The sequence below is a fragment of the Pithys albifrons genome, chromosome 14, assembly GCF_047495875.1.
Source record: "Pithys albifrons albifrons isolate INPA30051 chromosome 14, PitAlb_v1, whole genome shotgun sequence".
NCBI lineage: Eukaryota > Metazoa > Chordata > Aves > Passeriformes > Thamnophilidae > Pithys > Pithys albifrons.
In genome coordinates this window covers 523,834-638,007 of record NC_092471.1, presented here as the reverse complement: position 1 = coordinate 638,007, position 114,174 = coordinate 523,834, and the positions used below count along the sequence as shown (strand labels likewise).

Genomic DNA, 114,174 nt, shown 5'->3' with positions numbered 1-114,174 from the left:
AGCCTCAGCAGCGCTTCGGAGATGGCAGCAATTGGCAGAGGTGGAGCTGAGGGTCCCCCACTCCCTGGTCCTGAGGCAAGCCCAGAGCCCAAGACCACCCTGGCCCCACTCCGGGTGCAGATGAGCCCCTCTGGCACTGCCACAGCCCCCACAGATGGGGCCAGAGGTGCTCCAGGATCGCTGCAGGAATGCTGCTGAGCTGCCCTTTCCCAGGGACACCAGGACCCCTCTTCCTGCCGGGCCACAGGCCTGGGGATGACCCAGGAGAGATGGGTTTAACCATGTCCCTGCTGCTGGGCTTCCCTCGGCAGTGCCTGCCTCAGAGGTGCCACGAGAGCTGCCATCGGGGGGGCAGAGTCATCACCGTGACCTCACAACATGCCCATGTCTGCAGGGGACATCACTGGGCTCCTCCAGCTCCTTTGGCATTGCCCAGTCTGTTCTCACACCTTCCTTTCTCCACAAAATCTCCTTCCAGCCACACCTCCACCTCATTTACCCTGAAAAGCTTTGATCCCACAGACGGAGCCCAACACATTTCTCTTTCTTCAAGAAATTTCTTGGCTGTTTGTGGTGAGCAGCTGAGCAGCACCAGCACAGGGAGGAGAGCAGAGCCAGGCTAAGGCAGAAGCCTCAGCCCCACACAAGGCCCTCAGTGCCCACCAAGGGCACCCAGGAGGGTGGTGCCCTGGCCACCAGACCCCACGTCGGGCTCAGGTGACAGCTGAAGTCAGCAATCTTCCAGCTGCTCCCAGGATCACTGAAACCTCAGGCACCAGAGCCAGCACGGGCTGCACTGGAGGCCTCTGGATCTGCAGCTCTCAAGGTGGATGCAGGACCTGCAGTCGTCTCTTTGCCACCGCCAGTACAACGGCAATGCCAACAAGCAGCACGCAGGGACAAGCAGGGTTAATGGGGACAGCTGAGCTCTCTGGAGACAGCAGGGACAAGACAGCCACTAATATTACTAATGAATTTCACAAATGTCATTTTTAGACTCAACTATTTTAAGCATTACACTGAAAGCCCCGGGGACAGTGTGCATTCCACATCCTTTTCACCACAGCAGATCCACTCGCCCAGCACAGCCTGGAGTACAGCTCTGCCTGTAAAGGGATTTTATGCTTTTCCCAAGCTGAAGCTCCCAAAATCCACAATAACCACACTGCTACAGGCTTCCCAACTCACCTCCCACCACACTGCATGGGCTGGGACACAACAAACCAACACAGTGATTAGGGCAGGCAGAGAGAGTTGCTCGTTAAGGCGACAGATGAGGAATTAAAGCCCAATGAAAAATCCCAGATGCCAAAAGAGCCTCTGCTGCAGGAAATTAAAAACTGGGCCTCGCTGCTCCTTTGTCATCTCACTCACAGCCACCCTGGCCCTGCAGGTTGGCCAAGCCAGCCATGGTCCCGCAGCCACACCGGGAGCGACCTGAGCCTCTGGGTTCAGAGGGGTCCCAGCCCAGCCACACCACCCGAGCCAGGCATGGCAGGACCCCTCGGCACCGAGGGCACACCCAGACTCACAAACCCCCCGAGCCCACTGTCGCACTCGCCGGGCACAGCCCGCTGAGCGCCCGGGGCTGGCGGCGCAGGAACGCGGTGACACGGGGACAGGCAGCGGGCGGGGGACAGACAGGGACCAGGGACCAGGGACCAGGGACCAGGGACCAGGGACCAGGGACCAGGGACGAGGGATCAGCACAGCCACAGGCAGCCCTGCCAAAATTAACCTCTCACGGGCAAGTGGGGTACGGCGACAATCCCCCCCAACGCAGACGGTGACACCGTGAGGGAACCGAGTCCTGCCCGGGTCGCGTCCCCGCCGGCCCTTCCCGAGGCTGCTCCTGACACCGGAGTGCGTCGGGTCGGGCACCACCAGGCAGCGGTTCCCTTACCTTGGCTCTTTTGAAGCAAGCCCAGAAAAAATCCAGCAATGGCATGATGGGCAGGTGGGGGCCGGCAGATCCCCCTAGACCGCGGCGCTGTCCCCGTTGGCGGGGAGGGCACCCCTCGGCACCCCCATGGCAGCGCCCCGAGCCAAGCCGAGCCGAGCCGAGCCGAGCCCGACGCCGCAGGAGCGGGCGGAGAGAACAGGAGGAGGAGGCAGCGGCGGAGGCGGGTCAGCATTCAAACCCTGCACCGTTATTCAGTTGGTTGCGAACAGGCTTGGACGCGATTGAAATTCCCTGAAGATTGCGAGTTTTAAAGAGCTCCGGCTTTCCTTCCTGACTGGAACCGCCTGCTCCCATTCCCAGGGAGCGAGAAGGAGCGAGGGGAGAGACACACTGGAGCGGGAGAAGGGGGAGTTTGGCTGTCAAAGGCACATGTAGGACGCTGAAAACCCAAACTCCGGGAGATTCATTGTCATTCCAGTCCTGCCCAAGCTGACTGGCAGCTCCTGGTGCTCTCCCCTCCAAGGGACAAGGGATGCCCACTAAGGTGTCATCTCTGGATGTCCCCACAATGGCCTCCCGCATGCTCAGGTGCTGCTGGCCCCACTGCCAGGCTCACCCTGCCCAGAGGGGGGCACCCAGAGCAGGGCACCCAGGGCCAGCCTGCAGGCGAGACCCCAGCAGGGAGAACAACACAGGGAAAACCAGCCCCCACCCCATGAACTGGTGATGAGCGTCAGCAGTTTGGAACTGGCAAGGACAGGTGGATCTGCAGCGATGCCTGGGCTCAGCCCTGCTCCCACAGGAGCCCTGGTGGGTGCCACCCACCCTGGACTGGCATTGGGCTCACCAATGGCATTGCTCCTGCCCCCTGTCCATCCCAGGCTGGTGCCAGCTCCACATGTCTGCAGGGACAGTGCTGCCCACACCCAACCTGGTGCCCGTGCTATTCCCTGCGGGCAGAAGCAGGTGCCAGTGAGCAGGGGCTCTGCCCAGGACACAAAACATCGATACTCAACCCCCAGCAGATGGTGCATGTGGCAGCTGTGCCCAGTGCCACGTGTCAGCCAGGGCGGGCCAGGACAGGGTGCTGGGGATAAGCATAAGGATAAGGGGGACAAGGCAGGAACAAGAGCACAGAAGGCCGTGGCACAGCAGAGCTGGAGAAGCTGCACCTGCCTGGAAAGGATGGCATGAGGCACTGCCACCGCTGCAGAATGCTGCAGACCTGCCCTGCACCCTGACACAGCACCTGCTGTCACCGGCAGGGCACTGACATGGCTCTGGCAGGGCACTGACATGGCTCCAGAAGGGCACTGGCATGGCCCCAGCAGGGCACTGACATGGCTCCAGAAGGGCACTGGCATGGCTCCAGAAGGGCACTGGCATGGCTCCAGAAGGGCACTGGCATGGCCCTGGCAGGGCACTGGCATGGCTCCGGCAGGGCACTGGCACGGCTCCAGCAGGGCACTGGCAGGGCACTGGCAGGGCACTGGCATGGCTCCAGAAGGGCACTGGTATGGCCCTGGCAGGGCACTGGTATGGCTCCAGAAGGGCACTGGTATGGCCCTGGCAGGGCACTGGTATGGCTCCAGCAGGGCACTGGTATGGCCCTGGCAGGGCACTGGTATGGCTCCAGCAGGGCACTGGCACGGCTCCAGCAGGGCACTGGCAGGGCACTGGCAGGGCACTGGCATGGCTCCAGAAGGGCACTGGTATGGCCCTGGCAGGGCACTGGTATGGCTCCAGCAGGGCACTGGTATGGCTCCGGCAGGGCACTGGCACGGCTCCAGCAGCTCCTGTGTCACCACTCACTCCGGCAGTGTCGGGTCCTTCTGCCACTTCCTCCAGAAGCCAAAAAAGCCAAGTTAGCACAAATAGAAGCAGCCTGTCTCCTTCCCAGGCCTGGGAGACAAACCACAGCAGCTTCTGCATACTTGTGTAGCTTCTTCCTACCCAGTCATCCCAAAAGCATTCCAGTAATGTTACATCTTGGATCCTTCCTCATCATGCCAGGGCACTATCCTTGGCAGGAATAGTTCCTGGGGACTGGATCTATGGGGAAGCGCCAGGAGCTGTGCACACCAAGTGGGTGTTTCTGCCAAGTGCTGCTGGGACACAAACCCCACTGCCACATTTGGCTCTTCCCAAAATTCCTAATGTACCCACTCACAGACAAAGAAGCAAAAGCCATGCCCACTCATTCTATATTTCTGTATATATGTGTGTGTACCATTATCACCCTCAGATCCATGTGAGAACACATTTTTAACTTCAATTAATTTAAAAAGTTGATTCTGAGGAAAACTCCACCCTGTACACACTCACGAAGAGCTTCCCACGTGGTGAATGCCACGTGCAGTCCGCGGTGCCCGGAGCTGGGATGGGCACTGCGATGCCACCGATCAGCCCCAGCACTGCCACACGCACCTCCAGTTCTCCGAAAGTCATGGGACAGTGCTGGTATTTTGGAGGGCAGGTACAGCCTCTTCCCACAATAGATCCCGGAGGATCCCGTGTCCCCGCGGCCGAAGCTATTCCTGTCCGGCCATGAGCTATTGCTGTCCCGGCTGTCGCACAGATCAGTGACAGCGGCCGGCCGGGCACGTCCCCGTCGGGCACAGAGCCCGCCGCTGGCAGCGCCGCCGGGGGTCCGGGCCCGGCTGGACCCGAGGGGTGTCCGCAGGGTGTGAGCAGAGCCCACCCGCCCAGCCGGCAGCCCCCGAGCCGTCGGCGGGCGGGGATTTTCCACTCTCTGCAGAGCTCAGGCATTTCCCGGAGTCGGGAGGCGTTTGCCATTAGCATAGCGGGAACAGGGACCCTTTTCTTCTCCCCACGACAGCGGCGGGGCGGGGGCTGGCGGCGCTGGGGCTGCCACACCACGGGAGCGGTGGGAGGGACGGGCGGAGGACACGTGAAATGCTGTCCCGGGGAGCGGAGAGACCCAGGGCGGGGCTGGAGCCCCGCGAGGTGCCCCCGGGCAAAGGGCTGCGGGGTCTGCTCGGGGAGGACCAGCACAGAGCGCCACGGGACCCCCAGGGCTGGGGCTCGGCTCTGGGGCACCCTGCTCGGCCCTCGGCGCTGGGTTCCAGCCAAAGAGGCCAAATGTCTCTGCTGGGCCCCGTGCACTGGAGAGGGACCACCACGGCCAGGCCACAAGAAGCCAACTGAGAGACATGAATGCCAAAGGGCAGCAGAAGACAATTCCCCAGCTCCCACCATCCCACAGCCACCCCACATCACCAGTGAGCTCCCTGCCCGCCGGCCACCACCGCTTCTCCCTTAAAACATTCCTCAATTAAAATAATCCCCAAATAATCCTCCAATCTGCCACAGCAGACAGGTGGGATGGGCTGGGCCGGACGCCGCCGGGAGGGAGGGGTCGGGATGCGCTGGGCTGTCGGGATGGATGGATGGATGGATGGATGGATGGATGGATGGATGGATGGATGCCACGAGGACCGCGCTCTGCCGCGCAGACCCAGCGCTGCAGGAAAGCTTCCGTCTGCCATGGGCAATTAGGCAATTACTTAATCCCCACGTGCCGGCTCCTGCAGCAGAGAGAAGCGCTCGGGTGAGCAGGGGAGCACTCCTGTGAGCTGGGCAGCACCCAGGAGAGCCTTCTGGGGCCAAAGGCATCAGTCCCTACATCCCAGAGGAAAGAAGCAGCCAGCCGGTCCCACGGCACTCCCTCACCGCGCTCCTTCCCGAGGGCTGGGGCAGCACAGCGGGATGTCACCTCTCCCAGCGCTGGTGGCACTTGTGTCCTGCCGTGCTTTGCCCTCCAATACCAGTGACACTTTTCCTTAGCCCAGATGTCCACTGGGCTCCTAGAGATGACCTGAGGGTTCCTGGCCACATCCAGGGCTGCAAGAAGCCCCCCACACTCCCTGTCCCATGGGGGGTCCTGGTACAGGCTGTGTCTGTGCTTTTCCCCCACAGGGTGCTCCAGTTTGCAAACACAAGTGAGAGAATTTACAAACACTGATTCATTTCGCACACACACAAAAGTTTCAGCTGACTAGTCCTCACAGACTGGCAACCTCCCCAGTTTCACAGAATGTCACTGAAAAAAACCAAAATCAATGTTTTGGGGGAATTTCAGCTGTGCCAGCTGAGGGGGCTCCTGCCCCCATTCCCTGAGACTTGCACAGGTCTGTGAGCCCAGACCTGTGAGCCGCAAAGCTTGGGGAGTTCAACAGGGGCCTGGGGATGTGCACAACGTGGGGGAAGAGCTATTTAAATGCATTTAAAAGAGCATAACTGATATGGTGACATTTTTGAAATACTATGGATGAATTACACAAGTTACAAATAGACCCAAGTGATACAGAAAGAAATTGAGGACCCATATGTCCATCTGATTTTAACTCTAATAATAATAATCAAGCACTCAAGAGTAAGTATCCCTGAGTGTCTACAAACACTCCCACACAGGACAGAAGTCCAGCAAGAACCTGCTGCTGTGCTCCAGTTCTCACACAGGCATCTTGAAGAGAAAAAGAAACATAAATCAGGCTTCATTTTTAAGTATAAAAGGCCCCATAAGCAGAATGCTCACCAGGCATCCTTTTCTTGCCCTGGGAATGGCACTGAGCTGCTGGAGCCTGACTGGGCTGTTAATCCTCTGCCCCCAAGGCAGGCGCCGGACCAGCCCAAGGAATTGCAGCAGTTATTATTAGCAGGAACAGGGAGTCTCCAATGGTGAAAGCTCGAGAGCAGCATGGGGAGGGCTGGCAGCACGTGTGCCCCAGCACACACATGTACATAAACACACACACACACAGATACACACACCTGGCAGGGGGCAAGGAGCCAGTACCTGCCAGTGACAGCACATCAGCACCTCAACAATAACCACAGGCAGCAGGGACTCCTCCTCCTCAGGCTGGCACAATGAAATGCCATTTCATAAACTGCCTTTGAGCTACTTGTGTATTTTTGCACATAGTTCTGGTGACAGCTGTTGTCTGGGAAGGATCCCAGCCCTAATCCTGGCTGAGGTTTGAGATTAATTCCAGGACAGAGGAATCTCGTCAGGTGCAGTGCTGGCTCCCTGCAAGGGCAGGTCTCTGCAAGCTGCCCAGTGTTGGGCACAGCTTCTCTTGGCACCCCTTCAGTAAGAACCCCTGCCCAAGGATGCCCTTTCCTTCAGCCACTGACTGCACGGTCTAGGAGAGGCACATCATGCTTGGGGACACCAAGTGCCCATCCCGTGCCCATCCCATGCTCATCCCATGCCCCTGGGCACTGCAGCCCATGGTATTTCCAGGACTGGATGGACCCATGTGCCACTGCCAGCCTTCTCTGGCAACACCAGGAAACCTCAAAAAAAAAAAGCTTCAGAAAACCCTTTCTGCCAACCCTCACACACACACAAAGACTCATTATGTGATAGCAAATTCTTTTTGCCCCCCACAGCTGCCAGGCTTGTCCCAGGGAGGGATTGTGCTCCCAGCCCTGTGCCACAGGGCTGAGCTGGACCCATGTGCTTCCTGCTTCCAAGGGAAGCAAGAGGTAGAAGAGGTTTTTCTGGGGCAGATCCTGGCTGCAGGTGGAGTGCAGATCAGGCTGTCCCCACACCCTCTGCTGGGCTGTGCCTCAGCTGCTGGGAAAAATTCCAAAAACCCTGAGAAAGAAGAGGCAGCAGGCCCATCCCAGCTCTCAGCCCCATCCCAGCCCTCAGCCCTGTGGGTTTTGCTAAGGGAGGACTGAGTTATGGAGAGAAGAAGGTTTTAAATCAGGGGCAGGAATAAATAATTGCACATTCTGTTTATGACCCTGAGACAGTCACACAAAACACCAGGAAAAGACTTGAAAAGAACCAGAAAACACAATCCTGGTGAAATCTAGCTGTTCTTGCTGAGATCCAAAATTTACCCTCTGCCTTTTTATAGAAATCAAGCAGCTCATCAGGCTTCTGCCTTGCAACTGTGGTGATGGGGGAAGCATCAGAATGGCCTCAGGGATGGGGAAGCACAAGAAGAATGGCCCCAGGGATGGGGGAAGCACAAGAACAGCTGTAGAGATGGGGAAGCATAAGAAGAACAGCCATAGGGATGAGGGAAACACAAGAACAGCTGTAGGGATGAGGAATCACAAGGAGAACAGCCCCAGGGATGGGGAAGCACAAGGAGAATGGCCCCAGGGATGGGGAAGCAAAAGAAGAATGGCCCCAGGGATGGGGGAAGCACAAGGAGAACGGCCCCAGGGATGGGGGAAGCACAAGGAGAACAGCCCCAGGGATGGGGAAGCACAGGGAGAATGGCCCCAGGGTTGGGGAAGCACAAGGAGAACGGCCCCAGGGATGGGGAAGCACAAGAAGAACAGCCTCAGGGATGGGGAAGAACAAGAATGGCCCCAGGGATGGGGCTTCCCCTATGGCTCTGTCGGCCCCCACACGTGGGCATGGCTATATTGCTCCAGGGGCTCCAGAGCCTGGAGTCTTCCACAGCCAAAATAACAAGGACCAGAGGTCTCAGGGGTGAAGGTGGAGTTTAGGGTAAAGAGAAGACAAAGCAGCCGGTGTCTGCCAGAGCATCCCAAGCTCAGGCCCAGCCTGGCACCTCAAGGGAGCAGGGAATGGGGCGCAGGTAACAGGTACCAACAGTCACTGTGAGATGCACCTACCAGATGGCCAAGGCACATCTTCACTTCCCCGGGAGACAGAGGAGGCATTAACCTCATCTTCCTCCCAGTGCAGGATGTTGTGGTCTCTCCTCAGGTCTGCCCCAAGCAGTCCCTCTGAATCTGTGTTGCCATGACTGAGTACATGCTCAGGCTTTATCTGAGAATGTTCATTGAAGGCTAAAAATTCGCTGCTGCCAAAAAATTCATTCTTGTCTGTAGCATCCCTGCTGTGCCCTGCAGGTGTGGCAGGAGCCTTCCTGGTGTGCCTTGCTGTTTCCAGGACTCTGACTGATGCTCCTTTGCCTCCATCCACAGCACAAACATCAGCTCCTGAGCCACAGAGGGCTCAGAACAGAGATGTGCCAAGGTACCAGGTATGAGGGAGCCATGACACCCCAAAGAACCCCCTTGCTCCCTTCCCAGAACTGTGGGCATGGGGGACAAGGGTCAGGGAGAGTACCTGGGGTGGTAACAGTGACCCTGTCCTTCCTGCAGCAGGAAGTGCACTTATTACTCCTTTCTAGTTCAGCCAAGACTGGGAGCAAAATCTACAGCAAGTTTTCACTGCTCTCTCTCAGGGCTCCATCCCCTGCCCCTGAGCCCCCAGCAGAGGCATTGCCCCCGACAAAGTGCCAGCAGCGACCCTCAGTCTGTGCCAGCAGCAGCCCCAGGTGCTGGGCTCCCTGTCCCACCTGCCCCCAGTGATGCTCTCCCCGATGTCTCTGCTGAGGACCCCCGTGCTGGGCACAGTGTGCCCCAGCCCACCCCTCGCTGCCAGCGACCCCAGTGCCGAGTACCTGCAGTGCAGGAATTCAGCGGCCTCCTGCCCGACTTCCAGCTCCCACAGCCATGCCATCCATGCTGCCAGGAAAGCCAAAGGTCGGGAGCTGTGGGTTCCTGTGCCAGGAGTCACAGCTCCACGGGATGTTACTTCCTCATTTTACTGGGGAAGTCCTTCCTCCCACGGTCACCTGCCCCATTCTCTTGCCCAGAGTTACCAGCACACAGTGTATTTGCCTTAGAAGATTAGTTTGGGGGGGAAAGCTAAATCCAAGCTTTGTGCAAAGAAAGTGTAACCAAAAACCACGGAGCTGCATCCGGGAGCGGCTCTTTTGAGTGGAAGAGTTGCATTTCCAGTCCAGGAAATTATCTTTTTTAAAAAAGTGTCCCTCGTTGAATCAAAGTATCCTCTCGCTCCAAACTGGTAATTCCCCGAGCAGGCAGAGCTCCCGGAGCAGGGGCAGGGCGGGCTGGCAGCTCCCAGCTTCCAACTCCCAGCTCCCAACTCCCAGCTCCCAGCTCCCGTCCCGTGGCTGCCCACGAGCCCTGTCCTGCCGCGGGACCCGCAGCCCGGCTGGGCAGCCCGGAGGTCCCCGTGGAGCAGGAGCCAAGGCGGGGACAAGCAAGCGACAAAAGGCGCACAGAGTCCTGCCGCCCTCTTGTGACCACCGGGCCGTGGTGGCCTTCCCCAGCCCAGAGCCCGTGCCCGGCACAGGTCAGTGTGTCCTGGGTGCCACCGTGTCCTGCTGCCACCAGATCCGGGCCAAGGCTCACCAGCTGTGACTGTGGCATGGGTGTCCCCAGTGTCACCCAGGGTCACAGTGCAGAGCATGGACACACTCCTGGCCGTTGCCTCAAATCCCAGGGCAGGGCAGGGATGGGTGTGATTGCCACTGGTTCAATAACCAGGTCAAGGATGGGGCTAATTGCCTGTTGTTCATTAACCACTCAGGTATGGCATTTAATACCCATTCATTCATGAGGCACCTTCTTGCCAGGTTTCTGCTCTCCCTTTACCCCACCTCATTCAGACCCCAGCACACAGAGCCCCTGCCAGTGCCACTGGGGCACACCGGGGTCCCTGGGGTGGTTCCTGAGACCTCCCAGCCCTGGAGCCACTTGAATCCTGATCTGGGGCACACCAGCACCTGCTGCTCCTTCCCCAGGCTGTGACCAGCTGGGAGCACCAGCAGGATCTGAGCCCGACCAGGGCCATGTCCCAGCTCAGCCCTGGGGGCTTTGGCACACGTGGCTGTCCTGCTGTCCGTGCCAGGACAGGCACACCCGAGGCAGGGACTGGGGAGCTTCCCCCTCCTGCCTCAGCTGGGCCTGGGGAGCTCCCCTGGGGCTGTTCCTCACCTGACACAGGTGCCACAGGCACAGGGAGCACGGTGCTTCCATCCTCACATCACACTGCCTGTGGGACTTTCAGCCTGTTGGAATTTTCAAATTTTAGTTAAACCAAATAATTTTCTTTTTTATTGGTATTAAATAGATCAAAAGTAAACACATACAACAACTTCTGCTGATGAACAGTATTAAAAAATCCTAGTAGGAAAGCAAGCCTGGTTTGTGCATCAGAAAATCAGGCTCTTCTCTGCAGAACAAAGACTCTTAAATGGACAAAAAATTGCACGCTTAAAAGAAAAACCACATTCTGTACCAGTAATAATTTAATGGAAGCTCAGTAATTCCCCATTTCCATGGTCCCCATGTCGATGAACCCCTACAGCCCCTCTCCAGCCCCTTGGTGCCACAGCCAGACCATCACACAGCAGCTCATTATCCACAAATGCAAAAATCTACTTTTAATCTGCAATTTAGCAATTCCTGTCCCAATTCCCAGCACTGCCAGTGCTTATAGCACAGACTGCTCTTGTACACAGAACTATAAGTTAAGAACACTCACACCTCAGTAGGATCCACAGACCTTGGGTTCAGTCTATCTGCACAACTGCATGAAAATGGACATTTTACAACAGCTTTTTCACCCCAGATGTGTCAAAGATCTCCCCTTGGATTGCTGACTGAGAACAATGGACAACAGCATAATTTCCAAACAGTTTCCAAGAGTAGATCCCACCTTCAGAACCATTTACTTTCCTTCCTTCAACCTGTTTTAAAATTTTGGGGCCAAGCCCTGGTGTGGTTTGTCAGCAACAAAGAGCCTGCACAGCAACACCTCAACGTACTGCACAGATCCCCTTGTTTTTATCACACATACACACTCTTGGTGCTCTCCAGGGAATCTTCCCGTCCCAAATGCAGGGAGTGCCCAGTCTCTGCTATAAACCAGTTCCAAACCAGTCCTGAGTGTTTCTGCAGGACTCCAGGCTGTCCCCTGTGGCCCTAGGGCTGTACCTCTGCAGGGAGCCCACACTCCCCTCACAGACACAGGGCAGGGTCACTCAGTGCTGAAGGCATCAGGCTGGAACCCTCTTCCCTGCCACATGAAAGGATGAGCACACACAGCACATGGATGTGGGCAAAGGGAACTCCCTGCCACCAGCTCCAATTGACTGCAAAGGGACCCAGCTGTCCCAGGAAAGGCCCCGGTCCCACAATGCCCCAGGTGCACATCCCACCACTCCACGAGGGAATGAAAGGAGTCAGACACATCTCTGCCCTCTCCATGCATGACAGCAGTAAAGTTCTATGACTTCATAAGGCATTTTCATCTTCAGTTAGAGTCCAAGCACAGGCACGAACTCTGCCAAGTAGTGTGATCCTGCAACTTCACCTCCCAGCAGCTTGGAATTCCAGGATCTTCTGCTCTGTCCTTAGGTGGAACAATCCCTGTCCCAGTGGGCACTGTTTATTTAACACCAGTACAGAGCAGGGCTCCATAACCCCCTCAGGAACTTTCACAAAGAGGGAGACACAAACGAGCACATTTTGCAGCTCTCTGGCTTTATCCCACAACCTGCCTTTTTACAGTATCCCTATATATAAATTAGAAAGAGATAAAGCCAAGGATTCACTGCAGCGTCCGTGACAAACTCCAGTCCGTGTCCAGTGCCCTGGGCTGGGCTCACTGAGGGGTGAAGGTGAGGATCATCCAGCTGATGACGAAGTAGAAGAGGAAGATGGGGTAGACGACGAGCGCCTTGCGGTTGGGGGGCTGGCTGTCGGCCAGGAACGCCGTGGAGGCTGCGGAGACAACACGGGATGGGGCAGCAACACACACTGACCCACCTCTGCATGGCAGCAAACTCAGTGGGCATCTGCACTACAGCTGTGTTGGAAGAGAAACCAGAGCAAGCCACTGCCCAAACCAACGGGCTGCCATCACCAAGCACAACTTCCTCTATCACAGAGAAAGATAAATCACGGAATCACAGAATGGTTTGGGTTGGAAGGGACTTTAAAGCCTCTCCAGTTCCATCCCCTGCCATGGGCCGGAACTCCTTCCACGAGCCCAGGTTGCTCCAAGGACTGTCCAACCCTGCCATAAATGCTGATTAACATTCTGTAATGAGAGTCAGACTTACAGATGAAGAACAGGAGAAATAATGCATCTGTATAAAATCAGCATTTTCTAGTAGTATTTATAACACGATCACAGAACGAAACACCCAGAAATCTCACAGGGAGTTTAATACTGAATTATCATCCTGCTGCCCCAGGCAATTTGCATATGAGCATGTAAATCACCAGGAGTGGAGGGTGAACCTTTGCCAGAAGGAGAATTGGAAGAATTAGGGTCTAGAGGGCAAGTCCTGTGAGGAGCAGCTGAGGGAGCTGGGGGGCTCAGCCTGGAGGAAAGGAGGCTCAGGGGGGACCTTGTGGCTCTGCAATCCCTGCCAGGAGAGGGAGCCAGGGAGGGTCGGGCTCTGCTCCAGGAACAGGGACAGGATGAAGGGAAATGGCCTCAAGCTGTGCCAGGGGAGATTCAGGTTGGACATGAGGAGGAATTTCTTCCTTGAAATGGCTGTCAGGCACTGCAAGGGGCTGTGCAGGGGGTGGTGGAATCCTCATCCCTGGGGGTGTCCAAGGAATGACTGGACATGGTTTTCAGTGCTCTGGGCTGGGTGACAAGGTTGGCACAAGTTGGACTTCAGGGGCTGGGAGGTGTTTTCCAACCTCAGTGATTCCAGGACTGTTCCTACAGTAGCAGAGCTGCCCAGGAGACACCTCAGACTGCACCATCCGTTGGCTTTGCCCAAGGGATCAAACACAGCCCCACCCCCCCGAGCACACCCAGGGGACTCACCCAGCGTGGACCACCCAAACATGGCCAGCACCACGAGGAGGCGGATGATGAAGCTGATGGTGCCGGCGCCCGCCAGCAGCACCAGCCGGCACACCAGCATGGCCACGGTGAGCGGCAGCACGCAGTACCCCAGCACACACAGGCTCTGGAAGAAGGAGCTGCACAGGAGAGGGGAACGGGAAAACAGCAATCAAACCAGCTCTGAAGAGCTGCACACACAGGAGGGGGGAACTGCCACGGAACAAACCCACTCACATCGTCCCTCCGAGCAGCTTCGAGTTGAGCGTGATGACAACGGCACCGAACCAGATGATGACAAAGACCTCGGCAAACTGGGGCCCTCCGTCATCCCTGCTGTCTGCAGAGCCACCCTGCAGCATCCTGGGGGGACAGACAGACTGCTGGGGGGACAGACAGACTGCTGGGGGGACAGACAGACTGCTGGGGGGCACAGACAGACTGCTGGGGGGCACAGACAGACTGCTGGGGGGCACAGACAGACACTACTGGGGGGCACAGACAGACTGCTGGGGGGGGACAGACAGACTGCTGGGGGGACAGACAGACTGCTGGGGAGGGACAGACAGACTGCTGGGGGGACAGAGAGGGACAGCTGGGGGGACAGAGAGGGACAGCTGGGGGGACAGAGAGGGACAGCTGGGGGGACAGAGAGGGACAGCTGGGGGGACAGAGAGGGACAGCTGGGGGGGACAGACAGACTGCTGGGGGGGGACAGACAGACTGCTGGGGGGGGACAGACAGACTGCTGGGGGGACAGACAGACTGCTGGGGAGACAGACAGACTGCTGGGGAGACAGACAGACTGCTGGGGAGGGACAGACAGACTGCGGGGGGGACAGACAGACTGCTGGGGGGACAGAGAGGGACAGCTGGGGGGACAGAGAGGGACAGCTGGGGGGGACAGACAGACTGCTGGGGGGACAGACAGACTGCTGGGGGGACAGACAGACTGCTGGGGGGACAGACAGACTGCTGGGGGGACAGACAGACTGCTGGGGGGGCAGACAGACTGCTGGGGGGGCAGACAGACTGCTGGGGGGCAGACAGACTGCTGGGGGGGCAGACAGACTGCTGGGGGGACAGACAGACTGCGGGGGGGACAGACAGACTGCGGGGGGGACAGACAGACTGCTGGGGGGCACAGACAGACTGCGGGGGGGACAGACAGACACTGCTGGGGGGCACAGACAGACACCACTGGGGGGCACAGACAGACACCGCTGGGGGGCACAGACAGACACCGCTGGGGGGCACAGACAGACACCGCTGGGGGGCACAGACAGACACCGCTGGGGGGACAGACAGACTGCCGGGGGGCACAGACAGACACCGCTGGGGGGCACAGACAGACACCACTGGGGGGCACAGACAGACTGCCGGGGGGCACAGACAGACACCGCTGGGGGGCACAGACAGACACCACTGGGGGGCACAGACAGACACCACTGGGGGGCACAGACAGACTGCCGGGGGGCACAGACAGACACCACTGGGGGGCACAGACAGACACCACTGGGGGGCACAGACAGACTGCCGGGGGGCACAGACAGACACCACTGGGGGGCACAGACAGACACCACTGGGGGGCACAGACAGCCAGAGGCACTGGCACTGACAGAGTTTCTCAGACAGGGGTATGTGGCAGAACAGCACCCCAAGTCCGTAACCAACCCCAGTTATGCTGCAGACCAAGAAATTCTGATCTCTTTCCCTATTTTCAGTGGTATCCTCAGTTTTGCACAGGAAAGCAAAATAGTTGTGGCTCAACTGAGGAGATTTCAGCCCATTTGTTTCCTTGTTTTGAGGACAGTACAAGCATTTAGAAAGGAATAAAGCCACAGGCAACAGACTAAGAGATGAAAATGAAAGTACCAAAGATTTTCTGTGAAACCATCAGGAGGACAGGGGGCCAGCAATTGCTCACCCTTAAACCCCAAGGACAGGAGGTGCTAATGGGCTTGAAGTGTCACAAACACATTTCATAAGAGAATTCAACCAGGCAGTGCTTGTGCAAGACACAGAGGGATCAGATGAGCTTGATCTCAACACATTCATCCATTTTTAACATCATGGAGGAGTAAAAGACCCCAGATCCCCCTGAATACTCACAGAGCCAGGGATACACACAGCACCAAGGGGCCCCACAGATCCCCTGCAGGGAGAGGAAAACACGTCACAAATGTCACAGACCCATCTCAGTTCTCCCAATGTGCCATTTGCCATGTCCCACTGCCCCACCATTGCCTTTCTCAGCACCTGTAATGAAATTCATTCAAACCCAGCAGCTGCTGAAGCTCCCAAGCCACCCACCCAGAGCCCTGGTGCCACCCTGAGTGCCCAGGAGCTGCTCAGAGCCCCGGTGCCACCCTGAGTGCCCAGGAGCTGCCCCCATGCCCTCCCCGTGCCCCCAGAGCCCTGGTGCCACCCTGAGTGCCCAGGAGCTGCTCAGAGCCCTGGTGCCACCCTGAGTGCCCAGGAGCTGCTCAGAGCCCTGGTGCCACCCTGAGTGCCCAGGAGCTGCTCAGAGCCCTGGTGCCACCCTGAGTGCCCAGGAGCTGCTCAGAGCCCTGGTGCCACCCTGAGTGCCCAGGAGCTGCTCAGAGCCCCGGCCCCCAGAGCCCTGGTGCCACCCTGAGTGCCCAGGAGCTGCCCCCATGCCCTCCCCATGCCCCCAGAGCCCTGGTGCCACCCTGAGTGCCCAGGAGCTGCCCCCATGCCCTCCCCATGCCCCCAGAGCCCTGGTGCCACCCTGAGTGCCCAGGAGCTGCTCAGAGCCCCGGCCCCCAGAGCCCTGGTGCCACCCTGAGTGCCCAGGAGCTGCTCAGAGCCCCGGTGCCACCCTGAGTGCCCAGGAGCTGCCCCCACGCCCTCCCCGTGCCCCCAGAGCCCTGGTGCCACCCTGAGTGCCCAGGAGCTGCTCAGAGCCCTGGTGCCACCCTGAGTGCCCAGGAGCTGCCCCCATGCCCTCCCCATGCCCCCTGGCACACACAGTCCCTCAGGAGGGCGCTGCTCTTCCGGGGGTACATCACATGGACAAACTTCTTCCCGACGGCCTTCAGGTCCCTCATCTGAAACAAACACAAACACAAAGCACCTGCATTTCTCTCTTCACAGAAGGTTCAGTTACAGTTCCTACCAAACCAGGGAGACAGAAATGAGGGAGCACTGACTGGAATCACAAGATCCAACCCCAAAAGCTCTGTAGCATCCTCTGCAACAGACACTGCCCACTTTTCCTGCTGTCCTTAACAACTACAGAATCATGTCCTTTGCCTTTACAGCCACGATATGATATCCTTTAATAACACCAGAATGACAACAATGTTTGCTCCTCTAGGAAAAGAAATGAAGAATCCCATCATTCAGGAGAGTTTCCCCCAAGCTCCCTCTGAGGTCTCTGCCCTTGCAACGATTTCAGGATCACAAAGAAACTCTGGGGCCACAATTCAGACCCTTTCTGACCCACAATGAGCTGTAAAGAACCCCCAGACTTACACTGAAGTACAGCTCCAGCAAAAGTACAGGTCAAAGCTGTGCAAAACCACAGGCTGTGCCCAGCAGCTGCCAAAGACTCCAGAAAACCCAAGTTCTGCCCCAGACTCACAATGGTGTCCTTGACAGGCTCGTCCAGTGTGGAGTAATCCTCGTCAGGAGAGTGAGATCCCACGGGCACCGTGATCTCCCCTTCCACTGGGATGTCCTGGGACACCGACACGTCTGCCAGCCCTGGGAACTGAATGGGTTCAGCCTTTAGGAGGGAACACAGAGCAGCTCAGGGGTCACTTCCCTGGGCTGGGATGGTCGTGGCTGCTCAGCCAGGGAGAGGTGCCCCGGCAGGGCCTGATGGGAGCAGCTCCGGCCTCAGAGGGCGAGGGGAAATGTGCTGATGGCCGGGTGGGAGCGTTTCTCCCGTCACTCCCATAACCCGCCCTCTGCTCTGTTTCGGTGGCAATAACAAAGGCAGTAAAGAGCTGTTTGTGTCTTAAGTGAGGTGAGGCTGCAGGGTCCTCCTGCCTGTGGGGCAGTGACTGCCCTGGGGCTGCACAGACAGCGGGGCTGGCGGGGCTGGGGCAGGCGGGACCCTCCTGCCCGTGGGGCAGTGACTGCCCCGGGGCTGCACAGACAGCGGGGCTGGGGCGGGTCCCTCCTGCCGGAGGGGCAGTGACTGCCCGGGGGCTGCACAGACAGCGGGGCTGGGGCGGGTCCCTCCTGTCCGTGGGGCAGTGACTGCCCGGGGGCTGCACAGACAGCGGGGCTGGGGCGGGTCCCTCCTGTCCGTGGGGCAGTGACTGCCCGGGGGCTGCACAGACAGCGCGGCCCGGCGGGTCCCTTCTGCCGGAGGGGCAGTGACTGCCCCGGGGCTGCACAGGCAGAACGGCCCGGCCGGGCTGGGGCAGGCGGGACCCTCCGCCCGGCAAAGACCCGGGGGCGCAGCTGGAGGACACAGAGCACGGCAAACCGGGGCAGAGAGGGCGAGGCGGGAGGAGGCGGCTCCCGGTCCCTGCTCCTGTCCCCGTCCCTGTTCCCTCCCCTGGGCCCACTCCTGTCCCCGGACTGCGGACGAGCCGCCGCACGCCGAGGCCTCCAGACGCCGCTCCGTCTGCGCCCCGCACTGACCAACCGCCCGGTCCTGCTCTGGGAGGGAAGGAGGGAGTGCCAAGTGTCCCGGGCCGCCCTCGGGCCGCCCTCGGGCCGCTCACCAGCGCTGCTCCTGCCCCGGCCCCGCTCCCCTCCGCCGCCGCCATCTTGCCCGCCCTGGCGACGTGGACGCCGCCGCTACGTCATCACCGCGCGCCGCTGCGTCACGCGCCGCCGCCAGAGAGACCCCGGCAACGCGCGGCACCGCCCCGCCGGCAGGGGGCGCTCTCGGCTCGGCCCGCGGGAGCGCCCGGAGTGGATTGTACGGAATGGACTGACCGCAGTGCCCGGAGCGGATTGTACGGAATGGACTGACCGGAGCGGACTGACGGCAGCGCCCGGAGCGGATTCTACGGAATGGACTGACCGGAGCGGACTGACGGCAGCGCCCGGAGTGGATTGTACGGAATGGACTGACCGCAGTGCCCGGAGTGGATTGTACGGAATGGACTGACCGCAGTGCCCGGAGCGGATTGTACGGAGCGGATTGTACGGAGCGGACTGACGGCAGTGCCCGGAGCGGATTGTACGGAATGGACTGACCGGAGCGGATTGTACGGAATGGACTGACCGCAGTGCCCGGAGCGGATTGTACGGAATGGACTGACCGCAGTGCCCGGAGCGGATTGTACGGAATGGACTGACCGCAGTGCCCGGAGCGGATTGTACGGAATGGACTAACCGGAGCGGACTGACCGCAGTGCCCGGAGCGGATTGTACGGAATGGACTGACCGCAGTGCCCGGAGCGGATTGTACGGAGCTGATTACACGGACAGGACTGCTCGGAGCGAACTTTACAGACCGGACTGATCGGACCAGAGTGACCAGACCGGATTGCACGGAGCAGATTGACCGGAGAGGACCGACCGGAGCGGATTGCACGGGCCGGACTGCCCAGAGTGACCGGAGCTCGGCTGTACGGGTCGGACTGCCCGGAGCGGATTGTCCGGCCCGGCCTGTCCGGAGCGGCCCGCACGGCCCGTGCTGCCCGGCCCGGCTGCCGCCTGCGGCTCATCCCGACCCGCAGCTCCCCCGGCGAGGCGCGGCCCGGCCCTGCAGCGGCGGCTCCGGCCGGGCGGGGCCGGGGCCGGGACCGGGGCGGGGCTGCGGGGCCCGCGGGGCGGCGGCGCTGCCGCTGCTGCTGCTGCTGCTGCTCGGCGGGGCCGGGGCCGGGGCCGGGCGGTACCCGCAGCCGCTGCCGCAGCCGGTACCTGGTCGGTAACCGGTCGGTACCCGGTACGCGGTCGGTACCGCAGCCCCGGCCATGGGGCACCCGCCGCTGGAGTTCAGTGACTGCTATCTGGACAGCCCCGATTTCCGTGAGCGCCTCAAGTGCTACGAGCAGGAGCTGGAGCGAACCAACAAGTTCATCAAGGAGGTGATCAAGGACGGCAACGCGCTCATCGCCGCCATCCGCGGTGAGCCCCGGCCGGGCGGGCGGAGGGGCCGCTCCGCATCCCTTGGGACACAGCGCGGGCCGTGCGCCGCATCCCTGCCTTTGTCCCTGTCCCTGCCCCTGGTCCTGTCCCTGTCCCTGCCCCTGCCCGTGCCCCTGTCCTTGCCCCTGCCCCTGCCCCTGCCCTATCCCTGTCCCTGTCCCTGTCCCTGTCCCTGCCCCTGTCCCTGTCCCTGTCCCTGCCCCTGCCCCTGCCCCTGCCCCTGCCCTGTCCCTCTCCCTGTCCTTGTCCCTGCCCCTGCCCTGTCCCTGTCCCTGCCCCTGCCCCTATCCCTATCCCTATCCCTATCCCTGCCCCTGTCCCTGTCCCTATCCCTATCCCTATCCCTGTCCCTATCCCTGCCCCTGTCCTTGTCCCTGCCCTGTCCCTGTCCCTGTCCCCAGGGCCACTCGGGGCTGTCCCTGCGCAGGGACAGGTCGGACATACCGTCCATCCCCGCTGGGCTGGCACCAGCACCAGCACCGGCTGCAGTCCCGGCCGAGCTCCCCCGGCACATCCTCGTTTAAGGACAATAATCCCGGTTTGTGGAGGATGCTCCATGATTTGCCTCCACAGCGCGTGACTGGGCCGTGGTGGGTCCTCGTGGCTCTGGGAGGGTGAGGGGGGCCCTCCAGATCCCTTCTGCAGCCCTCCTTTGTTGGTGGTGTTTTGTCATTGTTTAAATCGTGGTGAGGATTTTTCCCAAAGAAATGCTGGTTTCAGTGTTGGCTTTGAGGGAGTTGCCTGTTCCGAGGTGCTGACAGATCACCTGGGCCAGGCTGTGCCACGTGAAACCACCACAGCCCTCCTGTCTGACATGTTTCTGACCTGTCTGACTGCTTTGGATTGTTTGCCCTTCCCAGAGCTGTAGCTACACTTTCACATACACACCTTTCCTGTGCCATCTCCCATATCTCCTAGAACTCCATCCTGAAGGTCTTTCCCAGTCCAAATGCTCCCGGGATTCTCTGCTGTTGATGCTCCAGAGCCAGCCCAGCCCAGCAGCAGCCGTGGGGCAGCGAGGGCAGACACAGCCCGCCTTGCTCACACAGTTTCCATGCCAGCTGGTTGCTTTCAGTTGGTGTTAATAGGTTTAGCTGCTGCCCTTTTGTTCAGAATAATTCAGAGCTTCCTTGTTATCAAGGCCGTGGCTGGAATAGCCCGTGTTTGCCCATCTGGAAGCAGCAGAGACAAAAGCTGGTGTGACTGAAACTGCCAATGTCACAGGGCTGTGAGACCTAACAAGGGCTACAGAAACCCAAATCTCTGCTCAGTTCAGGGCAAAAAACCCCCAACAAAATGGAAACCAGGCAGATTTTACTGAACTGCTTGTTAATGGAAATGCTCTCCTTTTTCTTCATCACTTTGCTCAGAACCATTTCCCGTTTTAGCCTTTGTAGTGTGCAGGGATGTGCAGGGATTCCGCTGGGTCAGCAGACCCGGCCCAGGGAGACTGGCCAAGGAGGAAGGGGAGAAGTAGAAGGAAGCTGAGCACACCCAGAGAGCACAGAGAACCCCCAGGGCTGAGGAAACGCTGAATTTCTTGCCTGAAATGCTGAGGGGTTTGTTTGTGCTGTTCCTGAGGTGCAGCTGATCCCAGAGGCTGCTGGGGAGGTGCTGGGGCCGACCCCCCTGGGCTCCCGGCAGCTCCTGGGATGGACCTCTCGTGTTTGATTAACAGATAACTTTAAAAAATAGATAGATGTGTGAATCCTGTCCTTGTGGGGCTGTGGGTGGGAATTTTGGGTACTCCCTGGCTGTGCCCTCACCACCCTGGGCTGGCAGCTGGTGGATCCACTGCCTGCTTGGACAGCAATGGCAGCTGATCCCTCTGTGCCCCTTGGCAATGGGTGGGATGGACGTGCCCTCAGCAGTGGGGATGCAAAGGTGGTGGTGGTCCCACCAGGGGAGAGAGAGAGATCCAGCAAGGACAGGGGGTCTGGTACCTGAAGGGAGCCTACAAAAAATGCAGAGGGACTTTGGACAATGGCATGGAGTGCCAAGACAAAGGGGAATGGCTTCCTACTGACAGGTTAGGGTTAGGTGGGATATTGGGAAGGAATTTTTGGCTGTGAGGGTGGGTGGTGAGGCCCTGGCACAGGTTCCTCAGAAAAGCTGTGGCTGCCTCATCACTGGAAGTGTTCAAAGCCAGGTGGGATGGGGCTTGGAGCAACCTGGTCTAGTGGAAGGTGTCCCTGCACCAAGTGAGAAATTAAACTGACTAAAGCAGAGAATAATACTGTTCATTTGTCTTGGGTGTGAAAGCCAGTGATAGAAATTAAGTTACTTTGAGTTAGAAATGTAAGTTATTTTTGTTGTAAAGTTGGCTACATTCCTTCTTTTTCGTGCCAGGAATACAGAGAGCTGCTGGCAGTCCCATATGTTGCACTGGCAGTGCTGATGCCACCGTGGCCTGGCCCTGGTCAGGGAGGGAGAAGGACTGGGAGGTGTCCATCCCCTCAGGCTGGTGTCCATCCCCTCAGGCTGGTGTCCATCCCCTCAGGCTGGGCAGGGCCAGGGCTTGGTGTGGGCAGCAGGGATTCGGTCCCAGCAGCAGGTTGTTCATGCCCAGAGCTCACAGCCTGGGCCACCATGGCCAGCACTGGTGTCACAGGGAAGTCTTGCTCATGCCACACGCTCAAGGCCATGAGGGATGCCAGAAGTTGTGACTGTAAGAACAGCTGCTTTGCAGCACTTTCTTCCTTTGGGTTTTTTTAATCTCTCCTGCTCACTGAACTCTGTCTTGTATGTGGTAATGCAAACCCATCTATTTCCCCTGCTCTTTGATGTTCTTTCCCAATTAAATATCAGATGGAATTGCAGAAATGTCAGGTTGAGGCTTTTCTCATTAATATCTGAGTACTCTGATGGTGAGAATCGTCCTTTGAAGCTGGAGGAGCTCCGAGTTCCCATGCAAATGTTGTGCTCGTGGTTTTGCACTTGATTGCTGTGCTGTGTGAAGCTCTGCAGAGTGCCTGGGATGTCCCTGTCAGTTCCCAGCCCCCCGGGCAGTGCAAGCACTTTATCCTGAAGGATAACATGATAAAGGTATGTGTAGAGACTGGGTGAGCTTTTCCCCAAGAATGGAATTGTATGGGGGACCCAGGGAAGGACCCACCACCAACACCATCCCTGCAGGTCCCCACAGTGCTGTGTGTGGGAACTGGCTTGTCCCCTCAGGGAACTCTGTGTCCCCAGCATGGGGGACAGGCCTCTGTGCTGTCGTTGGATGTGGTGGCTGAGGGTTTATTGCTGTGAGCATGGGAAGCAGCACGGCATCAGAACGGGTTATTCCAATGGGATTGCAGCCTCCCAGAGCAGCCTGTCTGCCTGGTTCTCCAAACCCCAGTCCTGGTTCATGGGAAGGCTGTAGGGACAATGCCTGGAATCTGTTCCTGCAGCAGGTTACAGCCAGATCCTGGGTTCTGTGTCTGAACAACCCTAAAGCTTCTCTGGAAAAGGGGGAAGAGGAAGGAGTCTGTCCCCCCAGGAAAGGCTGCAGCTCTCCAGGCAAACATCGGCTTGGCACTGAAGTACTGCAGTAACAATATCCTGAGCATAAAGGCAGCTTAGCCCTGAGGCAGCATCTGGCACATGAGAGGCTGTGCACAGAGCTGGGCCACGGGGATGCACAGGGCCCTCTGTTTCACAGGAAGCCACCATAACAGTCCCAGTGTCACCAGGGCAGTTGGAGCCCCAGCAGGGCTGGTGTGAGCATTGTCACTGGGGCTGGTATGAGCATTGTCACTGGTGCCACTGCCAGTCGGGTGTGCAGAGACTGCTCATGTGCCCAGGGAGCTCAGCTCTGCTGGACAGACTTGGCTTTTTAAAAATTAGTCTCTTCTCTTGGCTCTCCTCTGGTTGTATCCATGCTCTCCTGATGCTGTGCCCCAGGAGGTAAGCACCTGAGCCTTTTTTCTATCCATACTGGTGCCACTGGGAAGAGCTGCCTTGGGCAGGAGGGGACAGCTGCTGCTGCAGGGACACCTTCCCCGTTTCTTGCCAGAGCATATCCCACAGGAGCAGCTGTGTCTGGACTTGAGCAGGGGGAAAGTGACTTGGTGGAAAATACATCACTCTCCGCTAGCAATAATGTGTTCTCCTTGTGCTTGTTGGCTCCTTGCTGGTCTTCCCTGTCCTCACTGGAGGTTTTATCCAATGAGGGCACCTGGTAACTTTGAAAAGTGTCTCCTGATTTCTCTGCTCTAGTTGTCTGAAGAGACATCAGACCCATACCCAGCCTGGAAACAATCAGTGGCTGTGGGGTGATTTTACGTGCACCTCCTGGACCCAAACCAATTGCACTCCATAAGTTAAGGACATTGAGGGTGTGCCAGTTTAGCAAGATCCTCTGCAAAAGGGAAGATGCAGTAAGAGAGTGAAATGTCTTCATGAGGGTTTGGGGGTCTGTGTGCTGTTGTCTCTGTGCTGCAGTGCTCAGACAGAGGGAGCACCTGGGAGCTGCTCACAGAGTCCTTGGGAGGCCATGGGTGGATCAGCTGTGTATGTGATTCCTTCCACTGAGGAAAACCACATCACCTTCATCCCTCAGTGGGCTGGTGTCCTTTGAGGGGAGTGGGAGTTCAAATCCCAGTGTCCTGCAGCAGCTTCCTAAGGGATGCTCAACTTCCAAAGAAGGGTCTCTGTGTCTGCATCCTCACAGTGGGGCTGCATCTCTCCCCGGGAGCACCTGTGCCCTGGAGGTGAGTGAGCACAGGGCAGGTCTCTGCAGCCCATGGAGCTGCTTGTGCTCCTGGGCTGCAGGCTCTGAGTGCAGGATCTGGGGCCCCAGTTAGTGCAAATCTAAACCAGACGTGCTTTAAGCAGAGAATAAAACACAATAGCAGAAAAAAGAACAAAAACCCTCCCAAAAGCCAACCCTCCCCCAGCTGTCAGAGGCAGATCTTTGGTGCAGGCAAGAGAGACGAGGCGCAGGCACAGGATCTGCTGGAGGCAGTGGCGAGGCAGGTTCCACCCCTCCCAGTTCTGGGGCTGGGGTGTGTTTGGTGGGTGTTGCTCCCGCTGGAGCAGCTCTTTGCCCCGCGGTTGTTGCTGTGGGTTTGCGGTGCCCGCGCAGAGCGGTTGGGCTGTGCGGTGATGGCCCCGTGTGAGCCGTGCTGTGCTGGGCTCCATGTCCCCTCCCTGCCCCAGGCATGGGGTCTCCAGCCACGGGGTCCCCAGCCTCCTCCCCGGGACCCACTGGTTTCTACTGGTTACAGCTGCTCTGCCCATGTCAAGGGGTGCCCAGGGCTTGGTTTGCTGTGGGAAGCCCAGGGCAGGATTGTGGGCTGAAGCAGCCCCTCACCAGCTGTGGCTGTGGCAGCACCACACCAGCCCTGTCCTTGTCAGCTTGGGGGCTGGTGAGTGGGCTCAAGACCAGCTCTGGTCCAGCTTAAAACAAACCAAAGTGCTATATTTTGTGATGGCTTTTTCCAGCCCTGACATGCTTCCCAAGAACTTGCCTGTGTATGGCCAGGGAAAGAGGAAAAGTTGTTTTCATGTGTCGAAGGACATTTTTTCCTTGTGCTGCACATGAGGCATGCAGGGAGCTTTCCATGCACCTTCTGCTGCCTTTCCGGGCTCCTTCCCTGGGAGGATGTGGGTGTTATCCATGTTCTGTGTGTGTCTGACAGCACACGGCTCGCAGCAACGCGGCTGCTGACCTAAGAGTTTCCTCTTGAGTCACCACGTGAAGACTCAGCTTTTCTGGCTTATTCCTTGAGAAATTGTTGGAATATTTTATTTCCTAATGCTGTTGGTAGCACACTGATAACTACAGATGTGGTGTCCTTCAGTCGCCCCCAGGCTTTTCACTGGTGGCTTCTGTCCTGATGGGAGCCAGCCTGGCTCTGTGGAGTGGCAGCAGTGGCCCTGCTCTGTTGTGCCACAGTGTGTGGCCAGACACCTTCTTTGGCATCATCCTGGCAGGAGTACAAAGGTTTGCAGAACTGTGCATTCATAGAACAAAAGGCCAAACTCTGGCAAACAACCCTTTACAGGTGCTGAACACCAAAATGCAGCTGCTTTGCAACTGATGGAGAAGTTCAGCAGGCAGCAGTTAATTTTTCTTACTCAGAATCCTTCAAACACACAGACCTTCTGTTCTGGTACGTGTGAAAACTTTTGGAAACTTGTTGCTTTTTTCCTGTGCTTGTGGAGTTTCCAGACTGGCCTGTTCTGTGCCTCCTCAGGGCTGCTGGCTGAGCTGCTCCATCCAAACATTCTGTGCCGTGTCCTTTCTGGTCACCGAATGCTCTGCACAGGTGAATGTGCCGTCACGAGTTGTTCAAGTAATGATAAGAGCAGCAGAATAGCATGAGATAATGTTTATAAATATAGGTACAGCCCGAAATTCAGTTGCTCTCTCAGTCTGATTGCTCTCCTTTTTATCCTGTCTCCCCAGCCAAGCCTGATTCTGAAGAGCTGAGCTTGGAGATTTTTAAATAAGTAGATTTATTAATCTTACTAGCTGTGAAAGTGGAGAGCAAGGGATGCCACCTGTTGCTGTGCCATAGTGGGATGAACTGGGGGCTTGCAGAGTGTCAGGGCTGGAGGCACAGAGCTGGACCCCCAAGTCCGTGTGGAATGCAGAGGTGCCCAGAGGTGGAGCAGCTCTTGGCACAGCCCCCTAAGGGTGCTCTGCATGGGGTGGGCTCAGGCTGTCCCAGTGTCCATCAGTCTGACAGTGCCCAGGGCTCTCCTGGGAGGTGCCAGCTGGTGCAGAACAGACCACGTCCGCACTGGCATCGTCTCCCAGCCAGGGACAGGAGGGATGTGTGTCCCTCCTGGTGCTGAGCCGCTTCATATCGCTCGCAAGCCATTGGTGATCCCTTCCTGGCGCGGAGTGTGACTCAGCTGTGCCCTGCCCAGCCCTGCTGTGCCCGTACTGAGGGAACCCTGAACCCATCCTGCCCAGCTCCTGCCCAACTCCTGCCTGGCCCCTGCCTGCAGCTCCTGCCTGCACCTCCTGCCTGGCCCCTGCCTGCAGCTCCTGTCCAGCTCCTGCCCAGCTCCTGCCCGCAGCTCCTGCCTGCAGCTCCTGCCCAGCTCCTGTCCAGCTCCTGCCCAGCTCCTGCCCACTCCTGCCCAGCTCCTGCCTGCAGCTCCTGCCTGCAGCTCCTGCCCAGCTCCTGTCCAGCTCCTGCCCAGCTCCTGCCCACTCCTGCCCAGCTCCTGCCTGCAGCTCCTGCCTGCAGCTCCTGCCTGCAGCTCCTGCCCAGCTCCTGTCCAGCTCCTGCCCAGCTCCTGCCCACTCCTGCCCAGCTCCTGCCTGCAGCAGCGGCTGCGGGGACGTGCCTGGGAGGGCTCAGCGGATCGGGAGGTGTCTCTGGGGTGTTGCTGTGCTCTACCACGGAGAAGAGCCTGTTGTTTTCGTGGTTGTTTTGCCATGTCCGTCCTGCCTGCCCAGCGGGAGCCGCGGCTCTCGAAGCACACCCTGTGCCGGAGCTGTGCCAGGAGCTGTGCCAGAAGCTGTGCCGGAGCTGTGCCAGGAGCTGTGCCAGAAGCGTGCTCAGCTGTGCTGGGAGCACTGTGGGTTTGGGCAGCCCAGCCCTGCCCCTCCTGCCCTGCTGCCCTCCCTGACAGCTCGCACCAGTGGAGCTGTCACTGGGGAGGTCTCAGGAAGAAACTAGATAATTAGTGATCATTTAATCCATTGGAAGGGAAGAGTACGTCCTTGTCCCCAGAGCCTGTATCCCACATCACTCACTCCCAGTTTTCTCCAAAACAGACCAATATTCCCCAACACTCTGTTGTCCTTCCAGCCTTGCTTAGTTGCTTGGTGTTCTGCTTGGGTTTGGGGCTGATATGTTGCCAAATGTCCAAGCTGTTGGTGAGGAGACCCATGGTCACCTTCTGCTCCAGGCAGCCAGGAAAGCCCCTCTGTGTGTTCAGCTGCCTTGAGATTCAGTGCAACCTCAACCCTTGCCTGCTCTTGTGGAGCATGGCAGGTTTGGCACAGCCAGTTTCCATCAGGCAATGAGAGTGATAAGACAGGCATGAGGAGTATATGATAAGTGTGAACCACTGCTGTGTTAGTCCTTGGGTTTTTAATTAAAGAGTAAATAAGAAAATAAGCCAGTCAAGCAAGTTTGGGTATTTCCTATAAGGCTGGCTGGGCAAGGAGGAGTATTTATGAGAATAAAAGGTGAAGTTTAGGACAGAAAACAGAAACTGGGTGGCGGGAGGGTGGGAGGGGGTTGTGTGAGTGGAGTTGGTGGTCCAGAGAGCAGGTAACCAGCTTGCAGAGCAAAAGTCACTGTGTAGGGAGAGATTCTGAAAAATGTCTTTGCATTGGGAGCACAGCCTTTCTCTTCTCCCTGGACGGGACAGGGAAGAGGCAGGTTATGAATGACTCAGTTAATGAAGCCCTGATTAGGAGAGGTAAATGTGTGACAGTGTGAGACATTCAGTAAATTCCTTTGCAAGAGATTTTTAAAGCACAGCTAAATATAGCAAGCTATTTTCAGCAGTTTGTGCCCAGCCACTTACTCCTGGCAAGTGGAAAACTGGTGTCAGTGTGGGAAAAATGGCCTTTGTCCAATGTGTCAGGATTTCTGAGTCCCCACAGAGCCTTCAGGGCACTTGCGGACGACTTGCCCTGGGTCAGTGCCAGGCACTGCCTGTCCTGGGCCACTGTAACTCCCTTCTGGTGAGCATCTCTCCTCTGTGCAGCAACAGGAGGGCTGGATGCCTGCAAAGATGCTGGTGTGGATTTGGGACTACCTAAAAGGCCAATCGGAATGTTGATTTATTTCCTCACTTGAGAAAATCAACATGTTTTTGTGTTTGAGGAGCTGCAGAGTATTTGGGAGTGTTCTGTGAGTCAGGGCTTGTTACTGCTGACCCTGATGGCACATCTGGGCTCAGCCAGGGTAGCTCATGCCCTTCAGAGCTGAGGTATTTTGGTGGGACAAAGATTGGGGTTTCATGCAGTTAGTGCACATGGTGTAAATCCAACAGCTCAGAGTAAACTCCAGCCCCTTGGCCAAACACTTTGTCTGTTGGCTCCTAAAGCTCTGCTGAAAGGACAGAGAATCCCTGGGTAGCAGTGGGTCAGGTACCAAGGCCAGAACCTCATCTGTGGGGTGTCAGCAGGGATCAACTCCATCTCCTTCAGGATGCAGCTCGCTGGGGAATTCTTTGGTGGGAGTTGGTAACAGTGAACACATTGTTTTCCCCTCAGGGTTCCCTGCCCTCTCTCTGCATGCTGGGGGAAACTGGCATTTCTCATCTTGTGCATGTGCTGTGCACAGCCCTCCACAGGGGAGGAGAAAATGGTCTCATGGTAGGGACCATTGGGAGGAAATGTGGGTGTGTCCTCAGCTGCTCTGTGTGAGGATCTTTCCCTGACAAAAACAGATTTCCAGAGTTCAAATCTAACCTGAAAACTTACCCTTGTCTTAAAATGCTTTTGTTTAAGGATAGAATTAACTTTTGTTGTCTTTTGTTTGCTTATTTGAGAGGAAAAGTGTGTGGCTGGGTTAAACAGTCCTGTTTTCAAGCTGGAGAAGAAGAAAGCAAAATGCAAAGATGGAGCTCCTGCTCTGGTTATTTGCATTGCCACAGCTCAAAGCTGGTTTGGGTTTTCCTTCTTGATTCCTTATGAGAATCCCCATGAGTTGCTGAAGCCATGACTGAGTTGCTCCACGAAGGGCACCTGGCACTGCAATCTGTGGGTCGGGTGGATGCAGAAGTTTGGGAATGGCTTGTTCCCCCATGGAAGTCTCTGCTGGCTGCTCTGTCCCAGGCTGGGAGACCCGTCAAAGTCACTTCCCACCTTCTGGTATGGTCTGAGACATTCCATCCCTTCCTGGGAACAGGAGATGCTGCAGCAGCTGAACCCTGTTCAGCTGTTCATGCCATTGTTGGATCAGGTTAAGTTCAGGACTGCCTTTGCTCTGGGAGTGATTCTGGCCAGTGATGGTGATTGTGATGAGGTGTGCAGGGGTTACTTTTATTTTGATTTTTCCTCTTTAATCTGCAGTGTGATGCCCAAGGAGCAGCATGTGATGAGGATTAGCCACAAGGCTGCTGACCCCACTACCTGCTCAGCCCCTGAGCTTCTGAAGGAGCAACAATTCCACCTGGCTGTGTCCTGGGAAGAGGCTGTACGAGCTGCTGCACAGCTGACCAGTGTCATAAAAGCAGGGGCTCTTTGGGTGTGGATAAGGGGTGTGGGTGCTGGAGCCTGGCCCTGACTGGTGTGATGTGCACACTGCCCTACTCTCCCACACAGCTGGAGGTGTTCTGTTGGCTTTTAAAGTATTTATTTGTAAAAATCAGACTGCTCTCTGCACTTGTGTCACACCCCACGTCCCACTGTGTCCCTCTGGTGTTTAGTGAGACAGCCCAAGTACATCCCTCCTGTCCTGCTGCAGAGATCCTGCTGCTCCCTGTAGCTTCACTGCAGGATTGTTGCTGCCACTGTTTCTGTGTGCTCAGGGACATGGTTTCCTCTCCTGGGAACGGGGACCATTGCAGTCACAGAGATTGTGACCTCTGAGTTGCAATTAGCAAAGCTAATTAAGGATGTGCACCTGTGACACCTCAGACATCACAGACCCTTGTGTGGCACCTCCTGATTCTCCAGCCACGTCCACTTGCCTTGGCAGTGTGAGGGGGGTGCAAGGCTGTGTCCCCCACAGCTCTGTCCTGTGGTGGTGGTTTCCTGCTGGTTTAAATTCTAAGCACTGGGGGGAAAAGCAACAGCACGGGCTGGTTTGGGGCTCCATTTGTGTTTGTGGTTTGCCAGACACCTGTGGCTGTTGCAGTGGTAGCAGCACTTTCTTGGTTGTGGTTTTTGGTTACCTGTGGTTGCTGTGAAAGGTTGAAGTGAGAATCCTGCTAGAACCTTGCTGAGCAGACTGTAGGCACGTCCTTCCCAAGCTGCCAGCTCTGGAGGTGTGTTTATCTACACATAAATACAGCCCCAAGTTCTCCATCTGTCTTCTGAGGCTGGCACTGCTGCTGGTGCTCCTGCCCTGCAGTGGGGGGGACTGTGCAGGGATGGAACTCCGTTTTTACTAGAAGAGTAAATTGTTGTGACCATAAATGGTGAGAGCTAGCATCACATCCTGAGGCTGGAAGGAGGAAGAGGCCTTGAGGACTCCTGATGGAGTCCATTTTGGTGTGTTTCCATGGAAACAGGCTGAGCTGCACCAGGAGCAGAAAGGGCCCTTGGGCTGTTGGCAGTGCTGAGCCTTGGCATGCTGCTCACAGGGATGCACCAGCTGGGAGCATGGCTTTATTCCTTCAGCCTGAGGTCCTGGTGCTGGCAGGGCAGGACAGGCTCTCCCTCCCTCCCTCCAGGCTTTTGGGGATGCAGAGCAGGGGTTTGGCACCCGAGTGTTTGTATCAGCAGGGAGAACATTTCCAAGTGTCTGTTAAAACAAGGGAGAATATGGACTTATCTCTCCCAGCATGGGATGGAGCCCCTATTTCCCACACAGCAGATCTCTTCCTGCCAGCCCCTTCCTGTGGTCAAGCTTCTTTCCTGTGGCCATGGCTCATCCCTTTCTGCCTGGCCCCCCTGCCTTGCCCCATCCCTGGTATCACCACACCACTGTGCAGGTGCCACTGAGGGAAGGGGTTGTGTCCCCCCCAAGTGTCTCTGAGCACTCCTGGGGATGGTCTGCCCCAGGCCCTGGTGCTGTCCCTGTGCTGGGCCCTGCAGGGGCACAGCCCCTGGGTGGGAGCACTCTCTGTTCCTGCACTGGGCACTGCTGCAGCAGCACTGACTGTCAGCCAGCCCCGTGCCATGTCCCAGGGAACCCCCAGAGCTGTGACAGCACCGTGGCAGCACGTGGGGCTGTCCTTGTGCCAGCACACAGGGGCTCTGTCAGCAGCCGGTGTTCAGCCAAGGCTCCCTACATGTAGGAGCCCAGTCACGTTGCTCTGGAGGAGCCTGGTTTCCATTAAGAACTGCTCAGGAGCCCACCAGGCATGTGCAGTGCTGGCTCTCCTCTCCCTCTCCCTGTCCCTCTCCTTCTCCCTCTTTTATTCTCATCTTCCACAGTTGTTCCCTAAGGTAAGATCTGTGCTGCCCCAGGGATGTCCTTGGCAGCCACCTGCCTTCAGCTGCCCTTAGCTCTGGGGTGCCACAGTCACCACTCACGCCCTCCTTCTGAGGGCAAGGATAAGGATGGCTTCCCAAAATGAAAAAATTCCTTGTCCCAAGTGCACCCAAACTAACTATGGGGTGTTCATTGTGTTTTTCACTATTAAACTGATGAGAGCATGTGCACCTGGATTTCCTTCAGCTGGACATTTGGCAAATAAACTTTCAGGCCAGACACATTTTGAAAGAAAAATGTAACTTAAACTATATTGTTTCTTCTTTTCTGGTTAAAATATACTATATTTGGCTTTTCAAACCCTTCTCTGCCCTGGCCCTTCTGCCTGTTTCTGTGAAAGCCAAGAAGGCAGGAGCTTGCCAGGCCATTCCCCACTGCAGGGGCTGAGCTTTGGGCTGGCATGGAAACGTGGCATGTGGAGACCCTCTGTGCCCAGCAGGTGACACATGTGGGACCTGCATGTGCTGCCACGCTCCCGGCCCATGGGGAGTGTGCCCAGAGCTGCCCAGTGCCTCGTCACCTTCCCCTGCCAGCACACATGGGGGGGACAGATGGACAGACGGACAGATGGACAGACAGACAGACAGATGGGTGCTGGCCAGGGGTGCTGCGATGAGCCACCTTGGGTGCTGCTGCTGTTGGTGGGGCTCAGGGACCCCCACTGGGCTGGGAGGGGTGTTGGGAGGGAGAGATTGAATGTCACCCGCTAAGAACGGTGGTGCAGGGGCTGGATGGGGCTGCAGCAGCGTCAGGATTGCAGAGGAACAAAGAAAGATCCCCCTGAGCAGCAGCTGAATGAGCCTCTGGCCCAGCCTGAGCAGCGCTGGCGGACTGAGGGGAATTATGTGCTGAGGTTTTCCATCAAGTCAGTGACATCGTTCTGTGTGAGAGTTCACCCATTTACGTGCTCCAGCCCTTGGCAGCTGGGGCTAAATAGCAACATTCAGGCCTGAATCTGCTCATTCAGGAGCCAAGGTCTGACCCATTGGAGGGAGTTGCTGAACAAGGCTTTTGAGGGAGAAGTGGGGACTGTGTGCCCTGAGCCTGCTCTCCTCCCCATGCTGGGGGCCTGGCTGTCCCCCACCCCTCCTGTCTGGGGGCCCTGGGGAGGGCTGTGGAGCCTGGGGTGCTCCTGGCCTTGGGACAGGGAACTGAGCAGCTTGGGGACCTGCCAGGATCCCACGTGGGCCACTTGATTTCTTTTCCACACCATCCATTGTGGTGTTGTCCAATTTTTCTCTCTTCTTCACAGCAGTGCTTCAGAACACCCCATGACTGCAACTGTGGTGCTAAGTTCTGTGTTAAAATTAAAAAAAAACCAAAACCACCCATGTACACCAAGGTTTTTAGGCAGGAATTGCTGTCCTGGTTCAGCAAAACAGGGCTGGGAGCTGGTTGCACATTAACACTTGTGCCATCACATCTTCACCACTTGCAGCTTCCTGAATTTCAGAAAGTGCTTTCTCTGGGTACCCCCAGAAAGGAGTCCAGCCTGGGACTGTGCCTATAGCAAATTAGGGAAAATAGTGATGTAAAGCAGAATATAAAATTATTCATTTGCTTTTGTTCTTTTGCCTACGTGCTATTCCCTGAGGTCAGGCAAGTGCAGCCTTATTCTCTTTCTATGTTGGGAATTTGCTGTTGGAGAAGGACTAAGCCCCAGGGAGCAGCATGTAGGTCGGTGCAGGAGGATGTGGTTGGTTGGGTGCAGTGTCACCGGTGCTGTCCCTGGTGGGTGACTGGGTTGGGCTCTGCTGTGCCGTTGGTGCCCCATCCCAGGGCTCCTCCATCCAACGGCGGGGCCACAGCTGTGAGGCACCCGCACAGGATGTGAAGGCACAAAGGATCCTTTGGGCCAGAAACTTCTCTGGAAGGTCCAAAAATATTTTGGACTGAGCCACAGCTACCATCAGGCCAGAGTGTCTTTGCTTTCAGCCCAGATGGTTCCTCAGCAGTGGTAGCAGCAGGTGCCTGGGCGAGCCCAGCCAGTCCCTGCTCCCTGTGCCACTGTCCCTCTTCCCTCAGGGCCTCTCTGTGCCCGTGACCTCAAGGAGGGACAGTTATTTTGAGTCCTGCCTTTTTTCTCACATTTATTTTCTGACTCTGCAGATTTTTCTCCCTTACAATGAAACAATTCCTGTGAACAGTGGCCAGGCTGTCTGACAGCCCCTGTGCTCCAGGCAGCTGTGCTGATGCATGCAGAGCTCCTGCATGTTTTCCTGCAAGGGAATGTGTCAGTGTCTCTTCCTGTACATGGCAGTGCAGTTGTTCTGCCGTGAAGTGCATCCATTAATGCTGCAGAAGCTTTTTCAGGAGATTAAAAACCATAAACCCCCTGTGTCTCTGCAGCCTCTGAGGGTTATAATGCAGCAGCTTTTTGTGCAGCGCTGAAATTCCTGATGCCTATGGATTTTCCTAACCATCTCACTATGGTTTTGTTTCAGTCAGGCTAAATTTCTAAGACCTGCAGCCTCTGTAGAACTGTTGCAGAGCCCCCAGCTGATTGCTCTGTCCTTTTCCAGGGTACTCCTCGGCGGTGCAGAAGTTCTCCCAGACTCTGCAGTCCTTCCAGTTCGACTTCATCGGTGACACACTAACAGATGATGAGATTAATATTGGTGAGTTCTCCACTTTTTGATGCTGACTTTCAGTAACTGGAACGGTCTTCCTGTCTAGGAATTAGCCTGCCTGATAGTTTTTCAGCAGCCTCAGGAACCGGATTCCAGGCAGCTCTTCCACAGCCTATTTTATGAAGTTGAACAGTCACGGGTCGAGTTTCATATTCCCAACTGGGCAGATACTATGTGAAGGTTTTCCATGGCTCCAGGCCTGCTCCATGCTGCCAGGTGCTGGGGAGGAGGGAGGCAGTGTGGTGCTGACCTACCAGCCAGCTCAGCTTCCCAGAGCTGCCAGCGGAGCCCAGTGGGTGCTGCTCTCAAAGCTGCCTTTGCTCTGCTGCACAAACTGCCCCACATTGCAAAGGGACTGGGCTGCAAACTGCTGGCAAAAAGGATTCCTGGATGTGCCTGACAGGGAAAACAATGGCCAGCCTGTGCCTCGGGCAGGGCAGCCTGCAGCAGTGTGGGGCTGCTGCTCCCTGCACATCTGTTTGGGGATTACTGAGCCCTGCTGCATCCCAGCCCTCCCCTGGCACAGCTTGGGGGGTCACTCAGCGGCCACTGCCCCCGGAGCTGAACTGGGGGCCCCAATGCCCCAATCCCAGCACGTTTCACATCAGGCTGCTCTTGGCTTAGGGGCTGGGTGCTGAGGGGGTGACTCGCTGCAGGAGGGACAGCAGGGCATCCTCCACCCCCTGAGGGTCTCACCCTGCCCCATGAGACAAAACCCCTGGGGCACCTGCCTGGGCTGAGGGGCTGGGGCTGCCCATGGAGGGCACGGGCACTCAGCAGGTGGGGGCACAGGCTGTTTGCCATGCTGCTCTTGGGGGCTGCACAGAGGGGAAAAGAGCAAAGCAAACCAGCTTTTGTCAGGCCGTGGTTGAAGAGCAGCCACAGTGGGACATTGCTGATGTCAGGTCTCTCAGCCACCATCGGAAGGGGAAGGAAGTGGAGCCTGTTCCTTGGACTGTTGTATTTAAAGCCACGTGAAGCAAATTGCAGGCTGCCCCTCCAAGGCTGGTTTCCTTTATGGAAAGTCTCTAGGTCAAACATGCTGGAGATGAATCAGCCTCCAGAGCTAACAACAGCAGAGGTGCTGAGCTTCCAAACACATCTGAGTCAGAGAGGGGAGAACACTGCCATGGAAATGCCCCTCCTGGGAGCAGAGAGGTCTGAGGCAAACAGCCACCCAAGGAAAGGAGTGTCCCTCCTCTTAGCTGGAAGGGACAAAGCTCCAGCGGCTGAGCAAGACTGCTGGGAATGAATGCAGAGGATGAATGGAGGGATCGTGGGCGAGGAAGAGCAAGAACAGATCACAGCAGATATAAAGCCCTCCGTGTGCAAGGAGCACATTTCCCTTCGGTTTTGCTGGAGAGTATTTGTTTTGCTTTTTCAAGTAGAGGTCCCTGTTTTCCCCGTGAAGAAGCCTGGGCTGTGTTCCTCCTCCCACCCAGGCCCTGCTGTGCTCCCTTGCTCCTGACACAGCAGCAGGGCGTTGACGTCTCCGTAGCAGCTTCCATCTCCTGCACGGGTGCCAGGGATGTGCGTGGGAGCACAGAGCTCGTTTGATGTGCAGGATATGGGAATGAAGCAAAACACTCCCAGGCACTTCTTATGAGCTGCAGAGAATGTGTTTGGGTTGTAAATAAATTCAGCTAAAGGTGTGTTGCTCTCACTGTGTGGGCAGAGAGCAGCTGGGCACCTGTCTGGGTGGCACTGGGGGCACTGCAGGTGGCAGTCGGGACACTGGGTTGGTGTTGTCTGTCATGAGCAGCACTTTCCCCCAGGGATGTTACTGGTTACAGACACACCCACGTTATCCCGGGGCTACAGCCCACCCTGTGGTCCCCTCTGCAGTCCCTCCACTGTCAGTACACAGGATCCTTCGTAGTTGAAGGGAGCAGTGAAATGGCATGGCTTGTTCCTCCCTCCCAGGCATGGGAACCTGGAATTCTCTGTGTGTGTGCAATGCAGAGACAAACTCAATCAGCTACTCTGTGACTGCAGCCAGGAAACGTGTTCCTGGGCTCTCCCTTAGCAAAGGGGAAAAAACAGCTAGGGAATGTTTTAGGTACTGACATATTCCCTGTAAGTTCAGGGCTGAATTCTCTTTCCCACTGTGACAGTTCCTTTCCTGGCTCAGGCCACCAGTGTCCGTGTGCTCCAGGTTTCCCACTGTCCTGGGGAGCCACAGTGACAGCCACATGTGGCCCTGTGGGGAGTACAGAGAGCCATCAGCCACTGCATTGCTGAGCCCCTGCTGAAGGGGAGCTCAGAGGATCCCAACTCACCCAGAAGGGCTGTTGCAGCTGAGGGCCTGTGTCAGGAGGCTGCAGTCGTTCCCTCTGGTGTCTGTCTCAGAGCTGCAGAGTGATTCCTCTCATGCTGGATTTTAGCAGGACAGGCACCTCTATGAAGGTGCCACTGTGGATGAGGGGACAGGCCCTCAGCTTGCACAGAGAGCACAGGAGCACCCTCTGCTCTGAGCTGTGGGATGAGCCATTCCTGTCCATGTCTCAACTGTACCCCCGATGTGCTCCCTCCTGTGCTGCCTGCACAGCCCAGCCACAGAGAGGGAGGGTGTGAGCTGCAGGCACAGAGCTCTGGGGGTCTGACAGAGCCATTCTGTGCTGTACAGGGTGAGCGTGGGACCCACCAGGCACGCCCCACACTGCTCTGAGCAGGCTGGAACTGTGGGAAGCTTTCCCAGCTAACTCCAGGTAGTTCCCAGGTGCAGTGGGGCAATCAGGTTGCTCCCTCAGGCATCCAGGGCACAGCCACACTGCTTGCGTGGGCAGATGTTGGCCCAGCCTTGCCTTGCAGCCCAGAGAGCCAGAGTTTGCAGAGCACCTCAGCTCAGCACTGTCAGTGCTTTGCTGCTGAGAAGTTTCCTCCCCTGTGAGAAATTCAGCCCCTTCCCAAAGTCTCCTTCGGTGGGCAGGGACAGGAGCTGTGTGTTCCCTCTTGGTGTAGGGAAAGTCAGTTACCCCAACCTAGTCTTCTTTTTCCCCAGGCTAAATTAGTCTTGCTTCAGATGGTTAAAGGAAAGCTTTCTTGCTATTTTTATTGTAGTTGGACTCCAACTGCTGATCACTGAGATGCTTTTTTTTCTTTTCTAACATTTTTGGAAGAGGTGTCAGTGTCCATGACCATTTCTATACCTGCTGCCTTTCCCCCTGTACATGGACTTTGTGCTTCCTGTGACCTTGGTCATTCCAGGCCTTTTTCATTTTACACACTTGTCCTAGTGAGCACCTACAAGTCTTCCTGGGCCAGAGGTGCCAGGTGCATCCCAGTGCTGCCAGTGGCTGTCCAGGTGGGACAGGCAGTCCTGTCCTGCCCACAGCCCCCTGTGTGGCAGAGCCTGTCCTGCTGCTGGCCCTGGGACAGTGACTGTCCCTTTCCCCTGTTTGCCCCTTTCCCTGTTTATCCCTTCCCCCTGTTTGCCCCCTCCCTGCCACCTTTCCTAATGACTGCTAATTAACATCCTCTTCCCTTCCCAAGGCCTTCTCTCCCTCATTGCTCTGGGCAGGAGACCCTCATCTCCTGTTCATAAATAAATACCTCTCGTGGCCAGCTCGCATGTGGCTTTGCCTTGTCCAGTTTCTGCCAAAAGGGGCCACCTCTTCTCTGGGTTTTGGCAAGGCTTTAGCCAGCCCTGCTGGACATGCAGCCCCCCTGGGGTGTCCCAGTGTGTGTCCCATGCTCTGGTGCCACATCCCAGCTCCACTGACCAACCTCTTCCTGTCTTACAGCTGAGTCCTTTAAGGAGTTCGCGGAGCTGCTGCACGAGGTGGAGCTGGAGAGGTCCATGATGGTAAGGTGGTCAAAACTGGGCTCTGTCATTCCCACCATGGTTAAATGCCAAATTGTGGCCATAGCACCTCGTGCCTTGGTGTGAGGCTTCCAATTGATGGGAAGCTGGGAGCACTGGGAATGGTGTGCTTTGTACCAGGTCTGGTCCTTGGTGCCCTGAGCACAGGGGAGGCACTGCCTGGGGAGGGCTGAGGCTGTCCCAGGCCATGCCCCAAAGCTCTCTGGTGTGCAGGCAGTCCCAGAACTCCCGGCCCAGCTCCTGGATCAGGCTGGCTCTGCAGAGCCACATGTGTCTGAGCTCCTCACCAGCTGGTTCTGTGCTGAAACCAGGTGTTAAAGAATAAGAGGATGTGGGTTTGCTATGGTTTTCCTTGGTGCAGGCAGGCAGTGCCCCTGTACCACTGATCCCCTGGCCATGCCAGCCCAGCTCCTGCAGGGCAATGCCCTGCCATCAGCCTCCCGCTGCTGTTTGCCCTCTGCCTCTCCAGAGCTCCTCCAGAGCAAGGGCTGGCTTCCCCTCTCACTCCTAATTCCAGGAAAAACATCAAGGTTAGGCTTGGTGAAGAGCTTGCAGCATGCCAGGAATGTGCTGCTTGGCCCTGTGTTCCTTTGCCTCATGCAACTGTGGTTGCTCATGCCAGGCTGGGCTGGTGTCACAGTGGCAGCTGTGCCAGGGGGTCTGTGGGCAGGCAGGGAATGGCAGGAGTCCGGGAAAGTGTGAGATACTTCTTTATTATTAATTACAATGGCTCTTTGGCAGTGGGGGAGCAGTGGAAGGGTTTGTTTCAGGGATCATGGGTGCTGTCCAGCTTTCCAAAAATTGTGTTTCTTGCCCCCCACTCGTAGGAGCAGCTGTTTGCAGCAGCCTCCTCAGGAGGTTTCATACTCTCACCATGTTCATCCCTTTAAATTCCCTGAAGAGTGTGGTGTCCTGTCCCCTTCTCTTCCCCTTTCCCTTCTCTGGTCCTTGGGACAGAGCCTGTCATAGAAGTGGGCATGGGAAGAGATGGCAAGTTGGTCCCCTCCAGCTAGAGGGGGGCTGGAGCCAGTGATAGAAATGGGTGAGCTTTCCTGTGGATTCATGGAAAGGGAGTGCAGACCATGTCCCAGGAAAACATCTCTCAGACATGAGACAGGAGTGGAAGAGACACGGGCAAGCTTTCCCTTTTCTCTAGCTTGGTCTGGCTGGATCTCAGAAGAGAAGTCCATCATTTTTGAGATCAGGATGGGGACACCCACCATCATCTGCAGGATGTCCCCAAAGCCTCCTGTGCCATGGCTGGGGGTTGCTGGGTGTTATTCATGGGAAAGAGCAGGTACAGATGGGTTAAGTGACTTCACCTACAGGCAGAGAAGTTTGCAGTCAAAGACATTAAAATCAGAGAGTTCTTGGCTTCTAGTCCTGTTCAACCTCTGCTTAGGGGAAAACTGATCCATGTCCTACAATAAAGTGTTTTTCCTTTGTGCTGTAGGTGCAGAATGCAAGTGATTTACTGATCAAACCTTTGGAAAACTTCCGGAAGGAGCAGATAGGATTCACCAAGGTAAGGGTTGTTTATTTTTTCTTTTCAATATGAACAGATTTGTTTTCTATTACTGTGTCTGAATGCAGATTTTTCTCCTGTTGTGAACAAGCAGACAGTTGCTGTACTACGTTCTGACTTCAGGCTCTCAGAAACTCCCTGTTCAATGCTGGCTTTCAGCTGCTGGCACGAGGGTTCGTGCTGTGACTTTTAGTCTGATTTTTCAATCATAAGAGGCTCCAAAACCTTTTCTGAATTCTTTGGGTTCTCTCCTGGCCTGATTCCCGAACTCTCTCCGTCGTGAGCAAGGAGTGCTTGTTTTGATCAGGAGATCCTGCTTGCTGCTTTCTTTCCTCTCCTCTTTGTTCATTCAGTGCTACTGAGAATAAAATACTTTCTGCAGAGAAGTGTGTGGTAGAGGAAAGGGAGGGAGGGAAGGAGGGAGGGAAGGAAGGGGAGAGAGCAGCAGAGGCCAGCAGGGAGAACCTGATTTTAGTCATAGGGCATTTGTTATGAAATATTTACATAAAGCATCTAATGAGTCTTTCAGTTGGACCAAATTTTTAAAGAAACAAACTATAAAAAGTAAATTCTGCACATATGGAGCAGAAAAGAGCATTTTTCCTGTCTGCTATCAAGAAATCGAGGTTCCACATTACTCGGCAGCAGCTTGAAATGGGGCTGGATCTGACCCAGCTCCGAAATGGAGATGTTTTGGAGAACACTTGAGGCTTGGATTCAGCCCAGCCCATCTGGAGGCTTTGACGTTTAATAAATACAGGGTTTGAGAAGAGATACTTGATCACCCTCTGCCCTTCGCCGTTCCCTGCACCGCGGGGTGTGTGGAACCCTCTGAGGAGCCACAGCCACAGCCCCTGGTCTCGTGTCCCTCAGGCTCGTTACTGCCCAGGGAGCTGAGCTGCCTCCACCCGTGGGCCGAGTACCCCCTGTCCCACTCCAGAGTGGCTGTGCCAGTAGGGGTTGGTGCTGTACCATGGCAGCAGTGGGACCTGAGCACTGCCAGGGACTGCCCTGCCAGCCTGCAGCCCTTCCTCAGCCCCTGCAGACAGGCAGGACCTCGGGTGGTGGCAGTGACAGGACACTGCTCAGAGCAGCTGGAGGTCAGGGAGTTGTGGGTGGCTCAGAGGTCACCGTGGGTTGGCTTTGGGGTTTATTTCTTGTGAGGAATACAAGGAGCAGAGGGGGTTGTGCCGTGGCTCAGCCCCAGTGCTCCATGCAGGGGCAGCACCTTGCACCCACCATGATCAGCTGTACCCACGCCACAGGGATGCACAGGGAGGTACCCACTGCTCCCAGTGCTGCCCCACGGCCTGGAGGGGATGTGAGTCTGGGAATGAGCCTCAGCCACTCCAGCCCCTTGCCCTCACCTCCAGTGATTCCCCAACAGGAGCCTGTGCCACTCCACTGGCCCAAAGCCCACGGGCTGCACCCTCAGGGGTCGCTTCAGGCACAGAGCCCTCTGCCACCTGCCAGCCTGGGAGCTCCTCTGGGTCATCCCCATCACAGGGCAAAAGGTGTGAAATACAGACAAGGCTCTTCGCAGTGGGGCTCTGTCAGCACAGATCCCTCCCTGACATCACCCCATGGGTCCTTCCTGACCCACACCAGGGGCACAGGCCAGGGCCAGGCTGTGGGACAGGCTGGAGACATGACACAAGGAATTTGTGCCCTCTGCTTCGCTTCCGTATTTGGGCAGCGTCACCTTCTGTGAGATGTTTTCTGTTCCCTGTGTGAACTGCTGGAGCCAGATAGGAAGAGCCCTTGAATGGGGGCTTTGTGATGCCTCTGGCTGGAGCACAGCCAGTTGGTCTGACCAGCACATCTGAGTCTGCATTCACCCGTTTTCCTGGGATGAATGGAATCTCCTTGGGCAGAGGCTGTGCTCCCACACAGGCAGCCCCTGGGCTGTCACTGGGACCCCCTCCAGCCCCCTCCCCTGCCACAGCCCCGGGGGATCCCTGCTGTCCCCGTGACTTGCTGATCGATGCGTGTGTGTGCAAATGTCACAGACAAAAGGGAGCATCCAGGACCCCCTGAGCTGACCCATTTCCCAGCCCTGGCATCTCCATCTGCTCGAAAGCCAAGGAGCTGGAGGGGGTTTGTGTCAGGGAGTGAGCGTGGAAAGGAGCCAGCACACACAGAGGAGCCCGTCCCTCCCTCTCCACAGCCCTGGGACTCGGCTCCAAACTGCAGGGCTGGGTACTTTGGGAAGAGCCTGGCTGCACTCACTGAGCTGAGGAGGATTTGAATAGGAAAAGTTTCATTCCAATTCCAACTTGGAAGGAGGCAGTTGGTTTTTTGTTGTTTTTTTTAAAAGAGAAAATCAAAACACAAAAGCAGAAGCACAAAGCAAACCAAAAAGTCAGAGGGGGAAAAACTAGTTTGGATGCACTGTAAGGGCAGGAGGAATGTTCACTGTGCTCGGGGGTGGCTGAATAGCTGCAGTGTTTGCCTGAAGTTCTTCCATAGGAGATAATGCATTCTCAAAGGACTTAGTTACTTCTGTTATTAATTTCACTAATTATAATTTTAAAAGAAAGGGAGGACAGTAATTTCTACTTGCTTTCATCTCTGCAGTTGCAAGGCCTAAGGAGCATTTCAGAGAAACCAGTGGGTGAGGGAAAAACACCAGGATAAAGAGAGTGTGGTTGGATGGAAATGCTCTTTCTATATCCCTCAACTTGACTCGTTAGAAATTATCTTTTATGAATGGCTGATGCCTCATAAGGATGAGTTATGCTGATCCTGCAGCCACTGACCCTCCCCCTGAAACCCTCAGGTGTGTGTGGAGGTGGGGGCTTCTGGCAGGCAAAGCAGAGAAGTGGCCCTGTGATACGGGATCCTTGCTTGCCTCTCCCTCTGCCTCTCCTATGATGGGAATTTCAGAGGATCCTAATTAACACCTGATGGTTAGGGGGCAGTTTTGGCAAGTCCTTTTGCCCCTTTTCCCCCCTGGTCAGCTGGACCAGGTGGCTGCTGAGGAGTTCTGGCATCACCAGAGCTGGATCACCTGCCCCTCCAGGCAGCCAGTGCTTTCCCAAGGGCTCCTGCTCATCCCTGGTTAAAGCCCCCAGTGTGGAGCTTTCCCAGAGCACCCTCCTGCCTGCACTCCTGTGGAATCTGCTCCGTTGCTCCCAGTCAGCAATAAATGGAAACAGGGTGGCTCTTGGACTTGGCAAATCATAATGAGAAGGTGGTACTGCCCTTTCCTGAATATTCATGGGAAACTAATTCATGCTCGTGTTTCCAGATTGTGCTTCAGTCTGGGTGATTTTTTCTGTTGTTTTTTGTCTTGGCTCACTCTATTCAGCAGCCAACGAGCTGTTGAAGCCTCGGCTTGGCAATCAGAGGGATTTGTAGGTCATCCTTCTGCTGTTCAGTTATATGTTAATTAGCCAGAGTGGTAATGATCTTAGTGGCCCAAAATGCTGTACTGTGCTCCTTTCTCACATGGTATCTGTCTTGGACATCATTTCCAATCCCTTCAATCCACAGAAAGAGCTCAGTGCTGGGTTTGAAGCCAGCTCTGCATGGCTGAGGGATTTTAGGACTTGGTGCTGGCATAGCCATCTCCTCTGAGGTGGCCACAGGAGTGGTGTCACTGCAGCCCTGCAGCCTGCACTGGACCTTCCCTGCACTTCGAGGCCTTGGGTTTGGAGGCTCCTCATGATGGAAATGGAAACAAGCCGAGTTTTTGGCTGTGTTTGGTGGGGCTTTGGTGGCCCAGACAGCCCAGGAGTGTGGCCCTACAGACCCAGAACTGCTGCTCCACGAACGCTCTCACTGCGCTGGGTTTGGGTTTGCTGATCGGGGTTAGTCACAAGGGTGGTGGTTTGTTTTGACAGTCCTTCCTGGCCTCGCCCCCGCAGCTGCAGCACTGCTTAAATTAGGATTCACCCTTGGAGGACTCTGCTGCTCTGGATTTGATGTGGATCTGCTGTTCTGAGGTGTGAAGTTGCCAGCACAGAGTCACAGTACCCGATATTGCAGGGGGTGATTCCAGAGGAGGCACTTCCCTTCAGAGGTCTGGTAATTCCAGGAGCTGCGGGGCAGGGGGTGTAATTGCTGGGGTGGAAAGGTTTGCTGTGCTGAGGCTGCCCTGCTCCAGACAGTTACATATTGAGCAGGAGTAGTCAAATCAGTGTCTTTGCATTTCCTCATGGTAATTGTGCTTTCACAACAGCCATGTCAGGACTCTTGTGAGAGGAGAATTCCTCTGCCCAGAAAGGCAGCTGGCAGGAACACTTGTTACTGCTACTGGGAGCCAACTTGTTGAGCCCAGGTATGGGTTTTGGGAGCCCCCAGGCATCCTGCCACGTAGCACACCCTGAGAGACAGGAGTAGTCTGTGCTGGGGGAATAGGGAAGCGAAACTCCATGGCTGGGGAAGCTGCAAACTGTGCGATCACAGCTGAATTCCTGAGAAAGATCCCTGGTACCAACTGGTCTGGCTGAGTCCATCTGCTCTGATTTGTGGTGGCACTGGTGTATGTTTGCATATCCATGGATTTCTGAGGGGGGGCAAGAGGGCAAGGATTTCAAGGCTTTCAGGAGGTAGGTGTTGAAAGATGCCATTAACTCCCAGGAAGCTGTGATTTCCCAATTCTGCTTTCCACCTTCTTGAGCTTTCCAAGGCCAGACAGAGGATCTGGACATCCTGTGTATACCCTGCAGTTTGTATACACCAGTGCTCAGCTGCTTGGATCTGGCACTGAGGCTGCTGCCAGGCTGGAATTTCCTGATTTTAGCAATTTAGTTGCCTCCCAGCAATCCCTCATGGCTCAGTTACCATCTGATGTGGCTGTTTGTCAACCTGGGCTCTACTCGTGGGTGTATCTTGATTTCTGAGTCCTCCATAGTTTCCCAGTCAGTGCAAGGCAGGAGCTGACAGTCTGATCCTCATCCCCACTGCTCCCTGCCTCCTCTCAGGGCTTCCTTCTGCAGTGTCTCTGGTTGCTCTTGTTCCTTTGTGCTCTCCTTGCACCGCTGCTGGCAGGGAGGTGAGAACTCCCCTCCCACGTGTCGCCCACACAGGCATCTGCTTTCCTTTGCTGCTCTTCAGAAACACACGGGAAAAGCTTCAGAACAGAAAATTGCCAAACTCTAACAAACCTTCCCTTGACCCTGATGTGTCTGATATTGATGTGTTTGCCCAGTTCTTTCTGAGCTGAGCACATCAGCAGATGGTGAACAGGGCTTTGATATACGAGTATGTCTCAAGTTTACTGGACTTGGAAGAGATTGAGAGGGGGAACAGCACCTCACTAGGGGGCTTTTGCCAGGATGGTGACATGACAAAACACTTCTTGTGCCACAGAGTGTTGCCAGAGCTGGGTCCTGAGGTGTAACTGCATCCAGGGTGGGCAGTGGGCTGTGAAAGTGGCCTCCAGTTCTAGCTGGGTTGACCAGAATTTGTCCATGGGAATACAGGATTGCACAAAGGATCTTGGTGTTGATGTGTGTTCCTATCTGGAAAATGCCAGTAACTGGTTCTGCTTCACCTCCTGCATCTACAGGAAAGAAAGAAAAAGTTTGAGAAGGATGGTGAGAAGTTTTATTCTATGCTGGATCGCCACTTGCATTTGTCTTCCAAAAAGAAGGAATCCCAGTTACAGGAGGTGTGTATGGAGTTTCCTGCAGAGTTGGGTGCAGAAGCAACACCACCAGCTGCTTTAGATTTTACAAACAGGTGTGGAGGGGAAGTTATTCCTTCCAGTAATGTGTTGAAGTCGATAATCAGTTAAATCTACCCAAAGCCTGGATTCTCTGTGTGAGACCAGAAAAATCAAGCTTGCAGTTCTTCTGTATGTGTTGAATGCTGGTGGTGGCTTTATGCCTTGTCACCTTGTTGTCACCCTCATAATGTGGCAGCCAGGGTGGCAGCCAGGGGCACTGGCACAGCTGGGGCCTGGCCACCCTTTCACCTGGGGAACTGCCCTGCCTGAAATAACCAGTTATTCCTTTCACTGGCCTGGTGTTGCCTCACTGCTGGTGCTTTTGGGTGGCTGTGGGGGCAGGCAGAGAAGGGGTGTCCCGTGGTCCTGCCCTGCTGCAGCTCTGGAATTATGTTCCAGGTCACAGATGGAGTCAGGCAAGCATGTGGTGACAGTGGCCTTGTCCCTCCAGGGCTGCAGGTGGAGAAGGAGCTTGTGCTGAAATAACAAATAAGCTTTGGGAAAGCTTTTTCCTTGCAGAGTGGGGTGAGTTTCTGGGTCTGTGAGTGAAAGGGAGCCAGAAATATACAGGCTGAGAAGAATATCCAATGTCCCAGTTCAAACCTGACTGGCCACCTGCAGCTGTTTTTAGTGAGGATGAAGCAACTGGGGGCTGACAGACAAAAGCGAGCCAAATATTGTAAAACTACATCTTAGGTATTTTCTTTTTCCACTGCTCCCTCCTTATTCCAGGCTGACCTTCAGGTGGACAAAGAGAGACACAATTTCTTTGAGTCCTCCCTTGAGTATGTGTACCAGATCCAGGAAGTACAAGAAAGCAAGAAATTCAGCATTGTGGAGCCGGTAGGAGCTTCCTTTTTTCTCAGCCTCGTTGGTTGATGCTCAGTGTGCTGATGTGTTACCTGCTCCCTTCACCTGTCACAACCTGGCCTGCCATGGTCCCAGCCCATGGCTGAGTACAGGGTGGTGGCTCTGCCCAGGTGCCAGGTGTGGTGGAGCGTGGAATTGTGTGGATCTTGTGGATGAGCACTCTCCAGATCTGCTCTGGGTCTCCCCACGGGGTCTTTCATTCTGGGTGTGTTTTATTCAGACAGATGCATGGGTGGTAGCCTGGGCTTTAGGGACACTGTGGTGGATAAGTCATGCCAAGGCTGGCATCACTCCAAAGTTGTAAGGTAAAAATAATTGTAGTTTCTGAAACCCAGCTGTCTGTCCATCCTTCCTCCTGTTAGAAATACAGAAATGCAGTCTGCCCTCTCCCTCGTTGCAGGTGCTGGCATTTCTCCACAGCCTCTTCACTTACAACAACCTGACAGTGGAGCTGACACAGGATTTCCTCCCCTACAAGCAGCAGCTCCAGCTCAGCCTGCAGAACGTGAGTCCCTGCCCAGCTGCAGGACTTTTCCATGTGGCTTCTATTCTCATTTGGATTTGCATGCCTCTGATGGCAAGGCCTTCCCACCCGAGCAGCCTGGCCGTGTCTCCATTGCAGATACAGTTATTTCCTTCTCAGCTCATGTGTGTTTTCCCCATTCCTGCACAGAAGAGTCCTCAGGCCTGTGAGAGTGTTTTCTCTGTCTGGGAGGGGCTATTACTGTCACATCGTTTAACCTGGTCCATAAACAAACCTGAGATTTTCTTCAAGTTTAGTGAGATTGAAATAGTACTTTGAAAAAGCCTCTAACCCTGATCTTAATGGTACTGCCTTACTACAGGTTTGCTACATGCTTTGGTAAGCTCCTCTGCTGGACAAGTGTGCCCATGGGGTAAAATATCCAGGTCCTGTTTCCTTTGTCCTCAGTCTTTCCTGGCTGGCCCTCATTCCCATGGAACAGCCATAAGCTGAGCCAAGCTGGGTTTGCAGATGGCTCATTAATTGGTCCAAGTGGTATTCCATCAAAATGCCTCAATTTTGTACCTTGCATTGATGGGACTTTCCTGCCAAGTAGTGTAGCATGATCCTGTGAGGAATCAACACCTGTCACCTGAACAATGGTGCCAAGAGGAGCTCAGATGCTGCCTCTGCTCCTCCCAGCCCTGAAATGTGCTGAGGTTCTTTCATTCAGGGAGCAAGGGCCCTCCCAGCTGTGCCCCCTCATCACCATCTCCATTCACTGTGTGTCAAACTGTCTCTCTTCATCTCTGAGAGCCCAATGCTTCTCATAGCCAGAGTTTCCATGTGGATTTTTGGAGCGGCTTCCATGTTTTGTATCTTGGGGACCATTTCATTTCTGCCAGAGCACCTCAGCTTTACCTGGGAATATCTGCAGCTCATTCTTTGCTCATGTTCAAATGTGCTTTTATTTATTTCTCTCACCAGACAAGGAATCACTTTTCCAGCACGCGGGAGGAGCTGGAAGATCTGAAGAAGAGGATGAAGGAAGCCCCCCTAACCTGCAAGCTCCCTGGGCAGCCAACTATTGAGGGCTACCTCTACACTCAGGAGAAATGTAATGGCTTTGGGATGCCCCTGGATGTGCTAGGGGGTGTGCAGGCCTGGGCTGCCCTGGCACAGCCCCACTGTGGAATGGGCTCAGCTCCCAAGCCCAGGACAGTCCTGCTGCACCAGATGTCACCTGCCAGGGCAGGGGGTGTTCAGGGTTTCACCCCTGCCAGTCCACGGGGTATCACCTCCTGCCAGTGCCTGAGGTGCCCGAGGTGCCACTGCCTGCATTGCCTGGGGAAGCACTGGCAGCTCCAGCTGGCAGCTTTGTCAGCAGTGGCACGGAGCTTTCTCCAGGTCACACAAGCTGTGTCAGCACGGGGCTAATTGCCCTGCACTCTGATGAGGTGGGATTTGTGACTCCAGAGCCTGGAGCTCTGGCAGACTGTGCCTGGGCTGTTTCATCTGAACAAATCTGGTGTCCTGCCCAGCTCTCTGGCACAGCCTCTGCAGGCAGCTGAGCACAGCTGAGGTGGGAACTGGTGCTGAGTTAAGCTGTTGAGAGCAAAACTTGTGACTATGAGCATAATCAAATTAAATTCAGCCTTCTCCAAACCCTGGCTGCAGCTCTCCCTGGCCATGCAGCAGGAATGCACAGGGGACATGAGTCTGTGCAGAACTGTGGCCTCTGAGACTACAGACAATTTTGTGAGCAGTTCATTTTTAATTATATATACATTTCTATTCATACATATGTTTTATGTCTGTTTATCCTGCTTTTAGAAGAAAACAGACACAGTAACTTTAGATCCCATGGCACGTTCCTGCAGACCAGTGGCTATTTGCTGCCTCTGTTTGTTTCCCTATAGATTGAGTATAAAGACTTGTTCTTCTTGACAACTGCAACTTAAAAGCAAATTACAGAAAAATTACTAGTTGAAGTATTTCCTATAAAGGGGTTCAGGTAAGACAACAGAGAAAAGTGACAATAAATCCAGTGTGATAGAAATAGGAAATTCAGAGCATTTTCAAGCTACTGTTTTCTTTATTACTGGGTTTTCACCAACATGAAAAAATAGTGGTGTATGTGAAACAAGCATTCAGGGCACAGGATCCTGCCAGTGGAGGTCTTGGCTGGGCTTGACCAAACCAGCCTGGCTTGTGTCCAGAGTCCCACAAATGCCCTTTCACCAGCAGCACGTTGGGAGGGCGCTGGAGGGAGTGGCTGCCCTGCACTCCTCTCCTGTTCCTCCTCTCCTCCTCTGCTTCTCCTCCTCCTCTCCTCCTTTTCTCCTCCTCTTCTGTTCCTCTTACTTCTCCTGCTCCTCCTGCTCCTCCTTTCTCTTGCCCATGAAGACACTGGTGAGGGAGGTGTCCGTCCCCACAGAGCTGTCTGTGTCCATCCCCAGAGAAGGGAGGACATGTGGGAAGCACTGGCCATGCCTTGCCAGCTGTGTCCAGCCACAGCCCTGTCCCTGACTCCAGCCTCTCATGTGTTCCACAGGGGCACTGGGCATCTCCTGGGTGAAGTATTACTGCCAGTATGAAAAAGAGGCAAAAACCTTACGGATGACACCCACAGACCAGAAACCTGGAGCTAAGCAAGTGAGTTGTATGTCTGCAAACATTGGCCCAGCTATTGGGTCTCACCTTTCCTCACCCATGGCATCCCTTCCCATGGCAGCTGGTGCAGTGCAGGTGAGCAGCAGCCAACCCCCCTTGGAGCCACTGCTCCAGCCACACTGGCCACGGGCTGGCCCTGAGGCAGCAGCTGTGCACAGGCTCCTGGCCATGGAGCAGAGGACTGGGCTCTGTCCCCTCCCTGCCTTGCCCACCCAGGGCAGTTTGGTGTCACCTGGAAGAGCCACCTCCTCGAGAAGAGGTCTCACACCCCTCTGGCCCTGGGAGCTGAGGCCCAGCAGGGTTTGGCAGAGGGAGTTGGGTCCGTGTGACATGAGCTATACTGGTCAGTGCTGACCCACCAGTTCAGTCTGGGGTGAAGCTCGTGCCTCTCTAGACCAGCTGATGTTGATCCTTCCCCATGCACATGGGCCATGAGCTGCAGCCTGGGCTGCATGAGCCCTCTGGCAGCCACTGAAGTGTCTGAGTGACTCAAGTTACTACAGGAGTTACTGCTTCCAAACACAGCATTTCCCTGCCTCTGCATGTGCTCACAGCACTGGTTTGTGGTTTGAGTTTTGCTCTCAGCACTGATTCTGTGGGCCTGAGACAGTGTTGGGAGTGGAAGGGAGGGCAGCAGTGCAGCTCCAGACTGCACTAAGGCAGGGACTTGGGGAACTGCTGCTTTTCACAAAGTTCTCAGAGTCCAGGAGTTCCCTCAATCCCTCCTCGTGACAGGGGAGGGGTGGGAGGATGGAGCACAGCCAGTGAGTCCCCCTCCCTCCTCTGCCATGGAGCGGGTCCCCGGGGCCTTCCCAGCCCGGTGTGTGCTCCAGTGCATGAGCTCATGGGCTGTTCTTGGCAGTGCTCTGCACATTGCAGCAGGAAAATGGATGTTTTGCAAGTCCTTGGCAGAGACCTGGGCAAAGAAGTGTCCAAACTATTGTCTGGAGAGATTTGTTGTCACCTATGCCATAAGTGTGTCTAATAAGGCCAATTATTGCAGCTAAGGGCTTGGAAATGTAAATTGGTACCTTTGCCACCTCTGGCAGGCTGGTAATGTGTACCAGTGGGTCACAGCTGCCCACACAACTTCACAATTACATTACAAATTGACTGTACTGTGGAGCACAGGGACATGAACAGCCAGAGCCAGGACTGAGCCTACAGTGCTGTGTCTCCAGAGCACACCTGCTCTAGGTGGGGTCAGGAACCGTTCCTTTGCCACGTGGTGTTTGTGTAAAGCCATTTGCACCATCGGTGTTGTGGGTAATTGGTAGTGATGGGACCCAGCTGTGTCAGATCCCAGGGGAGTGTGGCCCTGGCCTGGGCCCCAGGGACTGCCTGGCCAGGTTTGCTGCAGCAGAGCTGCAGAGGCACAGGGGGTGGTGAGTGCTGGGACAGCCAGAATGTTCCGTGGCTGAGCACAGGAAGCCTGGAGCACAGAGCCTCTGAGCCCTGTATTGGTGGTGGCAGGGCCACCTGTGCTCCTGGCACTGCCATCAGACTGTTGGGACATCCGTGGGCAGTGCCATGCTGGGCTGGAGCTGCAGGGGCTGCGGAACCCGAAGTCTGCTCCTGTGTTTCTGTCCTACACCTTGGCTTTTGTGTTCTCTGCCAGGGCACCTTGGACCTGACCCTGAAGTCCTGCGTTAGGAGAAAGACTGACTCGATAGACAAAAGATTTTGTTTTGACATTGAAACTAATGAAAGGTGAGAGGCTTCGCGTTCGGGTGGCCCCAAACCCCGCGGGCCTGCAGCAAATCCCTCTTTGCTGTCTGTTAAAAAGCACTTTTCTTCCTTTCCCTGCCTGTCCCTGCGGGAACTCGCGCAGGTCCGGGACCATCACGCTGCAGGCGCTCTCCGAGGCCAACCGGAGGCTGTGGATGGAGGCGATGGACGGGAAGGAGCCGGTGAGTATTCCCGGCGCTGTCCCGGCTGGAATGTGCTGTCCAGCAGTGTCCCCTGCCGGCGGCTGCGGGGGACACGCGGGGACACGCGGGGACACGGCCCCTGCCCTGCCCCTCGTGTTGCTCTGCTGGCACCTGCCGGGAGCTCGGGATGAGCTCGTGGCCTTGGGCTCCGGGCTGTTCCCTTCCGCAGCTCCCGCTGGGGATTTGGGGTTTCCCCCCTGAATCTCGGGGCGCTCCCGGGCTGTGCCAGCCCGACTGAGGACCGGCCTTTCCCAGCTCCCGTTTGTGCTGCTCACTCCCTGCCCGAGGGGAGGCTCTGTGTGGGGCTGCCCACCGTGCCCCCATGTGCTCCCACCTTTCCGTGCCTGCTGGGGTTCCTTCCTTCAAGTCTCAGCAAAGCTCCGAGCCCTGCAGTCTGCCTGCAGAACAGAGAATTTCTCTGCCAACAGCTGCCCCAAGGAAATGCAGGGTGGCAGCAGAAACTCCTTTTTGTACAGATAATGGGATCTTGCTTAATTGAAATACAAATACCAAATCATGCTGGTGATGTTTTGTTTCTCCCACCCCCATTCCCTCTCCCTTTTTCAGATCTACCACAGTCCCATCACAAAACAGGAAGAAAGTGAGTCACTTCTGTTGCTGTTCTCTGGGTCCGGGAGCTGTCCGGAAGCTGGGCAGGGTTTTCCTTGCACATATTCTCAATTCCTGCCAAACAGCTGTGTCCCCCTGTGTGGCAGCAGTGTCACTTCTGTCCTTGCATCACAGTGTATGGCTCTCAACCCAGATAAGAATGGATTGCAGACAGTAGAAGTTACTGATGCAAATAGATATTTTTATTTAGCCAGGAGTAGTGGGATGTGAGGTTCAATTTACACCTTCCAACCCCAACTGCATGACGGGAAAGAGCTTCAACTGCAGATTTTGCTCTGGAAGAGATTAATCAAGTCCTTATCAGGCATGATTCACATGTGGCAGGACCTGATTGACACTGCTGTCATTAAAGACAGGGGATAGGGAGCAGTGCTGCAACTCGAAATAAATTTGAGGGGAATAGGAGAACATACAGGACATCCTTCCTGCTTGTCAGGATGTGCAGCATGCTGGTGTTTTCCTGGAGGGATGTGCGGGGTGTGGGCTCAGGTGTGACCATGTCTGTGAGTGGGGGCACTGCAGCTTGGGCTGCCAAGAGGGGCTGGGGCTGGAGCTGGAAGTGTCCCAGGGGTGCTCGGGCAGCTAACTCAGCTTCCTTGTCCAAAACAGTGGAGCTCAACGAGGTCGGCTTCAAGTTTGTTCGGAAATGCATCAACGCAGTGGAGACAAAAGGTGAGGAGCTTGCCCTGGCACTGGGAGCTGCTGCCAGCCTGGCCCTGCTCTCTGTGGGCTCAAATCACCTTGTGCAGTACCAGTGTTTGTTAGTGACTGACATGGGACTTTGGCTTTCAGCTGAAGAATGCATGTTCTTCAGGAGCAGAAATCCTGAATGGTCTGGACCGTCATCGTATCAAATTCAGTTGGGATTGAACTTCCCCCTTTATGCTGTTTTCCCTCCTGGTTTTCTCAGTTCTGGCTCTGAGCACTCCCACTGTTGGGCAGCAGGAGAGCAGCTTTGGCAGCCCGTGCCAGGGGCCAGGCAGAGCTGAGGAGGGTGCAGAGTTGCTCAACCCCAGTCTGTGGAGCAGCAGGATGAAAGCAGGTGGAGAGGTGGCAGCTCATCCTCTGGGCTGTCCCATGTCACCCAGCCTGCACCAGTGAATATCCAGTAATCTTTGCCAGAGTGGCCTAGAGGACAGGGATCAATCCCTCAGAACTGCTGGATGTCCAGGCTGCTGCAGGGAATGGTGCCTGCGTTCATCCCTAGAACCTCTGGGGCTGTGACAGCCAAGGCTCACTGACATGAGGAGCAATGGGGTGACAATGACCCTGCTCACAGAGCCAGGAAAGACAGAGGCTCTGCCTGTCCCAGCACTGGCAAGTGTTCTCAGAATCTACTTCAATGTGTTTGTCTTCTCTCGGGGTCTGAGCAAATTCATGTTAAAGCAGCACCCCCCAGAAATGGCATGTTTGGGCTGATGTGTCCCACACACTGGATGACCTTGATGTGGTCCCAGCAGTGCTGGTGGCCACGGCTGCCAGGGGCGAGCATAGCCCCTGCCCGCAGAGCCCTGGTGTGTGTGGGACAGAGCCTGACAGTATTTCCACTAGGTGGGGCTTTTGGACTTCCAACCAGCACAAGGACCTTGGGTGACTGTCCTGGCTTTCTCCTCTTAGGAATCACTACTGAGGGGGTGTACCGGACTGTTGGCAGCAATATCCAGGTGCAGAAGCTGCTGAATGCCTTTTTTGGTAAGAATTATTCCATGCAATTACACTGTCCCGGTTTTGAATTGTTTGGGAGGGACAGAGGGAGTTGGGTACCACAGTAAGAAATGTCCAGCATGAGTTTTGGTCCCTGTGGCCCCCTGAGGCACATTTTCCCCTTCTTTCCTGGGCTTTTTCACCTTCTTTCCTATATCCTGGTGAGCCAGACTGGGATATCGCAGGAAGCTGGACTGGGATAACGCAGTGAACTGGTCTGGGGAGGTGGCCTCTGCAGGGAGGCCTCCATCCTGCTGTAAGGTTTTTCCCTGGAAGGATGGGGTCACCTTGCTGTGTGCAGTGTGTAGGTTATGGAGTCAATGCACACATTCAGAAGTCAGTGGATGGGTTCCTGCTCTGAGCCTTCTTGTGACTGGGTCTGTCACACAAACGTGGCAACTGGAAACAGTCTTTATAGGAGACTCCCCCGACAGGTTGTGGGGCTCAGCAGCTCTGCTGTGTGCCAGGATAGGTGCTCCCAGGCTGGGACCTGGCTGAGGCCATCATGCCCCTGGCCCCACGGTCACCTGTGAGCCCCGTGAGTGAGCCTCAGGCTCACCCCAGCTCAGGCATCTGATAGTGCAGCATTCAAAGCCTCTGGCTGTTGTTTCCTGTTGCTTCTACTTTGGATGTTGTTTATTAAAGTGCTGGTTTGTGCTGGCATCTGGCTGTGCCTGATTCTCAGGAGCTGTGGCTTGGGGCAGCTGCCTGGCTCCACTCGTCTGTGACTCATTGCTGAGCCTCAGGTTTTATTGCTGCTTGATTCTCACCCTCCCTGTGAGCAGCTCTGTGGTTTTCTCCTCCAAACCACACCAGTGAGTGGCTTTTTGTTTTGTTTATCGGCATGGCCTGGATCACCACTTGCCACCCCACTGGGTACAAATGCATGATGAAAAGTCCAACACCACAGAAATAACTGCTGCAGCAGGATTTCAACCTCACCTGCTCTAAGGAGTTAGGTTTTTTTTTGTCTCTAGTCCTATTTATTCTTAAAAATAAATCCTACTGTCTGTTTGTTCAGTCTAGCTGCCCCCCATCCTACAACCACATTCTTCACTTCATGGCAGCACAGACATGATGTGGTTGTTCAGTGAGGGTGGGCAGGAGCAAACTGTGCTTTCACACTGCTGGGCCTCCCCTGAGCTCCTTCCTCTCTGTGCAGTGAGAGGGAATCCTTCCATCAGGGGAGCAAAGGAGGGATTGGAGCTGACACTCAGATTACTGTGGATGTTGGAAAGTTTGCCTTGGGCCTGTTGAAATGTGTTATTTCTGCCAGTGTTGGTAAAAAGCAAACTATAGAGAACATGCCCTCACTGCTTTTTTAGCACTGCTTAAATTTTGCCTTCTGCTTCCCCCTTTGTGCCTCATTAGCACTGATCCCCAGCCTCCAAAATCCTGAGGCTGGTGCTGTTGTTCTACTTCTGTTCTACTTTTGCCAGCCATGGGAATCAGAAGCCTTGTTTGTGTGCTGCTGTGGCATCGAGTGCCTCAAGGGGAGCCCCCCCCAGAGCAGACTATTTATAAACAACCTCTAAATGAACCTTATTTTAAAGCCATTTTGTTCTTCCTCCAGATCCGAAATGCCCTGGGGATGTGGATCTCCAGAGTGGAGACTGGGACATCAAGACCATTACCAGCTCACTGAAGTTCTATCTCAGGTAGCACTGCAGGTCTCCCCTGCCCTGAGGGGGCAAAGGAATCTGGGGCTAATTCAGGTGAAAAGTGGAATGATCTGCCAGATGTTCACATCTGGCTATTGGAAGGGGCAGAGTCACCAAGGCCTGGGGAAGAGGAATGGATTTTGATAAGTGTGGGTGTCCCTATGCCATAGGGAGAGCTGTTTGAGTGATACCACCTGAGGGGGGAGATGCCACTGTGGTGGCACTGAGGGTGAGCCAGTTTCAATCCGAGATTGGCCACGAGCGGGTCGCACTGCCCTGCAGAGCTCAAGTTTTCTTTCTGTTTGTTGCAGGAACCTGTCTGAGCCTGTCATGACATACAAGCTCCACAAAGAGCTGGTCCTGGCTGCCAGTAAGTGCCACAGCTGCCCCTGTGATGGTCCCAGGCCTTGCCCTCCCAAGACAGGGTCCACCAAACTCACTTGGCAGAGCTCTGCCAGCCCAACTCCACGGTGTCCATCTGCTTCCCCTGTACACAGAGCAGTGACCCTCCTTTCCAAGTGGTTACCTGTGCAGGGGAGGTGATTTTTCCTTCTTGTCTTTGCTGCTACAGTGCCTTTCCCTTTAACAGGGTTTCATGTTATCAGAGGGTCTGGAGAGCCAGGGAATATCTCTCACCTGAGAGCAGCACAACAATACCACAAGAATTATTGCCCCATAGCACTGATGTATTTATTTAAAAACTCATGAGGGAATGGGATGTGGTGTTGCCACACAGATAAGCAGGGCCTTCCTTTAGGTCATGGAATTCCTCCTGGGATGTTGAAGTGTCTACCAGTACCTGGAAGACATTTCTCTGCTGCAGCTCTTGGGATTGAGCCACAGCCAGGAGTAACAGAAGTCAGCCAAGAAGCACAGGTGTATTGTCAGGGCCTCACATGTGCCGGGCTGGCCCATCCTTGGCTGTCCCCTCACCATGGCCATTGCAGATAGTCCACAACAGTCACAAACTGGCTGCATTCCCAGACTGTTTTGGGAGCCAGTGTCCTGTGAGGGAGACAGAGGGATGCAGGAAGCTGGTCATTGCCCTCAGCATGGAAATGTGTGGCGTTAGAGCGTCCCTCACCCCCCTGTGCCTTCTGGAAGTCAAGGGGAGAGTGGGAGAGCACCCACCTCTCCTCCATGTGGCTATCTGGAGAATGAATAACATCCATTCTTTCTTGGAAAGGGAAGTGTTCCAGCACCTGCTGATGGTCCTCAATAAAGCCCAGAATTTATTAGTTTCAGAGCTGGTTAAGTCCAGGACCCTAATCTGGGCAGGACCCTGATCCCTTCCCTGCCCTCCCTCAGAAACTTGCACCACTGAGCTTCCCAGCCACCCAGATCCCAAACCATTCTTCTTTACCCTGAATATTTTATTGTTTCTGGATTATTTATGCTTCTGTGAGATTGACCTCTTTGGGTCAGGGACTCTTTTTTTTTTTTGCCTGCAGGGTATTTTATGTGTTGTTCAGTCTCAGAGCTCTCTGGGCTGATAGGACACTCAGAGAGAGGCCATGTGCTCCCAGGTGTGTGAGGTTAGGGGGCAAAGGGGAGGCCCTGCCCATGGCCAGCCTCTTCCAGAGTGCAACTCTGAGCTCCCTTTCAAGCACCATTTCTTATTCTTTCCACTTCATGTTGTTTCTCACAGTGCTCACCCTGTTGCTGTGAAGTCTCACTTCCCTCTGCTCCCTCTTGCTCCCACGCTGCATAGAGAACAGATCCCACTGGTTTCTTTTGGCTTTATCTTTCCCTGCTGTATTTGCTTTAAAAGTGGTGGGCACAAACTCTTGTTCATGTTACTGCTTTCCAGAGTCTGAGAACCTGGATTACAGGCTGGGAGCCATCCATGCACTCGTCTACAAACTGCCTGACAAGAACAGGGAGATGTTAGAGCTCCTCATCCAGCACCTTGTCAAGTAAGCAGATGTTTTCCTCTAAAACCAAAAAAAAGGGAAATAATGGAATCAGCAGAATGAGCCATTTTTGGGGCTTAAGTTTGCAAAATTGTATCCACGACAGTCCCCTTGGGAATTTCCACATGGGCTGCACAAAGGAGGTGACTATCCTTGCTGCATGAAGTGATGCTTCTCTTTCTGATTGTCCCTTTCACCCTACTCTGACACCCACAGAGCAGGAAATTATTTTAAAATTAAAATACCCTCTTGAGAGCAGGGCTGCAATGTCAGCTGTCACTCCAGGTAACAGGAGCCCAAGGTCTGGGGTTTGGGAATGGCTGTGGGGCCCGTGCCCATGGGCTGAATGTAGAGTTTTGGTTTTATCTCCAGCTTTGTGGGTCAATGTCCTGAGCCCTTGGAGCAGCAGGAAGACCTGAGCCAGACTCTGGCACAGGCATGTGGCAGTGGGTGCTTGGTGGCACTGAGCAGTGCTGCTGCCACCTGCTCCACCTGTGAGCCACTGAAAGAGCCTGTTACTGCTGACCATGGCACCAGCATTGCACTGGGAATGGGGGTTTTCTGCCTCCTTATCACTCCAAATTCAAAGACCCACTGGGCAGGGGCAATGGTTTGTGATGCCAGGGATTGCTTTGAAGCAGCTGTTTTCAAACCTGGACTGTTTCCATCAGCAGGGTTGACCTGGCACTGTCATTCTGACACCTGAAGGGGAGTGTCATGCCCTGATGCCATGATCCCTCTTTGGGGTGAGGAGGGCTGTTTGGGGGACCCTACCTGCATGTCACTTACAGCCGTTCAGGCATCTGTGTGTCTGGTTTTAGGAACCTTTCTGTGTGTCAGGCCAAGCAAGTGCCTGGTGTGCAGCCCCATGAGGCTGGTGCTGTGCTTGTGGTGACAGAGTTTACTCCTTGAAATGTTTACTCTTAAATTCTATTCACTGTCCCCCTTGTGCTGACAGAACCCTCTAAGGCCAGAGCTGTGGGGCAAACCCAGAGTTCATCATGCATCAGCACCAGTTTCTCCTCAGGTCCAGTTCTGGCTGAGGCAGTGCCCACCTGCATGGTTTGTATTGCAGCCAACACCTGGGGCTGCCCCACAGGCTCCATCCTCCTGCAGAGCTGGGGGACTGCTGGGCAGGCAGAGCTCTGCCCTGTGGAACTCTGGTGTCTCAGAGAGCAGATGCTGTGCAGAGATTTATTTGAAACCACCAAAGTGTGCTCCCTACCTTTGTTCCTCTTTCTTTAGAGAGAAGGAAAATTAAAGCCAGAAGTCAATTCTGGATTAATAGGATATCGGATTTAAATGATTCTTTGTTGAGTCCTTTTGTGTATGTGTTGTGCAGATGACTTTTGATGGCAGAGTTAAAGAGGAGCTGGCAGTGGGACAGAATCAAACACACTGTCAGCATGTTGCTCTCCTCAGCATCTGTCCAAGCCAAACATGCGTGTCAGAGCTAGAACCATGTTTGTCTCTGCTGGGAAACAAGTTCTCCTGAAACACAATGAAGAAAATTGAATTTATGATTATTACTGTATCCTGGGGTTTTGTTGTTTATGTTAAAATCTGTTTGGAAAAGCGCAAACCAAACCCTGTTCCTCCTTCCCCCACTCTCTGCAGTGTCTGCGAGCACAGCCGGGAGAACCTGATGTCACCGTCCAACATGGGGGTGATCTTTGGGCCCACCCTCATGCGAGCACAGGAGGACACCGTGGCAGCAATGATGAACATCAAGTTCCAAAACATTGTGGTCGAGATCCTGATTGAGCACTTTGGGAAGGTATGGGGCAGCCCTCCCACCTCCGAGCTGTTCCAGCTGCTCCTGCAAACTGTTGCTGTGGCAACGTGGCAGCCTCTGGCTCCTGGAGTCTCCCTGGGCTGGGTTTGTATAACACACTGCTCTGAAAGGCTTCAGGAGGAAACAAAGAGCAGCAGGTGTGTTCCTCACTGTTGCCTTTGGCTGGTCCCAGAGCAAACACCGAGTCTGGACTTTTTTGCTTCTTCTTTTTAAATAAGGGGAATCTTTATTGAAAACCCCCTGTTGTACAGCTGGACATGACAGGTCCTCGCACTTTCCTTTGCTAGAGGGGGCAAGGCCAGAGCAGAACTGGTTTTAATGAGCACAGTCCAAGATGAGACGCTACACAACTGTTAAAACAGGGGAAAAGACCTAGAGCAGACAAGTATATTGAATGTTGATGAAAGTAATTCAGCCTTGGGTGTGATCTGTTCAGATCTGGGTGTGGGAACAGTGTGGGGATGGTGTGGGAGGAGCTGCTCCCTGGAGTTGGGGAGTCTGGGGAGCTTCTGCCTGGGGTAGAATGGTTGGAGGAGGCTGCAACTGGTGCTCAGGCCATGGTGCTGGGCCATGCCCTGCATAGGATGGTGAGCCCTGCAGAGCCTCCAGCCCCATCTGCCTCCCATGGACCCGTGCTGGGTGTTTCAGCCTGAGCATCACCCATGTGCCCAGCCAGGGTCCAGCTGCTGGGGTGGTGCTGTAGATCCACACACAGACAGGAGCTTTGTCATGTGGAGTTCTGTCTGTGGAGAGCAGAATGTGCTGCTGTCTCTGCCCACACTCTGCTGCCGGCGATACCCGATACCAGCTCGGAGGTGTTCGGGTGGCTGAGGCACAGCAAGAGCTGTGTGCTAATACTTAAAGTCTCAGCAGTGTTTGCATCCCCGGCAGCACATCCCAAGCTGGGCGCAGTTTGCTTCCCTGGTAACAGCCCCAGGTTCCAAGGAGTGGGTTTGGTTCTTCAGCTTTTCATAGCAGCATACACAGTGTCCAAACTTCTCATGCCTTAGGGGGCAGAGAAGGTGTGGAGCCATCCAGTCAGGGATGCTGTTTGCTGAGGGGGCTGAGGCAGCTCCCAGCAATAGGGCAGCACAGGGGCAGGGGCAAAGCTCCCTTTGGGAAAGGAAGAAGTGGCTGAAGCTGAAACAGCAAGGTTCTTGCAACAGGAGATGTGCAGCCAGAGAGACCAGGTGGGAGCCAGATGTGAGAGTGGGACCAGATGTGGGTGTGAGAGTTGGCTGTAGTGCCAAGGATTGAAACCAGAGAAATGGGATGAAAGAGCTCAGAGACACTTCTGAGTATCCACACCAAAAGCTCATGGAAATACAAGGCTGTTCCTTTTTAGGTCTCTGTGGAGGTTTTTAATAAGTTCCCGCAGAAAAACAGGGTCTGGTTTGTGTCTGGTGTCTCACCTGTCTCGCTCCAGAGCTGAGGCTCTGTCCTCCCCCCACAGAACCCACAGTGCAGGCTGAGTCACCACATCATTACTCTGCCACCTCCGAGAGCGGGGGTGGCACCTTTGATTAAGCCACAGGTCCCTTTGCTTGCTTTTAATTTCTCCAGCAATAAGGTTAAGTTAGTCACATTTGTTAGACTGAGCTTGTAAGTTCAGTGTTGGAGTTGAGAGTGTCTTCAGCTCACACATGAGCAAACAGCTCGGATAAGTCTGGAGGAAAAGGGGATGTGGGTTATATGGTGCAATGGGAAGATTCTGAGGACAAAGTAACTATGAAGTCTTTGTGGGTAATATTACTGTTTCCACAGCTTGTGTTTCAGTGCCGTGGTTAAATTAAATAGGTTGATTGTTCTGGAACCATCTTCTTTCATATACAAACCTCCTTAAGGTGAGGGTCTGTCAATATCTTTGTACTTTCAGGTTGTTTAACTGGGATTTTCATTTGGAAGCAAAGCAGAGGCTACACTCATGTCTTAAATAGTTGTTTGTTGTGGCTTAACTTGGGTTTCAGATGTTGAAAAACATCCTGTGAAAACAGCATTCTGTGGCACCTGTATGAGCATCCATGGGGAACTTAACACTACTTTAAAAACCAGGATTAGATTCTGGTCAGGATATAGGAATGAGGTTTATATTTCAAAAACATTGCCCCCCTGCAGGCAATACATTACTGTTCTAATAATACACAAGGTGCTGCTATTAACTCACGGGCTGCTGTGTCAGAGCAAGTCCCTCTAAATCCAGGCAGGGAGAGCACTCCAGTCCTTCTGGACTGGGGAACATGCCCTGCCCCTGCCACAAGTGGAGCCCTGTGGGCACTGAGCCAGCACATGCTCTGTACCACTAAACCCTGAGTGGTTTGGGTTTTTTTTCCCAGAGAGGATGTGTGTTCTTCCTCACTGGTCATGTTCCAGAACTGCCTGGATGCAATACTGTGCTGTTTGCTCTAGAAGAACCTGCCTGAGCAGCAAGGATGGACCAGCTGACCCACTGTGGTCCCTTCTGGCCTGAACCATTCTGTGATTCTGTGTTGCTCCTCCTCCTCTCATGCAGAGGTGGGCAGGCTGTCAGGAGCAAAGCCAGGTCCCAGCTCATGGATTATCCCGAGCCAGCCTGCCCATGGGATGTGGGGAGCACAGCCACCACCACTGCTTGATGGGACCAAGAGGTTAAACTAGGGACATGCTTTCCTCCCCCATCCCCATCTTGGCCTGCCAGTCCTGCTCTTTGGCTGGGAGAAGAAGGAATACACTTTTGGTTTGAATTACCAAAATGGGGCACTTAATCAAAGCAAAATGTTACATTACTTCATGTTAAGATTTTTCTGGGTGACGCAATAAAGTTGTTTTTTGTATCAAAGTGTGGCCCAGTGTGCCAGAGGAGCTGGCACAGCTCCCATCCTCTGGGCTGGAGCTGGCAAGGGAGCAGCTCCACACCTCCCAGGACAGACAGCACAGCCTCTGGGCTTGGCAGCTCAGGCCACCCCTCCACAATAGCTCAGGCTTCAAAGCCTGATACAACTTCAATGAACATCCCTGGGAAGAACACAGGAGCAGCTGCTTTGGGCCTCAACACAGTGTGTCTGCTATTCAAATGGAATGCATTTTCTGCTCTTAAAAAAAGCCCTGACATAAATAGGAACCTCTCAAACCACAACCAAACAGGTGCCAAATGACCAGTGAGAAAAGGAAATAAAACTCCTCAGCAGCATTGTTTTTATGGCAGTATTTCATCCCAGGTAATTTCCTGGTGCCACACACTTCATTGTAAGCCAAGAGCTGAAGGGTTTTAGTGTTAGACCTGAAACAATGCCAGGTTGGTTTGGGGGATTGCATCACCTCACCGGTGGGAATTTTGATGTTCTCCAGGAGCTGTCAGCTCCAAAGCCTCCCTCATCTGCTCCAGAATTTCCATCTACAGATTGTGATTTGTGATCTTGCTGTTTGAGAGGCATAGGGATGGTGTTGTGGTGGGGATGTTGGTGATGGGGACAGTGTCATGGTGAGGATGCTGTTGGTAGTGAGGACAGTATTAGTGATGGGGACATTGCTGGTTGTGTCCACTGTCACCCCCTGTACTGGGCAGGGGCACCTGTGGGAGGTGAGGCAGCAGCCTGTGTCACCTGTGTCACCTGAATGTGTCTCCCTTTGCAGATCTACTCTGGCCCCCCAGAGGACACCTCGGCCCCACCAGTGCCCCCACCCAGGGTGGCTGCCCGGCGGCACAAACCCATCACCATCTCCAAACGCCCCCTGAGGGAAAGACCTGTCTTCTTTGGTGCTTCTCTGGAGGAAAGTGGAGGTCAGTGTAGCTGTTCTCTGATGCCTTACCTGCCTCTCACCACTCCTGCTTCCTGTAACACCTCTCCAGGAGCAATGGAGGAAAGAGCAGCAGGGCTGCACTTCCTCGCCCCTGGACATGGCAGGCAGTGAGAGCTGTTCAGAGAGAAAGGAAAGCAAAACACACACACGTGTGGGTTGCATCATGTCACAAGTCAGATTCTGTGGGATTTGGGGTTTTCTGCTACCTGCTGCATTCTCCATTAGCTAAACTAAGGCTGGTTCTTGCACAGGAGAGGCCCAGAGGAGAGGTTTTGTGACTTCAGAGGCAAAGGGAACAGCACGGGGCGTCTGTGGGATGGGAGCCAGGTGGCTCTTCAGGGCTGGCTCAGCCACTGGTGGTTCACACTCAGAGCAAGAAGCAGAAGCAGTTTTTCAGGACCCAGTGGTAGTGTTTTCTAGATCAGGTTCAACTCTGCTGTTAAATCCAGCTGACTGTAAGGAAATGCCTATACCATGATGTTGAATGGCACATCAATTTAAAATCATGTTTCTACACACAATTTGCTCTAATTGTCACTGAAAGCTATGCCCTTATCCCATCATTACCAAAGAGGTGGCAAGTCTCTTTCTCTATTACCATTTTCAAGGCTTTGATGATGTTTTAGTCATAAAGTGTACCATAAAGTGTACTCCAAATGCACTTTATGACACTGGAAAAACATGATTGATTCACATTGCTCTTTAAAACCCTCATCACGCAGTTGGGGCCAGCTTTGCACCTGAATGCTGAGCTGAGCTGAGCAGAAGCGTTACAGGGAGCAGCTTCATAGCAGAGCTCCTGGGCCTGCAGCACAGCAGGAGGGGTGGGACGAAGGGGTTTTGGTGAGACACGAAGCATGGCGCACACCTAACCCCCAGCCCTGTGCCCTTGGCCCACAGCAGACCAGCTCAGCCAGACCCCCAATGGCAGTGGCACCGAGGCCCCCAGGCCCCTGCAGCGCAGCCGCCCGCCCATGCCCCGGCCTGGCACCGAGGACCAGGGCCGAGCCCCCGCCGAGGGCAGGCTGGGGCCCAGGCTGCAGGACACAGTGGCAAAGCCACCGGCCAACGGCGTGGTGACCAGCCCGGCCCTGAGGACGGCCACGCTGCAGGCCAGGAGACCTGCCCCCCGGCCAGGCATCGGCACCAGGGACGGTGAGTGGGCACGGGGGGCCCGGCAGAGCCAGGCAGGAGTGCCCTGCTCCCAGGGAAAGCCCGAGCTTGGCTGGATTTTGGGGGAGAAAAGCAGCTGAGGAGAGGACAAGTAGTGCTGCTGTCGGGGATAAAAGCTCGAAGAAGCAGCAGCCACAGGGATCACCAGTCTGTGCTGTTCCTCTCCCTTTGCAAAGCAGCACTGCAAGGGGTTGGTTAGGAACACTTGTCATTCCCAGGCAGTGTCAGCTTCACGGGCAGCAACTCCACTGAGTTTGTCCTCACAGGTCCAGCACCAGCCTGTTCCCAGAGCCTGGAAGGCTGTGCTGGGGCAGGAAACATTGGAGCTGCCTTTCCCTGGATTCTGTCCCTCCCTTCTGCTGGTTGGCCACTGTCAGTGAGGGGGTGGTGGGGCAGACAGACAGAACTAAACCCCCTGGCCTGTTCAGTGCCTCTTCATAAGAATCTGGCCTCTGCCAAAGCTTCCTGCTCAGTGCTTGTGCTCTCCATCCCGCAGGCGACTGTGACGGTGTCCCTAAGCCGCGTTCCCATGGTGATAAGCCCGTGATAATGCGTCCTCCTGTGAGACCTCCAGATCCACCATGCAGGACTCCTGTCCCTTCAAAGCTGGAGCAGAGGCCGGATCTGATAGTGGGGACAGCAGAGGAGATGCCCTCATCTGTGTAAGCACAGACTGCGGTGGGTGCGGTGCCAGCAGGGGCTACCAGGGGCTTGGGGAGTGTGAGCAGGAACAAGGTCAGCCTGGGCAGCAGGAGTGGGAGTTGGTGACACCTGCCAGGAATTTTGGAAGAGTAGGAACAGAAATGCCCACTTGGTTTCCAGGGCCAGGGACGTGCAGTGGCTGGAGCCCATGGACATCCCCTCGGCACCAGTGTGGGTATGGGTGCCAGTGTTGGAAAGCTGAGCAGAGGGCATGGCCTCCCTGCCTGGTCCCAGCTAACCTCTGCAATGAGACACTTCCAGGGACACAATAAGATCCAGCTTGGATCTGCTTAAGGAAACTGAATGGATTTCAGCTTCATCCTCGTATTTCTTTCCACTTTTAGAGAGACAGAAACCCTGCTGACTTCAGTGGGAATTAAACAAAAGGAAAACCAGTGCCATAAGTGTCAGCTCCATGCCCCTGGGCCAGGCCGTGGCTCTCCTGAACTGCCTGGGAGAACTGTTCCTGTAAGCACAGGCGTGAGCACATAAACACTGCAGGAGAGGCCATGAAGGGCATGGATGCAGGTTTATAACCCAGCACATGGGACTATAGGCATGGAAATAATGACTGGATGTGGCACTTAGTACAGTGATTTAGTTGCCATGATGGTGTTTGGTCAAAGGTTGGACTTGATGATCTTGGAGGTCTTTCCCAACCCAGATGGTTCCATAGTTCTGTAAGCAGCCCAGCCAAAGTGCTGGCAGGTGCTGTGAGGGCAGAGGGTGCAGAGCAGGTGGCAGAGGAGCCCAGCTGTGCCTTGGCACAAGAGCTGCCCTTTGAAGGGGATCTCTGCAGTTCTGCCAATGCTGTGGCTCTTTCCCCTGGCACAGAGCAGATCTAATTAGCAAATGATCAGATCACTGGAGTGATCTCTCCTGTTCTCTTTGCAGGGTGGCCTCTAGGACCAAGTTCTTTGAGACAGCTTCCCGAAGAACAGGCAGGTAAGGCTGGCATGGGGAAGGTGGCACTGGATAGCAGCAGCCCTGCAGCACAGGGTGTTCCCTCTGAGGCAGAGCCAGCACAGCCACTCTAAGCCCCAGCCCAGCCCCAGCCTGGCTTGTGTCATACTCGTGGGCAGCAGATGGGGCTCAGCTAAAACACTGAAACTAAGCAAAGAGCACAAAGTGTAAAATGTGAATCCAGATACAGACTTGATATATTAAAGCTGCCAAGTGATACACATCCCTATGGATCCCTTTTGCCATGTGTGTGGATGTACACAGCATAGTGCCCATTGTACCTGGGCTTTGTGGAGAGATCAGATCATGGGCCAGGTGAGGAGGGGAGGCCTGGTTAGGTCTCAGCAGCTGCTCAGAGTGTGTGGCTGGTCCAACACGGGGGGAGTGTGGGCAGGGAGGTAGGGGGTGATGGGCAGACAGTGTAGGCACCAAAGCCCTCAGCTCTGAGTGCCAGCAGGTGCCATTTGTGATAATATCTGCCCAAATAAGCTCCAGCTTCCCATTCTGAAAGGCCACCAACCTCTGCCCAAGAGCAAGCAGGTTTGTGAGTGAGTCTGAGAACTGGTGCTGGCAGGGAGATCATTTGTTGTACTGCAAAGCACACCCCTCCCTGCCTGTTACCAGCTGGTGGAGCCGAGTCAGAGCTTGCTCCTTGCATTCATTTTTTCTCTATTCTTTTATTTCCTTCCATCCAGTTCTTCATCACCACAAGGCAGGATCCCAAGTGATGAGAGCTGAGGCTAAAGGTATGTGTTTATGACAAAAAATCAAATAATAAACCAAAAGCATCCATGTAACACAAATTCAGCATTTATGGAGTGGTGGGAATCCTGTGGTTGCGGCATTGCTGATGGATTTGTGCTGCTGCAGAGCACAGAGCTTGTTTTCTTCTTTCAGGCTTTGTAAGCACCTTGGCCCAGCTGGACCCAGGAGACTTTCTGTGTTTGTGACCCAGGAGTCACAACTGAGCCTTGCCAGCCCCAGTGACCTGGAGAGCAGCCTTCCTACTGGATGATCATTTCCGAGCCACAAGTGGCCCAAGAAATTAGAAGAGAGAGACCACGATGGAGGGCAGACCCTGCCCACATGTCTGTGTTAAACTCTTCCCAGCCCTCCCACCTCTCCTTCCTGCAGGCTTGTGGCAGTGCCTGTGTGTTCCTGTGCAGGTGCTGGCAGCATGGTCAGGGCTGGGGGACACCGACCAGCTGTGGAAGGGACAGCAGAGCCACCATTTACCTGCTCACTTTTGGGAAATACACCTTGAGAAGGGGACCTTGGACAGCGCAGGGGTTGAGTCCTCGTGTGTCAGGACACAGCAGCTGTGGTGGGGGTTGGCCCCCCTTACCCTGAGAAGGCCCTTCCTCTGTGCTGGTGGCCCTCACTTGGTGAGCTGTGCTGTGGTTGCAGTGTGTGGGGCAGCTGCCTGTGCTGAGCACTGTGCTCAACTCTGCAGGACAACTCCTCATCCCCTCCCGGGCATCAGCACTGCCCTGCCCTGGAAGACTGTGCCAGCAGTCATGGCTGGGCCAGGGGCTTGGCCTGAGCGAGGCTGCAGTCCTGCCTGGAGCTGGATCTCTGGCAGCACCTTTAGGTCAGCAGCCTCTGAGGGTGCAGCTGAGGGAAGGGGCCAGCAGGTGCTCCTCCTGCTTCTCCTGCATGAGCTACACTTCCACCAGGTCTGCTTCCCACACACCCACCAAAAATCTCTGTGCTGGAGTGGTTCTGGTGGGCCAGCACAGAGCTGCTGAGGATCTGAAACTCGCTGAATGTGGGTCAAACCCACCATGTTTTTCTAAGAGCTGCCCAGTTTCTTGTTCACTTGTTTATTGATTTTCAGTCCGAGACGCCTGGTCTGTCCCTCAGAAATGGTCCTGTGGGTGATGCCCATTGGCCCAGGAGGTGTCTCTGCAGGACCACCCTGTGCACCCCCATGGCAGGAGAGGCTTTTCTGCAGCTGCTGCTGCCGCTGGGGCGCAGCTCTGGGGCTGGGCACAGCCGTGAGCAGCTTCCCTGATTCCTCTGCCAGCCCAAAGGTAACTTCCCCCTTTTATGACAATTTTCCTTAGGTGCTGGGAGCATTCCATAAACGTGGCCAGACATTCCAGCAGCTGCATCCCTGGGTGCTCCGTCCCTGGAGCGCGCTGTGTCCCGCCCGGTGCGGGTTTGCCAGGGGGATGCTGCTGCCACCCTTCCTTTGCCTCACGGTGATCTCCTGTCTGTTATTGCTGAGTGTCACACACATCGCGTGTCCGTGGTGCTGCTCCCTGCCCCAGCTGCTCCCTCCCTTGGATCTGGTACATGAAAGGCTTTGAAACCAAACCAGCCCTGTGCTGTGGCAGCTCAGGCTGTGCCACAGGCACCAGTGGCACCTCGGGCTGTCTGGGCCCCTCCTGCTGCAGCCCCTTGCTGGCAGTTCCAGCAGAGATGTCTTGGAGCGAGTAGGATGGAGCTGAAGTCAGAGGGAGCTGCTCTGCCCAGCCCAGCAGCAGGACCACCCGCCCACAGCACCACCAGCCCTGACCCTGCAGCGCTCTCAGCCCCTCCTGAGGTGACTGTCCCAGGGGTGGCAGCTCCCCACACGCAAGGGTGGCACTGCCCATCTGCCTTCCCTGCTCGGGGTCGTTCAGGACCCCTTGAGCCTGTCAATTTAGGAAGCTGCCAGGGCTCTGCTGCCACAGGTGGCTCTGAGGGGACACTCCCAGTACCCTGCAGGAGCGGGGACTGTCACATCCCCCTGCTGCTCACACACACTGCCTGGCACAGAGCCCTGGGACAGAGAGGGGCTCCACGGGCAGGGGGAGTCTGAGGGCAGTTGCGTTTCAGTCTGACTGTGAGCAGCGAGGGGGAAGCAGCTTCTTGCAGACATATTTCAGTGTTCTTCTAAAGTCCTTTGTTGCTTGTGTGTCTGGGCTGGTTTTTCCTCCTCTGAATGTGGGACCAGCGGTGGAGTGGTGGGGGTTGGGGGTGAGAGGAGCTCGTGGGCCCAATCCCCACTGCTGTGGGCACAGTCTCTGCTCCTGTGGGCACAGTCCCCACTGCTGTGGGCACAGTCCCTGTTGCTGTGGGCACAGTCCCCGCTGCTGTGGGCACAGTCCCCGCTGCTGTGGGCACAGTCCCTGCTCCTGTGGGCACAGTCCCTGCTCCTGTGGGCACAGTCCCTGTTGCTGTGGGCACAGTCCCTGTTGCTGTGGGCACCAGTCCCTGCTCCTGTGGGCACAGTCCCTGCTCCTGTGGGCACAGTCCCCGCTGCTGTGGGCACAGTCCCTGTTGCTGTGGGCACAGTCCCCATTGCTGTGGGCACCAGTCCCTGCTCCTGTGGGCACAGTCCCTGTTGCTGTGGGCACCAGTCCCTGCTCCTGTGGGCACAGTCCCCGCTGCTGTGGGCACAGTCCCTGTTGCTGTGGGCACCAGTCCCTGCTGCTGTGGGCACAGTCCCCATTGCTGTGGGCACAGTCCCTGCTCCTGTGGGCACAGTCCCCGCTCCTGTGGGCACAGTCCCCGCTGCTGTGGGCACAGTCCCTGTTGCTGTGGGCACAGTCCCTGCTCCTGTGGGCACAGTCCCTGCTCCTGTGGGCACAGTCCCCGCTGCTGTGGGCACAGTCCCTGTTGCTGTGGGCACAGTCCCTGTTGCTGTGGGCACAGTCCCTGCTCCTGTGGGCACAGTCCCTGCTCCTGTGGGCACAGTCCCCGCTCCTGTGGGCACAGTTCCTGTTGCTGTGGGCACAGTCCCTGTTGCTGTGGGCACAGTCCCTGCTCCTGTGGGCACAGTTCCTGTTGCTGTGGGCACAGTCCCTGTTGCTGTGGGCACAGTCCCCATTGCTGTGGGCACAGTCCCTGCTCCTGTGGGCACAGTTCCTGCTGCCAGTGCCCCGGGAGTGACAGCTGGAGACTCAGGATTGCCCCGTGCAGTGCAGCAGCCCGCCGGCATCAGCCCTGGGGCTGTTTTTGTGTGTACAAGTGTAGGCTACTGCAAGTGTTTATAAAGTTTCCATGAAGTCAAACAGAGCTGTCCCAGTGTGTCTTGTTCCTCTTTTTCCAGTGCCCAGTGCTGCCCCTGCTGCTGCCCCCTGTGTGGGCAGGTTGGGTGTGGGGTCCTGGCCCCTGCCCCAGGGAAGCTGGTCAGGGCTGTGCCACAGCCCCACTTTGTGTTTGCTGTCTCCAAACAGGTTTCTGTGTTTTCTGAAGCTGTCCTGCAGAGTCTGAACATTCTCGTGCTGTCACAGTGCCAGGACAGTGTCCTGTGCTGTGGGTCACTGAGGCTCTGGGTTTGCCATGACCAGCACCAGCTTCTTTCCATCTATCCAGCACCTTCTTCCTCTCCTCATGTCTGTTTTTCCACCCCTTTTGACTGACATTGTGCACCAGTGTTTGCTTTGCTTCCCCAGCGAGCCCTCTCAGGAGAGAACAGTTTTCTCTGTGTGAAACAGGCACCTTGCAGCTCACTCTGGAGCCTGGATTTCTGGAGAAGCCTGACAAGGTGAGCACGCAGGAGGGTGCCAGAGCAGGAGGCTGTTCCTGGAGACAGGGGCAGCTGAGCTGCCATGGGGGTCCCCAGCTGGAGGAGGGGAGCGTTGCCACCCACACCCTGCTCATGGCCAGTCGCTGTTCTCGGATCCTCCTTAGCTGTTCTGTACCAGCCTGGCCCTCGCCCAAGGGCTCTGGTGGGCAGCACGAGGCCAGGTTTGCTGGCTCAGAGGGCTGTGCCTGCCCTGGCTCTGGGCCTGAGTGACCAGAGCGCTCCTGGGAAGGGCACAGATGCAATTCACCCAGAGCAGCAGCTTCAGGTTTTTCTTGTTTTTTCCGGCTCTGAAAAGTTTTCTTCTGGAGCTGTCACTTTTCCAGGGCTGGATGTCTTCAAAACAGCAGCATTTGTGGGGTACTAAACTGTTTTCTTTCACCATTAGCACTTGTATTAAGTGGTCACAAACTGGAACTAGAACGAAGGCACTGCCCCAACAATGCTCATCTCCCAATCCCCAGTTGCCTGGTTTGTTTTCTTACAGAAAACATTTGGATTTAATCTGAGCAAGGAAAGGGTTTTCCAGCATAAGTAAAACCTTGTAGGTTTTTATGCAGAGAGGAGATAACAAAACAAGCAGTTCCAAGGTTTGAGCCTGGGCCTCAGAGAGTTCTCAGAGGAAGAATTTGGAGAGACCAAAAATGCTGCAGCAGACACATCTGTGTGATAAATTTAGAATTGAAATGTACTTAGTGGAGCACTGAGATTTGAAATTTATGTGCTGCACAGAGACCCATGAAGGCACCAGAATCCACCCACGTGGGACTCCTTGCAGGATCAGAGCCACAGTCTTCAGCTCTGTGGTTCTCCCTGGCCCACCCCTCTGCACCATTACCCATCTGGATGCTCTGAGCTGGGAGCAGCTCCCTGCGCTGGGTGAGCTCCTGGCAGCCCTCAGAGGGTTTCTTGTCCTGTACACACAGCTGTAAACCAGGTCAGGCCACCAAAACATCCTGTGATTGGTTTGAACAGTCAGGAGATGCTTTGAACCAGTAGAAGCTGTGATGTTTTTCATTTGCCATGTTTTCACAAGTGTTCTAAGAGCCTCTGTCAGAGTTTCTGAGGGCTCCTGCAAGGCAGAAGTTCTGAAGATTCTTGAAATCCTGTATAAAATGTGGCCCTTCTTGTGAAGCAAAGCCACAGAAGCTCCATCCTCCCATGGCTCTGTCCTCCCTCCCTCTGTGTGCTGCACTCTGGCTCCTTTTGGTGCCTCAGCCCCACAGGCTCTCCCCAGCACTGTGCCACCACAATGTACCACTGCCCTGTGCCACTGCCCTGTGCCACTGCCCTGTGCCACCGCACTGTGCCACTGCCCTGTGCCACCTCACTGTGCCACTGCCCTGTGCCACCACACTGTGCCACTGCCCTGTGCCACTGCCCTGTGCCACCACACTGTGCCACTGCCCTGTGCCACCACATTGTGCCACTGCCCTGTGCCACTGCCCTGTGCCACCACACTGTGCCACTGCCCTGTGCCACTGCCCTGTGCCACCACACTGTGCCACTGCCCTGTGCCACCGCACTGTGCCACTGCCCTGTGCCACCACATTGTGCCACTGCCCTGTGCCACTGCCCTGTGCCACCACACTGTGCCACTGCCCTGTGCCACCTCACTGTGCCACCGCCCTGTGCCACTGCCCTGTGCCACCACATCATGCCACTGTGGTCACTCCGCTGTAGCGGGCACAGGACATGGGGCAGGCCAGGCCCTGCTCACCCTCTCCTTAGTGCCTGCCCACCACTGGCAGGAGGAGGCGGCAGCACTTTCGGGGAAGGAGCAAACCGCAGTGCTGGCCACATCCCTCGTGTCAGGGCGCTCGAGTCGGCCTGACCCCGCTGAGCCTGCGGCTGCCACCGGCTCATTCTGGGCATGTGGGCACAGCCCTGACAGCCTGGAAGGCACATGGGGCAGGCTGCCAGCTCAGCGGGGTCACAGTGCTGGCACTCACAGGCCCCCGGGGAGGGGAACCACTGCCCAAAGGGCTACTTGACACAATTCGTCATCATTTTAGGAAATGAACGTTTTTTTCTGTTCTAAAGATTTCCCACTGGCTGCTCTGAGGACAAGGATAAGAAAACGACCTTAAAGCAAAGAGCCATTCTGGGCCTCTCGTGATATTTCCATGTTTTCAGTTTTTTTCTTTTTCCTGGTAACTAAACTTCCTCCACAGAGCCTGGTGCCATTCTAATGGGGAGCAAAGGCATCTCCAAGGGCAGCTCTGGAAGCCTCCAGCACACGGCTGAGCTGCAGTGCCAGCACAGCCTCTGGCACTGCCCTGCCAGAACAGTCACGGCAGGCAGCAGCTTCACCGTGACCTGCAGGTCCTGGGGACCAGCTGGGCAGGGGGCAGTGCACGGTACAGAATGGGGAATGCAGGATTCAGGGTGCAGGATGTGGGATGCAGGATGGGGAATGCAGGATGTGGGGTGTGGGATACAGCTGGGGGATGTGGGATGCAGGATGCACAGCAGAGGCAGATGGAATGTAACAGGGCAGGAGTTCAGTGAGGCAGATTTGCTCTTTAGCAGCCCCAACCCTGGCAGCCCTGAGACTGATTCACTCACGTGAGTCCAGGGCTGGCAGAGATGGAGGTCGGTGTAAAGGCCAGGAGATGTGTAGCCATGAGGGACTGAGACCATCACCCCACAGCACACTGGACCAGTGGCTCCTGAATGTCCCTGTGGACATTGGTGGCCAAGTGACCCTTTGGCAGGTGACACTGGGGCTGACATGCCAGCAGGTACCCAAGATACCACCACAGCCCCACCTGGCAATGGCCTTCCCAGTGTGCACTAAGGGTAAACTTTGAGAGTAACGCATTCATTTTTCCCTGTGACTCAGAGTGAGGGACTGGAGCAGATTCCCTGTGTCTGCCTAACCCTGATGCCAAGGCTTTTGTGCTGTTGGCACTCCGTGCTTCAGCTCACTGGGCACGCTGTGTGGTTCGCTGCGGTGCAGTTCCACACCAGGCATTGCCACTTATCTGTGACCTGATGAGGTTTGGGTTTTTTCCAAGCTATTTGCTTTGTCTCACTTAATCCAGTCTTGGCCCTGGGCGGGATTCACATCTGTGCCTTGAATTAACAGCGACTGATAAGCGTCTTCTTTATTACTTGGAGAGCACAGGTCAGTTTTATAAAGACCTTCCAGCAGAATGGATTTACAATTGCTCGTGGAGTTACCAAAAACAGCAACAAAAGGAGGAGGAGTCACTGGCCTTTATTAACTTCTTGTTTTTAGAAATACATTGATCAAATTAAATTCAATTTAAAAGACCCAAAGAGGAATATATGAAAGGATTAGTCAATTGATGTGTAACTGAATTACCAGTTCAGACATGTAATTAATAGCGAAATCTGACTGTGAAAAAAGCCTACAATGACCCAAATGTACAGCCTCAACCACTGGCAAATGACCAACTGATCCCCAGCACCTTCACTTACTGACAGCCATCACATCCCCAGCGATTTCATGCACAAAAACAACACAAAAGCCAAACACAGGCGGAGGGCAGAGCTCCAGCAAACCAGATTCTGCATTTATTGGACTCAGAACAACAGCAGATTTTCAGGTTACAGAAAGAGCAGAACACCAAGCATGAGGGGCCGTGCTGCAGCACAGCCAAGGGCTCACACAGGACCCAGGCAGTGCTGACAGAGCCAAAAAAAGGAGAATTTTCATTTACCCCAAGTGCAGTGTCATTGGTTTGTCTTTACCTGAGTGCCAGGCAGGCTCCTCTCTTTGGTTACACAAATAAATGTCCTTCAGTCCTGTCCAGGGACTTGAGCCTCAGTTAGTCCCAGGGCATCCTGTCTGTCACTGCTCCAGCCCCCACGGCACTGCAACACTGTGGGGCTCTATTTTCTTTATTCAATGCATCCAATTCCAATTAAAAAAACCAAAGAGCTGTAGCAGCAATCCAAGAACATCTTTCCGTCCTTCTCCAGAAGAATTTGCCCTCAGGTGCTGTAATTTGGGCAAAGCACTGCGATTCCACACAGGACTGGCCCAGGCTGCACGTGCTGTGCTCGAGGGTCAGTCCCACTGAGACAGAGCCGAGGCGTCCCCAGTGTCCTGCTCAGCCCTGACGGTGGAGCCACTCCCCAGGACAGAACTGGCATCAGACCCCGAAGTCTCTCTGCCATTCCAAGGCTGCTGTTTCTTTTAATTCTGGCAGTCCTGAGGCATTAGCTGCCCACCTTCCCTCAGCTCTGGTGGAAGGAGCAAGTGCAGACACTGCCCTTTGTTCCTTCCAAAGACGCAGTTGTAGGCTGGGAGGGCCCCCCAGGCAAAAAGGCACCAGCAAGGAGCTTTTTGGCTTATTAAAAAGAAAATAAAATATATCAAATTGAGAACTCTTATTATTATAGAGACATGCTAACAACAAGGAACAGCAAAAATGTCCACAGAACACCAAACATCCAGCACAGAGAGCAGCTTTGATACACTTGCTGAGGGTTTCGGGGGTGCAGAGGTTTCCTCTGTGAGTCACAAGCACAGGGTCCCTCTGCTGCTGCAAGGAATGAGCTGGGGCCACCCCGTGCCCAGGGGGAAGCAGGTGCCAGAGGGCACAGGGAGGTTCTGACCCACCTGGAGGGGCTGGAACACCCTGCCTGCCCCAGGCCCCGCCCTGTGCCCACAGCCAGCCCCAGGGCTGCAGACAGGTACAGCACAGACCCCTCTCTAATCCTGGGATTCTGCCCCAAAGTGCAAGGACATTTTGTGCAGTCAAAGAGGACAGAAACAAAGGACACTCCATTGTTCCCCAAGCTCAAACACTGTCCCTGCCTAACCAACAAGCAGCCATAGGAAAGCTGGAGGAGCCAATACTGACACCAGCCTGTTCCAGTGTGTGCTCTGTGCGTGCCACAGAAGGGAGGACCTTTGCAAGCTGGGCAGCACCCAGCCAAAAAAAAATTAAACTAGAAGTTTCCATTAAAGGGTACATTCTGACTCACCTCCTGCAGAGCATTCACGGCCTCAGTGTGCAGCCAAAGAGGACTCTCTCAGAGCATCGCACTAAATAGGTATCTTTAGCGACAGGAAACGGGCCATGCCTTTATTTTACATAGATACAGATATCTTTAGCATATATTATGTTATTGAAACATCCAAGGCAGGAGCTCAGCAAGGAGAGGGACACCGTGGGGACTGCAGCACCAGTCTGTGATGGGAGGTGACTGCGAGGGCAGCAGCTCCCTGACTGTCTGGGGCACAGGTGACACCTTGGGTACCCCTCAGCATCCCTGCAGACCGTTTAGATGATCCCACAGCCCTGCAGGGCTCAGAGTCGTGGCACAAGGAGAGTCCTGCACCAGCTTTACCTCCCTTGCTGATCCTGATGCTCACAGCTGAGGGCCCCATTCCCTGAGCTGAGCACAAAGACCGTCTTGAGCATTATGGCAACAGCCCATGGATGCTGCTGGTTCTCCAGACTCATCCACAGCCTCTCTGAGTGAAGTCACTGCCCCAGCTTGTGCTGCTGCTGAGCTGAGCTCCCTGCTGAGCCAGGGGGTGCTGGCAGGAGCCTGTCAGGCTGAGAAGGGCACAGGTCTGTGACCCCTGCCTTGGGAATGCCACATGCCATTGTACCTGCCACAGGCCATTGCACTGCCTGATCTGGCACTCCACCACCTGATCAACCTTCTGGCATAACACAGTTCTGAGGAAGAGTCCCTCCCACCTTCACTAAAGGCAGCATCCCTTATCCTGCACCCTCTGTCATGGAATTGTGCTCACCCACATACAAACGCTGCTCCCAGGGAGATGCCAAGGGAGTGTCCCTTGTCCTCCATGTGCTGCCCTGGGCACGGCATGGTGGTCTGAGCTGTGACCCAGATAGGCAGCCCCAAACCCCCCCCAGTGCTGAGGTGAGCCAGAGCAGAGGCAGAGAATGCACAGGGGAACACGGATGTGGTTGGCTCCAGCTGTGATACCAAGGGAGTCCCTGCTCCAGGGCTCAGACTTCAGAGAGGAGTCTCAGGGACAGCTTCTATGGGACTGTGAGCACAGTGACATTCTCTTTGCTTTATTAAAGCAAAAGGAGACAAGAAAACACAGAGGAAAACACAAAACACAAAGATACATGGCAGGAGCTGGACTTTGGTATTTCTTAAGCCTCTTCTTCCCCAGTTCCTGTGACAGCCCATGAAAATGCAGATGGAAAGTGTTCATTCCCCCAGCAAATACACACACAGAGGTGCTGCAGGTTCTGGCTCCCACATCTCCTGGTAACTATATTATAAGAACACAACTTTTGAATGAAGAAGTTGCAGAAGTTCACTGTGAGGCTGAAGAGACAAAGAATATGACCCCAGTGCCCCCCTGCCCTGGTGCCACCTGTGAGCTCCTGCCCCACACAGCACCTGCTGGCCAGAGCGACTGCACACAGGCAGTGACACACACGGGGCAGGTGACACACCTGGGGCAGGTGACACACCTGGGCAGTACCATCCTTCCCCTCCCCACTACCACTTTGCATTCTCATGGTGCTTCCACCAGAAATGCATCATGAGCAAATCCCTGTCAGGTTTGGCTTCTACCCAGTCTCCCAGCAGGACACCTCCACACTCATTAACCAACAAACCCCTCACTGACAGGGGTCTGTGCTAAGCACAAGGCTCTCCCAAGAAGCTGCTCTGACTCCTCAGAGCCATCCTGAGCTGATGATGAGGATTGGGCATCACCATCCATCTGCTCACTGAGCTCTTATGCAAAGGGCCAGGGAATGTTCCAGAAGACAGGGATGCACGACCAGGATTTTTTTACCAGTTCATTTGCAAATATCCATAGTTCACACCAGCACTGAAAACACTGGCAGCCCTCTGGCCTGGGGGAGCCTCCAAGAGCAGCATCTCTCTGGCTGCCAGCCAGGAAGTTCACCTATGGATTCTGTTGCCACCTACATAAGGGAATTTCAGGAGAAGTGGGATGGGAGCTCTAACTAGCAGGGGAAGGAGATCCATTGCAAATGCCTGAAGAAAAATGCTTTCCTTCAACAGGCTCTTTTCCCCTAGCCCTTCCCTTAATAAAAATCCCATCAAAACGATGGAAAGTGTCAGGAAAAATTGTTTGGTTTACTGTGACTTTGCAAAGGAGCAGCTGCACAAGGGCATTGCCTGGGAGAGCTGGGCACAGGGCTACAGGTGAGCACAGGGATCCAGGTGGGATCAGGGATATGGGTGGGCACAGGCCTCCAGGTGGGCACAGGGATCCAGGCAAGAGAGCATTGGTGGGCACAGGCCTGTGGGAGGGATCAGGGCTATGAGTGGGCTCAGGGCTCCAGTGGGCTCAGGGCTCCAGGTGGGGTCAGTGCCCTGGGTGGGCACATGGTTTGCTGTTTGTCTGTGGTGGCACAAGGATCCCTTGTAGGTGTCTGTGTTGGTAATGCCAGCCCGTGTCACAACCCACATGGGACAGGTGACCCTGGCAGGAGCCTGTACATGCCTTGGTCACTGTCAGGGCTGAGCAGGAGTTTTGGTGGGCTTGGGGTGTCCGGGAAGAGGGGAGCTGGAATCCTGCAGGGAATGCTGGTTTGGGCACTGTGTGTGTGCTGGGGACAGGGGGTGCATGTGGGGTGTGTGTGTGACAGGGGGTGTATGTGGGGGGGGTGTGACGGGGAGTGTGTGTGTGTGTGACAGGGGGTGTGTGTGACAGGGGGTGTGTGTGTGTGTGTGACAGGGGGTCTGTGTGTGACAGGGGTTGTGCGTGTGACAGGGGGTGTGTGGGACAGGAGGTGTGTGTGTGACAGGAAGTGTGTGTGTGACAGGGGGTGTGTGTGTGACAGGGGGTGTGCGTGTGACAGGGGGTCTGTGTGTGTGACAGGGGGTGTGTGTGACAGGGGGTGTGTGGGACAGGGGGTGTGTGTGGGACAGGGGGTGTGTGTGTGACAGGGGGTGTGTGTGGGACAGGGGGTGTGTGTGTGACAGGGGGTGTGTGGGACAGGGGTTGTGTGTGGGACAGGGGGTGTGGGGGGGTGTGTGTGGGGATGTGATGGGTGTGTGTGTGTGTGTGTGTGTGACAGGGTGGGCGTGTGTGTGGCGGTGTGGGATGGTGTGCATGGTGTCCCCATAGACGTGGGTCAGCGAGTACATGATGGTGGATTGCTCCTTTCCAGTCCCCCAAAGCACCGTGGCAGCACCAGACAGTTCCCACAGCCACTTGCCCATGGATGGGACTCATGGAGGAGTCCTGTGGCCCTGCAGGTCCTGCAGATCCCAGTCCCACGTTTGGCTCCACAACACTCATCTGCTGGCATCACAAGAAAGAGTTTGGACAAACAAAGGGAAGGAGCACAGCTGGAATCCTGGGTCAGCAGAGACGCAGCAGGAGCAGAGCAGGTGTAGGGCTGGGCAGTGGCCTGCAGGTGCCCAGGGAGCTGGGCAGGTGGGAGATCCCAGGGCATCAGGCACTTTGCAGGTGGGTTTGGCTTTGTCGGGGAGCAGCAGCTGGCGAGGATGGGAGAGTTGACTGCTGAGCACCAGGGGGTCTGTGGGGCAGAGCGAGACCCAGCTGGAGGGGCCACAGCAAAAACATCCCAGGTGGAAACCAGGAGCCAGCTGCCATTGGGGGGTTTCCAAGGTCATCTTCCTTGGCAGCCCTTTAGCTGCAGCCCATCCTCTCCATCGCTCACGTCCCGCGGCGCAGGCAGGTCCTGGGGCTGAGCTGGAGCACATCCCACGGCAGCTCCAGGGCCTGGGAATGCTTGGCCACAAACTCCCCTCATGGCCCAGCTCGGCTCTGCTTCTCTGCTGCAGGGTTTGAACTCATCTGCTTCCCAGCACCGTAACGCAGACAAAACATCCTGAAGGAGGCTGGTAACGTCACCCACACCCAAACATGGAGCTGCAACCTGCTTTGTGTCATGTTCAGTTTATAGCAAACACCCCAAACCCACCAGCTGGCACTTCTGCCACTCTCCTGCGGTCCTGGGCCACTGCAGTCACTGTGACAAGCACAGAGGAGAGAGAGCAGACGTGATGCCTCTGCCCTGTGCCAATCCCTGTCCAGCACCATGAGCAGCTGGAGGTTGGAAAAGGCCAAGGCCAGGGGTTAAGTTCAGAGGTACCTCAGGAAACCTCAGGAATCCCAGCAGGATCACTGCCTGATTCCCCAAGGCACTGTGGGACAGTAGTGCAGAAATAACAGGCAGGAGATGGCTGGAACGGAGGAGGCAGCTCGGGGTCCCTACGGAACATCACTGGGCATGGAAGTAGATAGGCTTGACTTTTCCAGACAGGATCTTGGGAACCTGCACAGAGATGATCTCAGCCATCATTTCTGGGTAGTCCACGCTCACCATGTGTGCCTTGATTAACAGGTCAAATGTAAACTGATGCAGGTCCTTGGCAATCTGAGGAAGGAAGAGAGCTGGTTAAGGGAGTCCCTGGGCAGATTTTTCACTTGGAAAGATGGAGCAGAGCTCCCACCTGCCCTGGGAAAGGGAGCCTGGATGAGACTACCTGTCCAACTGCATCTGAACTCCTCCCACGATGGGGCTGCCCTGACCCTGGGGAGATTGTCCCAGGGAATGATCATTCTCACTGTGAAGTTTCTTTCTCATATTGTTTCTTACGTGTATAGATGGACATTTCCTGTCCTCTCTTACCAGGTGCACGGAGTCCAGCACCTTGGTGAGCTGGTAAAACCGCCGGGAGCAGGAGGTGGGGTTCTTCCTCTTGCAGGCGATGATACGGTCAAGTTCCTTTATGTAATTCATGCGGAGCTCATCAAAGAGCTTCTGGTTCTTCAGGCCATCCACTGGAACTGGGAGGGATGGGAAGGAACAGTGAGGGGAGCCCAAAGAGTGGGACCAGGAGAGCAAGGGGAAGGCTGAACCAGGGAACTTCCAGCAGTCCCCCGAGAGATGAGAGTCCAGGCAAAGGGAAAGCATCAGACACCTCAGGGGTGGCACAGTGGCAGGAACTGGAGCTCTGGGGAGGAAAGAGTGTGGGTACTTACTAATACTGAAGAAGAGGAGAGCCTTCATACAGAGGAACTCCTGGGGCGTGATCTGAAGCCACCCAAACTCCTGGGAGAGGTGCCGCATCCTGACACACTGGCTGTACATCCTGGACTTGTGCATGCGGTACCTGGCAGGGCAAGAGGGCAAGGATGGCACTGAGACCAAAGTGCACCTGCCTGAGGGGAGAGGAAATGCTCCTCAGTCCAGCAATCCCCCTGCCTGGCACATCCCCACTGCCAAGGGCCCAGGCTCTGTCCCACGAATGCCACGTGCAGGACAGGAACATTTTCCAAAATGCCTGTGTGTAACCCTCTTGGGAAAGAGATGGAACCAGGGACTTGCAGGGTTCATCTGAGGAGCAGCTGCAATGATTCCCTGAACCTGTCTGTCCATGAGGGATCTGAGACCAAGCTGGAGCTCCCAGGCAGGTGTGGGTTTGCCTAGTGCTGAGTGTAGTTATTGGGTTCAGGCTCTTCTACCTCAGTGCCAGGAAATGCTCCCCAGCAATAAGGTGACAGTACATCAGGGAGAGCCCAGGAGGACCATAAAATACACGTTATCTCTGTTTCTGCTCATTCCATCTCCCCAGCAGAGCTGGAAGCTGGCACTTTTCATCCCACACCAGCTCCTGCTGACCCAGCAGGAGTCAGCCCAGGGCAAGGCTCGGGGAGCAGGGCAAAGGACCAGGAGAGGCATCACAGTGCCCTCCCCAGTCCTGGAGGTCACCACAGGTGGCCAGAGTGGGACCAGCCACGCTGGACTGGGCAGGTCAGAGCACAAAATGTACAGCTGGTCACCTGGTTTGAGCAAAGTCCAGCATCAGGCTGGTGTTGATTCACACTTACTCATTGAAGACCAGGTCTGGAGCAAAGTAAAGCATCCTGGAATTGACGTTGGTGAAGGATCTCCACCCCATTGCAAACACCATGAGGCCCATCCAAGAGTACTGGATTATTGACATCTGGTCATCCACGTGCAGGTTGCGAAATCCTGATAAACAATGAGGGAGGAATGTTACGGATTAATGTTGGGTTCCTGCAGTTCCCAGGGCTGTTTCCATGCAGGCTCCAGCTCTCCTGCAGTGCTCCTTTTGGGACAAGGTGGTCAGTACACAGGACATGGAAATGCCAGCAGTGACATTGCTGCAGGGCCATCATCCCCAGCTCTGTCCCTGACTGGGAATCAGGGACAGCCAAGCACAAACCTGCCCCTGGAGGGGCAGAAAGGGGACTTTGGACACAAGGCTGGGAGAAAGTCCTATTAGAACTTCACCAAATTTAAGTAGCAGGATTTAACTGTGATGCTCAGAGCCAGCAGGAAACCCCATGAGGCTTCACCCCATGGCTACAGACTCTCTGGTTTCTGTCAAATAGACCTGCATGGATCTAATGACTGGAAATGAGCACGGAAACCTCGGCTGCGTTGCAAGAGAAACAAAAATAGCAATTACATTCAACTTAGCATTCCCAGGTGGCAGTTCAGATTTAAATCCCAGGCCTGCTTACAGCACCTCCAACACTGCTCTTTTTCCAGATACTTGTAAATAGGCAAATATAATTGAGTTTTAAGACAATCATACATTTTTTCAATCAAATATTAAAGCAATTTAACAGCTCCTGTGTATAATTACAATCCATTGAGGCAAGGCTCAATGTCTTGGGGAGCTCTCAAAGGCAAACAAGCAGGGGAATGAATCTTGCCCAGATGCTGCCTTGGCACAGCTGGCACTGGCCCTGGAGGGCAGTGGGACAGCAGCTGGCTCCACAGGAGACCGAGGGGTTGGGCATCAGGTGCAGCTCAGGAGAGTAAAACCCTTTCATAAGGGGCTGGTTCTGATGGAAAACATTTTCCAAAGCACTCTTCCTTTCCTTCAGCACTACTGCAGTGCTACAGCCTCAGCCCTGGGTGCTGGGTGGCTTTGGTGTCTGCATCTGGTGTACATAAGCCAAAGAGAAACCATGACTTGTCCTGGTTTTACAAGCCAAGTGACTTAGGAATATCAGAAACAGAATGGACTGCTCTGCATTTAAGGGTATCCAGACCAACATTCCCCTGGCACCACCAGTCCAGGGGCAGCTAAACTCCTGGGAACATCAGACATCTGACCACAGTTCATCACCAGGATCTGACCCAGAGTGGCAAACTTACTATGCCTTGGTCTCCTTTGGCCATATCACTCTGCTCATGAGAACTGGGCTCCCTCTTTTCTGCTGTGTTCCCTGGGGAGTGGGGAAGGCACAGGAACCAGCCCTGCACCCCAGTCTCAGGGACGCTCGGAGGTGACCTGGATCTTGCTGTGCCCAGAGTGAGCTCAGCCCTCTGCAATCCTCCTCACTCAGTATAACATGGAACAGGCAGGGAGCCACTGACCCCATGCAGACCTGGCCCAGTTAACACATCTGTCACTGGGATGCTCCATTTACTGCACCTGCTGACTGGCATCTGGAAACTTCCCAGCCTGTAGCACCACTCCAAAGGGATCATAAATATATCCCACCAGGCTGTTACACAAGCAACCAGAGTGACTGCCAGGGAAGAGCCTTTTGAGATTCTTCATTGCTCTTCTGCCATGTTCCAATTAATTAGCGGGTGGAATTTACCCTTCTCACCATTTCAAGTGGGTCATGGGACAGGGCTAATACTTGTCTAGAGGGGAATTCTGCAGGGCTGGCAGTCTTGGAAGTGGAAGAGGGAGAGGAGAGTGGGACCCCAAGCCCTCAACAGCAGCACCCCCATGGGGGGAAGCACCCCATGCCCACATGGTACCATGGGCCAGGGCTACCTGTGTCCACACAGTACCATGGGCTGGGTCTATCAAAACCCAGAGTGCAAGTTCTGACATACTCTGTGACCACCCAGTCCCCTCTCCCACCACCAGCCCCCAGACAAGCCCCACACTGTGCAGGCTGCTTGCCAGGGAGGGGACACTCAGGGTGCCCATGGAGAAGCCTCACCAGGAGCTGTGTGATGGTGGGACTGGGCTGCAGACCACCCCTTGTACGTGCCTCTGGCAATGCAGATGGGGGCTTTGGAACTGGGAAGGGAAGGGATTTGGTTTCCTCCTCACCTGGCAGAGCCTTTGCCCATTTGACCACGTAGACCAGCTGCCGCTCCCCGAGCTCATTCAGGCTGGTCAGCAGGTTGGAGAAGGAGTCTGGCTGGCTGTTGTCATGGCCTGCACACACCACACCAGGCTCGATGGCCTCCAGGACGTTGAGGAAGATGGGCTGGCACTCGTAGCCATTGATGTGCGTCATCACCAGCTTGGGCGCCTGCTCCTCCGTGGGGCTGGCTGAGCTCCCTGACTCCACGTCCTCCTGGGTCTTCAGGTTACCCAACTTCTTCAGCTTGCGAGCTGTGGGGAGGACAGGGCTTAGTGTGAGACTTTAAATCACAAAAAACCCCAAAAGGTTGAAGCTTCTTGGCTCCACTTATAGTTACAATGAAAGGAACAGTGGTGACCAGTGCCAGGTTCTCCCTCAGTGGATGCTGCCCAAGGAGCCCCCCAGCACTGCAGCCTTCACCTGAGGACAAGGGGAGGAGGAACCCGTTTCCTTGTTAATCTGACATGAAAAAGAACCAGCATCATTTACATCCTCAGCCATGACTGGTCTCTAACTTCCACTTAGAAATAGAGAAGAGGATTCAGGGAAGAGTGAGAAGAGGTGACTGGTTCAAACAACTGCTCACATGCAATTAAAAAGGGGAGCAGCACAAGAAGATAAACCCAGCACATGGTCATGTTCCAGAGAAAAAAGTCATTTCACTTGGATACCCAGGTAGGATTGCTCCATCCCAGGCTGAAGTAGCAGTGGGATGAACTGGGATAAAAACCTTCTCCTTGCAATAGCTGCTGCCCCACATCCAGGCTCTTTCAAACACTGCACTTATATTACAGAAAACACATTTCAGAAGCCAGCAGGCAGTTCCAGGGCCTGGAACCAAGGAGAGCAGACCCAAGCAGAGCCCCGTCAGCTGCTGTGCCCATCTCACCACAACAGCATTTCTCCTACACAACTGGCTCCTCACCACAGCTGCTGGTCTGTCTGCAGTGCACACCAGTGACCCAGAAGAGATGTCAGAGCTCTTGGAGAGGCCGTGCTCCCCTCACTGATACCTGTGTGACAGAGCTCAGCACAGGTGGGCTGCTACTGCCACCCCTCACTGACTCCAAACGCTCACCAATTAGAGGACAAAAGCAGCCTATGGTTTCCTTCAAGCAGGGAATACAACATCAAACCAGTTGTCCTTGGGGGATTTGGCTCCTTCATTACATGATACTTATCTTGAATTTCCTTTCAGCTGTAATTAGAAAAATAAGCAGCAAGGCATAAAAACGTCGAGTCAAAGTGCAGCTCAGTAAATTAACTGCAAACGTTGCTCTTTAAGCACCGTGCTCTGGATGATGTGCTGCACAGGGGCAATGCAGACAGGCTGATCCATGACAAGGGAGGAGAACTGAGTAATAAAAATACAGGAGTACAGAGGCAAACAGGACTGCAGGGCAGCAAGACAGATTCCACTCAGAAGGTACTGGGAACAAAAACAGAAATAGAAAAATAGGAATTAAAGATATCTGTAATTTTTTTCCTAGGATGAGCTGAACTGGGCAGAACTCTAGACTTCACTTCTTCAAACTGCAGTGGGAGGAACCCAACAACAGGGTCTGCCCTCACTCGGTGTCACCAGGGCCAGGGGACAGCAGCGCCAGGACCTCAGGGTGCAGCTGCCCTGAGGCCCTGCAGCACCACGAGCTGCCTTGGGGGTCACTGGGCAAATACCAGATGGGTTTGGAAAAACTTTAAAGGACACAATTTTATGGTGCCAAAATAAAATATTGACCAGTGCAAGAACTCCCAGGGAGCACACTCAGAATGAGTGCTGAAGTGATGCACATTTTAGGCACCTTCACCCTCCTGGCAGCCACTTCTGAAGCCCTGAGGAAGGAGCACTCTGGGCTCCAGAACCTGTTTTTCAGGGGTGCCAGGACTCAAGCAAGTTCGGGGGACCCGAAAGCAGCTGCTTTTGCACTAGCACTGCTGGAGAGATCCTGCCCCTGACAGCACAGGTCGAGCACAGCTGCAGGCAGGACACGGAGCACCTGAACAGGACTTGACTTATATCCTGTGCTTCGAAGTTTTTATGAATTTCAACATGTGGCTTGTCAAAACCTGACTCTGTCAAGCTATCACCCTTATCTGGCACAATAATTTTAGTTGATAATTACAACATTATTGGTGCAGCAAACACGTTTAAGAGATCTGAGTCAAGCAGGTCCATGTGACTGAAAAGAGCTCGAAGGACACAAAATCAGACAGTATTGCTGAAAGATTGGAACCCCCCAGTAATGCAGCCCAAAGGCAATTCTAAGTGTTGAACATCAGACAGGTTTGTTACTTATGAGGACAGCTCATGGTCCTCTGCTAGGGAATGTCTATATTCATCCCCAAACCAGAATTAACCATTTTTTCTCAACCAGTCCGTACAGCAATGCATGGGTGGGAAAATAAGGATGAACACAAAGAACTGACCACTGAACAGGCAGACTGAGGTCTGCAGGTAAGTGCTGATAGATGTTGGCAAACTGCACTAGCCATGAGAACACTAAAGATTTGACAGCACACCTTGGAGCAAGGAGATAAGGAATGTCACCTGGGTGGCTGTGCAAAAGGCAAAAGGTTATTGAGTCACAGCCAACAAATACCCACTGCAGGGACAGAAATTCAATAAAAGTTGGGTTTTCAACTGAGAAAACAAAGTTGTAATAAAGATCCAGTTACAGGAAATTAAGAACAGATGATGAAAAAAAGGTACATCCAACACAACACTGTTCATAATTAACTACTGCAATGGCTCTGTAAAACTCGTGTCAGGTTCCCCCTGGCTGGAATGAGACACATTGACACTCACCATGTCCATGAGATGAGAGCCAAGCTCTGCCCCCAGTAGCTGGACCTGAATTAGGACTAAACACAGCTATGTCTGAAGTCTGGGCTTTCACAAGCTTTGGCTGTTACTGCAGGAGATTTCCAGCCCTCCCATAATGGAATTTCACGTGTTTGGGAGGTTTTGCCCCAGGTCAGGCCCTACAGGGGTGCAGTAGCCAGGCTGGAGGTGCCCTGATGTCCCACAGCACAGGCAGCTGCCAGCTCTGAGTGCGGGCACAGGCACTTCAGGCTCCCCACAAGAACAACCCCAGCACCTCCTGTGACCCCTGAGCAGGGGGTTGGCAGGATCCCTGAGCAGGGGGTTGGCAGAATCCCTGAGCAGGGGGTTGGCAAGATCCCTGAGCAGGGGGCTGGCAGGATCCCTGAGCAGGGGGTTGGCAGGATCTCTGAGCAGGGGGTTGGCAGGATCTCTGAGCAGGGGCTGGCAGGATCTCTGAGCAGGGGGCTGGCAGGATCCCTGAGCAGGGGGTTGGCAGGATCTCTGAGCAGGGGGTTGGCAGGATCTCTGAGCATGAGGGTTGGCAGGATCCCTGAGCAGGGGGTTGGCAGGATCTCTGAGCATGAGGGTTGGCAGGATCCCTGAGCAGGGGGTTGGCAGGATCTCTGAGCAGGGAGTTGGCAGGATCCCTGAGCATGAGGGCTGGCAGGATCCCTGAGCAGGGGGTTGGCAGGATCCCTGAGCATGAGGGCTGGCAGGATCCCTGAGCAGGGGGTTGGCAGGATCCCTGAGCAGGGAGTTGGCAGGATCCCTGAGCATGAGGGCTGGCAGGATCCCTGAGCAGGGGGTTGGCAGGATCCCTGAGCAGGGGGCTGGCAGGATCCCTGAGCATGAGGGCTGGCAGGATCCCTGAGCAGGGGGTTGGCAGGATCCCTGAGCAGGGGGCTGGCAGGATCTCTGAGCAGGGGGCTGGCAGGATCTCTGAGCAGGGGGTTGGCAGGATCCCTGAGCAGGGGGTTGGCAGGATCCCTGCAGCCGTGCCCATACAAGGACACTTTGGGAACAGGGGCTGGCAGGATCCCTACAGCACCCGCCCTGGCAGTGGGCACAGGTGTGCTGGGTTGGTAGGCACAGCCAGCACACCAGCAGAACCAAGCACACAAAAATGGCATTATCACTATTTTTTCTCCTTTTTTTTCTCCTTTTCCCTCTCTACAGTGTCAATCAAGAGAGAAGATCCTGTTTAATGGATTCCAGCCTGCAGGTCACAGTGATCTCAAGTAATAATGAAGTACTTGAACATGTTGTCATCCTGTGCCAGACCAGAGCCAGCAGAAGGCATTCAGTGTGTCACCTCCTCCTCCTCCCCCGTGAGAACCACAGGGCTGCAGGGCTGTCCCCCACCACTGACTGTAATTAGCCAGTGGTTAAAAACAACTCGTTGGAGCTTGGGAGTGATTTCAATGCTCTGCCTCCACCGTGGGAGAAGTTACTGTGGGCAATCACAAGCCTGCTTGTTTGTAACAATTGCCTTTACACCGACATCCAAACCAAATGCAAAACAGACCAGGCAGAACAGGTCAGGGTGACCCAAAGAGCTGAAGGAAAAAGAAGGGAGGGGGTGGTATTCATATTCATTTTGTCAGTGTGTCCTGCAAAAGAAGGTTACACTGATGTATGTCTTCTCCTGCTTAAGGAAACTTCACCAGAAAATAGCACTTGAAAATAAGTTAAAAAATGGGGGCTGGGACTGTAATGCCTTTTGGGACCCTCTCCTTGTTGGTGAGCCACAAATCAGAATCACTTCAGTAACAAGTCCTTCCAGACAGCCCAACAGCTTCAGGATTTAACTTAAACACTGGCACACCCGACTAGCCCGGGCTCCCCCTGCCCACCCAAGCTGTGCCCAGCACTGCTGGGGCTCCTCTCTGCACCCCCAGAACCCCTCTCTATCCAGCTCCCTCAGCCCCCTTTTCCAGGGTATTTTCTTCCTCACTCTCACATGACAGATCACAGGATGGTTTGGGTGGGAAAAGACCTTAAAGCTCATCTTGTGCCAGCCCCCTGCCACGGGCAGGGACACCTCCCACTATCCCAGGTTGCTCCAGCCCTGTCCAACCCGGCCTTGGGCACTCCCAGCTTCTCTGGCCAGGGGCTCACCACGCTCACAGGGAAGGATTTCATCAAATGGACTCAATGTGGAGCCATCCAGTGATCTACACTGTAGTTTCCAGATTCTGAAGAGAAAACTTGAGATTTTGGATATGACCACTCTGTCAGGTTTTGACAGGGCTACAGGTCTGGGAACAGAGACAAACTGAAACAATGACCCTCACCAGGGACACGGGCACAGCTTCCATTCAGCAAAGGAAAACACCAGGGCTGTAATTTCACCAAGAAATTGCCCCTTTCCGTCTGGGAAAAATCCCATTGAAAGAGGGGAGTGCTCTGCTCTGAGGCTGCAGGAGCCAGAATCCACACACTTGGCTGTTCACATTTTTTCAGATTAACACAACATTTGAAATGAGAGAAAAGAATGTTTCCTGAAATACAAACAGAAGTTAATGAAATTCACAGTTCTGGTATTAGAACCCCGCAAACGTTTCCTGAAGCTCATCACACTCCATCAGCCTCATCTTCCAGCCACTTCCTGACTGTTCATGCCCTAAGTGATGTGCAGGACCGAGGAGGGACCCGTCCCTACCTCCCAGGGTCATCCCGGCCTCGTAGCACTTGCGCAGGCGGCAGGACGGGCAGTTCTTCCTCCGGAACTTGTCGATGGTGCAGTCATTGCGGCTGGCACACAGGTACTTCTGCTTCCCTGGAACACCAGAGAAAGGGAACATGGATGCTGGGGACCCATGCAAGAACTGGGCTTGGGGATTTTAGTGTCAGCTGGGGCAGTGGCATGAGGAGATGAGAGGAGGAGGAGGAGGAGGAGGAGGAGGAGGAGGAGGAGGAGGAGGAGGAGGAGGAGGAGGAGGAGGAGGAGGAGGAGGAGGAGGAGGAGGAGGAGGAGGAGGAAGAGAAGGAGAAGGCCATATCAGTGCTGGTTTCTCAGGGCACCCTCCAGAAGAAAACTTATGTTGGAAGTTGGTATCTTTTGGGAAAACCGCATAGTTCTGCCTCTGCTACTGCAGGAGTGGTTCATGGCCAGACACACACACATTACCTGAGCAGTGGCCCTTTCGTGGGAAGGACCTGAAGAGGGGAAAGGCAACACCATCACTGCCTGAGCCCCCAGGGACACAACAGGGCCAGGCACAGATCGCTCCAAGTTTCTCACCAGCCCCAGCCCACTCCTCATCCCACAGATCTGATCAGAATTCCAACACGTGGGCTTATCCCCCACCCTGCTCTGTGCCCCCAGGCACCCAGGGAGGGGAGCAGGGGGACAGATCAGATTTGGGAGCGGGGCCAAGCCTTGCTCAAGGAGGTAGCTGGGCTGTTTCCCCTCAGCTCTTCAGCAGCATTTGCCAGCCCTGGCACTGCTGGGAAGGGACACGGAGAGGGAGCCTCTCCCACCAGCTGGGAGCAGCTGTGCCTGGTGGATGCCCCAGTGCTCGGGGGACAAACTGAGGAGTCTGCAGATGGCTGTGCCTTGACATGGGCCCGGAGTAGCAGGGGCTGTGAGCTGCAGACAACAACTCCCCTCACTGTCAGGGTATAATGACATTGCTGAGGTGGCCAGGGCAGCATCCTGGCTCATAGAAGCTCTTTGGGCCAGGAACCCATTTCCTGGGCCTGCACAGGTGAGCCCTGTTTGCTTTACACCATTTACCAGAACAAAAAGGGAGACAAAAGACCATGGCAGGTGATGCAGCTGCTGCTGCTTCCGTGAGGATGAGCTGCTCACCTGGGTCAACTCCTCCTAATCCCCTCCCACCCACCAGGCAGGGAGCTGCTGTCTGTAAAAGCCCAGAGAACTGGGAAAGGTGGCTGGACACAGATGGGCTCCTTCTGTATGAAGTAACTTCTCACACACAGAGACCTGTTTCTAATTTCAGGGCAATTCACTCTCTTCATTCCAGAACAGAGACATTTGCAATCAGCTGTTGTTTATTTGAAGATAAATGCACTGGTTTTCCTTCTCTGAAGTTTAACACTGAAATCACATTTTTGTCTGCTTTCGTCCCCTGCAAGCTGTGTTTGCATTGTGTCACTCCAAGGCAGAGAATCTTGCTTTGCAAACCTGTACATACAGGTCCAAACTTTACACTCACTCTCTGGTGCTCCCCAGGGGTCCCACTCTTTGCAAGGCACATCTCCCAGCACTGGCAAGGTGCCTGCCTGGGGATCACTGCCCAGCTGAGGACACTGCAAAGGACACCTCGAGAAGTTCCTGCTCTTTCCTGGCTGCCCAGGGTCTGTTTGACATGTATACAGGTGAGGCACAGAGTCACAAAGGCACCTGGCACTGTCTGCTCTCCCAGACCAGCACAGGCAGCCCAGGAGAGCATCTGCTCCTCTGATACCCTTGCAGTCTGTGGCAGCCCCCAACCATGAACACGCTGCTGTGCCACTGCCCCCTGCCAGGAACAGCCCTGCCACCTCAGACCCCTCCCGTGCCACCTCACCCCGGGCAGGACAATTCCTGCACCACCTCCAAGCTCCCCCACCCATCCCCTGGGACTGCAGCACACACCCCAGCCAAGGGGAAGAGCCACCCTCCAGCCCTGACTAAAAATAATGATTTATGGATGTGAGTTGCTCAATCCAGAGGAATTATCTAACTAACAGCCTGCGAGAATTATCTGACAGCCTGTTGCCACATGAGCTGTTTTGCCCAGAATAACTTTCTCTTCCAGACAGCAAAGTAATCTGTGCAAATATCTGGAACAAGATTTACAACTGTCAATGTGAAAACTCAGTAAATGCCTTTTGGAAGAGAGATATAAAACCCAGTAAGTACCTTTTGGAAGAGAGAGATCCTTGCATTTCAGGGCATAAACCAAATTCTAAGAGCTGGGGGACAAGGCCAAGCTTTCTGTGAAAGTGAATTCCCCAGGGTTGCCACAGAGGCTCCAGCACTCTCCTGGGAAACCTCTGGTCCTCAGGCTGTCATCAGCAGGGCCATGCCCAGAGCTGAGCCCGTGGCTTTGGTGCTAACACCACTTCCCACGTGATGCCCCCATTAATAACCCAAGACAGCTCAGCCACGAATAGTTCCCTGTATTTACCAGATGGCTACAGAGAGCATGGGGAAAGCACCCAGAGCTTCCCCAGCTCTGGTCACCCCACTTTCTACTTCTCTCATGGATTTTTAAGGCAAATAACACCCAAACAGTCATGAGAAACCCCCCACTGAAGCAGGAGCATCATGGCAGCACCACCAAATCTTCTGCAGAGCAGAGTCATTTTCATTTCAGACCAGCCCAGCAGGGAGGAGAAGGCATTTCTAAACATGGTGAGAGACCTTCCAAACGTTCACTTTAACTTGGTGTCATCTTGAAATCTGGCAAGACACTGCTGAGCTGGGCTGGTGGCATCTCTCTGGTGTAAGGCTAATCCTCAGCAGGTTGGGACATAAACACTAATCCATATGGAGAGTGATGGAGGCAATCAGAGCAGCCTGGACAGCAGCCTGGCTGGGTGCCTGCTAGGAGAATTGCCAAGCCCTGCATTATTTTTTCATTTAGCTCTCTGCTATTTAAAGGCAGCCCAATCAGGAACACACCCCAAGACATCTCAGCTCTGCACTGCCAGAAATGCTGCGCAGAGGCAGCTCTGGGCTGGCCCAGGTGGCCACCAGATCGCAGCAACCTCAGAGGGATGAGGAAAGTCTGCCATTCTCCAGGTATAGAGGCAGGGACATGGACAGGATGGGAACAGGAACACCAGGGATGCTCATGGAGACAGAAGCTGTTTTGTTTGAAGCATTTTTTTTGTTTTGGATACAAGGGTGGTATCATGAGGACTGAACTCTGATTCTTCAACCGACCCCAGCCAAGCTGAGAGGTGCCTTCCCTACTCCTGCCTGCTTGTGTCAAGAAAAGCATCTGTGCTGAGGTGGATGAGCCTTTTGTTCATGAAATGAGGAGGAGTCCCTTTGTGGGCAGCAGAGGAGCAGCAGCCCAGCTGGCCAAGCAGCCAGCCCCAGCCCTCAGGACCCTCCAGACCTCCCGTGCTGCCCCTCTGCCCTGTAGGCATCTCCAGCCTGTGTCACCCACAGGACAGAGCCCACCTCGGTGCTGAGGGCCCAAAGCTCCAGCACCCACCCACAGACATGGGCATTCCAGGGGCAGTTCCTCTGACTGAGAGCCAAGACTCCACTTACTATAAATTAACAATAACTTGCTGACTTGAACAAGCATCTGTTATTTACTCTGGCTGCATAAACCAACCCACTTGGCCTGACACAGTCTGGTGTGCAGCAGAGACACGTCTGTAAAAAAGTTACTTGGGAGAAATAAGCCAAATTTATTAACTATTATTTGATTGCCCTTTCTGGCAACAGGACACTGATGTCCCCTGTGACACAGCTCCCATTCTTCCCCAAACCAGCACTGGCAAGTTGGCTCCTGACACACAGGAGTGAGGGAAATGGGACTCCAAAACCAGTCAGGATAATGATAATTGATCTTAGAAGCAGCACCATGGCAACAGCAGGTGAGCACTCCCAGCGTGGGACCTCTGCTCCCAGAGGGGAGAGGATGGGCACAGGGAAGGTCATGGTGGGACAGAAGCTCTGTCCCCATCACTGCTGCCAGCCAAGGACTGCAGGGCCTCCCTCTCTCAGGGACACCATGGCTGGTGACACATGGCTGGTGACACCTGCTGCCAACAGCACACACCAAGGAAGAACGATGGCTTGTGCTGCTTCATCACTCCTGAAATCAAGCCCAGTAGGTAATTACAGGCACGTTACATTGCTGGACAGTTAATCTTCCACAACAGAGACTCTCACTGCTGCCAAGGAACCACAAGTCTGAACTGCAGGAAGAAGCCAGCTAGGTCCTTCTGCATGCTCATTCCCAGGGAAAGAAGATGCAAAGACCTTGCTGTTGAGAGGAAACATTTGGGCTTCCCTTATCACTGGAGAGCCTGGCACTGCAGACCTGGACATTAAGGAGAAGTTGCTCTAGGAAGGGCTGGGGAGAAGGATCATGGATCCCAAGGTCAGAGCACGGCTCTTCATGGATGGTTGTGCTATTTTGCAGGTATTGACAAAAGGAACCCTCTGAAAGGGCTGCAGGAGAGTAAAAGCCTCCCCTAAATTTGGAGTTGTGACTCTGAGATTGCAGGCAGGCTGATGGCAGCAGGAACTGACTGCTCCAGGGATTCACCAGGTCACTAACGTAATCATGGAATCACAGAAGCGTTTGAGTTGGAAAAGACATTTAAGACCATCTTGTTCCACACTCCTGCCCTGAGAAGGGACACCTTCCACTATGCCAGGTTGCCCAATGCCACTGAAAAGAATAGTGTTTTGGCAAACTGGTTTGTCTACTTTTTGAGACAATCTATAATGTGGAATGACAAACACCAGACAAAGAAATCAATTTATCCTTGACTTTTCTCCCTTCCCGGTTTAAGAGGTCTTCGAACCCCGTCATGCAGTGGCAGGGACCTTCTCTCCTCTCTGTCTCCATTACCTTCAGCTGCTCGTTTGAAGAAGACTTTGCAGCTCCCACACGTGAGGGCTCCATAATGGCACCCGGATGCTTCATCTCCACAGATCAGACAGGTCTTCTGAGGAGGGAAATAATAGTCAATGGGCAGGACATGCTCACGGCCAGTCTCCAACCTGCAGCACAAAACAGAGGGAGAACCAGGGAAGGGTCAGCAAATGTGGGCAGGACAAGCCACAGGCAACATCACAATGGTGCTCAGGAGAACCCTCATGGCAAACCCAAAACTGTGGTGACGGACAAGCCAACCCCTGAGCAGCAAGCAGGTGAGCAAGGTCTGAGCCAAACCTGCCCCTGACCATGCAGAGACTGTGCTGGGTGCCCCTCCTGACACTGCCCTGGGTGCAGTGTGTGACAATGTGTGACAGAACAGCCTAGAACAAGAAGGCGACTGAGACTGGCTGTTGCAGTGCTCGTGGAGCTTTGGCTTCAGTAATGAAGCTCATACAGCACACAAGGCAGAGCACGGTGCTGCCAACAGCCCAGTGCCATGTTAACCACTGAGCTGAGACACCCAAACACCCCTCACTTCCCCACCTGCACACACAGATCCTCTGCTCTCAGCCGGTACCACCCTGTCACCCTCCCCTCCGCACCCTGATCTGTTTGATCAGATCCATGGAGAAGCTGCTTTTCCAGAGGGCATGGCAGGAGGAGAAGGGCTTATCCAAAGCAGGAGGCAGCATGCCCAGGCAGTCTGGGGAGCAGCAGCACATTGAGTTATTTGTCAAAACGTTTTTTTTCTGCAACCACTGGATGAGGCAATTAGCTTCTAACAGTCTGCAGGTCACTGCAACTTTTGAGTAAAAATTAGATCCCTTTTGGTTTCTGGAACTGTTTGTTGCTTTCAGGGGAGCGCTGAGAAATCAGGTTACATCAACAGTGAATGTGACAGAGATGGGACTTCCTGGAAAAAAACGTTCTACTCACAAAAGCCCCACTTGGGCGCACAGTAAACCCAAAACCCACTGAAACAGATTTTTGTTCAGATATTTTAATTCCAATAATGAGCTGCTCCATTTGTCCAGATTTTTCATCCCCTCCTGTTCTGCTTCCCAAGAGACATAAACTAAACTGAGGAGAGAGAGGTTTTACCAAGTCGTGGATGGCTCATTTTCAGGCCACTCACATCTTGGGAGTAAAGCACAACATGGGACAGCTACTGGTGATCTCAGACTGCAGGATCACCTTGCTCTGACCTCACTGCCTGTCTGTCCCCCTGCAGTGCTGCTCCCTCCTCTCCCTCACCTGGCAGATGTGCAGATCCCACCTCAGCTGCACATCAGTAACTGGAGCAGCAATTTCATCCTCAGTTCTTAAGGCAGAAACCTTTTGAGTGATTTCTCATTTCTTTAGCAGCAGCAATCAGCAACACATCTATAGATGCTGCTCAGCCACCCTTCCCAACCACATCCATTTCCAAGGCTTTTCTTGAATTACTGACTAAATGGAGACACAGTTGGCTGCACTGTGCCAGCCATAGTCTAGTCCTGATGCCATCAATGCCTCCTTGTCTCAGCCTCCCTGGCATCCCACCTGTCCTGGCATGATCCCACCACTCCATCCCAGGGCACCCCCACACCCTTGCACGCTGTCACCCTGTGCCACAGAGCCCTGGCTCTCAGTGTGAAGGGCTGTTGGAGAGCAGATCCTGCTGAGAAATGCCAGCAGCACATGGAACAGCTTGGCAAAAAAGTCTTACTTCTCCAGCATGTTTTAGATTCCCAAAGAACTAGATGTTTTTGCTAATGACCCAACACCTCTTTTCTCCCCTCTGTGCAGTCAGAAATCTGGCAGTGCTCATTTCCCTGATTCCATCAGGCTCCCACACTGCCCTCCCCGTGCTCAGCACCGTGGGTGCCACAAGCAGCAGAGCTTCCCAGAGCAGCTGTCCTGACCACAGACACAGGACCCCCAGAGGACCTCGGGGTTTTTGAGGATTAATTATCTGAAACTGCAAAGCAGGTTCAAAATTCAGTGGCTTCTGAAACAGCTTCTAAAGGGCTGTTTCTGCAGGGGAGGAGTTGTGCAAGTGCAGACACAGCTCCCAGCAGCTGTATCAGGTGTGCCCCGTGCATGTGCCCCTTGGGCTCTCTCCACACACCCTCCGTGCTCGGCCACCCTCGCCCCCACTGCTGCCAACAGCTGGAGACTGGAGGGCACTGGCAGACATGGAAGGTGATCCTGGGCCATGGGACAGGCTCCTCCCGGGGCAAAGCTCCTGCCACCGTGGTGTGGGCAGCCCCACGGGGCAGATGGTGTGTCAGCAGGAGGGGAGCGGCTCAGCCATGGGCCCTGCAGCACCCACAGCATTCCCAGCTGCCTCCCACACTGTCCCCACCAACAGCCACTGCCCAGAACTGAAACATCTGCCCACGAACACCCTTGTTTTAAAATTATGCCAATTTGCCTTTTCTTTTTCATTTTTAGAGAGAGAATTACAAGAAAAACATCATTTAAAATGTGGGCAACTCAGAGTGAGCTGTGCTAATGGTTGCCTTAACAATCCATTTTCCAGTTTCCAAGAGACATTTCCAGAGAGTTCTCAAAATGTCCAGGTAGTAAATAGCACTGCAATGAGCCACACAGGTGCTTGGGGAGGCTGCAGGGCCAGCAGTGCTCTGGGCAGAGGCGCAGGTGCCACCTGGCACAGGGTGCCAGCCCCTCAGCCCCACGCAGGGCACGGGAGGGACAGCAGGGTGGCTCAGCAGCTGGATCCCCACCCACCCTGCAGGTGCAAGTGTGCACCCCGTGGGTTCCTGCGGGCTGCACCCACCCTGCTGAGCCACAGCAGTGCTGAGGGCGAACCAAAACACGCCCGAGTGTGTCGGGGGGGCTCTGCAGTTGGTACCACACATGGCAGGTGTCCTGCTGGCTGCAGAGCCCAGGGCAGGGCGATAGCAGGGCAGACACAACTGGGCCACGGGGACAGCAGCAGCGATGCCAGACCCTGCACACAGTCTGAAGGCCAAGGTCAGGGCTCTCACAGAGCAGCTTGGCGGCTTTCATGGAGGGAAAAAATAGACTTGGTATCTCACGGCTGTAGGAAGAGCTTTACTGTTGTTTCAGAAGGCTCCTGTAAGGAAATGGAGAGTTTACTGAGCTCCTGCCATATGCAAATATTTCTGGGGAGCAGAAACTATCATTTTGCAATGCAAGTGCTTGTTTGTCATTAGTTAAATTTCACCAAGCAGCCACATTTCACAACACATCCAGAAAGCCAAGAGCAAGCACAGGTATGAGAGGAGCCAACTACTTCTACTGACCCATAAAGGAAGTTTCCATCTCAGCAACAGCCAGTACAGGCTGCCCAAAAGGAGCAGGGCACAACAGCCCCCTTGCCTGCAGCTTCCCACCCCTAAGCCAGACAGGACAAAGTGACTGCAGCTGCCACACCCCCCAGTGCCTCCAGCCCAGGAACCCTGGAGCAGTGCACCCTGGTCCCATCCCTTGCCCTTTGGGTAAAGGAGAAGGGGATTTGCACCTTCACCACTCTGTGTCCAAAACCTGCCTGTCTGTGATGCTCAGGAGGATGCTGAGCCCAGAACTGAGCCAGCACTCACACATGAACTCAGGTGACACAGAACCCTGTCCAGTCATCTCAAGCACTGTTGTTTCAGAGACACTCTAATGCTGTTGTGAAGAAGTGCCCTTTAAAAGGGCATCACCTGTGCATGGCATTCTCAAACACAGCATTAAAATTAACTGGCTTCCCCTCTGTGGAGCTGTGGGGCTCCTGCCTGGCCCGAGGTCTGTGACTCACCCCGAGGGGCCAGACCCACGCTCAGTGAAGGGCACGACTGCTCACGCCAGGCACATTCTCATGTCCCCTGCACTGTCATTTGACTGCTGCTGGCTCCACACTCATCCACATAACAAGGCCTGCACGGAAACTTTAAAGCATCCCATCTGTTAAAATGCTTTGAGCAATTTAATCTATAAACATGGAGCCTTGGACACTTATTTTATTTCCTTTCTCCTAAATGCCTTACGTATGTTTCCAGTGTGCCTGTGCCCTGTTTCCGTGTGTCGCGCTGGCAGCAGAGGCACAGCAGCATCTGAGAGCAGAGCAGGTCACAGCCTGAGCCACAGCCTGGTAAACACACAGGAGAACTGGATCATCACCAGATTGAAATAAATATTAGCAGATGACAACGGGCTTCCCAAACATCCCAGCAATGGGGGCTGGCCAGAGGAGCACGCCTTGGAGAAGGAGAAGGTCCTCCCACTGGCAGCTCTCAGGAGCAGGCTGGGCACTCCAGTCCTGGCACTGCCTTCCAGCCTCAGGGGCATAAATAGCTGCCACAAGCACAAATCCCTTCTCAAATCACCAAATTAAACTGTGTTTTTATTTCTCAAACACTGTGTTTACTTATTTTGACAGTTTATTTTTCACACAGCAGGTCCCCACTGCAGCTGAAGCCTCCCCACCCCAGGCTCTGGCTCTTTTCCCTCCTGTTCTCCTCTGCTGTGCATGAAGGCTGCACAGAGCCAGTCACTGCTTGTCCTGCACTCAGGAGACAGACCCTGCCTGCCAGTTGGTGCCCCAACCTGCCACCTGACTGGCCAGGGCACCACATGCCCTTTGATGGGGTGTATGGCAGAGCCACAGCATAACTCAGACCCCTAAGGAGTCTCCTCATTTAACAGCAATCCTGGGCTCTTACCTTTCAGTCAACCCTAAAGAAGCAGACAATGAGGTTATAAAGGTGAAAGGTGGCAGGTTTGGTACACCTGGAATGCAAAGACTGGGCAAAGCCACCCTGCAGCCCCTGCACCCCACCGGTGGCTGTGGCAGAAGCTGCTGCCTGCATTGGGGTACAGCTGAGACCAAAACTTCTGCCTTAAAACCCGATCTCCAGCCAGGAGCTCAGGGAGCAGCTTAAATAGATCAGCTCAGAGAAGACAGCACATTTGATTTCCCCAGATGGAGCAGGTACCTACAAAAAGAGACAGCACAAGCACATCAAAAGGTCACTTCAGAGGGGAACTCACCTGATTAGGAAGCACAAAGAGGACAAAAAGCAAAGGAGAAGCAGCACAGGCAGGCTGCAGCCTTGAGAAGCACCCCCGAGGTCACCAGCACCCTACACTCTATCCCCCTGGTGACTGCAGAGTCACCTGGAGTCGCCAAGGACAGGACCTTGGTGTCCTTGATGCACAGAGAGCCCTGCTTAGTTCCCAAGGAGACAGTCTGTCCTGACTTATATTATGCAGTTAGTTTAAGCCACACCATAAACTTCCATTCTCAAATCTATCTCTGCTGACAAAAAGAAAACATGCCTGTAAAGAAAATAACAAATAATGAGATACTTGATCCATATATTTCATGCTCCAAGAGACATGGCTATGATGCCAGATGGGGGTACAGGCTCACAGCTGCCAGGGAAATGTCCAGGGGACCATGGATTTGTAATGCCATGTACTAACATCTGCACCTGTGGGAGGAATTTTACCTTTCCCTGTCCTGAAACAAAGCAGTGATGCTTATGAAACCCTCTGAAAGAGGAGATGATGCTCATGAAACACTCTGCAACTGGGGATGCAAGTTCTTGGTGGCTTTTCCTACAGTCAGCACGCTGGGCAGATCTCCAGAGGAACAGAACACTGGACCAGGGTCCAGCCACAGGGCACAGCACCTTGGGTGAACCGACCATGTGGCCACAAGGCATTTCCACAAACCACTCAGCCAACCAATGAAGCACCATTCTGTCCCAGAGTGAACCCAGCACTGCTGGATGGGGGAATGACGGGACATGGATGGCACGGGCAGGACAGTGACTGATGTCAGTGCCACATGCAGATGTCCTGCTCACCTCTGCCCTCCAACCCAAGGGCACCCCCTCACCCGCCCAGCAGCAGGACAAGCACTGCAGTCACATTCACCAGCCTTCTGACACAGAACAGGACACAGAACAGGACCCCAGGGCCCATGTCCCGCTGTCCCATCAGCACCTCCAGCCCATGGGCAGCACATCTGGCCAGCCAGCCCTCGAGCACCTCACCCCTGAGCCCCCACAGGGACCACCTCAGGGCGTGCTGGATCTTCCCAAGATCCAGGCTGGCCCCTCCAGCCATCCCTTGATGTGGAGCAGGGGACTGCACCTCCACCAGCGCCCTGCAGGATGATGCTACTGGGACAGGGTGTCCCCCATGGTCCCCCAGCACCCCCAGCTAACCACAGCATCTGGTATGGTGATGCTGAGAGGAATCCAAGGTGGAATAATTTCTGTGTCACACAGAACTCCAAATGTATTCGGAATTTAACGTGTCAACAAGGACCAGGTGGTGCTGGTAGTCAGAGGTCAGTGGCCAGCTCCTGCCCGGGCTGCTGAGGGATGCCAGAATTCATTCCCAGACTTAAAGATTTAAAACAAAAAATACTTTCCCCACTTCTTTTGGCAGTGGGATTATTGCTACGGAAACCAGTGCTGAAAATTCTGCACTTTTATTTCTCTGCTGGATGAAGCATGAGGAGAAAACAGTCAGATGGCAACAAGGGCAGGACCCAGTGTGGAAACATGAGGAGACCGCAAATACCACAGAATTGGCACCCAGCTGGGGAGGCACAGAACGTGAGCCAGCACCGTCCCTGGGTGCAGCACAGAGCCCTGGGGACAGTGATGGGAGGAAGGAACAGAACCTCCCAACTCAGGGAGCGGCCCCTCTCCCTCCTCCCTGCGGAGGGGATGCCCCAGTGCACTGTGGTGGCTCTGCACTGCTGGTTCCACAACTTACCAGGAGAATTGGGTTATTTTTAGGCATGTTTATACCAAGACCAAAACTTTTCAGAGACACAGCTGCAGGGGCATAAAAATCCTTTTCCTTATTATGTCTGGGAATGGATACAAGCACTATCTGCAGAATTTCCCTTCAGCTCTGCTGGCAAAGCACTGGGTTTCTAAAGGAGGCTTCACGACTTGTGCAACACTATCATGTTCCCGTGCCCTCCAAGTGGATCGTGCTGTGAGTCATCCCAGACAGCATAAACACACTAATTATAACCAAGGTTTCACTTATTCAGTGCCAGGTCTCCCTGGTGCTCTTAGCACTGATCCCAGCAGCACAAGGCAACGTAGAGGCAAATTCCTCAGCAATCCATGGCCATGGGCTGACATCCACCTGGGCCTTCTGCTCTGTGGCCTGGCCTTCCTGGCAGCTCACAGCTGCCCACACCTGTCAGCTGCCATGGGACTGAGGCAGGAGTGAGCAGGACTGGCCCCCTGGGGATGGATGGATGGATGGATGGATGGATGGATGGATGGATGGATGGATGGATGGATGATATCAGCCCCAGTGGCACACATCCCTAACCCAGGGCATTCCAGCCCAGCATGGACTGGGAAACAGTGCTTAGATGCCAGTTTACTCTTTCAGTGACACAAGGCAGGGACAGCCAGACCTGTCATTTTGGGGGCTGAAAGCTTTTCTGGGGCAATACAGATGGCAGAACCCCACAGCGCTGCATCGGTACAACTGGCTGATCCCAGGGACCCACGGGAGTGTGGGGTCCTCCCATCACTGCAGCCCCACACTGGAGCTTACAGCAGCCCTGCTGGCCAGCAGTGTCCAGAGACAGCCATGGCAGTTTGGGGATCAAAGCCTTACCCACTTTTTCTTTGCCATGCTCTTCCGAGCAGGCGAGGAATGAAAGCAGACAGGAATCGTTCTCTTTCAAGCCCGCCTGCAAACCAAAACACAGATGCCACATCTAATTTTAGGCCTCCCAGCCTTGAGAGTGTTCTCTTGAGTCCCTTTGAGTGAGCAGCGAGATAGTCAGCTTGGGACGTGGTGCCACAGTGGCCACACACCCACCTTGACCCCAGCTCTGAAACGCCAGGAGAGCAGGGGCAGAGCCCCATCCTCTCCTCTGGCTGGGAGGACAAGGCATGGCCAGGAGTCAACAGATCCCTGCAGGACACATTGAGCCTCCTCCATTAACTGGAATCATGTGTAGAGGAACTGGTGAGCCACACTGCTAACTGCTGTCACCTTACTCATGCTGGACAGGACAATTGCTCCAACTCAGGCCATAATCCAAGAATTTAGGCACCCATGTGGCAAAAGGGAGGGTGAACTGAGCAAAGAGAGAACTGCTGCCCCCTGGGTCCCCCCTGAGGTCCCACCTCAGCTCAGCCCTGCCTAACCCTTGGCACAGCTCCAGGGCAATATTCCATCCCAGCACTGCACTCTGCTCCCCCTTCAAAGCCAGTCCCGACACAGCCCAGAACCAAGGACCCAGCACTTGGCACAGACTTTGCTGTGAACAAGAAAGGAAAAAGAGTGCTTGTGCTGCTATTGTTTTTCTAACCATTTAAAGATGCTCCTGGGGGACTTGGGAGCAGACTGGGAAGTAACAGATTTCTTTGCAAGAAGATCTATTATCAGGGAAAAGACTTTTTGACCACGGGGGACATGTGAAAACAAAGCCAGTTACTGAAAGCCAGAAAAAGAAATCCATGTGAACAGGCTGAGTTCACTGGGATGACCTCACGCGTTCTGGGGCATAGGAGCACACACAGTGATGAAGCTCAGGGCACCTTGGGGAGGTCACAGTTCCCTGGGCACCCACAGCTCCAGCCATCGGACCCAAGCTGGACAGGCACCTCCCAGCCCTGCCCTGCTAATGGAGCTGGCACTGCCAGAAGGTGAGGGAGGAGGCTGAGGGTGACCTAGGGGGCTGGTTGTCAGTGTCTGAGTGGGGAGAAGTGGGGATGCCCATCCCACACCATGTCCTGTGCCACCTGTGCAGAGACTCACAGAGCCTCAACTGGGGGTCATGGCCACCTTGCCCTTCTGTGGGCAGCACGGGGCACAGTGCCCACCCTCCACATGTCTGCAGAGGGAATGTTGCAGGCCCCAGAGCAAGGGATGGGTATGTTCCTCATACAGAAGAGAACATACACACTAATCTCTGTGTACGGTGTTCACAGAAAGAGGACTATGAACATCCAAAAATGTGCTCAGGCACACGCACGATCCAAGAGAAACTGTAAATCATCTGAGCTCTCTTTGTAGGGGGATTTTGTTATCCAGTTAATGTACCTCATCACTTCCCAGATGAAGGCAATTAATCTGATCTGCACAAAATTCCTTTCCTCCTTTCCCCTTTCAGGAGGAAAGAGGAGCTGCCAAGACACCCTGTCCCAGCCCTCCAAAGGGCATGTCAGGAGATGTGAGGATGCTGCTGTGGGATCCGTGTGACAGGGAGGAGGCAGGAGCCTTTGCAAGGGAATTACCAATTCAGAAACTTGTGCCTCGACTCTGCCCTCAGCACATGGGCCAAGGTCAAAGCATTTTTTCTGCCATTTCTAACCAGCAAAGAAGCCAGTGCAGCCAAAATAAGTAACACCAAGTGCTGGCAAAAACACCAGAGAAGTGAAGTATCATCTTGAGAGAGACAAGAAGCCCCCTCCAGCCATCCCTAGGCAGAGTGAGCACAGGGGGAAAGAAGCAAAGCCTGGAGCTTTCCCACCTCACCCCAGGAACTGAACACATCCTCTGTAAATGTGCTTTGGAGATTTGCAGCCTTGCCTCTGGCATTTGTGGGGATTGGTCCCACAGGCAACAATTCCAGGAGCACTCAGCAGGATGGGAGTCTGGCAAGAGAAGACACTGCTGCAGCCAGCCCATTTCTAGTCCTTGCTGGAGCACCTTGGTGTGGAGGGAGAGGGCACCCACCAGCCTGCACCCACCCAACCTCAGGCAACTCACCAGTGCATTGAGGCCAGGCTGGACAGGGCTTGGAGCAACCTGGTCTGGTGAAAGGTGTCCCTGCCCATAGCAAGGGGGTAGAATGAAATGGGCTTTAAGGCCCCTTCCAACCCAAACTATTCCATGAGTCTATGACCAGATTCCTCAGGCTCCAGCAGAGCTTGATCCCAAGCCTTGCAGGTGGTGCTGGCACTCGGATCAGGCAGCCAGCACACAGGACAAGCCCCAGCACTGCCTGTCACAGTCACCTGGCTACAGACATTAAAGGAGTAAAGACAAATCGTTATGACTGCAGCCATGCACAGCATGAGAACAGTGGCTGGGACTCTGCTCTGAGCTCTCAGGCAGCTCTCTCCCTCTGCACAGCCTGAGCAGGGCTCTGCCAGACTAGGCACACCCCAAATGTGTCTCAAGGGCATCCAGATCTCAAGGCAGGTTTGTAAAATGGTAGATGTGCCCATGCCTGGCTGCTTGCCCCAGCTAAGGCTGCCCACAGTGCTCCCTTCCCTCATGTCAAGGATACCTGGTCCAGCACCATCAGTGTCCCAGCACTGGTGGTTCTGCACTGACTTATCAGCCTGATTTAAGCTATCTCATTTGCCCTCAGAGCAGTCTGGGAAGGGACAGCCACCTTGCTTGCTTCTTGAATTCAGTATGGTCCATCCACCACCTCCAGGCAGTGCAACAGAGGCACTCTCAACCAGCCCCTGCAGCTGAAACATGGGCACATTCCAGGAATCATTATATACTTAATGGGGTGTGCTCCCTCCTGCTTTGGATGGCACATGGAAGCCACCAGACATCTGCAGAGAGCAGGGGTGTAATCCAGCCCTGCAGACACCCGAGCTACCTGGAGCTGGATTATCCTGAGGAAAGGGCAGCAGCTATAAATACCTGGAGAACTGCTTATAGTTCTAAGATTATTTCTATTACTGCAAATCCCTTAATCTGAGGTCCACATTCCTACAAATCATTCCCATCACTTCTTATGACAAGCCAGCACCTGACTTTGTTCTCACTATTTGCAGAGGCCTCCCAGGACAGGGACTGGGGAGCTCCAAGCCACGTCAGAGCAGATGACCTCGTTCTTTCTGGCCTCTGCTCAGACTGCACTGAACAGGGAGAAGGCAGTGGCATGACAGCAGCGAAGCCAAGCTGAGCCAGGGCGAACTGAGCCTGCCCTCCCACCCATCCCCTGCCCACACTGGCACCCAAGGAGCGTGGCAGCTCCTGCTGATCCTGAGGTGTGATGCTGCACTCCTGTTACCCCCTCTCACAAACACCATCCTGAGAGCTGGATGGGATCAGCCCTCCCTGAGGAGCACTGGGGTCTGCCAAGGTGAACAAGCCAATGGATGGGGCACACAAACCAGGGCACAACACAGTCCCCAGGGACAGTCCCCAGCACAAAGCCAGTCTGGCCCCAGGACCCCAGCACTGAGCTATCAGGGCTGCTGCCAAACCACCACCTCCTGCCAACCTCATCCCAGCCGCAGAAAAGGGGCAATTCCTGTTCTCCACAATGGCCTGGAGGATGAATGAATTGCAGTGTGTGACTGCTTCAGCAGTAAGGTGCTGCTGAAGCACAAAGTACTACTGCTGGGAGTATTTTTTTTACTATCAGAGGATACTTTGTACCTCATTTCCAAATATAGGTGAGGGCAATCAGTGTTGCCATGGTTAGATTTAAAGCAGAACGAAACACAAGCACATGCTACAGTTCCCCTGAGCACTGCCCACTGCAGGCATTTGGTGGGGGTGAGTAGGGCACCCCCCACCATGGGGGTGTCCTCCAGGAGGCTCGTCCATCCCTCTGCCCTCACCTGGAGCTGGCAGGGGGATTAAGTGTGGTTGGACTTGGATGAGTAGCACAGGCAGGTCAACTGAGACAGAATTGGAAACTGAGAGGAAATTTGGATGGAGAACCTCCGTCACAAGTCCTTGCCATGACAACTGGGCCAGTTCCTTTTCAATGAGCTCCCTCACACCACTGTTTGCGTTAACAAACAGAGCCAGCTCTGTCCCCACAGTGTGCAGCAGCAGTCGATACCAGGGCCATCAGCCACTGCCAGGGCCACCATCAGCCATGCCTGCCCTGGCCACGCACTAAGGGTTGATGTGGCTGTATCTGCCTCTTGATTTTTTACTGGGCATAAATGCTTCACTAAAATGGGAGACAGGACATCTGCCTTCTGTGCATGCTGTCTCCTGGCTCTCTGGAGGAAAAGAAAGAGCTGGAAGGTATCTGGTACCCCCCAGGAAACATTGCCATTGCTGCTTCCCTATGAACATGGTGCAGAGCTGGGCTTATCCAAGGTGAAAGGAGATCGCTCCAGTCGATGCTCACGTCTGACCCAGAGATGACTCCAGTGAGAGGTGCCTGTGTCCTCTGTGCCATGTGACCACCGGAATGTGGAGTCACAGAGCCACCCTCCCCAGCTGGCCCAGGCTGTCCATGATGGCTTTGAGGTGTTTGCCTCACATCGGTTTGCAGTGCAAATGTGCCTTTTGCAGAAAATCTTCAAAAAAGAAAATTCACTTTAACTTGCAAAAAGCAATGAATTGAGCTGAATGGGAGGAGAACAAGCCAAAGGCTCCAAGCCCTTCTAGCAGCTCAGCTCATGCCCTGGTATAGCACTGCCTTCAGACTCACAATGCTATCCTGAGGTTTTCCACTTGCAAATGTGTTCAAGACTGCAGAGCCCCTGGAAATGTATTGGGAATGCAGCGGGAATTGAGCACCACAGGCAGAGTTGATGCCTCTCAAGACATAAGGTCATCTTGCAACACACCAAGCACAAAAATCCTCCTTCTACAACTCAGGTGGATGCAGAGATGTAGGGATCCTATGTCAGGACCATCCCAGACACCACTGCAGCCCTGGGGCTGCCATCATCCCTTGGCACCCGTCATCCCTTGGCACCCATCATCCCATGGCACCCGTCATCCCATGGCACCCGTCATCCCTTGGCACCCATCATCCCTTGGCACCCATCATCCCATGGCACCCGTCATCCCATGGCACCCGTCATCCCATGGCACCCATCATCCCTTGGCACCCGTCATCCCTTGGCACCCGTCATCCCATGGCACCCATCATCCCTTGGCATCATGCTCCCAGGCCTTTTGCTGAGTGGCTATGCAAGAAGAATCCTCTTTTTTCCTATATATTTCCCATGTTCCAGAGCCATCCACAGCTGCACAGATCTCTGTGATCTACCAGGGCAGCTCTGAGAAAGAGTTTTTACTAGAATTCATAGAAAGTCTCCCACAGAATAGTTTTCTTTCAGTAAACACTCATTTGATAAATTTAAAACATTCCACAGGATGATAAAATAAATACAATTTCTTTATTTTATAATTTTAGTCCACAATCACTAGCAGGAAGTATCCAGTGCAGACACAAACCCAGCAGCCTCCAGCAAGTGCTCCAAGTCCAGCCAGCAACTTCAGTGGAGAACTGTCAAACTGGGACAGCCACATTCAAAGCAGCAATTTATAAAATACGAATGACAGTCCATGCCAAGACAGGAGCGGATTAATGGGAATGACAGAAAAACACAAAGAACTGAGCTACTGCTCTCTACTACAAATTGTTCTTAACTCTGCGGAATGAAACTGCTTTCATCACATCAAAACAAAATGTTCCCACATGACTACAAATTTCCCAGTATTTTAGGAAATTTTGGGATTTCTCCCTGCAATATATGGCACTGTTTAAAGATTTCCTCCCAGCTCAGGGGCCCGTTCTCCTGTCATGCAGACTCTGACTTCTGATCCGCTCCAGCTTTCCCTGTGCCCATTCCTCCCACTGTCCCTCCGCGATCCGCCTTCCCCTCCCGCTGGGATGCGGCGCTGCCGCCTGGCACGGGCACAGAGCGGGCTGTTGTCTCTGCAGCGCCCGGCACGGCCTTGGAGGGTCCTGGCAAGGGGTGAGGGGAGCTGGCGTCGCCCCTTGGATGTCACTCTCATTTGCTGCCTCGCTACAGTGTTTCTGCTTCGATCCCTTCCAGGACTGTCCCACACCTTCCTTGCTCTGAGAAAGGTGGCCAGAGGCAGTGACTTCCAGGAACTGTGGGTTCTGTGTCACTGGGACACGATCCCAACTCCAGCCCCCTCTGACACCCATCCCCACGGTGGGGATCCTGCCCTGGGGGCTGCTGCCCATCCCCATGGTAGGGATCTTATCCCAGGGAGTGACACCCATCCCTGCAGTGGGAATCTGACCCGGGGGTGACTCCTGTCCTCTGGACTTCAAAACGTGCTTCATCTCTTCTTCCCAATCAGTATTTTGACATACCCTTCTGTCCTCAGAAGCAGCACCAAAGCATTTCCTATTGTTAACTGGCTCTCAGGCTGCAATGATGATTTCCTAATAGGAAAACCAATGATTATGCCAGAGACCAGCTGCAAGGAGCAGTGCAAAGCACAGCCATGGGTAAATACCAGGGAATCTGCAAACAGCAGGAAGAATGTAAAAGCTGAACAAGCAGGAGAAATCTGCCATGGGCAGACCTGTACAGCTTCCTGCCCTGAAGCCTCAGGAATACAGAACAGACCACACAAAATGCCTGTGTGACTCTGATCCACTGGAGCTCCTAAAGCTTCTAGTGGATTATTTCTTTGGCAAAACTTTCTGATTTCTCAGCCATGGCTTCCAACACCAGGTGCCCCATGGAGCCTGATCTTGCACTGCAGCCAGCACTTGAGAGAAACCAGGATAGAATAATCACTGCTGATATCAAGTATGAGATTATGGAACCAGTTTCCAGAGGGTGTGAGAGTTCAAAAATTCAAGACATGTGGAGAAGAGGATGGGTCAGCCCAGAGGAAGATGGGGCAAAGTGTGCCCTTGAGCAGTGGAGAGGCAGAGAGATGCTGTGTGCTGTGAGCGGCCAGGCAGGTGCCACACAGACATCCTGCGTGTCTGCCCTCACAGCCCAACCCCTGACAGGTGACTCCTCTCCCCTTCCCAGTGTGAGAGAGCAGGGAAGAGAGCGAGGCACAGACGGAGGAGGGAGGGGAAGAGGAGGAGACGCTTTTATGAGACTCAGCCTATGCTGGGGAGTGAGGGAAAGGATCCTGCAGTCTGCACTCCAGCAGGGTTCCCCTTGCTGAGCACAACTCCAGCATCCTGGCAGATCCACTTACCCAGCCTCAGATACCACTTGTTTCACCACCTCAGCTCCAGCTGCGACAGATGAGGACCCTGCCACAACCTGGTGACATGGCAGCTCACACTCAGCCGAGCTCCGAGGTCTCTAAACCAGCTCCTAAGCTGCTGTTACTCTGTGCTTAACACAGTAACCCCACACCCCTTGGTAGGGAAAGGATTGAGAGGTGCTGAGGAAGAAATTTGCTTATGTTTTCTCCATTTATCAGGCAACAACAACAAGCTTAGCACATCCCTGGCTCCCCCACACTCCCTGTCCATGGGTTGGCAGAGGGACTGGCTGCCCACACAGTGTTCTGCCACACTCTGCTTGTCTTCAAAAGAAATATTTACATCCTATGGCCAATCCCCAGAGCAGAAAGGTCACACTGACAACAACAGAGGGGAGAGTCAGCCCCTTCCCCAGAGCTTTGGAATCCTATCAGCGCAGAGCTGGGGGTCCCTAGAGTCCTTCTGGGATGGGGATGCTGGGGCAGCTGCTGCTGGGCACAGACTGGGAGTGAGGGCAGACCTGAGAGCAGCCTCCTGCCTCATCCCATCTCTCAGGGTAACAGCTACCCTTCATCCCTCTGTCAGAATCTTATCTCTTCCCTCCACAGGCAAGACTTACCACAAGTCTTACCTGTAAGCCATACCACAACTACAGAGCTGGAACAATTACAGAGCCCTCGAGCCAGGTGATTCATAAACACATGGCACTGGCCCAAGCTGATCATAGCTGGACTGTGGAGAGGAGCCAGAGGCAGGTGTGACCCACAAACACCAGGATTCCAACCAGTATAAGCAACAGGTAACAGCAGTGATAGCAAATGCCACTTAAAAACATCTGAAGCTACATGGACAGCAGACTTCCCAGAGCCTCTGCCAGCACCCTCAGGGACAGGGAGTGGAAGCACCAATTTTCCCAGATGGGTAAAGCCCCCAGGAGTGCCCCCACAACTCTCACAGAGTGCTGAGGCTGCACCCTCTGAGGCTACGAGGGGAGAGCCCTCTGTGCAATGTCATGTAGGACAGGAGCTCAGGCCCAGCACCTGACACAAGCAGAGGGGTGCAGGTCCAAAGCCAGTCATCTTCCATCAGGGAATTTTGCTACAGAGCCTCTCAGCCCTCGTGACGCTTTCTCCTCGCAGGCACTGCTGCCTGTGGAGCTGGTGCACGACCCACTGGGCTCCAGCAGCAGCAGCAGAGGCTGCTCCTGTGCTGGCATCGCCACAGATCCAGGAGAAAACAATGCTGCAGGAATGGGCCAGCAGCACACTGTAAAGCTAGTGGAGACTTTGCAAGGATAAAGTGTAAACCTGGCAGTAATTAACACACATGGCTCGAGCCAGACCATGACAGTGTTCCGCTTTCTGTATGGTGTTTGAAAATTGCATCCACACACAGAGAAAGGAGAAATACTGTCAGCCCATCACGCCCTCGCAGCAGCAGGGCAGTGCTGTATGAACATTGAAGTTCAAAGGAAAAGATACTGGTGTTGTACAAGCGGCTGTGCCCCCCACCCCACCCCACAGAGGTCGGCCAGGGCAAGCAGGAAACAGTTACAGCACAATGAGCAGAGCCATAAGACGAGGATACAGCACTTGCCTCAGGAATGAGGGAGATGTCACTTACCTCTAAGGTAAGACTAGGGCAAAACGTACCTTCTGCTGTCTGGTGCAGCCCCCATGATGTTTACTAACCTCCCCAGGAGCCCAGCCCTGCCCTCCTGGGCACAGCGTTCCCTGTCTGTGCAGGATCCCATTGCCACAGAGCAGCCACACAGCAGAGGCTTCTGTCAGCACCAACGTGCACCCCCATCGCCAACACGAGGAATGCTGAACTTTTCCAACTTGCTTCCTCCCTGCTCCCGCTGCGCTGATTCCAGCAGAGATTTATCCAGACTACAGAGGCACACCTGGGGCTTGCACAGCTCCTGCCACGTGCAAAACTCACAGCTGGATGATGCTCAGAGTTGGATTCTTTTTGATCTATCCTTAGTTTTATCCCCCGGGTTTTTTTGCCCAGCCAACTTCTCTGTAAAATCCCCCAGTAAATCACTGTGTGGATGGAAACTGCCATGGTGTCCAAATGAAGCCATGAACATTTAAAGCACAAACAACCCCAGAGGTAGTACCGTCACCCAGTGCTAATTTAGAGGGGAAATCTAGTTGTTCATCTGAACCTTTGTTCCCACCATCCCGAGCGCCACAGAGTGAGTGTGTGGATGCAGGACTCCCACGACTGCAAATCTCGGATGAGACCTCACACACTCGTGGCTGGGGCTGCCTCTGAGCCAACAGAAAATCGCTTGTGCAGCCCCACCTCCCTCCTGTTCCCGTTAACGCGGCCACACTTTGCTGTGCTGACAGGTGAGCACGTAGGTGCCCACTGGTTTAAATGCTGTACACATATTTTACAGAGAGGGTTCATCACCTTTTTCTGAGGTTATCCACCAGGAAAAACTAATTTTGATCGAATCCTACTCCTCAAACCAACCTCTCCTTCCCTGCTGCCTTTCCAAAACTTGTTCTACCTCTACTTTAAAAAGCATTTTCTACATGTACTCCAAACAACCCCAAAGCACAGGTGATGTATCTCTGCCACTACATGCGGGGTTCCCTGCTATGCACGGCGTTTTCCGGGCGCTGGGAAGATTTTAACTCAATCCTAGCTAGGATCTGTCCGTGCTTCAGGCACAGCGTTCCGACCCTGCCCGCTCCCGGCCGCCGGGAGCAGATGCGCGAGGAAATGCGACAAACGCGACGATCTCACGAAACAGCGAGGACACCGCGTATTCCAAGGTGCTCCTGGCACGATCTCGCCTAGGCAGCCCCGAGTGGCAGCGTCCCGGCAAAACGAAGGGTCGGCAGCGGGGAGCTGCACCGAGGTGGGGCAGCTGGGGCAGAGCGGTGCTGGACGCGCGGGGCAGTCGCGGGAGGCGGAGGGGCGGCCGTGGGACCGTGCTGGGGGGTCGGGGAGCCGTGCTGGGGGTTCGGGGAGCCGTGCTGGGGGGCCGGGGAGCCGTGCTGGGGGGCCGGGGTGAGGGGGACCATCTGCAGGGCGGGGTGAGGGGGCCGTGCTGCGGGGTCGCGGTAGGGGCGCAGGATGCCGGTGCCGGCGGGACGCGCAGCAGTGCAGGATGCGCATGCCGGTGGGATGCAGGACGCGCATTGCCGGCCGGCGGGATGTGGGATGCGAGGTGCACGATGTCGGTGCCGGTGGGATGCGGGTACTCACCGGAGGTCTCCGTAGGCGCCGGCGTAGCCCTCGACCCAGGGCTCCAGCTCGCTTTTGATGCCGGCGGCGGGGGCGGCGAAGGGCGCCCGGCCCGGCGGGTACCAGGCGTCGGCGGGGCAGTCGGCGAGCCCGGCGGGCGGCTCGGGGCACGGCCCGTACAGCTGCCCCTCCTCGGCGAAGAAGGTGGGCCATGGGGGCGCGGGGCCCGGCGGGACCACCTCGGCCCCGAAGCGGCACGGGCCGCCCCAGCCGCCTCCCGCCGCCGGCCCCGGCCCCGCCGCGCTCTCCAGTTTGACGCGGCCGAAGGCGCGGGGCAGCCCCGGCGCTGCGGGCGGCTCGGCGGCCAGGGCAGCCTCGAAGGCGGGCGGGGGGTCGCGGGCCGGCGGGTGCGGGTTGCGGGGCGGCCCGGCGGGCACGGCGAACATGCAATCCTCGCGGGGCAGCGGCTCGGCCGGCGCCTCCAGCGTCTCCAGCGCCAGCCCCATGGAGGCGGACACGGCGCGGCACAGCTGCCGGGCGCTGTCGCCCAGCGGGTCCTCCTTGTCCGCCGGCTCAGCCTCGGGAGGCGGCAGCAGTGGCATCGATCCCGGCTCGCCCAGAAGCTCCCTCAGTTCGCCGGCGCCGGGGAAGGACGAGCCCACGGCGGGGCCGACGGCCGGCAGCGCCTTCCCGGCGGCGCGGGGCTCGGGGGGCGGCAGGCAGGCGGGGGACCCCGGCGGCGGGCGGGGGCTCGGCAGGCAGGGCGCGCTGGGCGGCAGCTGCCCGGTGCCCGGGTCCTCCCGCGGCGGCTGGAAAGCCTCGCAAACGCTCTGAAAGAAGCTCTGAAAAGCGCCGCGGAAGGTCCTGCCCCCCGGCCGCGGGTAAACACGGCCGACCCCCAGCTGCACCTCCATGGCAGCGAGTGCGGCAGCTGCGGCGAGGCGAGGCGGGTGCCGAGAGCTCCGGGCAGTCCCGGCGCGACCCCCACGGGCCGTCTATCCGCGGCGCTGCCCCGCTCCGCCCATCGCCGCGGCCGCGGGACGCGATGCTCGATGCGCGCAACAGGCAGTTAAAGTTGTTGGCGGGGGCGCGGGCAGGTGCGGCGGCGGAGCGAGGGGCGGCCGCGGGGAGGGCGGCGCGGAGGGGACGCGGCTCCGCCGCGATTAACCCTGTGACGGCCGCGGCGGCAGCGGAGCCGCAGCGCCACCACCGCAGCGTCCCGGCTCGGCGCCTCAGCGGGCGGAGCGGAGCGGAACGAGGCGACCCGGCCCGGCCCGGCCCGGCCCATCGGGCACAGCGCCCGGCAGCACAGCCTCTGGCCAGTGCCGGCCCGGCCCCCGCGCCCCGGCTGGGCGGAACGGGGAGGGGCGGGGGCGCGGCGGGGCGGCCCCGGTTTTCCCCCGGTTCTCCCCCGGCTGCCGCTGGAGCGGGGCCGTGCAGCACCCTCCGGGCCCGCGGCCACCCCGCTCCCCGCCCCAGGCTGGCAGCTGGCGCAGCTGGCCGCACTTGGGCAGAAAAACGCTCCTTTCTCCGCTGGCGTGTGGGCGCTCAGCATCTCTCCCGGCTGCGGAGCCCTGCGCCGTCTCGCCGCTCTCTCGCTGCCCGCGGACCGGACGTGGGTATCCCTGCGCGGGTACGCACCGGGATGGAAATCCACTCGCTAGCAGAGATAATTAGTGCAGGACCTACCGCAAACAAGGCTTGAGCTCCCCTTGCTGGTCCTGCAATAACAGTCCTAAAGCTACTTCTGAGAGGACCATCCCCAGGCAACTTGGGAATGGAATAGTTTTCATTCGAGGGACCTTAAACAAGCCCGTAACTTTCAGCCCCTTTGGAGACAAAAAAAGTCATAAAGAAGCAGAGGTCGTGGGGAAAACAGAGAGAAACGTCCAGTCTTTTAAAAGCCTTTTTACAAGCTGCAGAAGATAAAAACAAAAATCAAAGGCCAGCCAAGCAAAATTTGGCGATGTCCTCCATCCTGCTTGCTTGACCAAAGAACCTGATGTCTCAACAGCAGAGCAGCTGGAGAAGGAGGATGGAGGAGGAGGACGGTTGGTGTGCCAGTGGGGACAGGGACACTTCTGATCCGCTGCCACTGGCTGGTGCCAGGGGCAGGACGGCCGTGGGCAGGGGCTGCCACTCCCTGGGGCTGTGGTGGGCCAAAGGCCCTGCCCAGCTCTCCCTGGCCACCAGCAAGGAAGAGCATTTACAGAGAAACCTTGCCAGCTCTCCATGTGGGTGAAACACCAAGCTGGGCTTTAATACCAAGTCTTGTAGCCCCTAAAACACTGAAGCAGCACAGCAAACACCTGAAGTGGTAAAAATCAAGGGAGATGCTGTAAGGTCTGTGCTGCTAAGTGGATGTTCCACTGTCTTTGCTCTTCCAACCTCCCAGAAGTGCCAAGCCTGCAGAGTTAAATGTATGGTCTCTGGAAAACACAGAGGGGAGGATTCTCAGGGTCAGCCTCAGGAACTGTCTTGGGAAGGG

General features: G+C 55.0%; 3 protein-coding genes across 5 annotated transcripts; 1 reads left to right on the top strand and 2 right to left on the bottom strand.

Annotated features, from left to right (window-relative positions):
- Positions 1-10,965: 10,965 nt before the first annotated feature.
- On the bottom strand, positions 10,966-18,318 carry YIPF6 (Yip1 domain family member 6). 2 transcript variants are annotated; one of them, XM_071569570.1, is made up of 7 exons: positions 18,245-18,318; positions 17,149-17,277; positions 16,534-16,612; positions 15,654-15,696; positions 13,779-13,904; positions 13,524-13,681; positions 10,966-12,460 (listed from the first exon to the last, which is right to left on the bottom strand). In XM_071569570.1, exons 1-7 carry the CDS (start codon positions 18,287-18,289, stop codon positions 12,342-12,344), a joined length of 699 nt encoding a protein of 232 aa, XP_071425671.1. In that variant the 5' UTR covers positions 18,290-18,318; the 3' UTR covers positions 10,966-12,341. The 2 variants fall into 2 exon arrangements, with proteins under 2 accessions (XP_071425671.1, XP_071425672.1); XM_071569571.1 differs by having other exon boundaries at positions 17,149-17,292; positions 18,245-18,282.
- Positions 18,319-18,846: 528 nt separating this feature from the next.
- OPHN1 (oligophrenin 1) lies at positions 18,847-69,605 on the top strand. Of its 2 annotated transcripts, none has more exons than XM_071569215.1 (24): positions 18,847-19,601; positions 34,216-34,311; positions 38,067-38,128; positions 39,600-39,671; positions 45,187-45,288; positions 46,078-46,188; positions 46,616-46,720; positions 47,666-47,795; positions 49,233-49,333; positions 50,970-51,061; positions 51,183-51,261; positions 51,850-51,883; positions 52,522-52,584; positions 53,530-53,604; positions 55,190-55,274; positions 55,589-55,647; positions 57,088-57,193; positions 58,808-58,967; positions 62,595-62,742; positions 63,666-63,917; positions 64,432-64,597; positions 65,532-65,582; positions 66,296-66,346; positions 66,498-69,605. In XM_071569215.1, exons 1-23 carry the CDS (start codon positions 19,448-19,450, stop codon positions 66,336-66,338), a joined length of 2,346 nt encoding a protein of 781 aa, XP_071425316.1. In that variant the 5' UTR covers positions 18,847-19,447; the 3' UTR covers positions 66,339-66,346; positions 66,498-69,605. The 2 variants fall into 2 exon arrangements, with proteins under 2 accessions (XP_071425316.1, XP_071425315.1); XM_071569214.1 differs by having other exon boundaries at positions 18,848-19,601; positions 63,663-63,917.
- Positions 69,606-73,323: 3,718 nt separating this feature from the next.
- AR (androgen receptor) lies at positions 73,324-112,945 on the bottom strand. The gene is made up of 8 exons (XM_071569300.1): positions 111,708-112,945; positions 93,566-93,717; positions 88,675-88,791; positions 83,152-83,439; positions 80,930-81,074; positions 80,081-80,211; positions 79,728-79,885; positions 73,324-79,472 (listed from the first exon to the last, which is right to left on the bottom strand). The coding sequence occupies exons 1-8, from the start codon at positions 112,598-112,600 to the stop codon at positions 79,317-79,319; spliced, it is 2,040 nt and encodes a 679-aa protein (XP_071425401.1). The 5' UTR covers positions 112,601-112,945; the 3' UTR covers positions 73,324-79,316.
- Between the last annotated feature and the right edge of the window lie 1,229 nt (positions 112,946-114,174).

What these genes read in the sequence shown, in the direction of transcription:
- YIPF6 (XM_071569570.1), bottom strand. Translation starts at nt 18,289, where the DNA reads ATGGCGGCGGCGGAGGGGAGCGGGGCCGGGGCAGGAGCAGCGCTG. An exon ending in AGCCTGTCAAGGACACCATT is followed by an intron (nt 16,613 to 17,148) that starts GTGAGTCTGGGG and finishes TGTTTGTTTCAG; the next exon opens with ATGAGGGACCTGAAGGCCGT. An exon ending in AAGCTGCTCGGAGGGACGAT is followed by an intron (nt 13,682 to 13,778) that starts GTGAGTGGGTTT and finishes TCTCCTGTGCAG; the next exon opens with CTCCTTCTTCCAGAGCCTGT.
- OPHN1 (XM_071569214.1), top strand. Translation starts at nt 19,448, where the DNA reads ATGGGGCACCCGCCGCTGGAGTTCAGTGACTGCTATCTGGACAGCCCC. An exon ending in AGCAGATAGGATTCACCAAG is followed by an intron (nt 39,672 to 45,186) that starts GTAAGGGTTGTT and finishes CTGCATCTACAG; the next exon opens with GAAAGAAAGAAAAAGTTTGA. An exon ending in AGGCATCGGCACCAGGGACG is followed by an intron (nt 63,918 to 64,431) that starts GTGAGTGGGCAC and finishes TCCATCCCGCAG; the next exon opens with GCGACTGTGACGGTGTCCCT.
- AR (XM_071569300.1), bottom strand. Translation starts at nt 112,600, where the DNA reads ATGGAGGTGCAGCTGGGGGTCGGCCGTGTTTACCCGCGGCCGGGGGGC. An exon ending in CTTCAAACGAGCAGCTGAAG is followed by an intron (nt 88,792 to 93,565) that starts GTAATGGAGACA and finishes CTGGTGTTCCAG; the next exon opens with GGAAGCAGAAGTACCTGTGT. An exon ending in TGCTGGACTCCGTGCACCTG is followed by an intron (nt 79,473 to 79,727) that starts GTAAGAGAGGAC and finishes TTCCTTCCTCAG; the next exon opens with ATTGCCAAGGACCTGCATCA.